The sequence below is a fragment of the Protomyctophum parallelum genome, assembly GCF_964188405.1.
Source record: "Protomyctophum parallelum genome assembly, chromosome: 14".
Classification (NCBI taxonomy): Eukaryota; Metazoa; Chordata; class Actinopteri; order Myctophiformes; family Myctophidae; genus Protomyctophum; species Protomyctophum parallelum.
Genome location: NC_139709.1, coordinates 17,528,413 through 17,672,591, shown reverse-complemented (window position 1 = coordinate 17,672,591; position 144,179 = coordinate 17,528,413). Strand labels below are relative to the sequence as shown.

General features: G+C 43.5%; 3 protein-coding genes across 3 annotated transcripts in view; 1 reads left to right on the top strand and 2 right to left on the bottom strand.

Annotated features, from left to right (window-relative positions):
* Positions 1–17,170, top strand: part of LOC310870396 (guanine nucleotide exchange factor VAV3-like) — a 63,256-nt gene extending 46,086 nt beyond the window's left edge. Inside the window, exons 21-27 of the mRNA XM_083781599.1 lie at positions 1,861–1,926; positions 2,223–2,257; positions 2,593–2,709; positions 5,590–5,677; positions 5,992–6,124; positions 15,609–15,757; positions 17,023–17,170. Of these exons, the coding sequence (XP_083637725.1) occupies positions 1,861–1,926; positions 2,223–2,257; positions 2,593–2,709; positions 5,590–5,677; positions 5,992–6,124; positions 15,609–15,757; positions 17,023–17,064 (630 nt within the window). The 3' untranslated portion in view covers positions 17,065–17,170. The remainder of the gene's footprint in view (positions 1–1,860; positions 1,927–2,222; positions 2,258–2,592; positions 2,710–5,589; positions 5,678–5,991; positions 6,125–15,608; positions 15,758–17,022) is intronic.
* A 19,293-nt stretch (positions 17,171–36,463) lies between these two features.
* On the bottom strand, positions 36,464–37,027 carry LOC310871154 (signal peptidase complex subunit 3-like; the record flags this gene model as incomplete). Its single annotated transcript, XM_083782643.1, has 1 exon — positions 36,464–37,027. One exon carries the CDS (start codon positions 37,025–37,027, stop codon positions 36,464–36,466), a length of 564 nt encoding a protein of 187 aa, XP_083638769.1.
* Positions 37,028–42,100: 5,073 nt separating this feature from the next.
* Positions 42,101–133,238, bottom strand: LOC310871153 (netrin-G1-like; the record flags this gene model as incomplete). The annotated part of the gene is made up of 8 exons (XM_083782642.1): positions 42,101–42,369; positions 50,636–50,680; positions 51,990–52,016; positions 63,623–63,795; positions 85,903–86,240; positions 87,340–87,498; positions 89,144–89,290; positions 132,987–133,238. 8 exons carry the CDS (start codon positions 133,236–133,238, stop codon positions 42,101–42,103), a joined length of 1,410 nt encoding a protein of 469 aa, XP_083638768.1.
* Positions 133,239–144,179: the final 10,941 nt, after the last annotated feature.

Genomic DNA, 144,179 nt, shown 5'->3' with positions numbered 1-144,179 from the left:
TGCTTACAGCAGAGGTTCTCAAACATGTTTTGCTCAGGGCACCGGAATATCGTTTTCAGCCATGGTTGTAGATCGGCAATCTTTGGTGAAGAGATGGTGTAGATTGAAAACGACCAAGTACAAACTAAATATAGAGGGTCTAAGACAAGTGGTTAAACTATCAAAGTATCCTGTGGCACCCGTGGACTTGCATCAAGGCACCCTAGTGTGCCACGGCACCCACTTTGAAAAACCCTGGTTTACAGTATGGCCATGAACGCCATGGAGACTCGCAATTACAGCCCAGCAGGGATGCCGACTGTCATGGCTCTGGGACCTAAGGGACTCACAGCCGCAAACACACACGACTCGCCGCCATGGTGACGGCGTAACACGTTTTGGGGGACGGAGATAATCCAAGACACTGAATGATGAAGCACACTGTGTGTGTTTATTTTATTCCTATGCATAAGGACATGCTAATAAGGCTACTTAATCTTGGGCGTCCCCATTGGCGCCAGGGGATGAAATTACAGAACATTGAGAATTCATATCCCCTGTTACCCAGAAGGCAATTATCCCCTATCCCACCGGCAGAACAATACAATCAATCACCATAATTTCATTTGATCCGCCGGCTGCCGCCTGTTTACGCCGACAGAGTAATAAGTTTAATCTTTATCATGCGCTTATCGAAGGCATAACAAATAGACGGGGAGGGGTGCTCCAAAAACCTTTGATGAAATGTTATTAAGGCTTGAATGAATCACAGAGATGGGGTAAAGGATTCGCTTTCCAATCGAGTTACTGCTAGAAGCCTGCACGGTCCCAAAATGCATTTCATGCGCTAATAAAGAGTGAGGAGGGGAGCCTCTGCAGTCAGGCAGGAAGCTGTGAGTGAAGAGCATAGCCTCGGCTACGATGTGTTCCCTGATTGACTCCAACACGACTTCAAATTGACCTCCAACACCAGACTGGAAGTGCCGTTTTGGACGTAACACGATATACATAGACTTGTTGCTCAGTGCAACCTATTACAATATACTGTATATATGTATACGTCCTTTATATATAAATGGTTATCATGAAAAGAAAAACACAGCCTTGTGGGAGAAATTAACTAATTTGTTACCCTAAATTGGTTTACATTGCTGAAAGAAAAAGGGGCTTTTCTACATTGTGTGTCAATGAGATTCATATGAAGCTCAAGTCTGGCTCGAGGTCCGTCGACGAGTGCCAGACAGCTCATGCTGTCTGGGTATTCAAGGACTACAGAATAAGATCCATTATTTAGTGCTTAAACGAGGCTCTTGTTTTGATGCAGCACAAATCTAACTGCCGGCAGAGTCTGACTCTGAACTGTAATTAACTCGGGGTGCAAATTAGACACGCTGCTTGTTGTGAGCTAATTGCTGAGGATTTATTGAAGAGAGTTTGGGAGGAGGGCGGGAAAAAGATGAGAGTGAGATGGGTGGGGGGGGCCTGCCTCCTTCCAGACATCAGTGGTGGAAAGTAGCTAAGAACATGTACTGAAGTACTGTACTTATTAAGTACAAATGTGAGTATTTTTACTGGATTATTTTTCAGTAGGTACTTTACTTCTACTTCAGTAAATCTCAGAGTCAAATATTGTACTGCTACTAGTTTTGTAATAATTTTGATTATTATTATAAAACATGCATAAAACTTTATCCCTGATACTCAAGTACATTTTTAATACTAGACTTTTACTTGTAACAGGAGACTATTTCTACATTGCAGTATTGATACTTTTACTTAAGTAAACCATTTGAGTACTTTATCCACCACTGGGGAGAGTGACATGGGAGGCTGCTTCCTTCCAGACATGCGATAAACAGTCCTATAATTGCCGTTTTACAGGGCAGAGTTCCAGCGACGAACAGGATCGGCTTCTTTCCGAATGACGCCGTCAAGCCCTGCCCATGTGTAAGTGTACACTTTCCCAATTAAAAAGCCACACACGCTCTTCATCAGCCATCTCCACAAGCTCCTTGATGCGAATTACAGCACCCTCTGTGGAAGATGGCCAGTTATCGACACCTTCACACGCGGGGAGTGATGCTTTTCAATCGTGTGGCGGTTCTTGACTGTTGTGTGAGAGGGTCCGATTTGAGCCATTAGATGTGGGAGAGAATATCAGATTACCACAAATAACCTCTGCCCTCTCTCTATTGTCTCCATTAAGAGAGAATAACCACCGTTTTCTTTCCGCTCCACCCCAGGTTCCCAAACCAGTCGATTACTCAAGCCAGCTCTGGTAAGCGATGGAAACAAATTACTATAGATTACAATATTCACAACTAAGCAATTCTTATTTCATGCTATTGAGCCACTTTGATTTTTTCCTGTCCACGTGCAAGGAATGATTGATTCCTGATCTTCTCCTCCACGTGGGGTCTAAGGACACCCAGGGGTCCATGGGGAGGGTCTCCAGCTAAATCATTTGTTAAATTAAAACTGTAGATTGTGGTCCCGGAGATCACATGGGGGTCCCTGGCCTAATGCATATCAAACTGGTGCCCACAAAGAAAAAAGGTTGAGCCTCACTGGATTTAACTTAAAGCCTAATTCACTCTCAACACAATGATTCAGGTTCGCAGGGCCTTTAGAGAGGTGCCAGGCAGAAGTGGAACTCCTGGACCGAGGGAACAGTGCCTATCTGGTCAGACACCGAAGTAAAGAGTGTCCCGGGTACGCCATCAGTATCAAGTAAGAGTCACTGCATGGGGGGAAAGGGTGGAGTAGTGTTTCCATACAGGTCAGAAATGTGACTTCTCAGGAAATAGTCAAATATTGCGTGCGTTTCCAATTGTACTTTTGCGCGACACTGCCATACGACGAAGTAGAGGCATTCGTTTATACCATTTAGACCCGTTACACTTATATGTTGTTATACCTTTCAACCGGGGACAGCATCTGTCACATTAGTTGTTACTATATTGAAATCCCTAACAGCTCCTCTGTGGGGAGCACTCAGCTGGGTGAATTTCCCCCGCGGGAAGTGGTATAAAATAAAAATATAAAATAATAATATATTATTATTATTATTATAAATAATACATTTAAAAACAATATGGTGATACAAGGTTTCCCCCCCCCCCCCCCCCGACAGTGACGATATTATTAACAAAATGAATCATTGTTCTTCTGTCTTTGGCTGTCAGAAGGTGCAGAATTGTATTTAAAATAAGGATCGCCGCGTTCTCCTCCAGCAGATGAATCAACCTGTCGTAATGTCTAAATGTTTTACCTGGGAAGGTCAGATGACTGTATATCCCTCTTTTGAAACACAGTGGTTTTTATTCAACTAGAGATCTCTCACGCCATGCACGCCAAAGCCCGTCAGCTTCTTTGAAAGAAACATTTTATAAAATCATCTTGTCCTAAGCCGGGGAGATTACAGAGAATCAGTCTGGACGTTGAAATTGTATTTTAAAAGTAGAATATTTAGCGGGTGACGCATCAGTCTATTACAGACCATTTGGGTGTGTGGACTCCCACAGCCCTCTGTCAATGCTTTCATGCGTCAGCCTGCTTGTGAATGCTCCGTTCCTAATTGCCTGTCCCACTGCTTAAGATCGTTATCAGCAAGTCCATCTGAGCAAATGGAGCTTAACACACACTGAGGGTTTCCTCTCTGACAGCCAAAGCAATACAGACTGCAATAGCAAGCAGTTAGCTTTACTTACCGTAAGTACGGTTTTAAGGTATACTTTGACTTTATGTTGATTTGGTCATACTTCATGCTTCTATCTAGACTCCTGTACATCTGAGAGTCAAATACCGTACGTTATTCCCCACTACAATTTTTGGACAGCTTTACTTTCTAGTTATTAAATTATTAATGCAATGTACATTAACTGAGAAATGATTATGTATACCAAAAATATGATTGCGAAATGGACCATTCTGCATAACGAGTACTAATGATGATGTTTAGGTGAAAAAAGAACAGGAAAAATATATTAATTAAGTAATTCATTAATATAAAAATGTTACCGAAAAGCATCGTTAGGGCTTACAGGGTTAAGTATATTTTGATGCCGGTATCCTTTTTTTATGCTTTTACTCAAGCATTGTTTTTCACTTGTAACATAGTAACCTCTATTCCTGTGGTATTGTTATTGATTGATTGATATTTTTATTAGACAAATAAAATGCAAACAGTACAGGGGTACAGTCAAGCACAAATGGTCCAAAAGGATAGCACCGAAGAAAGACCTTGCGGTCTTGTTTCCATTCGGGTCCCATACATTCATTCAAAACACAACAATGACATCAGCAATGATATATATATATATATATATATATATATATATATATATATATATATATATATATATATATATAATGATATATCTCAAATTGGGAAACAAAGGAGGGGGGGGATAAAGAGGTGGGGCAATCACATTCTCTCCCTTGACCTGATGACAGTGACAGATGCATTTTCAGACCTTGTTTAAAGGAAACCAGTGATTTGCTTGTTTTGAGGGAAGGGGGAGGGTATTCCACACATGAGCGGTTGTGCTGTGGAAGGTGGATTTACCGATATTTGTTCTAAAAATGGGTGGCACCAGATCATTATTCACACTCCCTCTAGTGTTATGTATGTGTGAATTGCTTACCTTTTTGAGGTAATCAGTCAAGTAACTAGGCACTAAGTTACTTTTACTTTATGCAGTACGCGTGAGCATTGCAGCTCCTCCAAATCCACCCTGATGATGAGGATAACAACCTCCGTCCGACTATCTATCTCAATGTGTAGAGCACACCTATACCTACGCACTCCACAGTCCACACACATCAATAATGTATTACTCAGCGTATATATCCATAATGTATAAGTGAATTTGCAATGTGAGTGTGTTTTCTCACGTACATTATATACAGCACATTGACAGATTCATAATAAGGGCCCTCATCTCCCATCGTGTGATTTTGTACATGATCTCTGGTGGTAGAGCCAGGAAGAACAGTGCCCCTGGTGGAATCTGATCACAGGTGCATGTTTTCCCCAAGGTCGGCCTCTCCTCACATTTCCCCAAAAATGATGTGATTTTCACAAGAAGTTTTACTTTTTAATTAGACTGAGTTGAGCATGAATTCAGGTTGTAGGTGTAAATCTTTTGTAATTCTGAGTGTTTTGATTTAACCACTTAAACAATTAAGACCTGAGGCTGATATTCTACAAATGCCTTCTAAAATCAGTAGGCTAGGTTTAAAACTTTTTTTTTCTAAAATGTTCATAAATAACAGATGTACAAGCTCAGAGCAAATTACTCTTTCTTTTTAATATGAATTTATTTCTTCTTCTTTTTTTCTTTTCAACCGAACCCCCACAGCCGCATCTGTTAGTGCGAGCAGGCTAAAACCAAAGTGAAACTTTTGTACGTATATTTATGTGGGACCTCAACTCCTTGGCAGCAGCACGCAGCAGCAGGATGACTGCAGGCTGGGTGCCGGTTGTCATGGCTGTGCTGTGCATGGACCGTGAACCCGGTGTCGTGACGGCTTTGCCATAGTGACAAGATTGATGGGATTGCATGTATAGTTAATTAGCAGGGTCATGTCTTATTCATACACCTGCAGGTTCAACGACGAAGTCAAGCACATTAAGATTCTGACCAAGGACGGCTGCTTCTACATCGCAGAGAGTCGCCTGTTCAAGTCTGTGCTGGTGAGGTTTTCACAGACTGCACTGCTCCAAAGAATTTGCATGTTAAGGCAATTTACAAATATTATTATACCTTTGGAACGTTCCACTACACTCATTTGGGACTTTATAGCATCATGTTCAGGGTTCAATTAGTAAAGAAATTAATAAAAACACACATTTTCTTAGCCACCTAAAATTTGATATTAATTAATTTTGTTTTATCTGCAATCCAGCATGCCTCTGTATGTTTCATTTGAAATGTCCATCTAGCCTAGGTTAAGGTTTTACCTACTACACTATAGACTAATGTGTGAAGGTATGTTTGTGCTGTGCAGGACTTGGTTGAGTACTACAAGCAGCACTCTCTGAAGGAGGGCTTCAGGAGTCTGGACACCACACTGCAGGTGCCCTACAGGCAGCAACCGGCCAATGGCTGCATGCCCAAGGCCATTACCAGGACCAGCAGCCGTGAGTAGTCTGTCTAAATAAACAATCAACACCCCCTCACTCACTCTGAGGTGTCCTCTGTCTGTCTGTCTGTCTGTCTGTCTGTCTGTCTGTCTGTCTGTCTGTCTGTCTGTCTGTCTGTCTGTCTGTCTGTCTGTCTGTCTGTCTGTCTGTCTAGCTCACTGTCCTACGTGTGCCTTTACTTCTCTTGGCACACAACGTTATACCACCACAGATTATATTAATAGACAGAGTTAGGTAAAATATATATATATATTGAATTGAGTTGATGTTCACTTGGAGTGCACAGTTAATCAAAGGAATTAATTTAACAGATTTTATTTATTCAATTTCAATCATTTTTTATTTAAAAAAATACATACAATAATACCAGATCTACAAGCTCACAACAGGCTGTGAGTTTTTAAATGAGCTATTTTTGATAACTCATGGAGACATATGAATTATGCAGCGAGCGGAGATGTGAAGCGTGATCTATCTTTGCCTTCATTTGCCATTAACAGTCTGTCTGTCACCACAACACGCATGCCAGAAAACGTGTTTGTTTCTGCCTTATAATAGTATGTTTTGTGTAAAAATAAATGGCACTGGCATTGACAACCCCAGCAAAACACTACTAGGCCAGGGCGGCATTCTTTGTGAAGAAAGAGTTTTAGTTTCCGATCGAATGAAGTTTCGCTCAGAAGGTCTCACATCATCCTGGAATGATTACCATGACAATGAATTATAGAAGCAAACTGAACTTGTACTTCACTTCAGGGTTTTACCAAAAAACATCTTTTCGGTTTGAAACTACAACTAAAAACATGGCAGAACACGGCAAACTTCAGAAAGTTGGAAGAAGTTCAGTACTTTGGGCTGATGCCTCTGGAGGAGAATATCTTAAACGAGGTTCAAGGCACGCTTTGAGCTTAAGCTCTGGGCCTGTAGTAGTACAGTAAATGTATGATCACACAGTCCACCAAAAATACTCCAGTAGTTTGCGTGTGCAGACAATACAATTGATTGTTTGTGGCTTGCACATGCGTGTTCTTTCACAGACCAGTTTTGCCCTTTCCACAAACGACTGCACCAAAATATCCCGGCACACATTAGATCATTGTGCTGACAAAGCATTATGTAGTTATTAGACACTCGAGTGGAAATGTCTTAATCCCCGAGGCGGGTCTTGTATTTGACGTACGAGACATGCTGGAAAATATTTAGCTCCGCATAATGAGCACTAACGCACTTCTCCTCCAAAGAGTGCAGCGTTCAGCTTTCCTGAGGAGATAGTCGATTGTTTCTCTTTTTTTTTCTAGAATTATGTTTTTTTTGTATCAGTCTGTTTTGTGGTATTTAGTTACATTCACTTTAAGCAACAAGAACATTAAACGTGATGGAATTGGTCTTTGTGGCATTACAGGAATGGCTTCAGCAATGCTGACTCGACAGTGTACTGTACATATCATCACTCTAAATTGCAGGCTACAATTTACAATTTACAATTTAGGCATTTAGCAGACGCTCTTAATCCAGAGCGACTTACATTTAAGCAAGAACAAAAGCATGGGAATACATCACATAAAAGCAATTATCATGAAACATGCGTAAGCTAAGAAGGTAACAGTGGAATATCTATATGATGAAACTATACATACACTATACATAATAAACTATACATATTCACTACTATGCTATACATATGTACTATGGCGTGCTATGACTATATACAATACAATTATAGTGCTGTCTACATAACATGCTATAAGTCTGTGTCAAATGCTATCTAAGCCAACAGAAATGCTATCTAAGGGGTTAGGGTAAGTGCTATGGGCCATGATGGAGTCTGAAAAGGTGGGTTTTCAGGCTACGGCGGAAGATTGGGAGTGATGCTGCAGTTCTGACTGCAATGGGAAGTGCATTCCACAGTTTTGGAGCCAGAAGGGAGAAGAGTTTGGGACGTGTGGAGCGTTGTCCCGGCGTTTTTAGTGAGGGTACTTCCAGAATACACATGTATATCCCGATCATTAGATTAACTGTACATTGCTGTGAGTTGCCAAGTCTATTATATCAATGGTAACCCCCTTTGAGCTCCAGGTAGGATTTAATAAATTAGGATTACTGATTACTGTTGGCATTAAATTAACACTGAGGATTTTAGAGTAATGATTTGGCTCCCAGAGATTAAAAAATTACACCCGTGTGAAGTAAGTGGTGCAACTCCGTGCGGGGGTCCCCGGGGAGGGGGGGGTTCCAGACCCACAGGAACGCACCCAGGGTGTCGACCCGATTCCGGCGAGCCGCCCCACGTCCAAAACGGTTGAGAAATGACAGAGTTACCGTGTGCGTCCCTCTACTGTACCCTCTACTGTACTGTACTGTACTGTACTGTGCTGTACTGTACTGTACTGTACTGTACTGTACTGTACTGTACTGTACTGTACTGTACTGTACTGTACTGGCACACCCAAAATCACTATATATACAGTTAATATGTGCGTGTGTTTGTGTGTTGCGCACAGGTGGTGAAAAACAACCATGCTGTTTTCGTGCTCAGACGCACCCACCCAGCCACCCACCCACCCAGAGACACACATAGTCACTTAAGGAAGTGGTTGCACCACTTAAAAAATAAATGTGTCAAATGGGGGTTTGTGGCCTAAATGCATATGAAAATGTGGTCCTTGAAAATGGGTCGAGAATAACGTTATTACTATTATATGCATGGTGTGTCGAGGACCACCAGTACTGACATTGCCTATTTCAGAACGACACCTTCCTATTAATGCATCCTCATTTATGTCCAAGAGACAACTGTGATATATCTTGACACATCAACTTAATTATCACATGCTCATTCTCTCAAGTTCGTTTCTTTATTTAAACCACATGTTAAAACATGGCCGTGTGTGCACACTGCACGCTCTGCATCAGAGCCCGAAATGGATACTGCTGCTGTACACATAGAAACACATTATTAACACTGCTATTATCAAATTATTTTGTCTACAAAAACTTGTGAAATGGAACATTGTACATAATAAGTACTCAAGTATATTTAGATGCCAATAGTTTTGTACTTTTACTTGAGTAAATTTGGAAAACCACCCTTTTTGTGCTATATTTCTATATTGTGGTTGGTATTGATGCGCAAGTAAAAGATAAATTCTTCCACCACTGCTGTCAACTAAACTAGCATTGACAGCTGTGCTTTGTCCCATCTTGCACTGGGTGCAAGGTAGAACTTCTAGGCTTAGATCTGCCATTGCAAAAAGAATAGTCAAGTGTGTAAGTCAATAAAGTTTGATTTGATTTGAAGTGGATCTCGAGACGTAAAACATGGGAACATCAGTTATCAGTTATCTATGACCTAGGCCTACAACTTGAAATTGAATTGGCAGCCTGATTTGTCCCCCATTGGCTTCCATAATCAAATTTAAGTTTAGTAATTCAGTTTTAAAACAAGGAAAGAAATCAGTAGAGGTGCTATGGCAGTGTGTGCGAGAACCAGTCAAGCAGTTTAAGCGATTAGCCATGCCCATGGACCAACAGACTGTCGGGGTGAGTGGTAAGCAAGACCCTAACGCATGGACAATGGAAGCAGAGCATTTCTCTTTTTTTATTTTATTTGGAAAAGCATTACAGTATAGACAGCATTTCTATATACATAGGACACAAGTGCAAGTTCCCTCCCTATCCCCTCATCAATCCCCTTCAACTCTTAACTCTTAAAAGTTACCACTAAGTAAGCACCAACACAGAAAATAGACTAAAAGTAAGACTAATGTAGGTTACTCATTATGGCCTCTAGGCTTTTACAGACTGGCGGACCCACTGAAACATAGAAATAGACAGGGAACTATATGCAGGTGAACTCAAAATGCATGTGTTACCCTGTAACACATGGCTGGGGGTAAACCGGACACAGGTGACTAGGGATTCTTAAGAATAATCACAGCACAATTAGACAAGACAGGTAAACAGCAAACAAGGGTAGACAGGAAGCTCATAGAACACTACAAAATAAGATACAAAACAGAGAGCTACAGAAGTAACTAAACTAAACACCTAAACCAACAGGAAACGAGAACAGATGAGAAATGTCCAAAATTGCCCTGGATATTATATAGAATATTATATTAGTAATTTAAAAATAAAGAAAAAAAACACTTGTTATTGTAAAAATCAGCAGAATAGGGACAGCACGCGCTGCTTGGATCTAAAAAACAAACTTGATACATTGTTTTTTGTATTGTCAAATAAACATTAAAATTCCCATATTCAAGGAATATTCGAAAATCTAATATTATTTTACCAGTCCGAGCAGACAGAGAAGAGTGGAAGAAAGAGGATGGAAGAGAAAAACAGCAGGGAAATAGGTGGAGAATACAGTTGGACGGAGAGTATAGGAACATTTGAGGATAGAACTGAAGATGAGTTCAGAGGGATCAGTTGAGCAGCATTGCAATGGAGAGAGAGAGCTTAAAAAAGAGAGGAAGAGATTGTGAGAAAGGGAGAACAAAGAGAACGGACGGACTGATAGAAGAAGAAAGAAACGGCTGCACTCTGTGAAACAGGGAGCAGAGGGGGGGGCAGAAGAAAGAGAAACGAGAGAGAGAGAGAGAGAGAGAGAGAGAGCAGAGGGAGGGATGTAGAGATCGGCAGCTCTGCATGGCTTTGCAGCACTGGCCCAGTTAGGGTCCCGTGCCCCAGGCAAACACTGGGAGGGCTGCCTCGCTGAGCAGCCATGCTGCTGCAGCCTCCAGGATGGCAGCACAATTTTATTGACAGGACATGACATTTCACTCGGGCTGCCAGCCGACAGAAAAGCGTGTGACAGCTGCATCGCTGCACCTGGGGGACGATCCCCGCGTCCCCCACACGACACGGCGAGGGACTGCCGCTGCCGCACCCGTTTTCTGCCAGAAATAAATTCAAGAAACATCTCTGGACCCCCCACACAATCATAGAAAGTTTCTAAATACCATCTGATGTTCAAAAAACAAAGACAAAAGATAACAACAGCACAGAGCAGCTGGAGGCAAAATGCCACAACTTTAAACACAAGTTGTCGTGTAAAAACTTCACAACGCATCACATTGCAAGCAGTTTGTAGATCTGCTATTTTCACTTTATTTTTTGCTCGTAATGACATACCCAAGACGTAATGTAAAGTCTGAACTTAGCCCCTTGTGTGCATTCCAGTGATGGAAGACATACTCACATGAGTTTTAGTTAAAAGTAGCAATACTGCAATGTAGATATTCTCTGTTACAAGTAGAAGTCGGACCGTATTGAAAATGTAGTAAAAGTACAAAAGTAGCTGCATCAAATACCAAAAGCAGAATGTCAGTAACATTCAAAATCTACAGCACAAAGCTAGAGTTTTAATATCATTGTAGTGGAGTAAATGTACAATATTTGGTTGCGAGGTGTAGTGGAGTATTGAAAAGTGGAAGTACTTCAGTAAAGTAAATATACCACAACATTGTACTTAAGTACTTACTGTAGTTACTTTACGACTCTGGTGCGTAAAAAAACCAAAACAAGAATCCTACCGCGTCCAGCTGTTCCCTTTTCCTGCCAAGAGTGCCGTGCTCCTGCTGGGCGTTCAGAGACAACCTCTGGAGACCTGCCTGGTGTGCATGGGAACCGCTGAATCAAGCCTCCTCCATACAGTACAATGACTGATGGAACGGCAAAGAGGAGTCAGAACACTGCAGACGTTCCCATGGCACACATACTATTTATTTATGTATTTATTTATGCATTTATTTGGTCGGGGCAGCGCATATTAATGACCACCACAAATACAGTGCTGTGTAATGTTTATGTTTATTTATTTGATATGGACATAACAATTACAGTTGTACAATTTGTAGATGCATCGTTTACAGTACGTGTGTCAGCAAGAATGCTAGTTTACATCCGTAGTCCCAAGACTGAAAACAAGCAACAATACAGAAATAGCCCATGTAAACATTACTAAAAGGGTACAAAGAGTAAAAACAATACGGTAGCAGACGGTTGCGAAAACCTGCTTCTCTCGTCAGTTGGTCGGGCTCCACTTGGTCACGCCTCGTGACATCATGCATCCATATATGGTCACACCTCGTCACATCACGCCTCCATATATGGTCACACCTCGTGACATCACGCCTGCATATATGGTCACGCCTCGTGACATCACGCATCCATATATGGTCACACCTCGTCACATCACGCCTGCATACAGTATATGGTCACGTCTTGTGACATCACGCCTCCATATATGGTCACGCCTCATGACATCACGCCTCGTGACACGTCACGCCACCATATATGGCCATCTCCATATATGAAGACCACGACACTGACCTCAACTGACCCTGGATACATCCATACATGGAGAAGACTGGATCATCACCTATATCTGCATATGGAGCCGGCCAGCAACTCTACATCTGACCTCAAACCCTTAGATCTCCATATATGGAGCTGACCTGTTCTGACAATCCATATTTTGATCCCTCCCCACCCGTCCTTCCTGTTCTGACATTCCATATGTTGATCTGACCTCATCAAACCCTGTACACTCAAGACACGTTCCATATATGGCCAGTACAGAATTCATTCCATATGTTGATCAGACAGACAGACAGACAGCGCATAGACAGCTAGACCCTTGCAGAGCCACATTGTAAAAAATAAAATAAATAAGTTCACTCGTACACACACACACACACACACACACACCCTCACACACACACACACACACACACACACACACACACACACACACACACACACACACACACACACACACACACACACACACACACACACACACACACACACACACATACATGCATACGAACGGCATGGGAATACACACCCCCAGTAAGGAAAAAAAGGATTAAAGAAGAGTTGAGACAAATTGGCCTCCATTTAGCTATCCCTGTGGGGCTCGGGGCGGGGGAAAGGCAGGCAGCCATATGAACCATATTGCGGTGTTGACAGGAGGTAGTTTACACCGTGCGAGAGCCTGCATGCTCAGATGGTTATCAGGTGGCAGCAGCAGAAGTCACAGGGCGTTTGGGGAATTACTTCAACAGAACGTCATGCTGTGCTCCTTTATGCTGTTGCTTTGAACTCGGCCAAAGGTGTCACCTCCATAGTTGCGGAACACAAGGGTATGATGTAGTAACGTGTGTGTGTGTGTATATATATATATATATATATATATATATATATATATATACATGTATATGATTATTTTCCTATAATGACATGCCCCAAATATGGACGTCAGGTTGAAAGTGGTTAACGTGAAATGTTTTATGTTTATGTATGATATATACAGTATGGTGCTGGGAACAGTACACTGACATGTACTGCATTGACAACGGGGGGAAAAAACTTTTACCAACATAGCAGCGATTCCTGTCTTGTGTAATAAGATGCATATATTCTGTCACAAATAAAAGTGCTGTATGGTGAAATTGTGCATGTATTGCAATGTTTTTGCCCTTCTCCTCATCCCCCCTTTTCTTTTCTCCATCTCTCCTTGTGTGTGTGATCGTGCACATCTGTGTGTACTGTATGTGTGTGCGTGTTTGTGCGTACGTGCATATATGCACTTGTATCATTACACTTGTGAGGCCCAAATGTCCCCATAATTATAGTAGCATTACAGTAACAGATACTTTGTGAGGACACATTTCCTGGTCCTCACAAGAGGTTCTTGGTTCTTTTATGGTTAAAACAATTTGTGGAGTCAGGTTTGCAATAATTGCAGAACCACACAGGAAGGCAGGCGGATGAAGTTTAAGTGAAGATTTATTTACCAACACAGGACATACATGGGCTGGACACGCCATAACATAAACTATACACTAGCAGGGAACACAAGGAACTGAGGGTTTAACTTAAACCCTCAGTTCCTTGTGTTCCCTTAACCGTTTAATTAGACACAGGGATAAGATAACAATACACAGGTTAACAGAACTAAAAATCAACACTGGGATAGGCTGGGAGACTAACAGAACACAGGTGGAGAAAACTAGTAATCACAGGGAGGTGAGACAACACAGGAAACAGTAACTAGGGAAAACAGGAAACACTACGTCATGACTACATAATAAAAGTATACAACAGACAGATATCGTGACAATAATACAATACATTTTGGGGTTAGGATTAGGTTTAAAGGTATCGGAGTTACGATTTTGCTTGATTTATACTTCTGTATATTGACCACGATACTGACCATTTGTACCACACCTACAATATTGATATCAAGTATAGTAATACAGTGCTTGTGCGTGTGCATGCGCGCGTGTGTATATCGCTCTCTGTGTGACTCTCTGTCAAACTTGTGTTTATGTGCTTACGTTGTTTCCTTCTACTCCGGCCTGAACCCCCTGCCCTGCTGCTCGCTGCACTGCGCTGGCTTCCTCTAGTTCCTTCTGGAGGCTGCGGCTTTGTTCCACCCACCTCCTCTCCTTTCTGGTCAGGTACAAGTACCACATTCTTAACTTTACCTACCTCTCTCTATCTCTCTCTCTCTGTCTCCCTCTCTCTGTCTCTCTCATTTGGCTTCAGCACTTTCTTCACCCAACGCCCACATTTCTGGGTCTCTCCACATGCAGTTATTCTCGCATTTCCTCTCTGTCCAATAAACAACATCTGCGTGTGCGCTTTAGAGCGGGTCAATTCATTTGTTTTACCCTCTCAGGGTTATATTAACACTCAGGGTTCGCGTGGGTGTGTGAGTGCGTGCGTGCATGTGCGTGCGTACGTGCCCGTGCATGCGTCTGTGCATGCGGGGGGCTGTCTGTCTGTCTGTGCGTCTGGCTTATATGTGTGTGACTACACATGCATAATGTGCATGGTGACTTTGTGTTCATGTTTGTATTTGCTTTTGTGGGTGATTTTGTGTGTGGCTGCATGCACATGTGCGCGCGCACGTGTGTGTGTGTATGTGTGTGTGTTTCATCCAGCCCACCTGCCCAGCTGAATCATCTGTGCTGTCACTGTGCAAACAAACCAATATGTACATGTGTGTGTGTTTGTGTGTGATATTAACCCAGGCCTGTGTGTGTTTGTGTGTGATATTAACCCAGGCCTGTGTGTGTTTGGAGTACTAACCTTGCTTCACCAGATTGGCACCGATAGTATACAAGTATATACATACAACCCCTCTGCCTGTACAGCTCTAAAGTAACTAATAAGTACATTTACTCTGACTGATACTATAGATGTAATTTCCTGGGGTCTAGTAGGACTATAGTAAATAACAATAAATAAATCGCCGTAATTCTTTGTAAAAAAATACATATTTAGGCACTTGTTCAACAAGCTAGACCCTGTCAAAATAGCTAAAAACACTAAAACGAAATAAAGCAGCAAATGAAAAGAAACGAACACTCACCTTTTACTTTCTCTAATAACAACCTAAAACATGATCCTTTCTGTACACTTCTCATTCATTTATACGTGTCTGTGTGTGTGCGTGTTTCAGTGTTCTCTCCCAGTGTGGTGGGGTTTGCCGTGGCATGCTATGACTTCAGTTCCAGAGACACGCGGGAGCTCTCTCTGATGGAGGGAGACATAGTGAGGATCTACACCAAGATGCCCAACGGATGGTGGAGGGGAGAGGTCAACGGCAGGGTAGGTTTGTCTATGGTGGAGGGGAGAGGTCAACAGCAGGGTAGGTTTGTCTGGTGGAGGGGAGAGGTCAACAGCAGGGTAGGTTTGTCTGGTGGAGAGGAGAGGTCAACGGCAGGGTAGGTTTGTCTGGTGGAGGGGAGAGGTCAACGGCAGGGTAGGTTTGTCTGGTGGAGAGGAGAGGTCAACGGCAGGGTAGGTTTGTCTATGGTGGAGAGGAGAGGTCAACAGCAGGGTAGGTTTGTCTATGGTGGAGGGGAGAGGTCAACGGCAGGGTAGGTTTGTCTATGGTGGAGAGGAGAGGTCAACGGCAGGGTAGGTTTGTCTATGGTGGAGGGGAGAGGTCAACGGCAGGGTAGGTTTGTCTATGGTGGAGAGGAGAGGTCAACGGCAGGGTAGGTTTGTCTATGGTGGAGAGGAGAGGTCAACAGCAGGGTAGGTTTGTCTATGGTGGAGAGGAGAGGTCAACGGCAGGGTAGGTTTGTCTATGGTGGAGAGGAGAGGTCAACGGCAGGGTAGTTGGTCTATGGTGGAGGGGAGAGGTCAACGGCAGGGTAGGTTTGTCTTTGAGTCAGAATCAACTTTATGCTCACATCACAGCTTTACGGGCTTAAAGAAGGGTGTGAAATTTTAAAATATAGGCTTACTTTCGCCATTTTCTAAATTCCCTGGCTGCTGATTGGGGATCTGGTTTGGCTTTTCAAAATAAGTCAGTATATCTTGTAAAGAAGATCAGTACGAAAATAGGGCCCTAATGGCTCTATTTTCGTCAGTATCCCTGAACGTCTTTTTTTGTTCTCTTAATAAAAAAACTATTTTGACAATTTTTTTGTGATATGTGATATATCATTTTTGGCTGTGTACGATACTATAACGATAGTATTCTTCCTAATACGATCATTTTAAGCCTCCGGCACGATAGTTTAAAATCTCCCATCTGGAAACACTGCATGGGGAGAGTGGTGTTTGGCTCTTTGTCAGACCGGTGCGGCTCGAAACGTCACGTCCAAAAACCTTTGGAGCATGATTTTTGGAGCATGATCCAGTTTAACTTTAAACTTTGGAGCGGACTTTCCTGTGTTTGGATTCTGACCTCTCCCCGGGACCTGCATGGTACTTTAGTGAGTGGAGGTGGTTTTTTTTGTTGTTTGTTTGTTTGTTTCTACTAATAAATAAGCGATCACAGCCAGTGTCTCTGAAAGAGCAATTTGTATGCATGGCATGGCAGCAGCTGACCACATTCTCCTGCTTGTTCAAATGCTTCTCAGGTGGGGTTCTTCCCCTCTACCTACGTGGATGAAGAGGACTGAGGCGCTGTCCCGCAGCCCTCCCTTCCACCCCGCTGCTCACAAACTCCCTTTGATGAGACCATCCAAAAACAAAACACAGACAACCATGGGACATTGTGGAGTGAGGGAGGGCAGGGACATTGGGGAGTGAGGGAGGGCAGGGACATTGGGGAGTGAGGGAGGGCAGGGACATTGGGGAGTGAGGGAGGGAAGGCGGGCAACCCCGCGGTCACTGTCCCCTCCCTGACGGACCTCCAGGCAGGACTTCCCGTGTCAGGATTCCAGCGGGCATCAATCGCTCTCTTCCATCTCGCCATGTCTACGCCCTCCGTCTATACACTCTGCTCACTGACCCCCCCCCCTGGGGAAAGGTTGTGAGCTGTACCCCCAGATCACACACACACACCCCTTACACCCCCCCCCCCCCCCCCCCCCCCCCAACCACGGTCTGGATCCATAACTAGGCCTTGACCAGTTGTGGATGCTCGGATAGTACTCAGATTTGTTACTTGATGCCTTCTAAGTCAGTATAGTTCTCAAAGATTTTCGTGCCAATTTTGTGGGTCTATTTGTTTTTGTGCAAGGGACCCCCAGAAGATTCCAAAATTCAAAATGTAAAGATTTTTCTAAAAAGTAAAAAAAAAAAATAGCCTACTAGAAACTCACAGCAAAACATATTTTGCGGTGGAACAGAAATATTAACTATAGGCCTATTGAAAATTGTAATAATAATAATCAAAAATAATAATAATAACTTTCAATTTGACTTAAGTACAATACTGGATACTTGAGTAAATGTACTTAGACCTCCACTACACCCACAGCTTTCTCAACTTCCTCCTCCTCCATCCTTCCTCCGCCATGCAGCCCCGACGGGGCGAGACCATGAATATTTCAAGACGGCTGATTCTGTCCGTCTCAGCTCTTCCTCCACGGAGAGAGAGGGGAGTACTGTGGGGTCAATAAGAAGGAGCTGAGCGGGCAGCCGGCCCCCGCTGACCTTAAAAGCCGCAAGCATATTATTACTTGATGACTCCATTGGCTATCCCCGAGCACATACAGTACTGTCACTTTATACTACGTGGCACCACCACCCTGCACTGCCCAGTCTGCTACGCTCTGGCACGGACTGACTCGAATGAAAAGAACATTGTGTACATTTCGTCGTGGTGAAGATGTGCAGGGTTTTTTCGGGAGGGAGACGGGGGTCTTTTTTACAGCGTGGTTGGTTCTTGTTATAGGAGGCGAGCCGATGGAGAACAGTGATGATCAGGAAAAATATATCAATAGAATTGTGTGTGTGTGTGTGTGTGTGTGTGTGTGTGTGTGTGTGTGTGTGTGTGTGTGTGTGTGTGTGTGTGTGTGTGTGTGTGTGTGTGTGTGTACGTTTTATCCCCACTGGTTGTCAAAGGTCAGCACAAGTGTAGGCAGCCATGCGTTTGTGTATGCTGTCTGTGTGTGTGTTTGTGTGTTTGTGCCTATTGCATGACTATGTGTATGTGTGTTGTGTGTGTCTTCTTTCTCCTTTTGACTGTGGCAAACTTAGAGTTCTTTATGCTCGCTGAAGGTTTTGTGATATTGCCTCAACCTTGCATGCTTTCTGTGGATGAATGATATAATGTGATAAGCGCACTTCACTATGCTGGAAACTCGCATGACTGAAGTAAAAGATGGTATAAGTAACCTATGCTTAAATTCATATTTAGAAAATGTTTCAGATGTAAAAAAAACTCTGCGATAATGGAATGATGATGGATGATGATGGTCATGGAAGGGGAACCTTCTGAAAGCTTCATGGGCAAAGATAATCAACTTACAAATCTCAAAAATAGGTCAAAATGACCTCAGTCATGCAAGTTTTTTCCCTGCCTATTGAAACAGTTCAGAGGGTTTCCACTGGAAATGAATTGGTTCAGAACCCTAAAAGTTGGTTTGAACAGGAACAAATGAATGGCCGTCGGTTCTGTGAAAGCACTAAGGTTCCAAGAATCTAGAATCAGTTCTACCAAAGTTATTTTGATGTGTGTTTGCTAAATACATTATAAGTGAATTGTGTGGCATTTCTGTTCAAGTATCTCTTAACTAGTTGTGCTCTCTGTGATTTGTGCCATTTGAGTAAGAGAACCCGACTGCTGCTAAAAGACATGAACCCTTTGGACCATTCTTACCCAGTAGAAGCATGTAATTGATAGGTATTTGGGAAGTGCTTTGCAGATGGTTACAGGGACTCACAAAGTTGGAGGAATGGTTTGAGTTTATCTCCTCTTCCTCTGTAAAGCATTCTTCCCCTTTCTCCTCCGACATAGTGGCACGTTACTCGTAACCAATGGTAACCACTTCAATGATTCCATGACGGCAGGCTCCTGTTATGTCTCCCATGGCATTTTGTCCTACAGGCATTTTCCTTTTTTCTCAATTTATCCTTCACGATGCACGCATGCATCAACTGCAACCTGAGATCTGTTATAATTTTGTACACATCAACTTGTTTGCATTGTTTTGCATTTACTGTATGTATTATGCACTCTCAGATTCCACTGAAAAGGGAATTTCCAAATACATGATTACATTTATTCACGGTAGCCTGGGGATATCATTATTTCAGTGGAAACACTTTCTCAGGCCTTAATCTGTAGGAGGCCCTTAACATGGTGCAGTGTTGTGCTGCACTGCACATTTCTGAGTGTTAATCTATGCATGATGAGAATGCCAGAGTTCTTCCAGACTATTTAGATTAGCAATCTAAAAGGATTTTTCTTTTGCAATGTGTGCGCTCGCAGGAGTTATGCTGTCACAAGAGGGAGCAGAAAGAATGCTTCGTTCCCCCTTTAATACGGTTCCACTGCTTAATCCGCCTGGTCCCCTCTTAGCCATGGAGATTAAGAGAGAGATGGCTGGGGAGTTGGACGGAAGCCAGAGGGTCCTCTCTGGAGGGGTTCAGATGGAGAGGGCAGGGGGGGGGCTACTGTAGATGGCGAAGGAGAGAGAGTTGCGGTGAAGGTAAAGAGAGCAGGATCATTTTCATCTGAAAGCAGGAGACAAGGAAAGCGAAGAAAGAGAGACATAGAGAGAGAGAGAGGGAAGAAAGGAAGGAGAGAAATACATGCATGCACATTCCTGTTTGTTTGAGTTATGTGAGAGAGAGTGAGGGGGAAAGGAAAATAAATCTGTGCATCTTCATCAGCAGCAGGTGTTCTCCACCCCTCTGGTCCTGGGTCAGTCAACCTTCTGGGATCTCAATGAGATGGGGGTTAAACAGGGATTTTACAGATAATGGCATGCCAATTCCTTTCAGTTCCCAGAAGTCTGTCGCAGAGATTTGCTGATTTATGACCAGTATCCACTGCAGACAGGTCACACAAAAGCTGCACTGTTCGACGAGACAAGATGACCGCCACGGCTGATCTGATGTGTGTGTGTGGACTCAACATGGTCACAATTTCCACTGAACACAATGTTCAGACATCTAAAAATAAAGATATAAATGTGACGATAATATTAGTCTTTGTCAGGGTGCGTTCAGAGGATCCAAAAGCAGTACGACAAACAGGATTCAAAGTTCAGGATGTTTATTTTTTAACTTAACTTAAACTTCCCATAAAATGGGGCAGGAAAAATAAGGACTGAATAATACAGAATGGCTTGTGGTCAAAACACAGTATATACCACACTGACATGAAACGGCGATCTGACAAGGGACTGAACAAACTGGGGCATATAAATAGACAAAGACTAACTAGACGCATGTGAACTGAAACAGACAATCAACCATTAAGGTCATGCCATATAGTCCATCAGTGGTTAAGAGCTGTAGTTAAAGTTCAAAATCACAGGCAGGAGCGGTGCGTGACAGTCTTATAGGAGCGGTGCGTGATAGTCTTATAGCCTCGCCTTGTTACAGAAGCCCCTTTGGGAGAAAACACTGTGCAACGACTTTGGTCATTATAAAGACATATGTGTAGATTATTATTATATTAGGCTATTTTTGTTTTGTGCATGGTCATACAGTCATACAGCTTCCCTTCTTTTGACACAGGAAAGGGGGTTTGGGATATATATACTTTGACAGCGGTTTGCGTACAATGATTACTAGGTTGGTCTGTTCTTTAAACACAGTAAATAAAGAAACCTCGAACTAAGCAGGTAAGGCACACAGCCTACAGACACTACCCTAGCTACAGACTAGATTCAGCAGCACAGGTGACGGATGGCAAGACTGACGAGTAGCTTCTCCCAGCCTTTTATGCTGGTGGCTGGCTGATGAGATGAGGCCCAGGTGTTCCTCCAAACAAGCCACTCCTCCAATCATCATGTAGCACTGAAAAACACTGACAGTGGATTACACACAAATCACAACAACACTAAGGCCACATAGGGCCGTAACAAACTGCGCTGTGCTCTGGATGTTACAGTATGTAATTCTTCACTCATTATTGGATATAATAACAGAAAAATGGATAATCTGTTCTTACCTTAATTCTCAAAGTCGTAGCCTATTATTTGTCACACGTTACCGCAGTGAAATTTGTTCTCCGCATTTGACCCATCTTCTGAAGCGGTGAGCCGCAGCCGTGCCGCACACGGGATTCATTTGATTAGTTGATTTGATCCCCCCAATCCAACCCATTGATGCTGAGTGCCAAGCAGGGAGGCATTGGGTCCCATTTTTACAGTCTTTGGTATGACCCGGCCAGGGATGGAACCCCGACCTCCCAGTTTCAGTTTCAGGGCGGACACTCTAACCACAAGGTCTGAGCTCATGATTCAATCTCATCAGTTAATTTGAACTGTGTTTTTTTCTTCTTCTGAAAGACCGTTTCGGACATCCACGGTTTCCCCCCATTGATATGTAGCCTGAATCAAATTAATATACACATCACAGCACAGACGACCGTGACAGACGGCACTGCTGAGAACAGCGGATGGCTGCCTTTTTATTACAGCCATCATCTTCTTCCTGACTTCTAAGCAGCAAAGTACATGGCTTGTTCAGGTCAATCACATTCACTTTCCACAGCAAGTCACTCTCAGTGAACATCAAGGTGAGATATAACCATTTAAAATAAAAGAATAACATGGCTGGGCTTCAAATAAAAAAAGTGATTGTGCAAGCCTTCCATATACAGTAGATAGGTTGTCAAAGTGGGGTCGGGGACCCCCAGGGGCCCTGGGGGGAGTGGGTCCACACTCCGTAGCCAAAGTAATTAATATAACATCACAATTGTTTTAATCTATTTATATGTTGGCTATTCATAAAGTATCAGCTCTACCCAAGGCCCAAACCGCACCAATGCAACTCCTTGCAACACCATGCACCATCATGGCACTTATACCAGCATGTTTTTTCTCCACAGAACTTTACCCAATGGCATCAATAACCAATTAATAATTATTAATAAATCGATTATTAATAAAATAATCAATTTGTATTTTATTTTTAGAATCAACATGATCTTTAAGGCTTCACTCATACGGTCACAACAGAATGTTGTATAGCTGATGCATGAGACTTGTTTACTGATGCAAGCTCGCAATGCATTTCCAATGGAAGCCACATGGTTTGACACAACATTTTTGTTGTATGAGGGGGAGGGGGGCAGTCGAAATACAGCCGAAAGCCGTACAACAAAAATGTTGTTGTGACTTCCATTGGAAATGCATTGGGGCAAGATGTAAACAAACCCTTTGTATACATATATCTAGCATACAACATTGATGCATGCTATATGTATGAGACTTGTTTACTGATGCAAGCTCGCAATGCATTTCCATTGGCAATGGAAGTCACGTGGTTTGACAACATTTTTCAGCTGTGTTCCAAGTCTTCTGACTGCCCCCCTCCCCCTCATACAACAAAAATGTTGTGTCAAACCATGTGACTCCCATTGGAAATGCATTGCGAGCTTGCATCAGTCAATAAGTCTCATGCATCAGATATACATCAATCTGTTGTGAAGATGTGAGTCAGGCCTAAGTGGATGTGGAAGAGAAAGCCTGAATAAATATTTCACTGGTGTTGTCAGTGATACACTATTTTGTGATTACTTCAATTTGCAATTGCAATTTTGCAGCCTCCTTGCAATCTTCTGGCCAGTTTGACGGCAGCATATAGTATAGCTGTATAGTATTGCTGTGTTCTCCTGATGGAGTTGTATTGATTTTGGTTTTGCATGCTGTCGTGACAAAGAACATAGATTCATGGGAAATGGATTGAAAGCTGATTGATTGGTTACGTTGGATACTGTGTGCTCGCATTCAAACACAACCGCAACAGGCAAACATTTTTTTATATAATATACTTGAATGGTTTTCAATACCAAAACAATACCTGTTTGACACATGATTCTAACTTATGCCATAATATTATTGGAATATACAAATGTGTGTATATTGTTTGGGAAACAATGCTCTACGTGCCTGGCTGACACAATTTAGATTTGGCAGCCATCCTGTAGTAACCCCTGTTGAAGACCCCTGGCTATAGAGGCCATCTGGTAATCAGATGGTCACCTGGTACAGTATGTGTCCCTGAGCAATTAAGGCCCTTAACCCCTAACTGCTCCCCCGGGTACTCATCATGACCAGCAGGCATCAGCTGGGTGAAGCTGAAACCAAAGATTTTTAATTTAGTAAGATAGTCCATTCTGGGTTGAGCCACTAGAGGCGACATGGTACACAAATCCTACTGGTCTCGTGGCGCTGTTGTCAGATGGCAAATCTTGCAAACGTACTATGGTTACTGGTGCTAGAGTGTTGCTGGGACAGAGGAAAGGACAATAATAAAGTCGATTTTCTCCTGATTTGTTGCTCTGAAACAAGCACCTTCCCCTGTGGGATTAATAAGGGTCTTCCTTACTCATTGTCTTTGCATCTGGACTTCCTGCTCATTGACTATTTCCGTACTAATGAGCATCGCACTTCAAGTCATCTTTATTTATATAGCACATTTAAAAACAACAGAAGTTGATCCAAAGTGCTTTCCATATAAATGTTACATCATAAGGACCTCATAAAATACTAAATACAAAAAAAAAATATATAATAATAAAAGCAATACTTCATACAAGAACAATACAATATAACAACATCACAAGGAACATGAGAGCGCATGCAATACTGTTTACACAGAGGTTAAAACATTCACTGACTAAGTAGCCTGAGCTAACGTGTTAGGTTTCTGGTCTAGAGGAGCGGATCACGGCTGAGACCTTCCTCCATACAACTACTGTATGCAAGAAGAATATGGTGGTATTGTGTGTGTATCAGTGTCCGCAAGAATTAAGTACCTCCACTGCCCAGGACGGAGATTTGTGATAAGACGGAGATTTAATTGCTTGATATCGGAGAGCGACACATTACAGTCTAGGAGCGTCTATTTCGAAACTGCACTTCCAGTTGATGTGTGATCAAAAGTGTTCCCGCTCCATTATAGCCGATGGGAGGAAAGATCTTCTAACGCTAATATTTCTGAATCTAAATCACTGATTTAGATTCTAATCAAAATCTGTGTTTTTGATGGCCCATCGTGGTCCTGTCGCTAGTCACAGTAGAAGAATGCATGCATCGGGTGGTCAGCGATCCTCCTGCAAATGTTTCGGTTAGATGCTGTGCTATCTGCACAAACAAGATGGAGTCCTAGCTGGGTCACCTTGAAAAGGGCTCTGAAGCTGCAAATAGCTGGGCACACCAATTTACTGGTTCCAACTGACGGTGGGCAGTTAATTATTCATATTCCTTACCCCCAAGTGCCACCTCTTTCACCTTATGTAATCTGTTAACACGTATGTGGTGGCATTTGATAGAACACCACAAAATCATTAGCAGCGATATAGCGAACAGCAGTACAATAGGTAGTCCTTGTGTCTATTCTGTCATCACCCCTCTGGGGATTGAAAAGGGCTCATCTGTTAGAAGGATGATAAAAGAATAATGAAGAGGAGGAAGATGGTAGGAAGGAAACAATCCCCCCCCCTCTCTCTCTGTGATGGACCTCTGGACCTGACATTCTTTTTAGACAGAAACAATGTCATTAAAGTCTCTCAAAAAGAATGCAATAGCACGCTGGTCTTTGCCTCCAGTCAGTAATGACTGCATGGAACCATTCCTGGAAATGCAAATTGGCAATAAGGACTCCAGAGAGGGGAGAAAAAGTAATAAGTGAGAAAAAAGAGGGGACTGAATGTTCCATCCTCCTGTGTGGTACTGTCTATGCCAGGGGTCAGCAACCCAAGATGTTGAAAGAGCCATTTTCGACCAAAAATAAATTCAAAATCTATCTGGAGCCGCAAAGAAAATTACGCATTATAATGCAGCTTGCCAAGCTTTATTATCTCCCGGGTTGCAACGAAACTAGCAGAATTTAGCATGCTTTCCCTGGAAATGTCTTTCAACGTTACTTTTTTTGTTGTTTCTTCTCACTGCAGATTAAACATACAGGCAGTCAATCTGCATTGGCTGTGAAGGCAAAAGCCTCTGTCCACGAACTGTTAAATCCTCTGTTTTTCGTCGGCTATCTTTATTTCTCTCCCTGTAGAAGCCATAGCGTAGCAGGCAGCAGCCCCACACACCGACTGGTTTGTTTATAATAGACACCTGGCTGGCACGGCACTGAGTGTGTCGCATGCTATATGACGCAAATTTTAGTTTAGTTAAGTTTTCCAATTTTGTAAAAATGTGTAGAATAAATATTAAGAATGCTTGTCACGTTTGGCCTCCTACAGAAACCATAAATGAAAAATAATTTATTGATACTTTTAATGCTACAGGGAGCCACTAGGGGTGTGCTCTAGAGCCGCATGCGGCTCTAGAGGCGCCTGTTGCAGACCCCTGGTGACCTGGTCTATGCTGAATGTTACATTTATGATTACATATAATAATAAAAGCATAGCTAAAATGAAGCCATTCCCATCATGCCCCCTTCTGTAGCGGTGCTTATATGCTTATAGAAATGCAAATGGGAGCTAATGTCTGGGGATTGATAATATAAAATCAGCGGGTGACCGTAGACTCATTCGCCCCGCATGTCTGTTGTTGTTACTTCACATCTTCATAAGCACCTCATTGGAGCTGGCCAGCAATTAAGATGGCACAGATCAAAGCATTCTAAATGAGTTAATCCAATGAGAAAGCATGACTTTCCCATCTGCGTTCGTCTGGCCCCAGCTTTCTCTTTTTCTCCTTCTATCCTGCTCTCTCTCTTTCTCCCAGTGCCATTTCCTCCTGTTGCGCGCCTCGCTTTGGTGACTGTGCTTTGAGGCTCCAACAGCGGTTGGTCCACTAGTCTATAGACGCAGAATGGCCACTATGTGTGTATTAACGGATGCCACTTTTATACCGTTAATGCCAATTTGCACGGACCAGGGGTGCTCAGTTTCAAAGGTCTCATAATGTAATTGGCCAACATGAATCTGAGCCCGGCTAGTCTGATGGCCACACACTGTGAAGGGACTCTCGTTTATAAAAGACCGTACTGGCACAAGGGCCAGCTTCTTTTCTTACAAAGGATCTTTTTACACATTGTGGCCCAAGTGAAAACTTAAAGCTCAACTAGCCCCCCCTGCTAAATTCAGTGGCTGAAGTGAACACAGTGGCGAAAGGCAGGGTGACACCTTTGAGGTCAATAGACGTTCAAAGGAGCGTGACGCTCGCTGCTTAGCAGGTTGGCCATTATCATAGGAAAGCAGAGCATCTGCCTGTGACACCCAGAAGACAGGTTTAATGAGGTACTGTTGCTTGTCACTGGGGGAGATGTTGGCATATACTGTCATCTTTCAGTGTTTCTCTCTCTCTCATGTCTATGGCTCTCTTTCTCTACCCCGGTCTCCAAACCTCTGTCTCTTTGTCTCTGTCTCTCTGTACATCTGTTCTCTTGCCTCTAAGCCTCTGTCTGTCTGTCTGTCTGTCTGTCTGTCTGTCTGTCTGTCTGTCTGTCTGTCTGTCTGTCTGTCTGTCTGTCTGTCTGTCTGTCTGTCTGTCTGTCTGTCTGTCTGTCTGCCTGCCTGCCTGCCTGCCTGCCTGCCTGCCTGCCTGCCTGCCTGTCTGTCTCTGATGCTTCATTAATATGCTCTGTCATACTTACAGATTAGACAATCTCTATACACCAAACAACATAATTGTGTCTGCATATCAGCTGTCTTCGTCAATCGGTGCAGGAGAAAGTCGAAGTAAATCAAGCTTCATTCTCTCTTTCCACAGTTTCAGGCGTCTCATCCTTTCTGTGACCCCTTTTCTCCTGTCTCCTTCCCTCTCCCTTCTCCATCTCTCTTGTCTAGGTCTGCCAAACAGGGGAATTGTCGGTTGCTAGCCTATACTGTGCCTCTGTTCATCAGGGAACCATTGTTTCATAGCTTGCTTTTGTGACGACGGCTTTTGTCTGCTTCTGTTTATTTCCTTCTCTTCTGTAACTCTTACGTCCCATTGTTTGAGCATGGCTGTATTTATTTATGCATTCTGTTACAGCCTGCAAGGCATCCCCTGCGTCTGTCTGTCCGTCCGTCTGTCCGTCCGTCCGTCCGTCCGTCCGTCCGTCCACACTGCATCCTACATCCAGTACCACATGACAAAGAAACACATCTTAAAATGTAATGGTTGCAGCCACTATAAAGAACTGTACATCGCTAGACATGACCGTGGTGGACCTGGTCTCAGACCAGATCAGAGGAGTACAGGATGTATATAATGTATAAACACAGCACTGTAAAACTAGACTGGTTTGATCACAATGACACACATGTCAATTCACTACAAGATATTCCAAATACCCCAGATATTGTGTTCATTAATTAAATTAGAAAACTGTCACTATCTTTGAAACACCACAGCCACATGAACCCTATAGTGGTCCTATTCTGGGCATATCATGAGTTCATAACAGAGAAGGAGTCACTTGCTCTACTTTCTTTATACTTTTGGTACTATTTGATACCAGTATCTTTGTACTTTTGCTCAAGTACATTTTGAATTGCGGACGTTTACTTGTAGAGACACTGCAGTATTGGGTACTTTTACTGGAGTAAAAACATTTGAGTACTTTTCCCACCATCTTTCCAAGTCGACAGTGAGTCATTTGCTCCTGCTGTTGACCTGCACCTGCTGCTCTATAATACACATACGACTGAAGAGAAATTGCTGTCCTCTGGCCTCACACTGGGCAGTGAATGACTTTCTAGACCATGAAGTCAGGACTCACATTGTTCTCATAATAATAACCTCCGTCTTACAGCTCCAAAAAACCCCATCAGCTGCTTGTGAACCACTTACAAGTATTGCATAAAGTAGTAATAATAAGTAAGTAATTAGACAATTCAACATTTTCCCGGGACCCAGACTAGTGAACAAAGCAGATCTACAAACTCACCACATGCCGCATTGCTCCGCGTTGGGGCGGGTGCTCAGATCGGTGAACCAATAGGTTCCACCGCCTGTTTTCCACCGCCACCCGCCCCTCTAGAGCAGAAAGCACACAGGTTGGGCCACCCGCCCCTCTAGAGCAGGAAGCACACAGGTTGGGCCACCCGCCCCTCTAGAGCAGAAAGCACACAGGTTGGGCCACCCGCCCCTCTAGAGCAGAAAGCACACAGGTTGGGCCACCCGCCCCTCTAGAGCAGAAAGCACACAGGTTGGGCCACCCGCCCCTCTAGAGCAGAAAGCACACAGGTTGGGCCACCCGCCCCTCTAGAGCAGAACGTACACAGGTTGGGCCACCCGCCCCTCTAGAGCAGAAAGCACACAGGTTGGGCCACCCGCCCCTCTAGAGCAGAACGTACACAGGTTGGGCCACCCGCCCTCTAGAGCAGAAAGCACACAGGTTGGGCCACCCGCCCCTCTAGAGCAGAACGTACACAGGTTGGGCCACCCGCCCTCTAGAGCAGAAAGCACACAGGTTGGGCCACCCGCCCCTCTAGAGCAGAAAGCACACAGGTTGGGCCACCCGCCCCTCTAGAGCAGAACGTACACAGGTTGGGCCACCCGCCCCTCTAGAGCAGAAAGCACACAGGTTGGGCCACCCGCCCCTCTAGAGCAGAACGTACACAGGTTGGGCCACCCGCCCCTCTAGAGCAGAAAGCACACAGGTTGGGCCACCCGCCCCTCTAGAGCAGAAAGCACACAGGTTGGGCCACCCGCCCCTCTAGAGCAGGAAGCACACAGGTTGGGCCACCCGCCCCTCTAGAGCAGGAAGCACACAGGTTGGGCCACCCGCCCCTCTAGAGCAGGAAGCACACAGGTTGGGCCACCCGCCCCTCTAGAGCAGAAAGCACACAGGTTGGGCCACCCGCCCCTCTAGAGCAGAAAGCACACAGGTTGGGCCACCCGCCCCTCTAGAGCAGAAAGCACACAGGTTGGGCCACCCGCCCCTCTAGAGCAGAAAGCACATGCACAGGTTGGGCCACCCGCCCCTCTAGAGCAGAAAGCACACAGGTTGGGCCACCCGTCCCTCTAGCCTAGAAAGCACAGGATGGCCAGGCTAGGGAAACAGTGGTGTAAACTGTAAAGCATATACTGTGTGTGTTCTGGAAGGTGTGGATTTTCATATTCATCTTTGTTGTTGTTGACATTAGGTTCACCTCTGGGGCCTGAGAACAGGCGCCTCCTTCTTCCCCTTCTCCCAGCCAAATGCTTAAAAGGAGGATAAACGCTTTTCTTCCAAAGCTCCAGGAGCACACTGGCACGGGCTGTGAGCCGCATGTTTTATTTATTTGTGGGACGGGCAGCAGCGTGATATACATAAATAATTTCCCACGGCGGGGGGCGTCAGGGGTTCATTTGGCGGTTGCCAAGACCCGGCCAGGGTCCCTGGATTTGCAATTAAGGTGTGGCACGCAAAACGCCAGGAAGGCGGTGGATTTGGCTCTGGGAGAAACAGAGACGGGCTGGGATTTGTGTGTTTAAAAAGGCCGATTTATGCTTTGCCACAGGACGGTGCCGTGCTGACAATACCAGATATGAGCTACTAATGTGTCTCATTCACAACGCGTTGTGAGCTTATAGATCTGGTATTTTCGTCAGAGTGTATATCAGGCTTTGCACAGAACGGGAGATGGGCTCACCATCTGTTGCCAGCCCCCCCCCCCTTATCCACATCTACAAACACACACACACACACACACACACACACTCACACACACACACACACGCACGCACGCACACACACACACACACACACACACACACACACACACACACACACACACACACACACACACACACACACACACACACACACACACACACACACACACACACACACACACACACACACACACACTGACACACACACACACACACACACACACACACACACACACCTCCCCCGGATTGTATTTAAATGAGGTGGAACATCAGACTGGTATTTGGAACGTGACTGGAAAGGCATATTTCTTCCTAGGACCGTTGTTGACGCATAGAATCCGTCCAACTTAAGCTGTCTCCATGCACCTTTCTCTGAGTCGCTGTCAAACATACTGAATGCATGCAGGAAGCATTCAGTATGTTTGTTTTGTATCTGCAACTGATTTTGGATGCTGTTTATTGTAGAGTAGGCTGTAAATATTATAGTTTTCTTTGTTTCTCTTTGTTTGTCCAGTCCCTCTAAAAATGCAGAGGATCCAACTTATAACAAAAGTTTTTGTCAGCAAATTACTTCGGTTACCTCCTGTTCTGTCCAAACCTTTTACTGTATGATTTTGAGTTCATTTTGTGGTAGGTGACACTTTTTTTCAGTGCTGAACATGTTTTGTTTACTAATGCAAAAGGAAAAACTACAAAATGAAAACAGAAGGATGGCAGTTTTGGCTCAGGAGGTAGAGCGGTCCCCTGCAGGATCCCTGGTTCCATCTCCGGCTCCGGCTTGAGCAAGAAACTGAACCCTATAGCTGCTCCCAATGAGCATGTTGGTGCCTTACATCAGGGGTGGGACACTTTGATGATGGAGAGGGCCACTATATTTCCACATTCACTCAAGAGGGCCACATTGCATATTATTATTTAAAGAAATTCTGGGGACCCCCAGAAATGCTTTGAACATGTCTTACTTTGGTGACCCCCTGAGGGGTTGCGACCCCCAGGTTGAGAATTCCTGCCTTACACATGCCTCTACTGTCAATGTGAGAGCATGTAAATGCACATACACCTGTATGAAGCACTTTGGATAAAAGGAGCTTTAGAAATGCAGACTATTTTCCATTACAGAAAAAACTAGAAAAAGTGCCCTTCCGGGCACAGGTCTCCACCAGGTTATCCACAGATCCGTGCAGTTAGAGGTAAAAACACTTTTCGGCCAGTTATAGCGCCACCTTGAGGCTGAGTTGAAATTGTTCATGTGGCATTTCGTCCTCGGCCTAGTGGGAATGTGGGTGCACAATTTCAGGGAAATCACGCGATGTGTTCATGATTTGCAGCATTTTGTTTGAAACTGAGCACTCCTGTGAACTTTGGAAGCCAATCTTAACCAATCAGGATGGAGTCTGATAAATCTGAAAGACCCGTTTGGTTGAATGGCTCTAGAGAGACTGTGTACCAATTTGCGTGATGTTTGGACAAAATCTGTAGGTGTACTGTGCAAAAACTTGTTTTGCACAAAGCGGCCTCCTGGTGGCGCTATAACAGGCCGTTCTGGAAAGTTTGGGGCAGAGGTTCATGGTTGGCATCCAGGGAGTGTGTGTGCAAAATATGGCATTGACCGGGTTAACGGTGGCCGAGATTAGCTGTTCACGGACACACGGACACACGGACGGACGGACGGACGGACACGCGGACGGACGGAGTGCAAAACATACTCTCCCCACATGCCTTCGGCCTGGTGGAGACAAAAAACTATTAGGCATTTAAGCACATGAATGGGCATGTCATAATGGGCGTACATTTTGGCAAACAATTGCAGATCCACATGCTCACAACGGGACGTGTTGTGAACTTAATTGTTAGGAAATGAAAGAAAGCGCTTTTACCACAAAAAGTCTCTTAGCTTATTCACAAGCTATGCTACAACCTGAGATACATCCAACGTTTGTAGCTGCTACAAAGCTTCAACAGCCACAGAGCTATACTAAAAAGATGAGCTGGTTTCAACTTCAGCTTCAAAGAAAGCTACTTATCTTTTGTGTCTTTGTATCTTGTGTATCTGCCAGTGTGAACACAGCATAAAAGGAAAAAAAGGAAGTACAGTAAGCTATTCATTTAAGTTTAAGTGGTTTTACAAACAGATGCTGCTGTGACAACAATGGCCAGTGACTGCTCGAGGTGATGCATGATAGAAACGCATTGGAAACATGATTCAACAATGCTTTAAGTTTTTCTCCTTGTGTCAGAGGTTCAACGGTTCCTGCTGATAAACAGGAGGAAGCAGCAGAGGTATTTTCCATGATGTTCCAGGAGCGAGCGACTAACTCGTCCTCTGTCCTCACTATTGATTCAAGCGTCCTCTGTGTCATACCTGTGTATACCAATCCTCCCACCCAGTGTCCTTGTGGTGTCACAGAATGGGCGCTGCGCTGGATGAAGCCCACAGATGGCACATCCCCCCCCCCCCAGCCTTTCGTAAGTGCCATTCCTGATGTGTCGCTGTGTTTAATGGACACGACTCAATACAATTTCTGCTGCCGGAGATAGCAGATCGATTAGAGCGGAGGGAACAGAAATTCTTACTATTATCGATGAGACAGAGAGAGAGAGAGATCAGAGAGAGAGATCGAGACAGAGAGTGACGAGTGTGTGCTGTAAATGTGCATACATATATACTGAATGTGTGTATACTGTACAGTATATGTGTGTGTATGTATGGCTGTGTGTGTATATAACCACATGTGCCTGTGTGATTGTAAATGTCAGGTGTGGGTGCAGCACTGTGTACTGTATAGTGTGCGCACTTTGTGTGCGATTTGCTCCTTTCATGTGTGATATATAGTATATATATATAGTATGTCTGAATGCAGGTGCATAAAGGTATGTTTTGTTTTCATGTGTATGTGTTTGTGTAGCTGTGGTCCAGAGCGTTAGCGCTCTGGGGTGCGCTGCTATCTCATAGACAGAACATTACACACTACCACACAAGGTCAACTATTCGTACAAATAAACAAAACCATATCGCATCCATATACTCACTTGCGCGATGTCGGCCCAGCCGAAAGACACAGAACTTTACCCCACCAGGCCGACCCGCCAAGCACAGCACATCTCGGTGGGACCTCCAAATTGTAATGGAATCTGCGGACATGTGCTCAAAAGACAAATCACAATAATGAATAATGAGGCAACACAAGAATTCTGAGTTATAGAATATAGAGATTTACTCGAGCAGGAGACAGACTACACAAACCTGTATCATGTATGGAAAACCCAGTCTGACTCCCAGAGTCTCAACAACCGACAGCCTTTATAGCCCTCATCTTCTCCCACAGACAACCCCCAACATATAGCCACAAGGCATGACCATGTGGGGACAGTGACGTCATAAACCAGCACAGGGCTGTAACTTGGAGTATTCTACATGTTTATATATAGATTTCCACGACACTACTCATCAAAACAAAGGCTGTTGTGTGTTGTTGAAGGACTGACTATTCTTTGTACTTTGTGTATGTGAATAGGAAAGTATTTGCTAAGATATTTTGTATATTGGTTGTGCAAAGATATTTGGTGAATTTAATGTATCTGTATACACACATTCCTATTTCAAACAAATTAACAAAATACTTGTAGATGAACATTCATTCTTCTCACAGGAAGGGCATTTCATTCATCATGTCTATCATTTCATTTCTACTTTTTTCATAGCACGCTGTGCTCAAAGCCTAGTTCTTTTTTTCTTCTTTTTTTTTACCTCCATACAAGGTTTCATTGTTACAGAGACAGTGGCCTGCCCAGAATGTATTGATTTGTCCCCGTGGATGCATCTTAATTGCACATCTACACCTTTGTAATATTAGCCGCACCTTGCCAGGGAAGATATACAAGATGTGCCACAGAATGCTTCTGCATGTGGTGTCTGAAATGCTGAGCTATACGGTGGAAATTTCACTGCTGATTGTGATTCATTTCTTGTTAACATATGTGTCTCTCTCTTACCAAACCCACTGACTGAATATTTTTTTAGCTACTTTAACCCCCAGCATCAATTTTCTGGTGAGAACTTAAGCAAAAAATAGCCCATAAGCTCAAATCGTCTGTAGCAAAGATAAATAGCAGATCTGCAAGCTCACAACGTGTCACTTTTGCGAAACGTTGTGAACTTGTGAGCTTGTCAGCTATTAAGTTTGGATGAGCGACACCATCGTACAATAACAACAAAGCATACATGTGGGTTAACGTTCTGTGATCTCGCACAAGGACACATCCAATGCACACCACTTCAGTGGCCGTGTGATCAAAGCTCTTCAAACACACGAGTTAACAGAAGAAAAAAGGAAGGAATGTGGCAAATGGAAGCCAGTTAAGGCTTCCATTTGAAGTCGTGCAACATTCCTTCAATGAACATCGAGCTGTTGAAAGAGAATGAAGAAAACAAGGCCTTGGGGGAATGTTACTCCCAGAACGAAAGCATTCCATTCCATGTAACCTATTTACTGTAGGCCTGCATGTATTCCTTTCATCCAGGTGGGAGGACAAATAATAGAGCTACAGCAAGTGAAGCTAGCGCATGCCATCAGCATCGCCGAGGACAACTCCTTAGACTATTGTTCCAAGCACTTAAACTAAAACTAAAAGTCAAATAGAAAGAACCCAAAGTTTGGTATGTGAGTGTGTGTGTGTATATTATAAAATGCATCCGATTCATTTGAAAGTCATTATTATAGGCTACAGTCTTATATAACTCCCAGTTTGAAGAAAAACAGCCTTGGGAAGAATTGTGTAACCAGGCTTTTCACCCGTTTTTAGCACATTAAAAGGCATTCATATTCATAGGCTAAGGATATATTTAGCGTGATTGTGTGTGTGTGTTTGTGTGTGTGTCTGTGTGTGCGTGTGTGTGTGTGTGTGTGTGTGTGTGTGTGTGTGTGTGTACACCGTAAGTACTGTACATACAGTATAAAGTACTGTAAAAAGACAGTTGGAAGGACCCATGCATCTTCATGTGTTGGAGAGAGAGAAAGAGCGAGAGATGCATTGGTCCTTCGTATCGTACTGTAGCCTAAATACAGTATAAAATACTGTAAAGTTGGAAGCATGCATCTTCATGTGTTGGAGAGAAAGAGAGAGAGTCATTGGTGAGTTGAACATGGATGGATATTGTATTGCTAGTCAGTTCCTGTTGCAGTCTCTCCGCTGAGCCTCTCTCTTTCCTCGACACAGAACACCCGTCGTCGTCTTAGGTTATGTAAGTCTGATGGTGCCACCGGCCGGTGCTGACGGTGGCAGAACACAAGGTCTAATACCCTCTCCTGAGCCTTGGTGGTGACAAGGCGGGCGAAGAACAAGGCATCGCCGCCGCCGTGACTCGAACAGTGCATGGCCAACATGATGAAATCCAGAGGCCGTTTTTTTTAATCTCGTCAGCAGAGGAGTGTGACAACCCAAAACTATACGCAGATGCCTCTTCCTCCGCCGACAGCAAATGGCCTGTGTGCAGCAAGAGTCCAAAAGGTCATTGTCATATATAGACACAGCTTGTACGCATCACCCAAGGCTAAATCATTTAAGGCAGGTTTAAAGCCGCAGTGCATAAGTTAGTGAATCTTTTTTTCAGAATAAAACATTATTTTAACCACCCAGGTATGGAATTCTCTGCCCTCAAAAAGTGCAGATCACTGTAAGTACTCCTCCCCTTCCTTTTCCCCCACTCTGTACATAATTCTTTTTTCCTGAATTGTTTTTGTTGTTGTTAAATGGTGCATTTATATAGCACATTACATTCACCCATTCACACACACATTCATACACTGATTGCGGCGGAAGCCATGCAAGGTACCAACCAGCACATCGGGAGCAATTTGGAGTTCAGTGTCTTGCCCAAGGACACTTCGACATGTAGACAGGAGGAGCCGGGATTCGAACCGCCGACCCATGGATCATTGGACGACCTGCTCTACCTCCTGAGCCACAGTCGCCCCACGTTGTTATTGATGATATTGAATTTTGTTGTGAATTCTTCATGTCATGTATGATGTATATGAATTGATTGCAATTGCAATTGCAAATCTGTTGCTGTTTTTACATTAATACCGGTGCCCGGCTGTAGAGCACCGGTCTAGGTGTTCAAGAAATTATTCAATCAATCAACAAAAACCAGGTGGAGAGAAACCACCCCTCCTCCCTCTCTCATGTAATGTTACTGAGCATCTGCAATAAACGAGCTGTGATTGGCTGCGATCTGTGGGCAGGACCACTTTGCCATTTTTGCACACCTCAGAGTTACAGACGAGTAAGGGTGTGTCCATCTGGACACGGGTCTGGAGACCATGGTTGAGACAACCAGTGACCAAATCACCTAATAAACCTTGGAGGTCTCGTACGTGTCGGGGAACGGCACAGCGACGTGGCCGCCTCCGGCCACCAGGGGGAGCGATCCGACGAGCGGGACCACGTTCCAGGAAAGGGTCAGCGTCACGTTGCCGTTGGCCCTCAGGCCCTTCCCGTCGTCCAGGAAGTAGTACTTGGAGACCACGTCCCTCAGGCGGAGCTGGGCGCCCTCCTCGTCTCCTCGGAGCACCACCTTATCCCACAGGACCACCTGGTTCACTGCGTTGCTCGCTGTGGCATACTCGGCGCACACGTAGACGTACACCTGCTTGACGTTCCAGTCGAAGATGGGCCGGAAGTCGGCCGAGAGGTTGAACATGACAAACGCCAGGTCGTCGGGGTATTCGTAGGTTGTTCCGGCGGAGGCCCCGAGGTCCCTCACCATGACGCGGGACAAGCGGACATCCACTGGACCCACCGGGGCGCGCCTGTCTTTGAACGCCGTCGTGAGGACGCAGGCCAACGTCACGAGGGCCAGCGTGTACAGGATGCACGCCCCCAGCTCGTTTAGCCTCGAGAGAAACGAGTTCATCCGGGAAATATCAAAGACAGCAACAGTCAACAGATGTACCGAGCGTCTCCTAAGATGGCTTTTTGTTTGTCTGCTTTGTGCGGAATAGCAACCACATCCTGTATTTATACACTGGGTGATGTCATCAGTGACTCCATATATGGGCATAAAAGGGACACAGACGTAATATCTGGGTGGGGCATCCATTTCCAACATCGTTCCAAATAGGCCAGTGCCCAACAGGCACCGCTGTAGAGGCTCCAACGGGCACCGCTGTAGAGGCTCCAACGGGCACCGCTCTAGTATCTATAAATGCACCACATCTGTAGTGTGGGGCATGGATCTCCAAGTTCCATCGTTACCGACTTTACAGCCAGGCACCAGTCTAGTACCACACAATTTTGTCGACCTATCAATTGTACGTATGGCTATAGTTGACCAAAATCGTATGATACAAAACAGTGCATACAGAGGTCACCACTTATACATTCAGGTCGCTCCAGCAAAAAAGGACGGAGAGGATTCTTATTCCCACACATACACTCATTCAGTAAGTATAGGCCATGTAGAGGAATTATGACAGCCATTTTAGCACCGTGGCTGCGCATGTGGATGTGGCCTGCTGTCTCGTACCTGCACTTAAGGTGAAGACGTACTGCCCCCATGCAGTTGTACATCAACCTGTTGTAGGGCATAATCTGTATCTAGGGCTACGAGATTTACTGTTAATGTTAACGTTGGGGAATACTGATTTTAATGGGCTATCACCGGAGTCGTCACGCACGCACGCACGCACGCACGCACGCACGGCCTCAGATCTTAATGGGTTAAAAGATTCTGTTTACCTCCCACCTTTTGAATTAAAATAAAAAACCCAGCCAAGACATGACTCACTGTCAGCCCTGTCTATTCTTTTTTGACGGTGACATTTAATGGGAGGCACTTACAGTAAGGGCTCTCTAACCCAATTAGGTGTTTCGCTTTCCACCATCGCTGGGAAAATTAATCTCCCCAATGAAATTGGTCTCAGCGCTCAATATGTCACCCAGTTGGAAGAGACTTCATTTCTATTCAGTGACCCTCTGTGAATTAAAGCTCATTTCCTCAACACGCAGCCTCATAGACACTCCCCCCAGCGGGACGCGGTGGGGCTTTATTAGGCAGTACCAGCTCAGCAAACCTTCCTCGCTTCCCCGTTTGATTCCACGGATTATAGAGCTAATGGCGGTTTTCAGCCGGACTAGCCCTCTGTGACAGCCATGCAATCGCCCCCCTTTCTCTTTCCCTCGGCGAATTTACATGAAGCTGATGGGATTCTGAAGTCCGTACAGTGTAATGATCTGACTGTAATGATCAGAGGGGGAAGGTTAGGCCACATTCAGAACATATCCTGGGTCATCTATCTGGGTGATTGTCTATTGAACATTGTGCTGTTAACTGTAATTGCAGGCTATGAGTACGCTAAAGCCCCGATTTATGCTTCTATCGTACAATGGCGTCGATAATGTCTGACCGTACAACGGAGTCGGGCTCATGAGAGCTCGCAGGTCGGATATTTTCCATACACGAGGTCGTCGCACGACGGCAAAGTATAAAGCAGGCTTAAGGATTGAAGAGTTTCAACTCGGCATTGGGGCTGAAGCCTCTTCAGGGTGTTGAATTACCTTTTCTGTACGCATGCAGACCTGCAGTGCCTGCATCCAGTGAATTCTGAATGTCACCGGATACTTTCAGCATTTGACCCTGCGTGCACGCAGAGCCATAGAGTAAGACAGAGTTACGACAAAGCTGTTACTTCACTTCATGGGGCCAGTCCAATGGCGGCTCTTCTACATACTGTACAGACTTCTATTGGAGTCTATATAGGCTTGCGTGAGTACATGAACCACATGACCGGGCTGTTTTCTGCCCCCTCAATGTCGCAACTCTGTCTATACTCTATGGCTCTGCGTGCACGCACAGGACCAGACTCTCACACACGCGTGTATTATCCAGGAAAATTTAATTAGAAGCTCTGTGAAAATAAGTATGGTAAATCACAGATTCTTTGAATAAATTATTTCTCTGTCATTCACCTAAATGTCAGAACTGAAAGCCCCATGTAGGCCTAAATATGAAAATAATGCATACTGTAGATATCTCAACTTATACGTTGTACTTCCAAGTACGTTCTCCCATGTCCACCTTTGAGGGTTTGTGTAAACACAAACAGTGTGTTAACAAAAACATTGAATGCCATTGACAATGAATGGCCAGCTTTAAGTGTTTGTGGAAACACAAACATTGAATGCCATTAACCACAATATCACATAATCATCATGTGCGAGTTTGTGAACAGAATATATGCCATTTTCTTCTTCCTCTGTGATCCAGGGAGTGGTGCATGCTGGGCAGCCTGCTGGCAGGATGACTTGAGACAAAGCAGAGAAACAATGGAAGGAATATATCTCACCTTCTGCGCTCTGCATTCGGATGCAATGTCCTCTGCACGGGGGAATCCCCATGAAAAGGACTGCATGTGTTTTCCCTTTCAAAGTGCAAACTCAAGTTTACAAGTGCAAGTGTTACCCTCTGTTCTAAAAATGTCTTCTAAACAGTTTTATGGAAAAAAAAACGCATGTTGCTATTGCTACTGTTGCTACTGTATATCAACCTTTCCATGTCGAGGAGCCCCACAATTATATGTATTTGGCCGTCGACCCCAATCTCAAACACATTTGGTCCCAGGGACCCCCAGAAGCAAAGTTAGAAATGTTCGCTAAAAAGATTTGCACAAATTCGGAAGGTTTTTCAAAAATAGCAGATCTATGAGCTTGTATATCTGCTATTTTTGAATAGCCAAAGTATAAAATAGTGGTTAGGTTAAAGTGGTTACAATCTAAAATGAAACAGATGCTTTTCCTGTCTTAATGGGTTAAAGTGAGATTATAGAGTGTAGTTAAAAAAAACACCTATACACACACGTACGGTACAAATAACAAATAAATAAAAATGAAAGATCTTGATGATCCCATTTGTGATGTTTGGCCCATTTTGCAAGGCAAAACCTCTTTTTATTCTTATTCTTCTTTTTTATGACATTTTGACATTACTACATTATGACATTTTTGTAAATGTCATAATGTTGTTGCTGATGTCTGAGTACCTTCATGATTCTCAGTGACATCATAGAAGGTAGATTTATTTCCCTGCCCACACCCCAGATTGTTTCTACAGGCAGGTGTTCAGGTGAATTTCACCCATCTTTAGTGATAGTGTGATAGAGAAAGATCCCATACACTCACTATGGACTTTTTTCCGTTTATTTTTCTTTTTTTTTCTTCACTGGACCATTCTCACATGTCCCAGGAATGGGTGGACCAAAGGAGAAATTCCCAGCTCCAATAGTTTTTTTGTTTTGTTTAGGAATATCTTTAAAATAATATGCACGTTTGCCCCCTATGATAAGGCTCCACCACAATTTTTCGTGTTTTTGTGAAAAGTCATGATGAAATATTAAAGCAGATTACCTCAAGTTGCCATTGCTGTAGGCCTACTTCAATATATTTTGATGAGAAATATTTGTATTGAATATTTAAATTGGGTAAAATATACCCGTGTTTAATGATGGTGTAACAATAAATATGTTTATTGTTCTATAGGGTTAAACAATATTAAAACCTCCAAACGTTACGATTGTTACCAGCCAAGCAACTTACTGTATATTTCAGTATAAATGGACGCATTATTTACAAGCCTCCATCAAATGTTATATCTTCCTGTCGTACAAACTCAATACATAAATGTAAGTGTATGGTCTAAAGTGCCACAGTTTAGATTAGATGGAGACACGAAGGAGACACAAGACATGTTGGATAGGTATTTTTCCCCTTTGGTGGAACTGTATTGTTTTTAAGTGTGTATGTAAACATATTCTTTGACGGCAGCTCTCAACGGAAGAGAACCACGTGTCACAAAAGCAGAAAACAAAATGTCATATCAAACAAAAGTCCTCAACTCATAAGCATAGTATTCCACATAATATATAGCCCAAGTTTGGCGGAAATAGAAAACAAGTAGACCTAATACATCTTTTTTGTTTGTTTGTTATTGTTTTCGCGTAGTCATGAAAATATCTGTTTTGTACAAAAATTAAATACAGGTACAGTATGTTACATCTTTTTTTCTTCTTGATCCGTACAGGTGAGCATGTCAAGCATGACTACGAAAGCCTCCAACTGAACAAAATGAAGAAAACATACGGTACTTAGGTACTCAAGTGCCTAGATAATAAGAACACGTGTGCAGCATTTGGCAAAACAATAAACACTCTTTAGCGAACTTAAATCACCAGAGTCACCGACGCACAGGTAAAAGTGTGAGAGAGGAAAGGATGGGTTAAGATAAGGAAAGAAGGAAAAGGAGAGGGAGGGAGGGAGAGAGAGAGAGAGAGAGAGAGAGAGAGAGAGAGAGAGAGAGAGAGAGAACAAGGTAACGAGTAAGGGCAGGTGCAGTGAGGGAGGACACTTGTTTCATCTTCTTTGTCGTCTTCTTAATGATGGTAGAAGATGTTAGAAATCATGTGTTTTAAAGTTTTGTACAATTTCATCGTGTCTACTCAGAAGAATATGGGGTAACTCGGCTCGAGTCGCCGCTTAAATGAACATTTAATTCAAGCACTTTGCCACAGTCATAAGGCGACGGCTCCGCCATATTCATCAGTGTTAAGATTTTTAAGCCAGCAGTGAATTCACAAAGGTTTGCGTTCGGCCTCACCCATCAATCCATCTCTCTTCAGTATACCACATCATTCAGTACACAACAATATTGCACTTAAAACTCCAATCCCCGCAGTTGTGGCCTTGGGTATGAAAAAAGAAAATATGTTTTTTCTTTCTTTCTGTTTGCCCGGCACAATGTCCTCTCATAACATCCCTTTGTCCCTCGTGTCTCGTGATTGAGAACTCATTCTCAACTTGTGCAGTCCCAAGGTTCTTTGTTTAGTTTATTTATTTTTTGTAGCTTTTATTTTTTGTGTGTTTTAGTTTTTTTGGTTGACCTGTCTGTGTGGAGGTGTTTCTTCTTTCTTTCTATTAAGGTCTCGCGCCGCTCCACCTAGAGGCAAACGACCGACAGGGGGAGCAGCGCGGGAAGGAGAGCGAGGAGCAGGAGGAGCAGAGCGCGGGAGGGAGGTAGTGCCATGAGTGGCGGATGATGGAGGGAGGGCCGTGCCCCGGACGGCTGGTCGTCGCACTCCCCGGGGCCCTGGCAGTGCGCCCGCTCGCACAGGACCCCCGTGAAGCCCGCGGAGCAGACGCACCTCTGGTGGTGGTGGCAGGAGCCGCCGTTCTGACAGCGCAGGAGCGCGTCGTCGCACACGCGGGCTGTCGAGGGGCAAAGGTGAGGGACGGGAGGAGGCGCGGGGGACGGGAGGAGAGGGCAGAGGGGGTGGAGGAGAGGGAGGGGAAGAGGGGGGATTAATAGATCATTCCGACGATAGGGAGACAGGAGAACCTCAAACAACACGCACACACACACACACACACACACACACACACACACACACACACACACATTCTTTCACAGGGGACGGTAACAAGCTGCTTATTCTTGTTTGTCCCTGTTCACTCCCAGTGGTGTAATGTAACAAATTACATTTACTTAAGTAGGCTACTGTACTTTAGTACAATTCTGAGGTATTTTTGTACTTGAGTATGTACACGTTGCCTGTTCTTGCTTGTCCCTGTTCACTCCTGCATTTGCACACTCAAAGAAAAAAAAAGAAAAACACTTCAGGTGACACCCTGGGAAGGGTGTGACCGACAACTTTTGCGGGGCGAGAATCTCACACGCTGCTGTGTGAGTATACTGGGAAAGGCAAGCCTGTGGCCTTTTTTCTTGACTAAAAAGCGCGCTGCGAGTGCTTCATGAGTGATTGTTTATGACAGTGACCACAGAAAGACCTTGCAGGGGTATTTTTAGGACCGCTTCAGGGACCTCAACGAAAGGAAGAAGAAGAGAGAAAGAAAAAGAAATCCCCCGGGAAAACAAAAGAACAAATACAGCACAGCACACACAGTCTAGCAAAGCAAAGGCACAAAAAAATTATAATAATAGTAATGAGCAAAGCGGGATGGGCACGTGTTGCATTGTGCTGTTTGATTGATGCTGTCTCTCTGTGGGGAACAGAATAGATTGTCAGCTCCCGGTGGCACGGCGGTGCTCAGAGAATGGGCACAGGAGAATGCAACGTGTGGACCAAGGGGCAAACCCCCTTCGCTGCAATTGAAGCTCACTTCCGGGTTCTCGTTCAGACTGCTGTTCCTATTAATGGCCAAGCAGAAGTCGCTATTTCACCTTCTACCGTTAGCAAAACATTATAATCTCTATACGAGTCAATGAGCCGGGTTTTGGGCAGACTTTATACTTGATTTAATTACCTTTTCATGAACACTTTTCAATCTCTAGTTTAAAGTATTTTTAAACCATGATGATATGCGTTTAGTAAACGCATATCGTTGTTTTAAATTCATTTAAAAACATTATAAAGTAGGGTATGTTTCTAGGGTTGGTACTGATTCTGTCGAGGGAAGACCCACTCTCGCTGTGGGTGCAGCCAATAGCATTCATTTCCGTTAGTATTTCAGACCAGATATAAAAAGATGGCGGATTTGAAATCGCTGCAAAATAATAGGTTTCATTTATGGTCTGTAGAAACCAATGGCGTCACTTAGTCCATATTTATTGTCTATATGGTGTGGACCAGTGTTAATTTCGTCAACTAATACTATGACAAATGTCAATGTTTGCTGACTCCCTTTGTTCACTGGTGAAAACTAAATAAAAACTAACCCAGAGGAGATCAAGGCAGGAAAAGAAAGAAAGTCTGAGCGCTTTTACCACAAAAAGTACAGGTAAAGGGTTTTCTTCTGTGTGAGTCTTAGATATTTATAAGCTTTTGCTACAAACGGTACAACCGAAGGGTCTCTTAGCTTAATTACAAGCTTTTGCTACAAACGGTACAACAACACTAAGGGTCTCTTAGCTTTTTCCACAACAAAACATATTTACACATGGTATCTGAGATAAGATATGCGTGAGCACCTTATATCCGATTTACAAGCCCACAATGTGTCCATCTGCTATTTTCGCACACACCAAGACTGCATTTCAGTAATTCATTCTTGCATTTTGGACAGGAGACAAACGTTTCGGCTATCCAGCCTTCATCAGTGGATAGCCGCAACGTTTGTTTCCTGTCCAAAATGCAAGAATAAATTACTGAAATGCAGTCTTGGTGTGTTACCCATTACAGTTATTTATATGATATGAGATCGCCCATTTTAGATCGTCGGCTCCATAATAATCCATTCTATCTGTTTCTTTCAATCGCCTGTATCTCCTATTCCTTGTCCCAGATGGCATTTTTGGTCAAAACAAGGTTTCTTTGATGGCACAGAGCCAACGATGTGGAGCCCTCCAGTGCCCCAGTATAGATCCATTTGGTAAACAAGGCCTGTCCAGGACTTAACTGGGAAACTCAACTGAGAAAAATGCTGGTGTGAATTAATTTGTCAATTAATGCTAGCGGGCTACTGTAAGTGTGTGTCAGAGCGCGGTGGTCACATGAAGAGTCATCTGCTATTTTCAATATATTTCATACAATTTGAAAACTTGAAATGGGACATTTCTGCAAAATGAGGACTTTTACTTTGGTACTTTAAGTAAATCTCAATGCCAATTTTTTTTTTATACATTGACTCAAGTGCATTTTCACCACAGGACTTTTCCTTTTAACACAGTAAACCTACATTGCAGTACTGATACTTTTACTTAAGTCAGAAATGTGAGTACTTTCACCACTGCCTCACTGCCCACCGGTCCTAAAAATGAATGACCAGCATATCAAAAGCAGAGGTATGGATTTCCCTCTGATCCCCCCCATGGAAATCCAACAAAGAAATGTATGTATAGGATATGTTTGTACTTCATGGTCTTATGGTGTACGTCTCTTACTGTACATGTATACATTATGTATTACAGAGATGTGTGCCGAGGACAAAGATAGATATTATTGTGCATATTGACAGTACTTTCTCCACAGGTTAATATAGTGGGCCTGCCCCGAAGCCATTGGAGAATGAACTACAGCTCCATGTGGCATTGCACTGCAGACCTGCTCCCTTGCTTTGTTTTGACATGGACTTATTAAGACCGCGTAAGCTCATATTCGCATTTCCAGACAAAAGGCTTGTGACTCAATTATTCTAGGAAGCCTCTCTGCTTGCGGAGGTGAAATCCAGGAAGAGGTAATATTTGCCAAGAGATTTCGGTATAATTGGATATCCGTTGCTGCATAAATAGTAATCACATTTTTGGGGGTTTTCAGTAATGTGGCTCATGCATCAGAATACACTCGACACATAATCATTGCTTATGCCCCGGACTGATTAAAAAGGCGTCATGTTTGCCTCATAAACTCCAGCCTCTGACCAAACTCCAACAGGTACACACCACATACTGTACACATGCATGTAGTCCAACAAAATATATATGTACATGCACAGTATAGTGTATATACATCTGTAATTATTTGTTTGTATTATACTCACAAGAACACAAGCATGCACACATACAGTATACACACACAAGCACGCATGCACACGCTCACGCACATGCACACTCACGGTGTCACGGATCGAATGCGACATCCCCTCTAAAATGCCCTTCAGTATTGTATGGCAAAACCATGCAAATTTTGCATGGGTTTAATACTAAGCATTGTGCTGCAGTGGACCGCGCGCATTGAGCTTTCTGTCGTCTAATCTGCAAGTTAACTTTGCTGCCAGTGTCCGGGAGATTATCCACGGGCGTCATTGTCCTCCAGAAGACCTCCAGGGCCATTGTCTTTCCCCGAAACATCTGTAGCCCAATTAAACATCGCTTAATATGGAGACAGGGGCCCTGGGAGTCAGCGGAGGCTCGTGACCCTGACTGTCCCTCAGCCTTTTAAGCATTCCAGGGTCACGTGAAGTCACTGCTTCTGAGTGTGACTGGTGTGGTGTCACATAGAGTAGAACCTGGGGGGGGGTCCAAAAATACTGTATACCAAATCGGCCAAATTGTCAAATATTATGTAATAAAGAGGCTTGTGAAAATAGCCGATCAGTGCCGATTGCAGACCGCAGTGCGAGACGCTCTGAGCTTGTTTTTCGGCTATTTTCACAATATGTACTGTATCTGTAGAACCGAGGCAAACTAAATGTAATGCCTCCAATTCCAAGGGCTTGTCAGGGTGTGTGTTTGTGTGTGTGTGTGTGTGTGTGTGTGTGTGTGTGTGTGTGTGTGGGGGGGGGGGCAGTTCAAATGTGATTGTTTCAGAGGGTCACGGGCGGCCTGAAACCTTTGGGAACCCTTGACATGGAGTGTCACGTGGCGTCTTGGTGTGTCTATGGCCAGAGGTTGGTGTCTTGGTGTGTCTATGGCCAGAGTTGGTGTCTTGGTGTGTCTATGGCCAGAGGTTGGTGTCTTGGTGTGTCTATGGCCAGAGGTTGGTGTCTTGGTGTGTCTATGGCCAGAGGTTGGTGTCTTGGTGTGTCTATGGCCAGAGGTTGGTGTCTTGGTGTGTCTATGGCCAGAGGTTGGTGTCTTGGTGTGTCTATGGCCAGAGGTTGGTGTCTTGGTGTGTCTATGGCCAGAGGTTGGTGTCTTGGTGTGTCTATGGCCAGAGGTTGGCGTCTTGGTGTGTCTATGGCCAGAGGTTGGTGTCTTGGTGTGTCTATGGCCAGAGGTTGGTGTCTTGGTGTGTCTATGGCCAGAGGTTGGTGTCTTGGTGTGTCTATGGCCAGAGGTTGGTGTCTTGGTGTGTCTATGGCCAGAGGTTGGTGTCTTGGTGTGTCTATGGCCAGAGGTTGGTGTCTTGGTGTGTCTATGGCCAGAGGTTGGTGTCTTGGTGTGTCTATGGCCAGAGGTTGGTGTCTTGGTGTGTCTATGGCCAGAGGTTGGTGTCTTGGTGTGTCTATGGCCAGAGGTTCTCAAACCTTTTCAAATGGAGCCATGAGCGGGTCCCTGGGGCCGGGCCCCACTTTGTGAACCACAAATAGACAGAGAAATAGACAGACAGCTACATAACTAGACAGACTTAAAAATGGATGTAAAAAAACGGTACAAACTTTCAAGCTTTACACAAAGCAAAAAACAATGACCGACAGACTAACGTTCACCGCAGAACGTGGGTGCTGGGGTTCAAGTGGTTAAACCACTGTAGATGACGTATAGTGTTTGGACCTGTGCTGGGCAAAGTTCACATCGGGGCCAGAGACCCACACGACGGACAGTGACATATGTGTACTATCACACCTCTGGAAGATGTGTGACATTTTAGCAGGACAGCTGTTGTGACACGTCCTCCTCTTTTGGGCGAGGAGTGTTGCACTAAGGCAACACTCGCGGAAAATGTCCCAATGGCACCGTCGTCGTGCAACACGGTGACACGACACTGAATCCATTTTAATTGCTACAGTATGTGTCATGTGTATGCCTCGAATGCAGATCAATCTGGTTTTGTCTCGTATTGTTTTGTCTTATTAGCGTCTCGTCTGTTTTTTGTATTTGTTCTTGGGAGGGGGGGGGGGCAGACTTTTTCTTGACAAACAAAAGACTCGGTGCAACAATGATATGCTTGGAGATGAGCAGAATTAATGAGGCTGAGTGACGTTTTGGTCACAACAAACTTCAAAAGAATAATAATGTCTAACCTAGCCATAACTTTTCTCAGGTCGCATCATGTCATTTCACCTCCTCTCATGTCATCACATTTCAATGGACGACCAAATTTACTTACTACACCAATCAACAACTTATAACCATGTGGACCCTAGCGGACCATAATAGGCGAACATGTGTCAGTGTGTGTGCGTGTGTGCGTGTGTGTGTGTGTGTGTGTGTGTGTGTGTGTGTGTGTGTGTGTGTGTGTGTGTGTGTGTGTGTGTGTGTGTGTATGTGTTGGTTTTGTGACGGCAGTCAGCTGGTGTTGTGCTGAACCAGTCCAGACAAATCTCTGATTCAGAACGTTCTCAGACTGCTGGTATTTCTGTGAGATACAGTATATGGCGTCTCACGGCTTGATATCAGTTTAGGTGCAAATCAATATTCCGGACCATAGCGCTGCTGTCACTCCTTGCCGGGCGGGAGCTCCATCTCACACTGCTAGAGAACTAAATAACAAGATTAAAGCTCGCAATTCGTATTATCTGATGTCATGACAATCAGCAAGCTCTGCGAGAGTCACCAGGAAAAATGTAAATTAGAAAATGTGTCATGTCAACTATGTCATGAAACAAAACAAATCAGCCCTAATTTATGCAGGTTTGTTGCGACTGGATCTTACAAAAGAGACCTGGCCAACAAAGATAGAAGCAGTACTAACAAGAAAAAAAGAAAAAAAAAAAAAAAAAAGGAAAAATTGAAAAAAGATTGAATAACCAGCTAAGATGAATTGATATTCATTAAATGATTAACAAAAATGCCTTACAGGCATGGATTCACGGCTGCAATTAACTACTATGCATCAGCAGAGACAGTTTTCAGATACAGGATTTGCTAATTATATGCAGTGAAACAAAATAGTGTTACTTCAATTACATCTGATCAATATCTTGTGCCGTGATGTCAGGGTCAGCTGAAACCCAAGTTCACCCATTCGTCCCGTTATCATATTAGCATGACGGCTGACCCCATTACTCAAACTGGAGGTTTACAAGTTCACTGCATGCCTGTCAGCTGCATCGAGGCAACATGACAATGGGTGGTAATAATATAGCATGGCAGTATGTTGTTAAAGCTTACTTACATACCCAAGTCAAAGAAGTAGCTGTCTGGGCCTACAGTATAGTACTACATATTTAAGCAATATTACACGAGAGGGTGTGCTTTACCGTGATTATTGGCAGATTTGGCACGACAGTCAGGTACGTGGAGCAGAGTTCCGCAAGCATCACTGACTTTTGTAATAAGTAGTATAAAGTACTGAAAAATGTAAATACTCCAGCAACGTATAAAATACCTCAAAATTGGACTAAAGTACTACTTGAGTACATGTGGGGGAACAAACCGAGAGTGCCTTTAAATGTCTACTTCATGGTGAACTAAGACGGAGAGGCTGTTTGAGTTAAGGATACTGTATATTGCGTTTTGGGCATCATGCAATACAATGTTGTCATCCAATAATGGTCCTATACCTGACCACATGACATATAATACATTCCTCAATCGAACAGCATGCAGGTAGACCAACATGTCTTAGTTAATGTATATTGTTCTACTATTAACCATAACATAAAGACTGGTTAAAATTGTACTGACAAAAACAAGTCATGGATTGCAGCTTTAAGGGAATAGTATGTCACTTTGCCCTGTGTTCACATAACAAAACAATAAATAACATTTTCTACCCATCATTTCTCCAACACCAGCAGTTATCAGCCAGCTGAGTGGTGTAGTGGTGGTGTTTACCTGCAGAAACACATTGCCCTCTCTCTGCATTTTAGACATTTTCACTGTTTGTTTGGGTAGACCAAATACATCCCTGTCTCTACCAAAACAAATATAGAGAGGGTAAACACCACCACACTACTCCAGTGGCTGATGACTGCTGCTATAGAGGGAAATTGTGGTTAAAAAATGCATACATGTATTGTTAGTGTGGCTGTAGACTATAGTAATTGCCCGACTTTATTTATTCATGCCTTTATTCCGTATTCACTTTTTATGTTAGGGTCCCTGTGACGTCATGTGGGTCAATACATCATCATCATCATCATCATCATTATCATCATACTATACATAACCGCAACCACACTTGCAATTTCCCAGAATTGCACCTTTTCTAGTTTTGTATACACACAGGGTACAGTGACATACTTTAAAAAAGCTCTGATCCCTGAGACTTCATCCAGGTGAGTCATGCTCCCACCTCTTTGAGAGAAATGGGAAATGGGCCGGGGGAAAGGGAACCATTGAAGATTCCCTGGCGCCCCGGCTCTTTGTCCCGGAGATCTGGAAAATCCTCTTTTAATTTCAGTCTTCTGGCTGTGAGAGCAGCAGCGGGCACAGCCATGCAGGGCCTGTGCACTCGCTGCACATGCAGGCTAGCTGGGCATGAGGATTAGCTGCAGATAAACTGCAAATCAATCTACATAAAGCCCCCTGGAGCCACCTCTCTCCTTCCCTCTCTCCTTCGCCTCTTTAAATTTTTCACCCCCCCCCCCTTTCCTGTGAGGGTGTGCAGACAGGATGAACCCCTCGAGAACATTCTTGGGTAATTAAAAAAGCAGGCATGATCAAAAGAGGCTAGCGGGGTGCGATGGTGATGATCACAAGACGAGCGGCCCGTCTCCCCACATCGTTCGATTGACAAAAGGCCTCGTCGGTGCCAGGGCCGGTATTGTGTTTGTGCGCACAAGATGAATATTGCATTCATCTGCAATAGTGCTGCAGATTTGGGGAAACAAAGCCCTGCAGTTCACCTGATGTTTGTATCTTTTGGTTCAACAAAGAGCCAATAAAAATAAATAATGTATGTGTTTTTCTTTGAATTGCGGTCTCATGCTGCAGGATGAAGGGGGAAACATTGGAGCCTATGGCGCCTACCTTGGTTACGGTTTGCAACGCCAAGAGATGAGGCATTTGCTCGATCTGCGTGGGAGATGGGAGAGGACATTAATTACATTGAGATGTCAAACAGCTCACGCTGGGATGGATTTAATGCACATTGGTCAGCATGCATATAGATCTTTTTGTTCCTGTGTGCATGCCATCTTGTTTGCTGTAGACTTGTAGCAAAGTGGAAACACGCCAACTAGCATGTGTTTGATGATGAAATGAATGTAATAAAGTATGAAGTACACTCATTTGCGTGCAGCATTTATAAGCATACAGTAGTGGCAAATTGTGTAGTCCCAAAACCCAGAAACGAGTTAGCAATATCCAAATTTGTTCTTTCTCTCAAAGTCTATTTTTCTTTGGTTTTTTGACTGTGTGTACAGTGTACTGTATGTTTAATGGGTTTTTGGTTAAATGCCTGAAATAAGGTCTGTGGTTAACACAGGCTTAATGGATTTTCACATGACATAAAATGCATATATTATATACCCCACCAGTGAGATTTGAAAGCTATTATACATCTTAAAAAAGGCATTTTCTAAATGAAACTACAGACGTTGTCAAGGACATTACACATCCTCACGCATCATTAGGCCTAAACATTCGTGCTGGCGACATTGAAGACATGCAACCATGTTTAGTAGTACTTTGTTCATAGCGTAACGTTAGCTTTTTTGATTTTTTTCACTTATGATGATTGCACTTAAGCTTCAAGAATCTAAAAACGAGTTCATTTGTGAAGATGATTATTTACAGTAGTATCATGAACCCTTATTTGAAAAAATAAAAAGAAGAAATCCAATGCAAAAAATATCATTGACTTTTGTCAAGAGAACCAGGAAGGTGCTAACGTCCTGCTTCCAACTAAAGAAACACACCGCCACCCCTGCTGTGTTCACAGGATGAAAATAAGGCGGAATGCACATCATGCCGTCCGTGCACTTGAGGAATCCCCTCGGGGGATCAACATGCAAAGGGTGGCTGAAGACAGCTCATCCATCTATCCTGAGACACATGGCTGGCAACATGCCTTTGCAAACATGATTTCCTTTATGTCCGAGGGCAAACATCTGACTGTGTCAACTATTCCACAGGAAAAGGGAAATGGAAGAGATTGCTCAAAAAAAATAAATAAATAAAAAGTGCTTGTGCCAACATACACTGGTTCTAAAAATCCCTTGTCTCATGATGGAAGGCATAGTAGCGACGCAACAGTGGCAATTTCACACCAAAATCAATGCCATCAATCATATCAGCGTATGCCATAACCAAAACAAAAAATAAAGCATTATCAAGCATGCCAAGTAAGAAAAAAATAAAAATAAGCTTGATCTATACTTACGCACTGGTCCATGATTGCTGGGAATACCTACAGAAACAAACAAGCACAAGAGACAGGCAAGCACATTGTTAAAGCCAACACTTACTTCTTATAACCCTGCCTATGTTGCTGTTAGAGTAGAACCTTGAATAATTCATTTCACATAAACTTTCACCCAACAGGCTTCCACCCCGACTCCTGATTGGAAGCAGCGATGCTCAGTTTGGAAGCTGAACGTATACCGGATAGTCTGACATCACTCACCATCTCTGATGATAATCACATATTGTCACAAAATGTCAGCTGAATCACAGCTTCAAACTACTGCAATTGTGTCTGCGTCTCTATGTTTTTGTCAGCAGAGTTTTCTTTCAATGGCACTGGTTTTGTGATTTTTGGGTTAGAGGGGGTGCGGGGGTATGTTTGAGAAGAATCTGCATTCCCTTTTAATTTATCTCAACAAGTCTGAGTGTGTACTAAATGCCCACTTAACTGCCCCTAGAATACTAGCTGTGGATATCTAAGTATAGTATATACTTTGATATGTTAAGAATGGTAGACATTTTTCATCATTTTAAAATCCATTCCCATTACCAAGGAAGGTCATTTTTAATGGGGGACGTCAACGATTCACCAGGCATGCTTTTAATTGCATTCTTTAAACGGATCTACAGTGTTTTGTTTAGTTGTGTACACAGCACTCAAATAAACATAGAAGTGCTTAAATTTGCATTCTTAGCCTAGTTTATTTATTTTCAAATCCTTCATCTTTGACCTCCCAGCTGTTGCAGTCCAGACAAAAATGTATTTGCTTGTATATTTAAAGGGAGTTTTTTGCATTTAATATATAAACAAGCTTTTTACACAAAAGACCTTCAGAACTTCTGTGCTGTCGGGTAGAAACCTCGTATCTCAATGTTTTTTCCATAAATTAATGCCCTGCGCCCTCACACAAACGTTTTGAAAATAGCAAATCTACAAGCTCACAACATGTCGCAATGCAACACGTGAGCTTAAAGATTTCACCAAAAAATAAAATTTTAGCTTGTTTACAATAAAAAAAGGTAACGATTTTGGACATAGAAGGTTTCCACCCGACAGCAATGACTTATAATATATTTGGAAAGGTTGATGAGTCTGACTGGAATGCAGTCTGAGAGATTTGCACTTGTTTCTCGGGAGAGAAAAACACAACACATATTCTTGCCTTTCTGTCTGAACGATGGCCTCCAAATGCAGCAGCTATTTTAGTTCTGAAATATTCAGGATGAATTATGAATTGAAAAGTTCCGTTTGACTTGAGTTGAATATCTAATATACAATTGTAAAGTTGTCACGTGGCGCAAAAGATGTGGCACTAGCCAATGAAAAGATGTTCCCATAAAAGATGTGCCCATACAGATGTGGCCACTAGCCAATGAAAACTCAACCAACTCAACCAAGCCACACCCGTCACTAGCTCTCAGCCCCCCCCCCCCTCCCTCTTTGGCTGCTGTAATGTGATCTCCCCTATGGATCTCCCTCTCCGCACTCCGCAGAGAAACCTTACCTCACGGATAGTCGCCTCACCATTTCGCTTACTCCTTCTAAATCTCTGAATTTAAAATATAGCTCGCTCAGCGAATGTCTTAGTTACATTAACATTGTTCTTAGAAAGTACTTGGTTATGACTTTGGGCGTTGCAGAAAGTAGCACAGGTTTGGGCATGTCCACTTGTAAAACTGCAGTTTAAACCCTATAGCCTCCATTTTTCTCTAGTCTACATTATATCTCTTCGGCAAACAATTCAAGCTCACAACACTTCACAATGCAATGTGGTGTGAGCTTGTGGATCTGCTATTCCTCCCAAATGTTTACCCCCAGAATAAGCAGGAGCTATTCAACTTCAAAGGGAAAAGTGCACTGAATTGATTGAATGGGCCATAAAAGGGTCAAAGATGTTCTATGCTTGTAAGTGTTCTCTCTAATCAAACACACAGATCTAGGAGTCTAACGGTATGCCTTTAAACTTACTTCATAGATATCTTGACAGACTTGTGAAACAGTGCGTGCTATCATCAGTGTTTCACTGTCCATAGTGCTGATCCACGCCTGCATGTCCTTTTCCCCCTCTACTAGCCTGGCTCCAGCCCTGAATCGCTAGCCATGCCCATTAAGAAAATATGTTCTGGCGATTCGGGTCTGGTGACTCTCCCCACGACCGCGTCAGTCTCGGGCGAAAATCTGTTCACAGCAGATGATTGGATGATAGTTTTGCTCGTACTGTGTAGTAGCCATGCTAGTGAATGTTCTCAATAATTTAAGGTCGCTTTCAGAGGTCACGTACCAGCAGTACAATTTAATCTCCGAGCTGTAGTTTTCTTTTTCTTTTTTTTAGATTTATTTATTGATAATGCAGATATTTACCACAATGAGTTACAGAATCATGATTTTTTTTTATTTTTTTTAAACAAGACAAGACAAACTCAAAAAAGAAAAGACAAAAAACTGTAAAAGCAAACCCCCCCCACTCACCCCAACCCCAGAAAGGAAAACTACACAGCTCTCATTACTCTGTATTGTACACAACACCTCTTGACAGCAACAACTCGGATAAATACATGAAAATAACAATATAAATAAAAACTCAAACTAAATCAACCCAGAGGAGATATTGAAGGTAGAACCTCAAAGAACCTGCCCCATATTTTTTCAAAAGTAGCAGGCCGAGCTGTAGTTTTCTTATTGTAATTTCTGTGTGCGCAAAATCTCGCGTATAGGCCTATAGAGTGGAAGGGGCTTGGCAGAGAAGGTCAGAGGCAAGGGCAGGGTTTTTGAAAAATATATCGGTGGTGAAAAACCATTATAGAATTGCTGTTATTTTCTGAGTTGAGTTTAGAAAAATAATGTTTTCAGTGCATACAGCACAACTATAAGTTCTTGTAAATACTGTGGTGAGCCTACAGTCCAGTTTTTCTCCATCTGGCCTCTTCAACTCATCGACCTTATATATATTTGATCTCAGGTACTATGTGTAAATATGCTAAGAGACCCTTTGGTTGCAGTTGCAGTTTGTGGCAAAAGCTTAGTATCTAAGACCCACACAGAAGAAATGCCTTTGCCTGTACTTGTGGCTAAAGCACTCCCTGTCTTTGTTTTGTTTTTTTTTAAGTTACGATGGGAACTATGCACAAAAAATAATTTCCATGGTGATGTTTTTTCACATGACTTTAACCTTGAGTCGTGGAACCTTAATAAGGGCCTTTCTCGGCCCCATCCCGCTCCCATTGTTTACATTGTGTTCAGGAAACAAGATGGCCGCAGCACCAGGAGAGGGTGAGGCAGCGGGGAACGGGGCGGGGTCGATATATTCCCTTACTGGGCTAGCCTGATGGGCGGGGTCTTTGGGCTGGATCCAGGCTATTACTGGGCTGCATTCACACATTCAAGACACCGGTCTTGTGTTTTGTGTTTAATGGCCGCTCCAATGCATTTCCAGTGGAAGCTCAATGGTTTGACCAAACATTTGTTTGATGGGGGGAGGAGGGCAGAACACATCCATCAAAGCTGTGTTCAGAGCACGTGTCAGACACAAGACAGCAACTTTCACTTGTAGTTGTACTTGAGCTGAGTACTTTGTCCACCACACTGGTAACCATTTTGTCCAGGGAGCAGCGTCACACCACACGGTCGATCAAAACAACTAACGTGCTCAGTGAACTCACTTTGCAACGCAGCATCTAAGAACCGTGCAACTCTTTAATGTGTGTGGCTACAGAGTAAGACAAAACACGACTGGGAAAACACACAGCAGTCATCAGAGGCAGGGACATAATGAGACACTGGAACATTACAGATAGATTCATGAATTCCATAGGCTCAGAGTCAGCACTGTTGTTAATGTGAACGTTGAAATCACTCCATTCGGAATTATTCTCTCATATTTTGGTGATAATGGGTGCAGTCAGCCCAGGGTTCAGGGAGAAATAGTGATCTGTGCCTCGGTGGCCTGTGTATCGTAATAAAGCACAGCTGGTTCAGCTTTAAGCACCAGGGCACGATATTAAAAGGATGGGAACTCGCCCAGGTCGACCTTTTTACAGCTAAACCTTTCTGAGTAGTTTATTTTTTCCTGTCTTACTGCATGATAGAAGCTGCAGTCGGGTGGATATATGCCTCAATAAGTGTCACAATATGCTATTTATGTCCAATCAAGCTTACAATTATCTATGAAATCATTAACAAAATGATTAATTCGCTAGAGATCTAACAGTGAACAGAGCTAGGCCTACTATCTGTAAAGCAGATGGCGGATGACAGGGAATATATATCAACTTAGAAAGAATTGCAGTTTGAGTTGAAGCCCTTTCACCAAGTTCACAACATATCCATCTCATTTTGCAGGGTTGGTTTTTGCTCCGAGGACGGGGGGAAAACCATGCCTCTGTTTTGATATCCTCCCTCTGGTCATACATTTGTATGTCCGTTTTATGGATGTTTTATCTTTTATTTAGAATGATTCAGAATTATATTTCAGTATAAGTTGTGCACTTATTTTCTGTATTAGGCATGCTGAAATATAATGTCCCTGTCTCTGCTTTTCTTCTTTTATACAAACTGAACCCTGGGAATATCAAGTTAGCAAGAATTGCAGTGTGAGTTGAAGGCACCGCTGTGTAGTCTTTAGCTAATCGCAACTTATCCATCTAATGTTCTTGCACTCACGTCCCCCCCCCCCCCCCCCCCCCCCCCTCATCGGAGCAAATGACCTTGAATAATCTAAATCAAATGCTGTGTTCTGAACAAGTGCAGGTAGCTGAATAATGCTCCCTTTGTCTGAAACATAAATATTAATGACATGGTGTCTGGCTGTGCTCGTCTCAAACCAATCCTACCACCTCATTGGTGTTATTTTCATCAGCAGCTGGAACTGGCTGTCCAATTATTGTCCATTTCTGAGCCTTTTCACTGAGACCATTGTTGTGACTTTAGTGAAATGAGGGACCGTCCAAGTTTAATTCTCTGTTCCCCACGCATCCATTAAGTGATAGTCAAACAAACCCACCTACAACCTGCAGCTAGAGGAAAAAGCACAGAGATGTTGTGAGATTACCGTCTCTTTCACTCCTGCTTGGGAAAATGGGAGCTCTGTAAACAATATGAGGAATCGTTCGTCCATGACCATGTTTAATTAGGATGCTCTCGGTTCCCCTATACCCATTCATCAATCATCCCTATTCTGAAAACTGCAGGTCTGCCGTTACTCTTATTTATTTTAAAACACAACTAAAGACTTTTCTGTTTGCCGTTGCCTTTTATTTAGTTATTTTTCTTTTGTCTATTTTCTTTCCTCTTCTCTTCTGCACTGTAACTGCATCTATAATGTTTACTTCTTTTGTTAATCCATCCTATCATTTATAATGTAATAATTGTGTTTCCTTTGCTTTATGTTCTGTGTAAAGCACATTGGTAAATGGTAAATGGTGCATTTATATAGCGTATTTATCCAAGGCGCTTTACAGAGATTGTGCATTACATTCACCCATTCACACACACACATTCATACACCGATGGCAGCGGAAACCATGCAGGCGCCAACTAGCACATCGGGAGCAATTAGGGGTTCAGTGTCTTGCTCAAGGACACTTCGACAGTAACTCTGGGGGAGCCCGGGTTTGAACTGGCAACCTTGAGGTTACCATCCAGGCACTATACCCCTGAACCACCGCCGCCCACATTTTCCCACCCACACCAATCAGCTAAAGGAGAAAACACAGAGACGCTCCTCAGGAGCATTACCTTTACTTTCCCTGCCTGGGAAATGGGAGAGCACAGTAAACAATAGTATTGCCATCCCAGAAAAACAAAAGCATTTTGCAGCCTGAACAGATTCTCGGGCCAGCCCTTCCAACCAGCTGTGAACGTCCTCTGCAATACGGCATGAATTGTCGCCGCCTGCAAAGTGGAGTGTCAACATAATTCCAGAAGTGATTCCTCTTCTACTCTCCGGCTAACTTGCAATTTTTTTTCCCTCCCTTCACCCTTCTTTCTCCCTGGAGGGAACACCTTAGCTTTGGATCAGAATGTCTCTCACGCGCAGCTGTCTCTCATGGAGACAGCTAGTCCTAGCAACACAGGAGCTTCATTTTGAGCCCTGTGACTTATTGGACGACAGGGTCACACACACGCATCCATATATCTGCATGCGTAGTGTCCTGAATATGTAATGGCTCCTTGCCAACTTCCTGTACCTGTCTGCGAGATAAATGACTTCGGTGATTAAAGAGGAAGACTTGATGACAGATGAAAGCTATCAAGGCGTAATTACATTCTGCACGTTCAGCAAATTTGTCTTTATACGACGTGCCTGTATCTTTAATATCCTTGTAGGAAATATGGGCTTCACATTTTTACAGGAATAGCCATGCTATGGGTGTGGGTGGAGCCAGTGCTGCACTCATGTGGGGAAATTGGGAATAATTTGTGACACAAGTGTGTTCATTGCACCCCCCTATGCACCCTGTCCCCCCTCCACCCCCCAGGGAACAATATTGTTACGTCAGCACCATATGCAACATTATTGCATTTTATGCCAGCACTAAACAAGTGCTAATATTGCCTTTGATATGGCGCTAGGCCCCGGTTTCATCAGTTCAGCACAGATGCGGCCATGAGTGTTGGATTTTTTAATAACGGCCTGTCAATCTGACAATGGGTGCCACCAGTGCAGGGAGACTCATAACACAGGAAAGGTGTGAGGGGAAATCAAGCCAATATCTCCTTAGAGTACGCACTCACGCACGCACGCACGCACGCACGCACGCACGCACGCACGCACGCACGCACGCACGCACGCACGCACGCACGCACGCACGCACGCACGCACGCACACACACACACACACACACACACACACACACACACACACACATTCCCCCACATCTCTAAGCGACCCACTCTCAGTCGTGCCCATGACGCACAACAATCACCTGCTCACACACACGCCTGGCCTACAATCTCCCATTCATCAGTAAATTGAATCTGCGGTGACAACGAAGAACAACAAAACATCAGTGAATCAAAAGCGCAATTGCATCTCTCCTCCAGTAATGGATCCAGAACCCCCGTGTCCCATGCAGGATTCACGCCGCACATCAATCTGAGGCCTGCAGGAGCGTCACGTCCATCCCGACAGACCGCTAACAGTACAGCCTCCGACTTCTAGGGCCAAGCGTGTCCGAGCCCGTGGGCCCGAGGGCACGCCTCGCCTTGCCTTACACCATCTGGCATCGCCTGGCTGTCCAGAAGACCAGAACCCAACCCCCCTCATCCCTGCGTGGGGGTATTAGATTTATTAAGGCAATGAGCCCCCTGCCTCAGGCATTGGGATTTGATAAATGTGATTCAACTCCCGTCCAAGATTAAAATGGGGATAAATGCAAAAGTGCACCTTCTGCTTTGGCGAGGCCATTATGAAGAGGCTGACAGAATGCTATGCATGCTTGTCTTTGAGTCGGGCGATTTTCTTTTATCATTATTTCACCCTTGTTTTGTGTAAAGTGAGGACATGCTGTATGACAAAGGCCACTGGGTTTTCAAAGTGGGGGATGCTGTGGTACCTGGGGCCCCCCAGGGGGCCACTTTCAACATGGCATGAATGCCATGCACACTGTCCTTGTTTAAATGGGAACGCTCTGCACATCCAGTCACTGGTGTAAGACAGGACACACAACAGTATAAAAACGTAAACAGATTTAAAATATTTTTACTGGCAAAAGAAGTGTCAGTGCATCATAGATACCTGCGATGTATACTGACACTTCTGTGCAGTATATACAAATATTTGTCGAAACAAAGCCGTTACCCAAAACTTTCCTTTATAACTATACTCGAACCCCATACCATATCTATACAAGCTGAAAACACGTTGGCATTGGCTATGTTGGCCAAGCGAATACAGTTGTAACTTAACTCCTTTTCACCAAGATGGTTTAACTAAGTGGTTCTCAAGCAGTGGTCCCCGGACCACCAGTGGTCCTTGAGAGCAGTATGTATATACACACAGTATATAGGTTAAGAGACCCTTAGACATGTCACACCAATGCAACTCCTTGCAACTGCCATTAGGGATACTGATACTCAAATGATGAACAAATAATGGGCCTTGATACAGTATGAAAAATATTGAAAACAAATGGTTTAACTGGTCAAACAGATTTATTTGGGTGTCCTTCGTATGGAAAAATCCAGACGACATAATGCAAAGTCCTCACCAATACAAGCAAAAGGTGCTGGTAAGGAAAAGACATGCAGGGCTGCTTTGCTAATGACGATCATTAGTGGGGCTGTCAAGTCTCAAGCTTTTGGCACAAGACTTGTGTTTTCAGGTACCGTCTCTCTCTCCGGACCTAACAAACCCACTCACAGATGAACCAGTGTTAATTCCGTCAACTAAAACTATGATTGTTCGTCGACCACCATTTTGCATTCACAAAAACAAAATAAAAACGAATGATGCCTTAAAATATCTTAAGACAAATTAGATTGACAATTTCGTCAACAAATATAAACTAGACTAAAACATTAGGGAAGGACGAGTGGAGAGGAGATCCCGTTGAACTAAAAGACAAGTGTTATGTTTGTTTGCACTCGGGTGTTGTGCTCTAAAAATAGCAGATCTACAAGTTCACAATGTGTCGCGTTAAAGCGCATGCAATGCATGCATGCAACCAAGTGTAAAATCTGTCACTCAAGGCCTAGCTGCCAAAAGACAAAATCTTATGATATTTAGTCAACAAAAACTAGACTAAAAATGAAACTTTTCAGATGACTAAAATATGACTAAATCTAAATGACATTTTATTCAAAAGACTATGACAAAATCTGCTGTCAAAACTAACACTGAGATGAACACAGCTACACTTTATGATCTCTCTCAGCAAGCAGCAACTATACATTCGGTAACTATACATTTTTCAGGCAACAAATTGTGATGGGTTCATAGATTACAGAGATATACTGAGGATTGGCAAACTATCTTTGACAGCGCCATCTCTTTCCATCAGACTTCTGCTTATGATCTATACAAATAATGTTGAAATCAATAGGATCTAATATAGGTGTCTGATGTGGTAGCTCTGCTGTAGTGTGACTCTGCTTAGGGATTCTTGATAAGGGAAAAAAATTTATTTTGGAACCCTGAGGCATAGTGATTATTATATTGATTATGCTGTATATACAGTATATATTTTTACAGAGCATACGTGTCTCTGCAAGAGAGAGACTAGCCATCTATCTCTCTCATAGATGCAATCTGTCTGTAGCTAATATACCATACAACTGGACCAATATGCAAACACATTTGTATTCACTAGTTACTCTGCCAATAGCAGTTACCCTGTTTTTGATCAAATAATAATATGATTTGATTAAAATAACTCATAGTCCTACATATTATGTTTTATACTTTTTGATAGATTTAACGTTATAATGGAAGTCAATGAAGCTGTCGTAGTGCTGAAACATTGGCCAAATCTGGAATCATACAAGCTCGTTGTAAGCTGATATTTTCGGTGCAGAAAAAGAACACATCAAGTACAGTGCAATGGTCCGTTTCACTCAGAGGGTCTATAGTGATTACATTGAAGCTATAAATAAATATAAATTAATGCTGAGGCATCCCTGGACTTGTGTCACAGAACCCTATGGTACCACAGAACCTATACTTCGAGAAACCCTGTGATACACTGGCGTCATATCTGATTGATGTAAGCTGGTCACAGGAAGACCGACATCCACATTTGACCCACGGCGCTTCTATGCGGTGCTCGAGAGCCACATCATTTCCTTTCCTATATTGACTTTTCTTTTCTTTTGGTTCAGAATAGAGCCACATTAATCACCTCAGCAAATCAACTTTAAATATGAAATCAAATAAGTCAAGGCCAATTCCATTTGATATGATATATTACTTAAGTTTATCATTCCGTTCAGAATCCTGTCATTATGCATGCTGCACATTACAGCTTAATGATTATACATGCACAATTAATAAATGACTAATATATTTTTTTAGACTGAACCACATTATTTTATGTTTTTCATAAACCATAAGCCCTGCTGGACAGCATATTTACTTATCCCATCTCTCAGCTGATTATGCAATTAAAGTACAAAATGAAGAACTGTAATATATTCAGAGTAAACTCAGTAATCAAGCACTTTCATTAATGGAAAGAAGAATAACATCTGTGCAAGTGGAGGCCTGTAGTTGTGGACTGTTATGTGTGAGAAAGTGGCTTTTGGGCAAATGGTATAGGCTACCACACAAGAAACATTTCATCAAAATTGGAATCAGATTGGTTTCCTCAAGTCTGAACACACTGAAACACATGGAAATAGATCTTTTTCTAAATGTGTGGCGAAATGCGATTCAAATCAAATCAGATTTCTAAAAATGTGTCTGGACACTTTGGACACTGAGGCCTGATTTAAACTCTGCCATTCAACAGTATTGCTTGCTGAAAATAGCAGATCTGCAATGTGCTTGTAGATCGTCTGTTTCCGTTGAGAGATATACCATCAGACAACAGAGTGTGCGTTAAGCATTATACTCATGCCTATTACAGCATTACCACCACAGAAACAAATGCAGATACGTCGACGATGTCTGATTACACAAATCCACAATCTGACTGCTTGCAAATAACAGTGTGGACAGTCAGTCCTACAGATTGTATTTGAGAAACAGACTGTATTGACCTGCAGTCTGAACAAATTTAGGAAAAAAAGCCTTATAAACAAACTTGAAACGACAATATCTTCTTCCATGCAATATATATTTGTGTACTGCAGTATATACGGACATCAGCCAGCTGCTGTTCCTAAGAACAAGTAGACCCATGCTGACCATGTCTCCCTGAAACTCTGGGCACAAAAACACCTGCGTGATGCTAAGTCCCCGTACTTAGCTCACAGCGGAGACCCTAAACCTGCTGTATCTCCACAGTGGGCTCAATGAGAGAGCTTTTTCCGTGCAAGATACGGGAAACTGTGCTTTTTCTTTGGGCAAAAGAATGCTGGGATTACATCAACTCCCCCTGTCTTCAATCTCACCTCACTGAGCTTGTTGGAAAACCATCAGAGTGGAATGACTGGGAAACAATATTTCCTGCATGGGCCATAATATACCTGAATTAAATCAGCTCGCTGTCCATAAGCCTGACTGCAAGTCTACCATCGTATATTACTGTAGGACTCACTGCCAGAGTTGAAAAACTAAAAACTGAATAGGAAAAAAAGGAATGTTGGTTCTGATTTTATTTTATTTATTCAATTTATTATTTTCAATTAAGTTTATAATGTTTATCAGATAATGTTTATTTCATGCGTGCTTGTCTGTCTGTTTGTTTGTTTGTTTGTTTGTTTAGGTTCATCAAGAGCGACTGAACAACCTGTTATTCTTAAACCATATGGCATTGGCTACACTGAGCATTCAACACCATTTCTTTGTCATTTTATTTGAATGCACGCATTCCTTCTTAAGGCAAATCCTGCATCTCTGCCACTTCTCAGGTCTTATTTACACAGTTAAACCCTCATTATTCATTTACCCATTTGTCTTGCTGAGAGTATACACATGTGCACTCTCTCTGAGTTAAATTGAGGACACTCACATATATTTGCCGTTCCTTTGGGTATGGGCAGGTAGGACCCCACGCTCCAGGCTCTGCCGTGGTAGTGCCTCTTGCAGCGGCCGCAGTCCGGCCCTGTGGTATTGTGTTCGCACTCGCAGCCCAGCCTCCCCTTGTCAAACACACAGCTGTTGGCGTGCAGGCTGCACTTGCACCTGAGAGAGGGGAGATAGCGATGAAAGCGGGGCGGGGCATGAATAGGCATCCGTATGAATTAAAAAAAATCAATAATCTCCAACGGGGGGGGGGGGGGGGGGGGGGGATTACAAGACACAAATGGCCTGTCGTTGTTTCCATGTCACCATCATGGGTTTGTAACTTTCACGCATTTGTGTTGTGTGACTTGGATGGTGCCTCAAAGCTTCATTATAGGCTCTCCCTTTTTAAAGAAAAACAAGGGGCTCATTTGTCGCTCACCCCCGTGGAGAGGACAGCGAAGCGAATGAGGTCACACTCGCCACTCTATGATCCAAATGAAAGGAGCTCTGTACATTCACTAATTGAGCACCAAAACAGAGAGCTGATAGAGAGTTAATAGTTTGAGAATGAGTCTCTTTCTGACTTGCACGCACGCACAGTCGCACACATGCAAGCGCAGACACATAACAACTTACTATCTTTCTGGGGCAATCACAAAATGGCAATCTTAACCCGTAACCCTAAACCTTGCCCCTAAATGACAAATCTTAACCCAAATCTAAACACAAATATTGTCCAAATTGTAATCCAAACTCTAGCAATCTCAGTTCTTTCTGGTTTTACACAACTTGTGGGGTCTTTTGGTCACCACAAAAAAGCATGCATGTACGCACACAAACACACACACACACACACACACACACACACACACACACACACACACACACACACACACACACACACACACACACACACACACACACACACACACACACACACACACACACACAGAAACACACACACACACACACACACCCTCACACACACACACACACACACACACACACACACACACACACACACACACACACACACACACACACACACACACACACTCACGTCTGCTCTCTTACTCCACTCAAAGTCGCTCTGACATGTAGCAAGGCCCTATTTGAGGCCCTATTTGGTTACTGGCTGTTGCACTTGCTTTATGTGGTTTATTAGACGAACGACTCGGGCAGACCTGACAGAAGCGTCTGACAGGAGAGAAGAACGGCGCTTCTCGACACTCAGACCAAAACCGCCTGTTTTCTGACAGAGGGAAACAAGCCCCGCTCTGCACTTGTCCGTATTTCGCTCGGAAAAGTGATTGAGGCTCACTTACGCGGACGGACAGGGGCCTACAACCCCGGATGGATGGACAGCTTGTGAATTGCATGTAGTGGGTGGGGGTATAACCTAAATACCCAACTGTTTAGGAGCTACTATGTGTCAGTCTATTGTCTCCTATACCGCCAAGGGAGGGGAGAAGAACCGCAAGGAGGAATATGCCTCTGTTTATTGTCATCTGAGAAGTGGCGGTTTCATATTCCATATACGTTCCAAATATACTTCTCTGTTATTTGATTTTTGCTCCCGTGGAGCCATAAGGTTACAACCAGTGACCTCGGTTTCTTCGGTGGCTGAGATTGGTGGCGAGGGGGGTGGGGGTGAGGGATGATGAAACAGTTGGGTGGTGGCAGGCCGGGGGCAGGGCGGGGTGAGGAGGTTTTCTACAGGGGACTATCGAGTGATGTGGACACACTAGACGTCCCCCGAGGTGTCCGGCGGGCTCAGTGTTTCACGTCGCTTTGCTTCCATGTTTGTTTTTTACCACGCACGCCGCTTCCGAGAGCAGGGTTTCTGCCGCTCCGCGACCTAATCGGCGGGGATCGGTTTGCTGTGTGCCGAAACCTCCCCACCCCCCCCAGTGGCCTCACGTGACATGGAGGAATTGCGTGAGCAGTCAGAAATGCATCCATCCTAATTGACTTCCTGGCCTCGGTGATAGCTCTCGTTTAATGATAGATTGGTGGTAGGAACAAGGTCAACTACAGGCTGCTCTATCGATGCATCACTGCGCGAGCAAATCCTGCATGTTAACCACTGTCTTGAACGCTCTGGTCTTGAGTTACAACTCTACTTTGAGCGCTTGTTTCTCTTTGCCAAAAATTGCTGATATATATTGTTGCTGTTGGGAGGAAACCGCCTTTCTCTAGATTTTTTGTAAATTATATTAAGTGTATCTTATAAGTGTATCTCCCCATGAGGGGATTTTCAACAACAGCACTTGAGCAAATGTAATTTGTGGCTGTAGTGTTCATTTATAACCACCTAAATTGGTTTTCCAAAGAACATTCATACAAATTGCACAGTACGATGAGGCCTATAGTTTTGAACTATTCAATGGCTCTTAAACAGGTTCCAGGAATGACAAAACACATACAGTAAATACATGAAATTAGAAGGCAATTAAAAACAACAGTGCATGTGCTTTCTTTTCTGTTTTAACAAAATTAGTATTTAATTAAATACCATTTAAATAAGAAAATCCTCCCTGAAGTGTTCTCCACTGTAGAGAATGAACCTGTACAAGTCGAAAACTAAACGCAAGAGTGCCCCTCAGTTAGCGTTCCCCACAGCCCTTAACTTTTTAATCAATTAAAAGCCCTGCGCTCCATAAAATTAATGGCAGGGGCGCGTAGCTTCCTCTGCCGCAGCAGACATGCAGCCGTTCCCCGAAGTCAAGAGCGGTGCGATTTGACCTTCCACTTAATTAAAAACCAGGAAAAATCTGGATCATCTGGTGCTGATGGAGTGGAGGATACAGCAGTGGACGCGGGGGAACTCTGGGGAAAGCGATGCTTTTGCCGTTGGCATTGTCATATTGAAATCAGAGAGGTTCCCCCAGTCCCTCCTCTCACAGGAGGGGGGGGGGGGGGGGTTGTCGAGGGTCCCCATGCGTCCAGCCCCTTTCGAATGGGAACTGTCTGTAAGGCCAGGTTTATGTACCCGAGTTAGTCGATATACAAGCTCACCTCGCTGTGCCGCGAAGCGAGGTGTTGTGAGCTGGTAGACTATTTGCGGTGTGCACCACTGGCGTGCAACTAAGTATAAATCAGGCTTAATTACAAAAGAGCTTCATAAAAGTTTTAATGACCTTTTATCCCTGATTCTCGGCCCACTAGCAGTGGGTATTATCCATTATCCAAACAGGTGACCCTCCCTCATGAGCAGAAGAGATGATCCAGACCTATCCTCCTTATCTTCACACAGGGCTCTAAATGTTACTCTCTTAATGAGATGACCGAACCATTGGAGAAATGGTGCGTGAGTGTGTGTGTGCGTGTGCATGCATACAGTCCGTGCAAGAGAGAGAGAGAGAGAGAGAGAGAGAGAGAGAGAGAGAGAGAGAGAGAGAGAGAGAGAGAGATTTGAGGTCATTGTTAGACTACACATAACATCACACAGGCCTGAACCAATTTTTGGTGTAATTGCTGCAGTTGGCGGTGACCTTCATCATTTTAAATGTTCTCCTTTAAAAATATAACAGTATACACACACATTAAAAAAACTCAACGCGGCCATGTGCAGTACCAATGCAGTATGGTTTTTGTATGGCCTGCGCTGAACGGACGTATGCACGCACGCGCGCATTAAAAAATCCAACGGGTCCACGCGACGCTAGCAGCGTTTGTAGTGGCACTAATGGAGCGCCATACACACACACACACACACACACACAGTGTGTAAAGACTTTTCTTCTGTGTGGGTTTTGATATTTTCAAGCTTTTGCTACAAACGGTACAACGAAAGGGTCTCTCAGTTTATTTACAAGCTTGTGCTACAAAGTTTAGGTGTAATATATAGTGAGGATAGCATCCACTGCATGTGTACTGTGCATTATATATACCGTATGCTGAATCCAGAGTTGGTGAATTTACTGTAATATAGTTGGCGTGATATTTGTGATAATTACACAATGTGTCATGAAACTCAGTCAACTCTTCAGTAACTAGGTACACATGGATGTTCATTGAAGTCAGTCTGATGCTTTTGCAGCACCACATCAGCGATATAGAGTATGATTGTACAATACAGCATTGTATAGTATATATTGTACAATTTCTTCAATCTTTACAAGGACCCTGTCATCCCTACACCAGAATGAGCTACAGAACTATACAGTACAGTACACACTATATGCTGCTGTGCTACTACTTGACATTGTGCCTTCTGCTTGTTTGACTCTCCTTGTTACTTCTTTCACTGTTGTTTACCCGTGTAACTTTTGTCTTGACAAATTGCAAAATGCTGTGAGCTGTACAAAACACAACAACCACAAAAAAGTCGAGTTGAAGTTTAATTTGAAGTCGAAGTCATCTCTACGCCAGTGCGACTCTAAGACATCTCCCTCTGCGCATTTATTATTAATTAAGGAGAACATTTAAAAAATATACACGATTCCAATTCTCCCAGAATGCAAGCAACCTTCATTCTGGTCCACGAGTCTGCAGACAGCAAGCCGCGAAACAAACCGCATGAACCAAATCAAGTGTGCGTCTGTGAAAGTAAGTTGAGCTGAAGGGGCTGGCTGACAGTTTGAAGAAGACAGCTCTGGCGCGGTACGCCTCGTCTCTGTGGCGTGTACTTCCTGCCTAACCTTGGTTCCTCTGGGGGCTGTTTCACGCAGCGCTGACAGGCCCTCCATGTCCAACATGACATTTCTCCTTTGTGACAGCCGGCGCAAATCCCTGTATTCAAGACACGCTCGGCTCAAAGGAGAAGATGGAGCACAGACCTTGTTAAGAAGAAAGCTCTCTCTAAGTAACATGCTGGGAGGAATTACGCAGCAGTTTTTAACTATCGTAGTTAGAACTGTGTGTGTCTTAATGTAATCTCTGTTCCTCTTCTCACGGCCTCTTCAACCTTTAAAAGTGTCAAGATGACACAAAGGCAATATTGTGTGTTTTGTTTAAGCGTGGATGAGAAACATTTCCCATAGTCCCAACATAATATAATAGGCTACTGACGGACTAAATAACCTTTACCATTTCATATTAAGTTGAATATTTAAAAAAAATACTCATTTGTATAATAACATGAGGATTGCAAATTAAATAATTGTAGCACTACTTCAATAATCACTATAGTCGTTCATTAAAATCTAACACATGCAATCTACTTATGCTGCCTGATTGCATATTGATGTTGCTTTGCCCTGACCACATTAAGTGTAATAAAATCCATTACAGTCTATTAAAATAAATAAGGGCCTATGTGTAATAATCTCTGTCACATGTTCAGCAATGTATCCCAGAGGTAATTTATGAAATCCTGATCAGAGAGTGACACGCACCAACTGTAATTTATTGTAAAATACAGTACCTCAACGGTACAGAGCACATCACAGTGAACTCACGCTGTCAAGGAAAATACATATTTGGTGATGGAGAAATTGTGCTGTGAAAAGCCTAAATGAGTCTAGTAGGCTACAGGGCAGACGGAGAATGAATTGAAACGGACTTCAACTGGGACATCATGTTTCTACTGGGAATTGAGTCACATTATTGCACATGCAGTTGTGTGTGCGTGTGCATGCGTGCGTGCGTGTGTGTGTGTGTGTGTGTGTGTGTGTGTGTGTGTGTGTGTGTGTGTGTGTATAGAGTAGGTATAGGCAATAGGCATATACTTTAGTCATTCCGTTTTGAAATGGGGCAGAAATAAATGTTATTATTGACTCACAGTATCACAAGTAATACTGTACCACTACCTTGACAAAAATGATTACTGACTAACCTATTTAGGAAAGCTCATTAATGAATGCTAATACTTAGTCCGTCATACGATGGTATCACTCTGCGGAAATAGCTGATCTACAAGCTCACAACGCATGCTATTCTGTTTTGGAAATGTCTACTGCTCAAAATATGGATGCCAGGGTTGAAAACGGTTCAGAGTAAAGCTATACAGTACGTTTGTATGTTGGACTGTGCTGAATTCCATTTTATTTGTATTTCCCCACCAAAAAATGAATTTATGGAGACCCTTCAGCCTCCATCATTGCTGTAAGCGATATCTGCAGCACCATTCATCTCCATATACTACACTGGCCATTAACCTCCCCCTGGGAACACATGTCCAAGGTTAAGTCCTCTAATGGCCGACCATGCTGTATAAATGCATACTGAGCTGGTTCCCTGTAGAACTTCTCGCCTATATGAGCTACAGGCAGCAACAGTTTCTTGACAGCTGAGCGGAGATGAAGGCTGCAGAGAGCAAACTTTGGTCCGGCTGGAAGTTTTACTGATCAATGCCCAGAACACCATGGAACCTGTTGGCTGACATATTATGATCCATCCATCCCCCCAACGTCAGGGTGGGGGAACGCTTATTGATGTCTTTGTGTGTGTGCGTGTGTGTGTGCGTGTGTGCGTGCGTGCGTGCGTGAGTGAGCTTCAGTGATGAATTGGAACCTACATGGGCTTTGACACACAGGGGACCGTTTGGTTTAACCCATAAAGACCTGAGGCCGATTCTACGCATACATTTCTAAAAGGGTTTTAATACATGGGTTAAAACATCCAGGAAGTCGGCTTAGCTTTTGGCCGTAACACAAGTTTTCCATTCAGAGCTTTGTTGTTGTTTTTTCTTCCCCCAAAAACCCCCATCCAAAACGATCGCTTGTCAACTGCTGTTCCAAAATATTGTCTACCATGATGAAAACAACGATGACAACTACGGTGATGCCTGAAATATTTGACAGCATGAAATGAAAATTAATTATGAAGGTTTTATTTTGCCTTGAGCGCTGCGTCGATACAATTATTATTAGTAGCCTATATATATATTATATATTAATAGCATAATCAATATATTAATAAGTATTTTGTGATTAAGCTTTCAAATTATTCATGTGTGTAATTGCTGATAAGCAGCCAGCGCTGCATCTGGACATAATTGGGTGAACGTAGATTTAACATAAAAATCATTTATCGTTGATAAAATAATGGGTTAACCAATTAAACTGTACTTCGATTCCTCCTTTTTTCCCTCCCTCTACATCAGATCTCCCGGTCGAAAATGTTGCTGAATGTTCCCCTATTATTGTATTCATGTGCTAGGGTTCGTGTAGGGTACCAGGGTTCATGTGCCACGGTTCATATAGGGTGCCAGGGTGCTAGGGTGCATGTGCCAGAGTTCGTATAGGGTGCTAGGGTGCATGTGGTTAAATCCACCATAGGGGTACTTGTCATTCCAAACATGTTTGTGCTGCTTTCAACATCCAGTCGTCTAGTGTGACATGGTAATTTAACAAGGTGATATGATGAAACCGAGCTGCAAGCACTTTATATAACTCAGCATCCTTCCCGCGCAACTGTGGAGCGACACAATTCCTGGGCGGAGCACAATTTACACAATTCTACACAGATTCCCCTGGTTCACGGAAGTACTATGGAGAATAATAATAATAATAATAATAATAATAATAATAAACTTTATTTGTATAGCACCTTTCATACATAAATGCAGCTCAAAGTGCTTCACAGGGCAGGACACAAAAATAAAATACAATAAAACACAAGTAGTTAAAATGATAGAACAAAATAGGCAGAGAACAAAATTGAATATAAGAACATAAAATAAATAAAAACAAATAAAAACACCACATGCAGCAAATCAGTCAGGGCAGGGTAGGAACGTGCATAGTGAAACTCAACTAAAAGCAAGGGTGAAGAGGTGAGTCTTGAGTTGAGATTTAAAAATGTCTACAGAGGGTGCATGTCTGAGCTCGAATGGAAGTTTATTCCAGGCTGTTGGGCCGTAGAAGCAAAAAGCTGCCTCACCATATTTTTTTGTGCATATTCTTTTAGGCACTTCAAGTAGGCCAGCATTGGAGGACCTGAGTGGGCGGTTAGGGACATATCTAGGTAGGCAATCACGGAGGTACGGAGGTGCGAGACCATTGAGAGCTTTATAGACAAGTAACAGAATTTTAAAATCAATCCTAAAAACAACCGGAAGCCAAAAGAAGAAGTGATGCCAAAACTGGAGTAATATGTTCTCTCATCTTAGTTCTAGTTAAAACTCTAGCTGCTGCATTTTGGACAAGTTGTAATCTGTCAGTCGTTTTCTTAGGCAGTCCTGAAAAGAGTGCATTGCAGTAGTCAAGCCGAGAAAAAACAAAGGCGTGGATTAGCGTTTTTGCATCGTCCAAGAACAAATAGGCTCTGATTCGTGCAATATTTCTAAGGTGAAAAAAGGCAATCTTGGTAACATGATTAATGTGTGAATTAAAATTCAATTCAGAATCAATAATAACCCCCAGGTTCTTTACTGTACTGTTACTTTCTACAGTCAGGTTGCCAAGTCTGCTAATTATTGATTATTTTTCTTCTGTCTTATCCTCATTTAGCTTGAGAAAGTTCTCACTCATCCAACATTTGATGCTAGACAGACAGGTCAACAGCGGGTCTAAAGCACAGGGATCATCTGGGGCCACAGAAAGATATAGTTGGGTATCATCAGCATAGAAATGAAAATTGACTCCGTGATTGGTAATGAGTTCACCCAATGGCAGAATGTACAAGGAGAACAGCAGAGGACCAAGAATCGAGCCCTGTGGAACACTAGAACTGATGTCGTGTTTGTCTGAGTCAAACTCGGCTAAGTAACTTCTGTTTGAAAGGTTATGGGGTGCATCTTAATATCGTCTACTGTAAGCATTGTGGTCCAAAAATAAACAAGCTGTCTCAGTGTTATTGTCAGGGAGGTGTCTCTGTATCGTTTGCGACAGTCAGTCACTCATTATATGATACAGTCTGTTTCTAGTGAAAATGTAACTAATTCAGCAGCTGTAACATTAGCGTTTTCTCTCAGTCAGTTGATTCTTCATATCCATATGGCTGAAGCAGCCTGGATGATTTGTTTATTTTTCAAACACAGTTCTTATATGAGGCAAACTATAAAATCCCCCTGGGGATTACAATGCGAAAAAAAAGTATATGAACCTATGGATTTGCGCCCTCTACCGATATTGACGTCAGACTTCGGTGCTCTATTCGTTTTGGTGCGTAGTTCCCATCATGTATTATTTTCCAAGAAACACAAAGAAAGGGAAGAAGAAAGAGAGAGGAGGGGGATTTAAGAAAGAGAGAGGAGGGGGATTTAAGGAGATCAAGGCATGTAAAAAAGAAAGTTTGAGCGCTTTTACCACAAAAAGTACAGGTAAAGGGTTTTCTTCTGTGTGGGTCTTAGATATTTACAAGCTCTTGCCACAAATGGTACAATTAAAAGCTCTCTTATAGCTTATTTGCAAGCTATATCACTGTTGCTAAAACTTTTTCATGTCAAGGACTCCTGCTGACCGTTCCACGGAGCTCCAGAACTAATATTTGAGTTAAAGATGTTATATTCAACATCTAATATGTTCTAATATAGCAGATCTACTGTACAAGCTCATAGCGTGGCACAAGGCACTATGAGCGTTTACATCTGCTAATTCTTAATAGCCGAAGTGCTATGTAGTAGCTAAAATAAAAAATGACACAGATGATTTCCAGGTTTTAAGGGGTTAACTTTCTATGCCAGGGTTTTTAGAGATGTACGTACACTTCAGTGAAATTAACCGCTGGGAAAATCCTTAATTGAAGCCATGCACCACCGCTCAGTGCATGAACTCTAGGCTGCATGGCTCACAGGGCTTGGGTATTCAGCCCTGCCCTCTGTGCCCTCAGTCCCCATTTACTTAACTGATTACCTCACAAAGGTGAGCAACTCTCACAGCCACAACACTAGAGGAAGTATAAATAATGATCTGGTGCCACCCACATATAGAACAAATATGGGTAAATTAACTTTCCACAGCACTACAACTCAGGTGTGGAATGCCCCGCCCCCTTCCCTCAAAACAAACAAATCACTGGCTTCCTTTAAAACCGGTCTGAAAAATCACCTATCAATGTCAGCGGGTCAAAAGGAGAGAAGATGACTGCCCAACCTCCCTATACCCCCCTCCGAGAAATTATTTTATTTGTATTTAGATTTTTTGTACTTCCACCTGTACATAGTTATCATGTTTTTGAGATATCTCGATTATTGTCATCATTGTGTTGTGAATGAATGCATGGGACCCGAATGGAAACAAGACTGCAAGGTCTTTTTTCGGTGCTATCCTTTTGGATCAATGTGATTTGACTGTACCATGTACTGTTTTGCATTTGTTATTGTCTAATAAAATAATCAATCAATCAATCAATTAGAACCCGACCATCTCTCTCCATATGGTTTGATAAAGGCATATAAAAAAATCACACCTGTGTGAACCGAGTGGTGCAACTCCCCTCTCCCCCCTCCTCTCTCTCTCTCTCTCTCTCTCTCTCATTAGCAGGCAGCAGGCACAGCATACCCCTCTCTCTGTTTCTGGTGCCCCCTACTGGTATAAATAAGTCACATACTCGTGCTCACACAGGTACACAAACAAACAGGTACACGGACATTGCTGGTTGTAGGAGTGGTTGCACCACTCAAAAACATGACTTATACACCCAATGAAAATATACACTTCACGGAGTATACCACTTGGAATTATAACAATTGGTTAAGGATTGCCTGATGACGCAAGTTAAATTACAACCTTTTGAGGGGATGCAGGAATTTACATACTTTACATATACTTACATGCCACTCACACTTCGCTGCGACTTATTGGAGCTTGTAGATCTTCTATTTTCTGTGCACCATTTCATTCAACAAAATATAAATGAAGCTGACCCCCCCCCCCCCCCCCCCCCCCCCCCCCTCCTTCTCTCTCATTAGCAGGCACTGTCTCGCTCTCTCTGTTTCTGGCACAACAGCGCCCCTACTGGTACTCATTATACTGGTGCTCATTAATGAACACATAGGTGAACACGGACATTGCTGTTCCTTGGAGTGGTTGCACCACTCAATAAAAAAAATCTCATAACTTTTGATTGGGTGGGCAGGATCACATTTGGTTGGGCTCTGCCCACCCTTGCCTCCCCCTAGAACGGGCCTTAACTGTTGCTTATAAGATGCATACTCCCAGTTGTCCAGTGGACTCTCAAAGCACTGCTACCGCAAGCTCACATCCAAGGTCGAATCACCCGGAGGGTACTAGTACTACCAAATCGAAATCCTCAAGTCAAACACCAATGCTCCTTGACATGAGCTTTCTCTACTCTGCTAGCTATAACAGCCTTCCTCCTGCGGTTGTTGGAGACATTAAATCAAGTATTCATCCTTCAAGAAGAGGCTGAACAAACACATCCTCAGCATGTGACTGTAATCCCATAAAGCTCAAGGATATTTAATCATCCAACATTCAGTTTATTTATACCCCTGACTGAGTAGCTGCAGATCATCTTTAAATGTTATTCCAATAAAATAAAAAATAAAACATGTATTAAGATACTCTACCATACTTGTTAAACAAGTTATGGATTGAAGATTTTATGATTGCACAACATTCATGCGAGGATGGTCCTCTAAATGAAGGGCATTCCATTTCTCTTTTCCTTTTTGGACGTGAAAAGGGGGGTCTTGAACCATTCTAACAATGGGGGCTTTTAACATTATTTTTCTTGAATAAATTGTGTGGCTTTGAGAAGGAGAAGAATGTGTTCTGTTTGAGAAGGAGAAGAATGTGTTCTGCAAGAAAGCATTAAAAGATGTGACATTTTGAGACGATAACGTGCCGGATGCCACCGGCAAACCATGTGACTAGTTTTAAATGAGTTCTACGCTCCCAGATTGGAACCATTCGCACGCACGCACGCACGCACGCACGCACGCACGCACGCACGCACGCACGCACGCACGCACGCACGCACGCACGCCACCCCCATCCCACGTATGTTTTGTATTCAACACTACAGCCATTTTTCCTAAGATCCATTAGGGTCTCACACTCTTACTTATGCACCGAAAATATCCGATCTACAAGCTCAGAACGCATCGCAGCGGTGATGCATTCTAAGCTTGTAGATCGGATATTTTCAGCACATGACATTGACACGTAACCAATCTTAGTATAAATCCGGCGTGACATGAAACCTGGAATTGCAATAAGGATCCTTCCCCAGAAATGAATTCCTGCAGTGTCAACAACAACAAAGCCATTTGAGAGAGAACAAGGGGAATTCAGCCAACGTAACGACTTTGACAGCGCTACCCCCCCCACCCCCCCTCATATCCATTCTTTTTGTATATTGGATGGCATTGAACTTTTTTTCTGCCCACGAGGATCACTTGTCAACAAGCGTCACCTCATTACAGTGGGCCGTGTCACCGTGAAATTGAAGAGTCCGATTAGAGGGCCTTGTTTTCGGCACCGCCGCGGCCAATTCCCGCCATTCGTCCCGGGTGCGTAATGTAATACATCTCAAGCAAATTGTTTGCGCCTCCTCCTCCTCCTCGAAATATGAAGTAGCCCCGCCTGCCTGCCGCCAGGCTTTCCAAATTGCCAGAGAAATATTAAGGGATGGATCACAAGTTAATTCTCACACGGCTGCAATTCTTCTCTGCTGAAAATGAGATTTGAATTTGCACGTTCGCGGCCCCGGCAGCTAGCTGTACCGACCACTGCAAGCCTGTGCTTTGACAGGGCCTATTATTGGGGTTACATGCATTGATGTGGTTTGTGGGCATATAGTATTGTCATGTCTAGTACTCCCCCCCCCCCCCCCCCTCCCTTTTCATTGAGTGCTTCTCTCATACACCGTAAGCCACAAAGACAACGGATACACGATGGGAGAACATATTAATATGGAAATTAGTGGGTGGGTAGATACCTGCGTGTGTGTGTGTGTGTGTGTGTGTGTGTGTGTGTGTGTGTGTGTGTGCATGTGTGTGTGCGTGCGTGCGTGCGTGCGTGCGTGCGTGCGTGCGTGCGTGCGTGCGTGCGTGCGTGCGTGTGCAAACGCCTCATGCCGAGATGTAGAGTAAAATTCAAAATAACTTTTCGGTTTAACATTGAATTCACGTCACGTTTGCATGACTTAAAACTGCACCTTTCCACAGCCTGATGAAAGGATACACAGTACATGCACACATGCAGACATGTATGATGATGAAAGGATACACAGTACATGCACACATGCAGACATGTATGCATTGATTACGGAGCATACATGCATGAACACACACACACTGAAGCTGATGATGTAAGAATGCATACATAGACACAGCCATGCAGATAAATATATGTACTATAAAATGGGTGCTAAATGTATGTCAAAATGTAAAAGCATGTAGGATAACTGTAAACATAATAGAATACACTCATGCACTGCTATTACATATACATAAATCACATACATAACACTATACAGATATTCATTCAACCTACATCACAATCAAGATCTACATCAGAGTCACACAATGAACAGACATTTATTCATACATAAAATATATTGTCTCTAACCCAGACGTAGTGGTATAAGAATAAGAATAACACGACAGCAACAATATTCTACATAATATTCTGTACAATACGTGTGTACACACAACTAAACGTCATCATTCCCATACGTAAAATATATCCCATCCATATGCTGTAATAATGTATGTAATGTAATAGTGTACATCCATCCATACGCTGTAATGTTATGCTGTACACATCGTCATACTGTAGAAGAATAAACCCATGGAGACCCCATATCTGACACGCGTCAGGTAACGCTTGATCATACAATTAACGGAGCAAAAGGACATCTTGATATTCCAATTCCATTGCTTGCTGCAGGGTCCTCGGTGGTACAATTTATGTTGATGTGCTCCTCTCTGACTCCCCATTTATTATTTACAAAGAATGCCCCCGCCCTTAATTAGCTCTAATTAAGCATCGGAGACCTGGGAACATGATTGGTAGGGAACGTCGCCACGTGTGTGAGACATCTGGGGGTTGGGAAAGATAAGGCTCGACGGGGGCACTGGGTATAGGTAGCGATGGGTGGAGGAGGGGGGGCTTAGCAGGGGTGTATAGCAGAGAAAACACCAGGGGTCGTTTGAACCTGCACTTGAACCTGACTTTTCAACTCTGTCAATCAACGCGGCTACAGCTGTCACGGTTCACAGGGCAGATGCTTAGAGGGCTGCAGCTGTGAAAAGGCTGCGTGCACGTGGTTGGGTGTGTGTGTGTGATGCGGATGTAAGGGAACTGTGGGGTTGTGAGCACATATACACAACAAAAACTGTCTGTATGATGTGGTTTGCCGGGTGCAGGGCTCATGAAGTTTCACAATATGAAAGTAATAGCCAGCACTCCAGTCCTTCATGGTTCCCACGCTACCCTAATAGCCTGTATACTGCTCTTTTGACGCACACTCAAAATAATGCTTGAAGACATCAGTGTAATCCATCCAAGACACATTCATTTATATGATGCGTGTGCATGCGTGCGTGCTACTTTTGTGTGATGCTGTAGTAGTATGATCAAACTTGTTACTGTTCATTTGTGGGAAAAACCCCACAAAAAGTTAGAAAATGATCACAGCCCCTTGGCCTGGCCTGGAGGGCCTACAGTATGCTGTCTATATAGTGTATACTGCCCCGTCTGTGTGTTTCTCCCACAGATCAGATTTGAGACTCCTCATTAGGTGCATTAGGAGCACCTGGCCAGTGCTCCTGGAACCTCTCTAAAAGAGGGCTTGCCAGGCCCAGGCCGTGGCGTAATGGTCTGGGCACCGGACTGGTAATCCAGTCGCAGTGTGCCGCGGGTTCGACTCCCGAGCCCGACACGGCCTTTACTGCATGTCATCCCCCCATCTCTCTCCCGTTTCCTGTCAGCCTACTGTCTGTCCCTTCAAAAATCAATAAAAAGGCGTAAGCCGCAAAAAAAAAAAAAAAAAAAAAAAAAAGAGGGCTTGCCTTCTCTGTGTCCCTCTCCAGATGACAGCACCCTTCTGTTTGTTCCCCTTTACTGTTTGATTTGCACACTACAACACACCGTCACCATATTAACCACACATCCACAATGACACCACTGATCTTACTGACTTCCACATCTCACACATTCTGTAAGCATTCTTTATATATTGAGTTAATATTAGTTACCTTTTGTAAATAAACTATTGTTATTTTGAACACTGATACTGCGTCCTCCTCAATTTGTCTTGGTTATGACAATATGGAGTTAAGACGTTTCTGCCGCCAGCAACAATATATATGCATGTATATACAGTATAATCACTGCATGTATATTCCTGTGTGTACTGTAAACCAGGTTAGAAACACACACACATAACAGACGTCCTTGAGATGCTGATCTACAGCACGGATGGGCAACTTTGATGATAGAGACGGCCACTATATATTACACACTCACCCCAGAGGGCCACATTGCATATTACTGTTGTAGCAAAAATAGCCGATCTACAAGCTCAAAACGAGTCGCACTGTGACACGTTTTGAGCTTGTAGATCAGCTATTTTTTTCTATTATTTTAATTGAAATCCAGATTTTTTAAATTGGAATCCTGAAAAGTGAAATTTGTAATTAATTTCAAATGCCTTTAATTATGTTGTTAACTTTATGAACTAAATTAAAATACATTCATAAAAAAGACAATAGCAATTTACTCATTAACCTTAGACCAAAGTAATTAAAGCAGGTCATGTTTGCATGTTTGGAATTGTAACAGCTGAAATAAATACAGTGTATAATTGTATATCAATATTCGGATATTAACCAAGTGAAGGTGGGGGGCACATGTGGCCCCCGGGCCACCAGTTGCCCATATCTGATCTACAGTACAAACAGTATGCTGTATGTGGAATGAATGCACTGCAGTGCAGACCTCAAAACTCTTTCAAGAAGTCTTTGAAGTGTGAGACTCAGTTTGAATCTAATGTGTGATATACAGGCAAATCCCTCCAGGAATTGGAGAAGTGCAGGGCTTTGCCAGGGCTGGAAAGAATGTATAAAAAGATGTCCATCTGCAAAAAATGTATCGTTGTTGTCAGTGAAAGTAACTACAGTAAGTACATTCACTCAAGTAACTGGAGTATTTCTGATTTTCAATACTTGTACTCCACTACATCTCAGAGCCAAACATTCAAATAACATTATTTGGAAACTTTAGTTACTTTGTAGATTTTGATTATTAATTAATACAAAAGATACATTAATCTTTTCAGCTCTATATTGACAATTTGAAAATAGTATGTCTACAAGCTCACAACGTGTCACTTTGTGTTAATAATCAGTTCTTCTTGGGACCTTGATTAGCTCTTTCTTGTGTTGTGTTTGCTATGACTGTGTTCATAGGTTTTTTATTTCTATTTTTTATTTAAGTTTGTTCGAGATATGCTACCAATCAGACACGACAACAAATCAGCGGATTCATTATTAGTGTGAGGTGCCAGTGCATGTGCAGACCAAAATGTACTTTACCATACCGTATACATTCTTATTTTTGGCTTCCTATTCTGCAGAATCAGGTGCACATGCTATACAGTCTCCTCTTAAAACCGTCCTTTAACTGCTCAGGTATGCATCATAATCTGCAGGGAGGGGATATAATGAAGTACGGTATGCTAATAAAAGAGCACCTCACTTAGACTATAGAGATTTCCAAAGATTTCCAAAAGGTCATTATCATCGGCTCTCATCGGTAGGCTACAATGCTAGAATTCCTTCAAAGATTACATTTAATTGAACAATGGGGAGGGGGTAGTATTACTCTTAAACTGCACAGGTCGCCATATGAGATGTTATAATGCTGTTGTTTAAGGCTTAATTTGACCTCAAGGACATATTGAGAAAAGAGACATGGGACAAAGCAGCAGACAGCAGGAGAGAGAGAGAGAGAGAGAGAGAGAGAGAGAGAGAGAGAGGGGAGGGGGGATGTGGGGTGGCAGACATGTAGAAGGGGAAGGGTAGAAAAGAGACACAGAAAAAGCAGGGTAGGGGAAATAGAGTATACGGAGAGGGAAGAGAGATGAGAGAAATAGCACATTAGCACTTATGGATTAGCTGCCTTTTCTGTTCCCAGGCCCTGGTTACAACCCCTGCAGATGTGTGCTCCGAGCTGGCAGCACTGCCGAAAACGACCGACCGGCAGTGGTCATGTCTTAATTAACGAGGAGACATCTGATCAATAAAGTAAAGAACGATGGAGGGGCAGACGTGAAAGGTGGGACAGCCCCATGCGGCTCAAGGTTTTTTTGTTTTCCGTTGATGTGGAATAACATTATAAATCAATAACCACTGCATGCACTGTGATGGCTTTATACTAGGGGAGCAGCGAGCAGCGAGGGAATGGAAGAATATGCTTTTACTTTATCTAGACACAAGACACAAGACAGTCTGCGAAGGACCAGAGTCTATGAAAGTGAGAAATGCTCTATCCTATAAGAACGGTGTCCAAAACAAAATATTTGTATTAAAATGTTTTTAACGTGCAGAAGATTCACTTGGTAAAGAATGTCTCCATTTTGACAAAGTTAATTGACCTACTACTAGCAATTCAAATGATAATACTTTGTCTCCGTCTATTTGGCCGGAGGAAATACTACGTAGTTTAAAAAAAGGTATAGCTACCTCAAATGGGAATAAAGGTCTTTAATGGTGACATATTGAACTGGCAACAAAAACCTCCCATTGGTCAACACCTGACACAGCAAATATTTAGCCGCCTTCTGACCAAAAAGAAAAAGAAAGAAAAAAACCTGTCCCGGACAGGATGGTCATTCTGTGATAAGGCTTTCACATTTGGAGGTGGCCAGAAGGCTGCTGAGCCTGCTGGAAAGGAAACACTAATCAGCCTCTCCCCGGGCTCCCTCCATCCCACTCCGCTTGCAAGTGAGTTACTGATCCACGTCTGGACAGAAATCGTATGTTTATTTTCTTTTCTTTCTCGCCAACAAACTTTTGGTGGAAAATTGAATTTGATGCCCGAGGGCAGGATGGAGAATTGGCAAAATAGCTTATTTTCCCTGCAAACCACCTTTTGCTGCTCTTTCTAATGAATGGCCAAATAAGATATCTGCAGGAGATGGTGAATGCTGTGCCGGGAAACCAGGCCTTGCAATTTAAAGCCCATCAATTCATGTTTACAGCGCTAGTGTAGTGTGTATATTGGGAGAGTGCGTCTGACCGAGGCATAGGAATTTTCCTCTGATGGGGCTCGAGAGGGAATACCACCTGCCGGCATCGCTAATTAGTAAATCACCTATAGTCTACTACGACATCTTGAGGTAATAGTAATAGTGCTATTGGAAAATGGCTTTAAAATGTAATGAAAATAGCGGAAATAGACAATATAAAAGACAATCTACAAGAATCGACAGGAAATCTACACAACTTGTGCTTCCGTTTCAAATGTATCTATTCTACCAATGAAACAGAAGGAAAATCTTTCCAGCTAAAAAAATTGCAACTAAAGTAATAAAAAAAAGTCAACCAAATAACAGTAGGAACAGTAGGAATACACTGAAGAGTCTATACCAGGAGTTCTCATCCAATGTCACTATGTCACTATGACTACAGTAGGAATACACTGAAGAGTCTATACCAGGAGTTCTCATCCAATGTCACTATGTCACTATGACTACAGTAGGAATACACTGAAGAGTCTATACCAGGAGTTCTCATCCAATGTCACTATGTCACTATGACTACAGTAGGAATACACTGAAGAGTCTATACCAGGAGTTCTCATCCAATGTCACTATGACACCTCATAGTACCATAGCATCACAAAGGCCTTAAAACAAGACTCCAGACATCCCAAAACAAACACTACTGCTTGGACACATACTGAAACAATTCTGTCAGTCAATGAGTTAATAAAGTATTCAAACAATCAATCAATCAATCAATCAATCAATCAATCAAAATATTTTATAATAGAGCACCGAAGTCTGATGTCAATATCGGTAGAGGGTGCAAATCCACGGGTTCATGTACTTTCTATTTGCATTGTAATCCCCATAAGGGTATTTTAGATCGCCTCTTATAATAACTGTGTTTGAAAAATAAACAAATCATCCAGGCCGCTTCACTCATAATATGAGTGAAGCGGCCTGGATGATTTGTTTATTCCATATTATGAAGAATCAACTGACTGAGAGAAAATGCTATTGTTACTGCTACTGAATTAGTTACATTTTCGCTAGAAACAGACTGTATCATATGAGTGACTGACTGTCGCAAATGATACAGAGACACCTCCCTGACAATAACGCAGAGACAGCTTGTTTATTTTTGGACCATAATGGTTATATGAAACGATTTTTTGACCCCATGTTATTCTCCATAGAGAAATTACTTCCGTGAACCAGGCAGAACCAATTGGGATAAGCGAGTGACGTCAGGACTTCGGCGCTCTTGTTTCAACGGAAATTATTTTGTATGATTTTCTTATTCCTCTACTTTTGAACGGACCCCCCCGGCACTGTCAGGAGTCCTCGTCTCTTTGAAAACATGTGGACTAGAGTCTATGCATGGCCACGAGTTCAAAATCTGTCCAGTGTTGCATGCTACCCCTGTCATTCCTCCGCTTCTTGTCATTTTTCATTGTGCTGTCCAATAAAACAGAAAATACCCCGAAACGTAACCTTTCTAAAGGGAAAGAAAATGCCTTACAGCCAATTCCATCAATCCTCTGACAAGATCATTGACATAAAATGTCATTGAAAGCTGAAATCTCTACACTGCTCAAACATAAAAAACAAAACAAAAAATGTTGTTGTAATGTTGTTAATTATGCCACGTAGCCTATAATTCCTTTTATATTCCATCAGTCCAGTCATCACTGTGAAACCTGGGATATGTTGGATTTGGAAGTGGCGTCTGGCTGGGGTTTGGAATGTTTACAAGTATCTCTCTGCTCCGCCAAAGTGTCCCCGTTGGTTACCATTTAATCAGCTGCAAATGCTCTTAATTACAAGATTAGTCTCCCACCAATTAGCGCAGGGCTCTAATGGTTCTAATCCGCTATACTGAAGTCAACTGAATTCTAATTAGGGACTAACTGTTTTCAATTCACCTAGGGCCCATCTGATGGGTCATTACCAACCGTAGTTATTCTCACATAAACCAACCAGAGCACAGCTACATTGGTCCCATTTGGAAAACCAGCTGTAGCAGTTTTATGATTTTTTGCATGCGCTGTGAAATTACAATGTTTTCATTTCTTTAAAAGACCTCTGATCTGCAGAGGCTTGACAATGGAAATGGCGCACAGGACAAACCTGGAAAGTTGTCGTTTACTGCGACGTGGACCCAACTTTTACGTGAGTTATAATTAGTTATAACTTGAGTCGAGTGGTGGTTAAGCATACAGTATATGAATCAGTGCTTCATTCAAGGAGCCTGCTGGGAAATAATGACTTCACATACATACATTTTAATGTTTGCCCGCTACCTCAGAAGAACCTTTTACATAATGCAACACAAATTGCAAATAATAAAATTTTATAGACATAATTCCGATGCAGAGGAGGTTGTCATAGCCGCGGGTCTCTCATATTTCATGCTGAAAGCACGCTGCCAATAAGTCAGAAGAAAGGCATTCCATCTGAAAGTAAAGTAAAGCAGCCTTGGGTCTTTTATTTGTGTGAATTCCAGCGGAAACCTGACTTCTAGACTACTTCGTTTGGTCTAATTGAATGCCCTGTGGGTCTGTTAAACACTATAGATGGTTTTGCAACCTTATCATTCATAATACATCTATAATTGATAATGTTTTTTAAACCCCAAAAAATAAACCACTGGTATGCTGTTTTTGGGACACTGCTTTAATCTAGGTAATCTAATGCTGTGTCACACTCATACGTGTTGCTCTTCTGCCGTCACACTAATGACTGATTTATTCTTGATTGCACACTGTATCTTGCACATCTAGCTACAGAAATCTACAAGCTCATACTATGTCATGGTGTTGTGAGCTTGTACATCGGCTATTTCCTGTGAGCAACAATAGGCCTATTACTACCCATAATGTATTTTCTTTGCAGATATGATTGTGGACACGTTTTCCGTATGAACAGGATTCCACTAGTTAAGAAGCGACCTGCTCACTACTCATGCATTGAAAGAAGCGTGAGCTCAGTTCAGGGCGGGGGGAGAGTAGTGTCCAGGATTGCAGCTTAGGCAATTGGCACCAGGTGAAAGATGGGTTACAAAATAGTGGGATAAAAAATATGGAATCCACTAATTAGTATAGCCTACTGAACATTCATTTACAACATGACACTTTTCATAGAAATAATAAGAAACTTTTTTGTTTTGTTTTATTTTTTTTAAAGGAAGGAAGGAGTGAACTTTTAAAGCATCAAGTTAGCATCAACTTGGGATTGAACTCCCCTAGGCTGGTGGTTTGTGGCACGATGATGGAAGCAGTATGCGGTGCAGGGTTATGAGATGAAAGCTTAATAATGATGAGGTCTCTAATGAAACAGGCGAGAGAGAATATTAAAATCTTCTCCCCTGCGCCGACGAGACGACCCGGGACTGGTGCTATTTTCCATTAGTCGTCCTTTTCACGTTAGGGCCATATGCAAAGTAATAGCAATGCAGGAGGTTAGAGTTTAATCGTAGCGCACACTGTGATTTCATTTGTTTGAATTGTTTTCCGTTAAAGGGTTTTGTGACAGAATGAACCGGATAGTACTGCGTGAATAGAGTCTAATGAGGATACTGTAGATCACATGTTGTTATCTGGGTCATCGTTCATGACAATATCACAATCCAACAGGCGGGCAGGGTCTTTAAAATTCACTTAGGACTTTCACTCGAAGCCTGATTCCACACCCGGTGCACACACGCACACACTTATATGCACTTAGGCCTGTCACAATAATGACATAATCGTCTAATCGCAATTATTTGAGATAATCACAATTATTTTGTCATAAATTGTCATAAATGTTCATACATAAAAAGTGGAAATAGCTGAACTAAAAGCTTACAACGTCAGTTTGCCTTTTTTTAGATGATGAATATGTCAGAAATTGCTTTGACTATTTCAGTTATCTGTCATATTATCTGCCCCATGCATTGTTTGATTACGACTCATGAGGCAAACAGAAATGTATTGGTTCCAATGTTCAACGCCAAATACACAATTAAATCGTTAATCACAATTATTTGTGTGACAATTTGTAATCGTGACAGCCCTACACTCACTGACACACACACACACACACACACACACACACACACACACACACACACACACACGCGCGCTGACACACGCTGACCCATGCTGACACACGCTGACACACGCTGACACACGCTGACACAGACAGAAAGCCAGACGAGGGGGGGTGGGGTCCTACCTGCCCTGGACCTTGATGTCGGAGATGGCATAGAAGTAGCGGGACAGGTTGTTCTCGTCCACCATGGTGGCGCCCGTGGCCGGCTTCAGCAGCTTAATCCTCAGGTCGGTGATGGTGAAGAAGTCCCGCAGGTTCCTGGTGGTGTCCAGCTGTCCATACAGCGACGCCATGTTGTGCAGCCGCGGCCCGGCGAACAGCGCAAAGCGGTCCTTGATCTCGAAGCGCACCGTCTTGTCGTTCTTCCACACGTAGCCACGCGAGTAGTCCTCGGTGCAGATGATGTCCAGCAGGGTGCGCTGTGTCAGCTCGTTCACCGTCTTGGGCTCCATGGTGAAGGCCTCCATGGTGAAGGGGACGGGACAATGAGCATTATTAACGTTTATCGTGATATAAAACAAAAACACTCACCATAATCGTATCGCGGATCGTATGGTGATATTGTTCTCCGTCATACATTAGAAATTAGCCTTTGTTTGGAATTCGGTACCAGATTTACACCCTCTATGTATAACCTAAGTGTAAGTATGTACATTTGGTATACCCTCTGATTTCTAATACCCCTTCTTTTTTCTTATACTCTGTACATACAGTAAATGGCCCAATTTTTGTCACTGCTTTACCCCTTATCCCTAAACCTTTTTCTTCTTATTATTGTTCAACTAGCCGATCTACATCAACAGGTTGTGAGCTTGTAAAATAGGGCCCATAGTGTACATTTTTTTGTGATTATATAGATTTTAGTTGTTATTTTTCAGGTCTATCAGTTGAAAGCATAGAACCTTTGTTTTGTGCAGTCCTTTTAGACCAAGGGGCTCCATTTTCGTTACCGCTAAACCCCTTATCCCTAAACTTCTTTGCCTTTTTTTACTATTTTGAAAAGAAGTTTAGGGATAAGGGGTTTAGCGGTGATGAAAATGGAGCCCCAAGGGTTATATCTTGCCCTTATCATCCCTAAACTTATTTGCCTTTTTTTTTTTTACTATTTTGAAAAACCTTAGTTCAAATGGCCGATCTACAAGCTCACAACGTGTCGATGTAGATCGGCTAGTTGAACTATTTTAAAAGGTTTTTCAAAAGTACCGTAGTAAAAAATGGCAAATAAGTTTAGGGATAAGGGGTATAACGGGTGGTGCAAGATAGGGCCCAAAGTGTCTGACTGTACTCTGTACTGTTTACATCAAGTATTCAATCAATTTCACTATACACATTCGCCAAAAAATGGCAGATCTACAAGCTGACAATGCGTTGCAACCCAACACGTTGTCAGCTTGTAGATTGGCTATTGTTGGCGAACGTTCCCCCCAGAATAGGGGGTGTTCAAGTGGTAAACATAAGTCCCATTTTGATCATCGCAATAATATCGTTAATCACGATTATTCTTTACCACAATAATGGTAATAATGATGTTATTTTTCATATGGTCCCATCCATGCCTACCTCCAGACAGTCAGTGGCGTAGAACTGGTAGGGGGTCCATGTTCGGCCGTAGTCCAGAGACTTTTCCAGGACCATCTGTTCGGGGCGTCCCGACTCGAACGTCAGCACAATGTCGTCGGTGAGCTCCACGGTCTTGTTCCAGGACAGCGTGATGTTGACCTGCATCGACGAGGGGGAAAGTACTCAAATGTTTTACTTAAATTCACTGCCATTGACGGAACATTCCGTCATTACAAATCCAACTCAAATTATTTCTTGTTGTATGTTGTGGTTCAGAAAAAGAACGCTGCTTACCATTTTCTGCACATTGTATCCAAAAAGTGAAGGTCCGCTAATGGTCTAAACTATTTTGAATTTAGGAACGGCAAAGAAAATAGTTTAGACCATTAGCGGACCTTCACTTTTTGGATGCAGAAGGGGGTAAGCAGCGTTCTTTTTTTTCTGAACCGCAGTGGGAGGGGACGTGACTGGAGCCTGTGGTTGAAGACAGTTATGTGGCTGCCGTCCAACACAAGCAACTAGAAAGTTACAAAGCACACCATTTGCTCCAAGGTAAGTTGTTTGTTGTTTATTAGACGATTGATTTAACCATTGTTTAGTAAAAGTTGACGTTAATACTAGTATGATAGTAGCAGGGAGGGTGGACGAGTGACGCCACCACCGCTTCCTCCTCTAGAATGTAAACATTGTGCGCACCCACGGGAAAGGAATAAAAAGAAAATGCCCCAAACGTTCTGGGTGCCTATGAAGCACTGTTGCAGGACGCCCAACAGCAACGTTTCACCATGGCGTTATTATAGTATGAATGTTGTTGATGTGAATGCTTCTATTGCTCTTTGGAAAAACGCCGACATAACACGGATCCTCAATGGAGGATCGCTGATGTTTGTCCTGCTTAACAACGGTATCGAGGCAGCTGAGCGAGCGGGCGGGGCTTACCGCACGGTCTATTGTGAGTACCTGTACGACTGTCCATATTTCAGACCAAAAATGCTTCCCAATGTCTCTGTAAGCTTGCTGGCAGGCAGCTAAGACAGAGTGTAGCTCGTTAGCTGTCTCTCGTTCATTAATTTGTTCCACCTGTGTAGGCTACTCTCAGAAGTGCATTGATTGTGTGTGTGTGTGTGTGTGTGTGTGTGTGTGTGTGTGTGTGTGTGTGTGTGTGTGTGTGTGTGTGTGTGTGTGTGTGTGTGTGTGTGTGTGTATGTGTGTGTCACTGTGTGACACTGTGTTTGTCTCTTCTGCTGTCATGCAGGACTTTCAAATTATTGTAAACACAACATGAACATAGTACTCTTATTATGCATATCACATATTTTCGAGTAAAATAATAATAATAATAATAATAATAAACTATATAATATATAAAAATTAAAATAAACGAATGGTTCTAGCCCATTAATTAAGATTGGAGTGCCAACCTTAACGAGCAAACGTTCGAACCCCGAATGTTCTGGGACAGCCTTAGCACACACGCACATAGACACAAACACCAGTTTCATGGTGTGGAGAGAGACTTTGCTTTCTTTTAAATAGCTTTTAAATTTTAGATTTATTTTACTAGTACTTTGCTGGGTGTTTTATTGTATTTATTTATTGTATATTTATTAGGGTTGTCGGATCGGGTGATCGGAAATCGGGGCCGATCACATCCTTTTCAATTGATCGGAATCGGATCGGGAGCCAAAAAAGGAGATCGTGCCAAAAAATGAGATTGTGTGAGATCGTAATAGTATTGATTATTGGAAATACTCAGGTAAAGTACAAATACCTCAACATTGCACTTTTACTTTCCACCACTGACCTGCAGTGGTTTGGGGTACTTCCTCCAGGACGTGGACTGCCAGAAGGTGGTGGGGTTGCGACCCTCAAAGTCAAACATGAGTTCTGGAGGGTGAGCCAGTTCCTCAGTGCTGGCGTCGCACTCGTTGTTGCACATGTACGGATTCTCCTGTGGAAACAAGATGCGGGCAGACGGTGTAAAGTGCACGTTAAAATGGCAATATCTACATTAGAATGCAATACATTACGCTAAAAATATCTACGAGCCGTTTCCTCTGGAGGAAACGATGCGATGCTTACAGCAGGCTACTCTGTGTAATTTTAAGAAGGACATTTGAACCTCTCACATGGGAAAAAAATAGTTTATGACATGGCTTTAATGCTAAATCAATAAAGTGCTATACTGTAACTTCAGCACTGAATCAATAAAGTGGAGAAGCAGATCTGTAACCCCATGGTCGAAGTTTGGCCGTGCACATCATACATAGTAAAATCCTGGGTGTCAATTTAACCCTGAGAGCTCTAAAAATGGACCAGAATGTTCGATTAACACTCAGGACTTTGCTGTGTATTCCTTCCAACACTATTTACAACGGAAAGAAGCCTCCCATTTAGAGTGATACATTGCTATGCCACAAAGGGATCTATCTTTTGAATAAGTGTTTTTGAAATGAGCCCCATCTAAGGATCTATCATTATTGTGTTCTCCCAGACTCACATAAACGCTGCTTTAAATAATGAGCTTGTAGACGTTTCAAATGTCTCCACAGGGGTCTCCGGTCTGTCGTGATTCTGTGCCTCACGTTAGGTAAGGAATAGATTTATGTTCACGATGCGGCTACGGCTGTCACGATTCCAAATTTGAGTTGACGATTCATTGTCATGCAAATAATTGCGTTTTCTTTGCATTGAACATTGGAACGTTATACAATTTGTTTGCCTTTTAGGCTTCGTAATTAGAAATTGCACATAGATATGACAAAATAGGCCAATTACAAATAAATCACTGACACATTTAATAATTTGTAAAAAATATTTACAAAATAGCAGAAATGTGCTATTTCTGCTATTTTTGAGTGGTGCACACCTCCAATAACTGGCCGTGTGTCACTATGTATGTCCCTATATGTCCGTTTAGAGTAAAACGCAGCTGCAATATCACTGGATGACCAAAAGTATCACGGTTGAGCAGCCTGCACCTCTCAGTTCACACGTGTGTGATTTTTTTTTACAAATGTTTGAAAACATTTCAACATGGAAACGATTGACGATTATGCAAATATAATTGCGATTACCGGTATCTCAAATTTTGGCGATTTAGTGATTATGTAATAATTGGACAGGCCTAGATGTCGCCTAAGAGGCATAGTGTAGGCCCGATGTATACGTCGTCGCGACGGAGCATAAATCCAGCATTACAATCTGCAGGTTCAGAGCGTAGCAGGACTGCACAGCCGCTGAAGACATTGACCTCCTCATCAGCGATATAACTGCGAGTCCCGTATTCTCTTTCAGCACCACTCCTGCCTACATTGCCACCCAAATTGCCAAGTGTAATTGATATTCCTGTGTGGCGCTGCCGCTCGAGATGGCACTAGAATTCCGATGAGTGGGTTCTTATGAAACACGCAAAGGGACATGCATTTTTCATGGGCTTGCGTCTGCCCTGCGCCATCAACATCCACCCTGTGTGTATGTGTGTGTGTGTGTGTGTGTGTGTGTGTGTGTGTGTGTGTGTGTGTGTGTGTGTGTGTGTGTGTGTGTGTGTGTGTGTGTGCATGTGCGTGTGCGTGTGTGTGTTAGTTTGTGTGGTTTAGTTTGTGTGGCTTAGTTTGTGTACATGTTTGTGTGTAGCTTCTCCATGTGTATGTTTGTTTGTGTATGCATGAGGAAGAGAAATAGAGAGAGAGCGAGAGCGAGAGCGAGAGAGAGAGAGAGAGAGAGAGAGAGAGAGAGAGAGAGAGGGAGAGAGAGAGTAAATAGAATGAAGGACTGTGTGTCAGAGAGATGGAGGGAGAGAAGAAAGAGAGAGAGGGAGTGTTTGTCCATGTGTGTCAGCATATGAGTGAGAAAGATTGAGAGAGAGAGAGAGAGAGAGAGAGAGAGGCAGTGCAAGTCACACTGCAATTGACATTCAGCTCACCTCTGCACCGTGAACAATGAGACTAAGCGCTGATGAGATTCAGATCAACTGTAAGGCAGCTCGATAATCAGCAATCACACCACACTCTGCACGTGAAATTACCTAAAGGTGAAGATGATAGCGTTTGCAATGTCGCTCCACCGTTATCTCTCTGTTGTTGTGAGCTTCTCACAATTCATCCACACCAAACCATGCACTCACACACTTTACTGATAACACTGCAGATAACACAGTAACACTGTAGCACTGCCTGCTTCCTTCATCACATGCTGTATGAGACACAAAGGGAGGAAGGATGAAAGAAAGAAAGAAAGAAAGGAAAAAAGAAAGAAAGAAAGAAAGAAAGAAAGACAGACATATAGGGCTGTCACGATTACACATTTAAGTTGACATGCAATTCATTGTCATACAAATAATTGCGCATAATTGTTGTTTTTTTGCATTGAACATTACAACGTTAGAATTTGTAATTCTTTTTGCCTCTTATCCTTCGGAATCACAAATTGCACAGGGCAGATATGACAAAAACTTGAAATCACTGACTTTGTGTTGTGTTGTAAGCTTAAGATAAACTATTTCCGCTATTTTTGAAAAATGTTTGAAAATGTAATTTTTCAACAGGAAACGATTGACGATTATGCAAAGAATTATTGCGATTATGCCAAATAATTGCGATTTGGCGATTATGTAATAATTGTGACAGGCCTATAGGAAGAGAAAGAGAAAGAAAGATGGACTCATAAATACAAGGAGAAAAAAAAAAGATGACTTTGCTCTGCCGAAGGAATTCATTTGAAGGTCCATCACATGCAGTTGCACAAATAAAAGCCTGACCGATAACCCAGGAATGAGAGGAATGCGAGTCAGAGATACTGTACTTTTGATACAGATCAGGCTTTGTACGGCATACAGTCGACAGTGTGTGGCTATTATCCCTGAGGGAGACCACGCCGTGCTATCTGGGCGACTTCCACCAGCGACTTGTTCCTGGGCCAGAGGAGATAAGACAGAACATCACTGAGGGCTGAACTATGCCCCACCATCCAATTAGGAGAGAACAGCCAGATTTAAACGTTGTCGTATATACATCGGGTGTCACTCCCTTAAGTAACTGATCTACAATTAAGCTAACTGCTATTTCTTCTGCCTAACTAGTGTGCAACTAAGTGTAAAAGTGACATTCACATTTTATACTGCATTTTATACTGCTGCTGAGGCAAGGAGGGAAGAAAGAGGAGTGTGTGTGAGAGAGAGAGAGAGAGAGAGAGAGAGAGAGAGAGAGAGAGAGAGAGAGAGAGAGAGAGGGAGAGAGAGAGAGAGAGAGAGAGAGAGAGATCACACTTAAAAATCCAAAGTGACGAAACCCATCCTCAAAGGCACATCAAGAGAGAGACAGACAGAGAGAGAGAGAGAGAGAGAGAGAGAGAGAGAGAGCATAACGGGCCATTCACACAGGACGCTGATATGGCATCCAGTGCCATTGACATCAGTGAAGAGTGGTGCAGTGTTGTTGCACTCTGATGTCGCGAGCACAGCGGGTTAGATTCCCACTGTCAAAGTTCACCTGCAGCTGACCTTTCAACGTGCAACCAATAGTGTGAGAGAGAGAGAGAGAGAGACACATTTGTGCGTGTGTTACTATGTGACAAACCCCCCCGAGTACAATCAAACGCTTACGTTATTTAAATTACAAGAAACATTCATGAAAACATCACAGTATATGTATAGCCGGGGAGCCACAGGCCCAAGAGCTCATTAACCTGATACCAATATAGGTAAAACATTCCAAATTTCATCATGCTTTAAGTAATTAAGTAGCAGGTGACAAGTCAAACTGGGGGTTTTCATGATTCTGAATCCATTCCAAGCATTAGTTTGGCACAAAAAACACTCCTTGGCCTAAATTCGGCCATAGGATTTGTGATGACGGCTATGGCCGTTTATGTGAGCCACATAAACTGTGAGCTGTCCTGAGTTGTGCAGCGGTGGATGCCGAGCTCTGTCCATGGTTCTAAACCATAAAGCGCCCTTATCCATGGAACAAATCATTGTTTGTGTCTACTGTCTACAGTGCAAACAGTCAACCCTAGCTGTATTACTGTCTACACTATAATGTTGAAATGAGGATTGGAAAACAGACTGTCAAGTACCCGGAGGAGAGAGAGGTAGAGAGAAAGAACATGGCAAACATTTAGTGATTATTAGAAGTAGACACGCGTGATGTAAAGGTGTAAAAGTAAGTGGTTCAAATGGCAGAGCCATGGCTGAGTTTCGTGTCAAGTTTGAAGGCAATGTGCATGTGTGGCAATATGACAACTGTTCTGCGATGAGCTGGTACTGGACACATACAGGCTGGCTCAGGGACCCTCCTCAGGTTATTATGATAGAGAATACAAGGCCTTATTTAATGTAGATTTGCATGATGAAACCGCCGTTTTCAATTGGGTCTATCAGGATTGTAAAAACTGTCCACCTTATCGGACAGGCAGCACTAGCTCGCTACGTTAACCAGGATGACACTATAAACAAAGATGGATGCCAATATTTATTTTGCCGCTTTGCTCTCTACTAATCGTAGTGGTAAATTTCCACCGATTCCACGTCCTGTGTGACTGGATAGAGAGAGGGGGGGGGGGGGTAACTGGAAGGATGTCGGCTGCCTCGTCTGGGCCAGAGGGACAGTAAATTGCAATGGGTGTCAACCGTTTACCCTCAGTGTGTCGAGCCTCATTATATTCTCCACTCGTACCTCGCCAACCTTGGAGGTATGACATTACGTAGAGAGAGAGAGAGAGAGAGAGAGAGAGAGAGAGAGAGAGAGAGAGAGAGAGAGAGAGAGAGAGAGAGACCTGTAGTCATTAAGAGTGCATTTTGTTTCATTTGATGCCGTGGATTGGTGGAGGTGGGAGGTGAGACCTCTCTCACGGATCATAATAAAGAACTCAGATTCCCATGTGTGAGGTTATACGACCGACAGAATAATACGATTAATAACAGAACTCCCACGGTGAACCCCAGAATAAATACACGACGTGGGGAAAAAATAAATAAAAAGGGAAACTAATAAAATATTTGGCTCGTCGCACTAAAAGGAAAAAATAAGCACCGGAGGCTGGTTGAAATGCACCGCTACATAAATTGAATCCATAATCTTTCTATTTACTGCAGGCTGCACAGTAAATAGAAGGCCTCCCTGACGCCAGCGGGGCTCCAGGTATGTGATCAGTGAGAAATGGTGGAGCCATGATGAATATAGTGGCCAGCAGGGGACACAAAGACCCCTTTCCACCATCACTAACACCGAAATGTCACGCATGCACACACACACACACACACACACACACACACACACACACACACACACACACACACACACACACACACACACACACACACACACGCGCTAGGTGACATGTTGGGTTTTTTTGCATTGATTCTCCTCCAGCGAGAGACCATGCAGACATGCTGGGGCTGCTTTAATGCAGTCCAGATAAACACTGACTTATAGCAAAGGTCAGGACCTTGCATTGGATTCCTGCGGTGGTTATTTAACAACAAAGCACTGCCTTATGAAGATCAATAAATCCCCCTTGCTTATTTAAGACCAGGAGAGTCCTGAGCTATATGTGCCGCGGGGCGGCTATTGAAAAACAATAAGCTGTCTGAGTTTGATCCTCTACCGACAGTGTATGATGATCATGGCAATGGAAGAAGGAAATGGAGAAGGAATGGAAGGACGTGGAGAACGAGGAGTTGCAAATGGAACATATCCTTACGTTTTGATGTGATATCCTGAGTTTAACTTATATTGTGTTTTTACTTGTATATCTTGTATAACATCTAATCAAATCAATCAAATCAAATCAATGACTCACAATAGTAGAAGGAAATGGGGGGGGGGGGGGAATAATGAAGATAGACTATGTGAGAGTGAGGAATCTTAATGTAAAGGATAAAATCATGGTTCTAAACCTGTCGCCCCATGGGGCCCACATGGTGTGCCATGAGGATAGTGCAAGTGGGCCCCCAAATAATTGCTAAAGTACTTAAAACAGAAAAACAAAAAACAAAAGAATTGTATGTAATTTATGTATGTAAGAATTGAGATAGTACTTAAAAGTAAAATAATAACATGCTATGAAAATGCATGCAGCCCACAAAATCCACAAAGGATTGATAACCACTGTTGATTTTGACATTAGTTCTGAATCTCTTCTACTAGTCCTCCCTAACATTTTAGTTTATAGTTTTTATTTAGTTTAGTTTTAGTCATCATAGCTTAGTTTCTATTTAGTTTTCGCCAGTGAAAAAGGTTAGTCAACTAAATGAACACTGTTGAGAACCAGTGGATAAGATGAGACACTGTGTTTACTAAATGAGACCCTGCAACAGAAAATATAGGCAATTATAAGTTAGACCATGTGTTGATTGGCTGAGAGGCATACCAATGAGACTGAGTGCCAATATCTTCTCCGATTAGAGTACTTAGACCGTATCTCTAGAAAAAGTATGACTACCTTTAATATCAATAGCTTACACCTACAGTAGCAACGGCCAACAGATGTCAGGAACAATGTAACCTTAACCAGCATCAGCTTGTTACTGGGCGAGAAGGAATTCTACTGAAATGGATTTCAACAAATTAGCTTCAATTAAATGTTCGATGGCCATGAAACTAAGAATGATGACCTACCTGCATGTGGGGATTAAAAAAAAACTACTCCAAGTGGGCTGAATCTGTTTTAATCGCACTTACGACTGAGGTCCGGGACGCATTAGAAAGGGAAAGCAATGGGAGGAGAGTTTTGTTTCAATGAATAATCTCAGGCTTGTGAAGTCGTTGTCTTTCTGTCTAGTCATATAAATTAATAGGATGAAACAATGGTGCAGTACGGTAGCAATAGGGACACAACAGTAGATCAGGAGTGGCCATCTAGGAGCCAGAATGTTGCCGGTTCCAGGGCACGGTGGTGCAGTCGGTACTGCTGTCGCCTCACAGCTAGAAGGTCCTGGGTTTGATTCCCACTGGGGACGCTGTGGGCCCTGGCCACGTGTTATCTCCTCCGTGTCGTCAGTGCTCATACCATCATAAGTGTGGTTTGCAAAAGGGCCTTTCTGTGTGGAGTTTGCATATGCTCTCCCTGTGTGGTAGGTATACCCTCACAAAAAAACATACAGTAAGCCTGGTCTCTGTACTGTCCCTTGTGCCCCTGGCCAGCCGGGGCACCTGATGGAGGAGAAAGGAACTGGTTAATGTGTTCCTTCCATGCACTATGTCCAACCGGGGTTTCACCCATGTCAGGTGAAAAGAGGGAGTGTAGCGGCCATTTGACAATTGACACTGGGTGAAAAGAACACCATCTTGCTCCTAATGAGAAGGATGGTGCCTTGAATGCATGTGTCGGGGTGTGTATGAATGGAGGAACGTGAAGCACATTGCTATAGAAATGCAGACCTAAATGGTCTCCATTTGCAATGCACTCGACGACGCGCTGATCTATATGTGACCACATTAACGCCAATGCCAATAGCTCACGGAACAACGTGACCTTGAGTGCTGTGCGGTATTATATGAATATGATAATATTTTACCTGGAGCGCACTGTGACTGACATTAGTGCCAAAGTACCCATAATCACATTAAACCCTCAACTTTATAGGCTATTATGGCTAAACCTCCCATACACAACACTTCAAGAGTTTTGACAAGATTCTGGAGGTTTTTCAAAAGACTAAATTAGACTAGAATGTAGTTTTTTAAAAGTCTCTCCAAAATCGTGTCAAAACTCTGTAGTGTATGGGAGGCTTTAATTTATTTGTTCTTTATTTTTTGGAAAATTACTTTTATTTTTGAAGATAAAGAAAGGAATAACACCTGCACTGCTCCATGCCAAAAGAAAATCGCAATTCTCTGTGTTAAAGACTTAATGCGTAATGTTTTGTGTAAAAGCACTTCAAATTACCTAATATGCAATACAAATACGTAAACTTGCCTTGATCACATGCAGTTATTATAACAATTGTGTCATGATCTGTCTGTCATATACTGTTATTTTGTAGTGATGTCCTTGCTTTTCCCGTTTTGCCTACGATACTGTTGTCTAACCTTCTTTTTTTTTTAATTACATTTTTATCCCACGATTTTTCACCCAGTGCCAATTATCTAATGTAATCCTGGGCGCTACACTTCCTCTGCCAACCTGGGGGGGCAGCAGACTGACCTCATGCCTCCTTCTATGCATGAGGAGTCCAAGCTGCTTCTTTTCACCTGAGAGAGGGGAATTTCCCCGGCCGGACGTAGCGCGTGGAAGGGACACGTTATTCCGACCAGTTCCTTTCCCCTCCATCAGGCGCCCCGGCTGGCCAGGAGGAGGCAGTTTTAGAGACCAGGATTACGGCATGTTTTTGTGAGGGTATCTACCCTGTTGTCTAACCTTCTGATTAGTCTAAATGTTGTTAGTCTCCCATGCAGCCAATCCCTGTTTTGATTGGTCAGTTCTGTTCACCTGTGTATGGTTCCCCTGTGTCTATTGAACCTTAGATTATATTAATAGAGATGGCACCCGGGGGAAACCCTGAGGCGAAATGGACATAGTGGCCGAATTTGGTATTGCAGCACTGGTCCGTTGACTATCATTGCGCACGTTCATGTTATTGGGGCAATGACACGTGAACGCTGTTTCATACATGAACGCGTGCAATGATAGTCAACGACCATCGTGTTCACGATTTGGCCCAATCCATCCCAGAATGCACTCTGTTCATACACGGAAGGAGGAGTGAAATCGCCTCATGCGCTTCTGAGCAACTTAATGCAAGTGGATGGGAGGAGAAATCCGGTGCCGTCTCTATTAATAAATATACTCTAAGATTTGAACCCTCAGTTCCGTTTCTTCCCTGTGCTAGTTTATAGATGTTGTTTATGCCTTATGGTGTTATGTTCTAGTTCTGTAACCTGTTCTTTCTTGTGTGTTTCAGGAGAATAAATCAGTGTTAATTTGATCTGCTCCTGCCTGTCTGTTTTGCATTTGGGTCCCAGGCACTCATCTTGAGTTGCACCGTAACACATTGTCTCACGTACGCACGCACGCATGCACGCACGCACGCACGAGCACACACACACACACACACACACACACACACACACACACACACACCCTCACACACACACACACACACACACACACACACACACACACACATTTAAATAAATAAAATAGAGAAGGAGAAAAAAAGAAAAATAAGGGGGAAAAAGTTAAATTAGATTAGATATCAATGCCATGCAATAAAAGCACCATAACCATAACCATCACCGCTGCTACTGGGGTAACCTCCCCCAAAAGTGCATTCAATAATTCCCACACACAGAGCGGAGGGGCCAAGGGGCAGGGGCGAGAGAGAGAGAGAGAGAGAGAGAGAGAGAGAGAGAGAGAGAGAGAGAGGTCTAGTTCTAATGGCTCGCCTCTTATTAGAAACGCTGACATCTCTACTGCTGCCACACCATATAGCTTTTAGCTGTAATTGAGCCCAGATGTTTTCTATCAGCGCTATCTGATTCCATCCAGGGCCATGTTGCTCAGAGCAGGCCGCGGGACCTGAGCGGCAAGGTTGTGCCTCTTGGCAGCTAATGATGTCCTGATCCCTGCGGCCCCGCCGGGTCAATCCAATACCAGGGTGTCACAGTCAGTGTGAGGAGAGCCAAGGATGTAGACAGAGGCTCCTGAAGCCTCCATTCATATGCTTCTTCGCGCGACGGTGTCGTGTGACGGGAATCAGCTCATGTGAGCTTGTAGGTCTGCTATTCTCTCTCGGCAGTTCTAAGTGCATGACAACATGACACGCAACAGACAGACAGACAGACAGACAGACAGACAGACAGACAGACAGACAGACAGACAGACAGACAGACAGACAGACAGACAGACAGACAGACAGACAGACAGACAGACACTGCGTAAAAGACACTCAGACACTGTGAATATCATTCACAAAATCAAAAACACCTCAACACCAATTTCTATGAGAGCTTGAAGGCTATTTAGATGCAATTTCATGGCAGAGTTTGAGGATTTTCAAAGGGATCTCATCTTGAGAGAAATCAATGAACCGTGATTGACTAAACAACACAATGCAGAACACATCTATTCACCACTGATTTGTGCAATGAGCTGTATGGAAAATCAACACAACGACACAGGCACACACGCACGCACACAGGCACACACAGGCACAAAGTGCACACACACGCACACACACGCGCACACACACACACACACACACACACATGTAAGCACCATGTGCAATGTGAAGAGTTTTGGATTGAGTGTCGATCAAATGTCAAATCACTCACATGCACACACAAACACACACACACACACACACACACACACACACACATACACAACGCACGCATGTACACACACCCACACGTGCACACATGCACACACACACACATGCACACATGGTTTTGATACAACAGATGTTAGAGTGAGTGACACATGGCCTTTGAGAGCGACAGGCATAGCCTCCAAACGATGGGCCCTTTGACACAGGATGTGGCCGGGGAGATAAATCCAGTGGGCCAATGACAGGCTGCGTTGATATACAGGCGGTAAGCAATCCAACCAATCAGTATGTGGCAGACAGATCTCTGGACTTCCACCACGTCTGCCCTTTTGGCCTTGCTCCGCTCAAACCTTTAGCCTCTATATTGTAGCTATCAGATCTACGTCTTAAACGCTTCCTCCTTTATTATTATCAGTGGTGGATGTAACTAACACAACATTCACCCAAGTACTGAACCAAAGTACAATTTGGTACCGGTATTTTTTTACTTTACTGGTGTACTTCCAATTTTCTACTCCACTACATGTCAGAGGCAAATATTGTAATTTTACTCAACTACAATTATTCGAAAACTTTAAACTTTAATTGTTGCTTTAGATTATTATTACGAAACCACTTCAGACCTTAGACCTATATAAAATAATTTGGCAATAGATTTGTGTCTGCCCGACAGCAACAATACAGATTGTGGAAAACAGCTCATCTGCAGGCTTGCAACACACTGCACACTACAGTATGAGCTTGTAGATCGGCTAGCTACAACAAAACATTTCGTTTCACCTTTTTAATTAGTTTTAGTTTGCATTAAAATGTTTCAATATTTCTATTATCATTTCTTATTAAAGAACATTTGACTATAATGACATTCTGGATGCAGGGATGCCAGATTGAAACATTTTAATGAGAAAGTCATCAAAAATGTATGTGATACACTATTTAATCTGGTTTTTGCTTTTGTGTCTGGCTCTGCAAACAAACTTGTTGTGACATTGGTGGCACTTTTGTGACAAACACATTTATTTAAAAATGTCTTATGAATAAATTTGCTTTGATTCAGCTCGCACATGCTCCATCACAAGCTACAAAACAGATATGATCAGAATTTCTGTCTGTCTGTCTGTCTGTCTGTCTGTCTGTCTGTCTGTCTGTCTGTCTGTCTGTCTGTCTGTCTGTCTGTCTGTCTGTCTTTCGTCACCATGCAATGGAATGAACTTGGGTATCGGGTGCACCCCTTAAACCATTAAGACCTGAGGCCGATTCTACAAATGTTCTTTTCTGAAAGAAAATCGTATGTTTCTATATCAGTGATATGTATTTGGCCGTGGACCCCCATCTCCAAACATTTTGTTTTCCGGTGACCTGTGTGGTCTGTGTTGAAAGCTGATTCCAGCAGGTGGATTGGACGGTTGTCCCAGATTGGAATTCATGGCAGCGCTCTCCTGATCTAGAGGTGGCATGTATAGGCATCTGAAGCCAGTGTCATCTTTGATTAATCTGTTACATAAATCATCAACAGAGAGAGAGGGGGGCCTCTCTCGTTCTCACCACCTCTATCTGCTCCTCTCTCTCTCTCTCTCTCTCTCTCTCTCTCTCTCTCTCGCAATCTCTCTCTCCCCATATGTGTAACCCTCAATTTCAACAGCTGAGGAGGCGTGCACAATTATAACGACGCAATAACAGTCTCTACTGAAACTCTCATTTTCGATTCAACAGAATCAAAGCTCTCTCCCTTTGGGGAAATTTGAGGAAATTGTGAGCTCCCTGGGTGCCCCAGGGTTTGAGATAATAGCCTGATCTCAGTCACTTAGAGATGTCACCTCAGGTTTCTTCAAACAGAGCAGAGGGGAGTGGAGGTGAAGGTAAGGGTGGCTTTGTATACGAGCCATGTGAGGTGATTTTGGTGAGTCATTATTGTGCATTTATTGAGAATTATTTTACCACAAACCTCATTTAAAAAGAGGAATATTATAAAAGGGCTGCAGATAGAGTCAGACTCTCGTGTCAAGAAAAGCGCCCACTGTTTTCAGAACACAGACCACCAAAACAAGTACCAGTATTTTGCAGTATGTGTGCTTGTGTTTTTCTAAATTCTTCATTTGAGGAACGCAGGTTTGTGTTCTAATTAAATAGACTAAGTTTGTCCGTGAAAGTTACAGTGCTCTGTGCACCTTTTAGCTGATGATCATGTCAGCAGTTTAAAAATAATTGGGGGTCGCTGCCTGAAAAGGTTGAGAGCCACTGATCTATATGATGTGAAACTATTCAAAATAAAGCCACACAGTCTTCTAGTTCTAATTATTCCTCCTTCAATGTAAGTTGCACACACATGGCGAGCATACAGTAATTGACGCTTTCAATGACATTTTCCATCTACCACACCTTTTAGACTAATGCGGAAATTCATCTTTTAGTACACAATTTGCTTTATACCTCTTTTTTATTATTTATATATGAAGATTATTTTCCTTCGCTGGAAAAATGCCAAACACGGACATTGTTCTATCTGCAGTCCTGGCTGGGTAATTTCTCAGGCTGCTCAGACTCAGAGCCCCCGTTGGGGTGTGAGGGGAAAGGCTCAGTCTCTCTGGGCCAGAGGTGTTGCTGGTTTAATCAGACCATGGTCTGGTCTGGGTCGGGTCCTACACCTTCTGACCCCCCACGCAACACCTATACATACCCACTGCCTCTGCAAGTCGGAACCCTGCATCACACCTCCATATGTTCACTCATGATTTCGCAGTTCATCATCTCTCTAAAAAAAATACAAAATAAAATCTGTCTTAACCCTTCAAGCCCTAACGCCTTCAAAATCAGTTAGTTCTCAAACGTTTTCATATTAAGGAACCCCAAATTGATATATTTGACCGTGGACCCTCCCCCCATTTGAAAATGTGCAGGGACCCCCAGAAGAGAAGATCTTTCAAATGCTTTCAAGATATTTCGAACATTTTTTCAAAAATAGCAGATGTATACATGTGTAAGCTCGCCGTGCGCTTGTAGATCTTCTATTCTTTAGAACAACTGTTCTAAACCACTGTTACTAAATCCTAAGAGTTTTCTGAAAAAACCTACTGCTAAAATCTAAAATGACACACAGATGCTTTCCCGGTTTGAATGGATTAAAGGCACATTTCTCTCTCCTCTCCCTCACAGTCTACATACAGTGTTATATCCATTCATGTCCCCTTCCTCCGACACAGAGAAATGTCACTAAAGGGGATTCATTTATTTGCCATAGCAATTTCGCACACCCCTAAAACTATCCAACTGCATTATAATAACTCATTTGCCTTTAAGGCAGTTAATAAAACTTTATATTTCACAGTGATAATCCGGGGAATGCTTCATTCTCTCTACTGTAAAACACAACTCAGTGAGATTGTGAAACAATAAAATAAAAAATAAAAAATGCATAGCATTGTCATAAAGCCATGAAGCCATAAAGCTGAAGGGTACTGCTGTGGGGAGTTAGTATATGTACTCATTCAAGTTGCCAAGTTGCTTTATAGTCATGTGTGATGACTTTGTGTGATTTTGGAAAACACTAGGCTGTACATTTTAAAAAGATTTAATATTTTATTGACAAAACAACCACGATTGTTTGGAATTAATACTTACACGGTGACGGGGCTAAAAATGTGGTAGAGTCTTGCAAAATCATCACATACAATAACTTACCGGTAAGTCACACAAAACAAGGGAGGGCATGAATGGAAATGGAGCCAGGCTGAGAGACCACTTGCCAAAATGACAAGACGCTCCTCCCAAAATGGCTCAACCTTGAGGACAATTCTCTGTCCAACATTATTCAAGTGGTACATTGATATAAATGAGGATCATCCCCTTTATGCTCATAGTGTCGCTGTCGCTGTTCTGTGGTTAAATAAATTGTCATAAAACTCCAGTTGTATGTATGTTTTTTTCAAGGTTTTTGCATAACAATCTTGTAGGGAAGAATTAGGGCATGAATTTATGGAAAAAATTTAAAAAGTTGAAATAGGTGTCTGTCCAACAGCAACGATATGCTGCAGTCTCTACTTTTGTGATGGATGTAGCTTTTTTCCTCCTTATTGTTAAAGGAATTGGTGCCGGAGAGCGAGAGAGACTGGGCCACGTTGATCCTTTCAGGGGACGACTATAAGCCCCGACGGAAGGGGCTGCTGAGACGAGCTATACTGTGGTGAGATATTGGGAGAGTCAGAGCTCTGGCAGAAGCTCAATACAGCTTTAATGACCTGTGGTCAGGGCCAGAGGTGGCTCCCAGCAGAGAGCCAGGGGTTTTCACATTCTACTGACCTTCACGGGGGAAGAAGGACACCGGTGGGTGCGACATCCAAACCCAGCGACAGCCCCGTCGTCTCATATCATGGCTGAGAGATTTGTGGAAGTCAGCAATCTGACAGCAGCCATGGTACGGTAAGCTCAATAATCATACGGGTGCAGTGGGGAGGTACAGTAGTGCATCCGGAAGAGAGGACGCTTATTTAATCAGACAGGACATGTAACGTTGATCAAATTGATGAATGATGAGTTGTTAAGACGGTAGGATCTGAGCAAATGGCATGAGGCCATGAGAAGGTATCCATTACAAACAAACGGTACATCATCAGAGGGAACTACAGTACAGACCGCATGGGGAGCCGACGTGCAGACTCATATATAGGCCCGCCATAACAAATACTGAGATGTGTCAACCACCACCTGACATGTGCCAATAGCGCTAGCTCAATACCACGTATATGGGACTTATTTGTTTGCGAGAAAGTGTTGGACGTTTTAAAACAATTGAGACAAAAAGACCTGAACGAGACTGATGTCGCTTGCCTGTTAAGTTACTTTGCACGCTGACAGATGATAATCATGAACAATTTGAAGCAGGCTGCACAAAGGGACACTCACTCAGTCGCCTACTGCTGGCATCCAGCCATATATATACACCTGGGAGTGCAACACCCTGTAAACCCTTCAGTGGAATATAATTCCATGTAGTTTATCATGCTGTATAGATCTGTTTAGGACAGTGGTTCTCAAATTTGTTCATGTCAAGGACCACCAAATAAATATATATTTGGCTGCAGACCCCCATATGAAAATAGTTTGTGCCCCCTATGCAAAAATGTTCATGATTCTTTGAAAATAGCAGATCCATAAGCTTGTAGATCTGCTATTTCCAAATAGGATATATATATAGGGTTAAAGTGGTCAAAATGGAGAGGTCCCCAGACCCCACTTTGAGAAACACTGATTTTAGGAAATAGGCTTGCAACATTAAATGCAATATTTTATGCAGCTCATGTTCTAATTGGATTCTGTACTCCTGCCTGGCCTTTATGGCAATCCTGAATGTACTGATGAGCAATAACGGTGCACCCCAATTCACCGCTCCTGGCAAATGACAATTTACAGTATAGCTAGGCGGGAAATAACTGTTTTCAATGCATGATAGTTCAGTTCAAAAATGGCTGCAACTGGACATACGTTTTGGACTATATCACTTCGCTGAGGCTGTAAATATTTTTATTTCCACTCATTTTAATGTAAGAGAATATGTTCTGGAGGTATTTCTACCAAGTACGATATAAAAAGTAACATTAGGTTCCAATATGGCGGCATGTTTTCCAATATGGCTGCCAATAAACTGTATAAATGTACATCTGCTCATGGTTAATGCACAGTTGGTGATGCAAACATGACATTTGGCACAGATCACCTTTATGACACCCTAATTCATTATCAACCTTGGGCCACGCAGAATGCCTACATTTTCAAGATGGCCGCCGCCAGTTTTCAAAATCGCTGCAACTGGACCTACGTTTTGGACAATATCACTTTGCTGGGGCTGAATCTTTGATTTCCCCCTAATTTTGATATAAGATAATATGTTCTGGAGGTATTTGTACCAGGTAAGATACAAAAATTAATTAAGTTCCAATATGATGGCATGTTTTCCAATATGGCTGCCGATAAATTGCATAACTGTACTACTCATGGTTCGGCTCATGGTTAATCCACGGTTGGTGATACAAGCATGACATTTGGCACAGATCACCTTTATACCACCCTAATTAGTAATCAACCTCGGGCCATGCATAATTCCTCATTGTTTCTAGATGGCCGCCAGGTTTCGCCAGTTATGGCTTCAACTGGGCCTACGTTTTGGACTATATCCTTTTGCTGAGACTGTAATTTTCTATTATTTCCCCCTCATTTTGATATAAGACAATATGTTCTGGAGGTATTTCTACGAAGTACGATCAGAAATAACATTAGGTTCCAATATGGTGGCATGTTTTCCAATATGGCTGCCGATAAATTGCATGAATGTACATCTGCTCATGGATAATACACAGTTGGTGATACAAGCATGAAATATGGCACAGATCACCTTTATACCACACTGATTGGTAATCAACCTCGTGCCATGCAGAATCCCTCAATTTGTGAAGATGGCTGACAGGTTTACAAAATCCCAAAAGCCCAATTGACAAGTTGTTATTGTGTTATTGCAGTACCAGGGCACACTGGTTGACACTATAGCTGTGATACTCAGCATGGGGTTCAATGCTAATACATTTTCTATAAGGTTTCCTAAATGCTGTATAGCTTGCCCCAAATTAAAGTTAAACTGCTGCACCTGAATTGACAGGATGTGCCAGCGCGGGAGAGCCGAGCCAAGGAAGACAGGGCTTTAGTCTTTCGGAAGGTGTACAGCCAGGTGATCTTACTTGTTACTTGTGCAAGCAGAGCGTGCAAGTAATGTTATCAGTCAGGTGCTACGAAGCATATGTCCCATGACGTGATGAAGATATGTACCAATGTCCCTTAGCAGACATATGCTGGCACGGGACATACGAAAGCAGACCGTGCAGGTATGTTTTTCGTCATACTACGAAGCCTATGTCCCAGATATGTACCAATGCCAGGGTATAATTGGTTTACGATGGTGATGTAATGATGATATGTTTCAGTGTCGGGTGGATTCAAGGGACATACGCATCAAACCAACCGAGTAACCACATTATACCACTAAACAACTCAGAAATTACATATACATACATATAGACATATACATATATATAGACATACAGTATGAGCATATGACGTGGTGAATATATGTACCAATGCCAGGGTATAATTGGTTATCGATGGTGACGTGACGATGACATGTTTCAGTGTCGGGTGGACTAAAGGTAATGCCCCTATGTATACATGTATGTAATCTGACACCACTGCCATAACAGGCATAAGTAATCATCACCATAATTCAAAATACTACTTTTTTTCATCCAAAAGCAAGGTACGTAGCAAATAGCTAAACCTAATAATTCAATATAGCAAATGTTCTTTCACAGAGAGGCTGATATTTGAAAGTTTGTAGCTGTCTACAGTACTTGCACGCTCTGCTTGCGCACTAGTAGGTGCAACAAGCAAGTAGGCACTCGACAGAGTGCAGTTCTAGTTAGAAATACCTCCAGATGTTCTCTCATATCAAAATGAGGGGGAAATAAAAAATAATAAAAAATACAGCCCCAGCAAAAGGATATAGTCCAAAACATAGGCACAGTTGAAGCCATTACAACTGGTGAAAACTGGCGGCCATCTTGAAAAATGTAGGAATTATGCGTGGCCTGAGGTTGATTACCAATTAGGGTGGTATAAAGGTGATCTGTGCCAAATGCCATGCTTGTATCACCAACTGTGGATTAACCATGAGCAGATGTACATTTATGAAATTTCTCAGCAGCCATATTGAAAAATATGCCGCCATATTGGAACCTAATGTTATTGTTTTATCTCACTTGGTAGAAATACCTCCAGGACATATCTTATACCAAAATTAGGGGAAATTCTAAGATTTATAGGCCCCGCAAATTGGTGTAGGTCAAAACGTATGTCCAATTGCAAACTGGCGGCCATCTTGGAAAATGGAGGAATTTTGCGTGGCCCGAGGTTGATTATCGATTATGGTCATATAAAGGTCATCTGTGCCAAATTTCATGCTTGTATCACCAACTGTGGATTAACCATGAGCAGATGTACATTTATGCAATTTCTCAGCAGCCATATTGAAAAATATGCCGCCATATTGGAACCTAATGTTATTGTTTTATCTCACTTGGTAGAAATACCTCCAGGACATATCTTATACCAAAATTAGGGGAAATTCTAAGTTTTATAGGCCCCGCAAATTGGTGTAGGCCTAGTCCAAAACTTATAGGTCCAATTGCAAACTGGCGGCCATCTTGGAAAATGGAGGAATTTTGCGTGGCCCGAGGTTGATTATCGATTATGGTCATATAAAGGTCATCTGTACCAAATTTCATGCTTGTATCACCAACTGAACTATCACCTCTATTTCCCGCCTAGCTAGTAGGCTACACCTACACCAGACAAGACAAGGAGCTGGCGATGGACTTCAGACGAATAAGAGAACCCCTGGCCTTCTGCCATCACCATCCATGGGAAGTAGCAGGTAGGCTTACACACGAACAACGAGCTTAACAAATAACTAGGCCGACGACTCTGAGACCTTCCAATGGAAAGTAACAGAGCAAGCTGTTCTTCCCGGGAAGGCTCACACACAAAGTGTGCAACAGGATGCTGCAGATGTTCTGTCACACAGCGGTAGCCTGTGTGCTCTTCTTTGCCAAGTAAATGGCACACTCTGCTGTTGGGGAGCTAGGAGAGGATGAGGAGGAAGCAGCCTCTGTGATGGCAGAGTGGAGCAGGCCGTCAGCCCAATTGTGCTCACCTGAGGTGGGTGTGGCTTAGGGGACTATATAGGGAGCTCTCCTGGCTGCAGCTCAGTGTCTCTCTGTCCTCCTTGCAAGCAGGACCTGCTAAGGGTTGCCACCCAGCTCAAGGGCCTAACCACCATTTTGTTTAAAGTTCTGTTTTGCACCAGTTAATACAACATGCGCACACCACTCTCCACACATCCATACACTGCAAACATTACTGATAGCTGATATCCTCACATCCCACACTTCATTATTTTGCTATGCTTTATTTACTTTAATATAATAAATATCATTACAAAACGTTATACTCTGGTGTGGACTCCCTGTTTTTGCCATGCATCCCCTAGTGCATGACCAAGGCATCATGACGAACCCCTGTTACCGCACTCATAGCGGCACGGGAGCACCAGAAGCTGTGAGGGGAGGAGGGGGAGGAGGAGGAGGAGGAGGAGGGGGGTGGGGGAGCTCACTGTTCACATGGGGGACTGTATTCGTGGGTCCCTCCTGCCGGTGGCCGTTGGGCTGTATAACGAGGCCCACGGGCGCTCTGGCCTGTCATTGGATTACAGTAATGCTTAGTGACTGCTCGCCCGATCTTTTTTGGACTATACTGGATGTACACAGTACCATAATAGGAGGCTTAGGCTTATACTGTAAATTAGTTGTGCATTCCTTCTTATTATGCTCATAGTGATAGATAAATGTACCTATGCCTATAGTCGAATCCGTGGAGAGCTGCCCTGGGCTCAATCATAACACCGGTGTCAATTGACTCTCATTATTGTCGACATTATGGTTGCCGTTCGGCGGATTCGTCTATATTTACGCTTACAGTATAAAATGAGTCATGACCATTCACAAACAGCCACACAACGTGTGGCACTGTGGTCGTAACAAAGGAAACTACCCATCAGGAGTCCAAGGGATGGAAGCAAATTGGACATCAGAGGCCTCTTTTTGTGCTGCTGACTATAATTTCGGAATTGCCCATGGATGTTGAAACCAAAACAAAAAAGGGCAAACATTCCCCTCGGCTGGCATTTTATTGTGTGTGTGTGTGTGTGTGTGTGTGTGTGTGTGTGTGTGTGTGTGTGTGTGTGTGTGTGTGTGTGTGTGTGTGTGTGTGTGTGTGTGTGTTCTTTTGCCACATACCAAGCCATAACCGCCCACTGGTACAATGCACCAAAGCAGCTTTGGTACCGTAGCGCACAGTCCCTTTGAGGTCTGGCAAGCTCGGCCCAGCCTAGCCTTTTGAAGTCTCACCGTGTTCCAAAATGAACTGCCGGTTGTGTTCAGTGTTGCCGGATGTATTTGCGAGAGAAATAAGCATCCAGGTCTATGAAAACAAACCCAAAGGATCGACTACTAGCTAGGCAACATCAAACCTATATGCATCGGACATGCATATACCTGTAGATTCAGCTTAAAAAAAAAAAAAAAACACACAAAATTGACACAAAAAAGCAAATCTTGTAAAAATCTTGTCCCTGGCGCAAAATATTTTTAGATGGGGGGGGTCCCTGGACACATACAATATTAATTTGGGGATCCTCGATTTGAAAATGTTTAAGAACCACTGGTTTAAACAACATTAGGACATTAGGCAACTATACACTTTAGAAACAATTAAGCCCCTAAATAATCCTGCAACCCACTAGCCCCGTTTGGAACCTCCGCTATTAGCTCCAAGAAGGTTCCGTGTCAGGATAACCCTGCATACGTCAAAATGGGTCGAGCCCTCCAAGAGCAGTGGAGAAAATTACACAGTGCCGTATCCAAAAGGTAAAGTTGTTTCCTGAGAGCTAAAACAAATTGGAGCCGGGTGAAACAACCGCTTACAAAGCATATGAAGTCTGACTGCCATATAACGGAGAGTGAGGTTCCAAATGGCTCTACCATTTTTACGAGCAACGTTACAAAAAAAGAAGCCCAACGTCGATTATGTTATCATAAACAGACATGGCAACCTTGCTTGTGGTCCTGTGGCCCTGAGACTCGATTGGGATTCACGGGGAGTCGGCGGGCGCAGGGAGGGAGGATCGCACTCCACATTAATTAACACCTGGCCTCATTATCTGTCCCATGTGGCTGAATCTCCACTGGGGTGAGTTTAACACTGCTTTTATTATTACGGGTGAGGGTAGGGTGACTGGGTGTTGTTCCATTATGTCTCAGTGGTATGTGTGCAGTGCACATGTATGTTCTTTTGATCGTATTTGAGTGTGATTGTATTGTGTGTCTGTGAATGTTTAACATGGCTTAATTATATCATGGGTGAGGTGGGTGTTCTCTGTTTTAATAGGTGTGCATGTACAGTATACTGTATGTTCTGATTGAATTTGAGTGGGATCGCATGGATATGCGTTGTGTGTCTGAGCTGTGTGTGTAGTAAGGATTAGACATCCTGTGATGTCTGGATCAATTGACAACGTTACCATTGCTCTAATGAGAGGATGTGTATAGGCAGCTCATAGTCTCTCACAGCATCTCTCTCTCTCTCTCTCTCTCTCTCTCTCTCTCTCTTTGTATGTCTACTCTAGATTTCAAAGCAATCTCTACTCTGGATAAAGGCTTTCTCAGTGAGCGGTAAAATTGTATAATGGTGCTTTATATTCAGCGCCGTCAGGGCACAAAGTTTGTTTTAGGTTTGCAGAAGGATAAAACAAATAAGCAAAGTGATACAATCATGAAAACAATTTCCTCTCTTAAGGGGTGGGGGCACTTAGCTCTTCTGAAACACATTTTCAAACACAATTATTTTATGACTAATTTCCACTGAAATGAAAATGCTTTCCCACTTCAGATATATGCATCAGATATATGCATCAGATATATGTGTACATACAATACAATTTGTTGGTAAACACTACATACGGTATACTGTAAGCCTATCTGTTGCTCGATTGGGATGAAAATATGAAAGAATACTCAACTCGATTATTGCATATAACATGTTAAGGCTGGGATGACTCTAGAACCTGACTCTAGAAGGAAAATATCTGTCTCTCCAAGTACCACCATAATAACTGATGTTAAACTACAGGAGCGTAGACCTGCCATATCCTATTCAGCTATTAACACAGGAGGAAATTTAAATTTATTCTTTGAATTGTTTTTTGTTCCATTCCTAAGCCAATTTTGCTGCTGCTCTGACGAAACTATGTTTAATCAGCACAACTGATAATATGTCTATTGTGATTAATCCATCCTCAAATCTTTTATTAACTGCTATAGTGCCGTCATGCTCATTCCAGACCCATAGGAATGCACCCAGGGTGCCAGCCTGATTCCGGCACCCTGCCAACCCCGCCTCGGGTATGGCAGGGCACTGATGACGCGGAGGAGAGAACACGCCCACAGCACCCACAGCGACCCCAGTGGGAATCGAACCCAGGGCCTTCTAGCTGTGAGGCGACAGCACTATACCGACTGTGCCACCGTGCCCCCTGGGCGACTCTTCTGCGTACCACCAGAGGGGGGCTCAAGTACCACTAGTATAGTACCAGTGGTTGGGAACCTCTGCTCTAGAAGAAGACAAATATACCTTTATTGTCATTAAAACATGGTCATTGACATGCAAATTAAGGTTTTTTGGGTTCAGTAAGTGCCTTGGTCAAATGGTCAAAAGCCACACTAGGTTATTTTGGGGGGTCCCAAGTTCAAATATTATGATTATTTTGGGGGATACTGAGCTACTGAGCTAGTCGTGCATGGACAAATTATCACACTTTATTTATTTGCACATTCAGATTGGTCTGGTCAGGCTACTACTGAGCTAGCTGAATTGTACAGCATTTGTTGGTGGGAATATCCATTGCCAGTCCCGAGGAGCCAAGAATGCTACTGGTTTTCATTCTAGCTGTTTGTTTGATCAGTAACGTCTTTAGAAGAGAAACATCAGAGGAATAAAGTAAGAGCTCTAGCAGGCAGGGTAGAGTTAGTATAGTATAGAATTAGCATGCAGTTAAAAAGTCATAAAAAGGGTGTTGATTTGTGGAGTTCATGAATACCATAAGCGTTTGTTTGCTACAGAGCAATTAATAATGCAAAACTTCCATTAGCAAATCCAGTTAGAACTTCTGTGTTGGTCAACTTTGTAGCACTCTGTGGAAGACTAGCAGGGTTCTGGAAATGGAGAAACACTGATCTAGGCCATCATTAGCAGACCCCTTAAAGGTCAGCTAGAGTATGTAGGACTGCAATATGGGAACAGCCTAACTACATTATAGTGAATGCTCTGAGAAAAGTGCACAACACAACAGCTTGAATATGGACTCATGTAGCCATTGTTCCACGTGCATCCATTAATAGAACTGCTGCATTGTGGTTGTATGCAACGCCTCGTGATACGCTCCATATATGGCAGTCTCCATATATGTGACCAAATTTGACTGAGGGACTGCCATTGGATTATTTTGAATTTTCGTTTTTTTCATATGAAAGCAGGGAACCATAGCTTCAAATTGACATATTGGTTGTTCAGTTTGACCCAACAGTTTTGCTTATAGAGTAATGTCTTGCAGAAAACAGCGAGTTGAGAAAACAGGCTTGAAAGGTTCTCTTCTGTGGTCATTACTTGTACAAGCAGTAACAAGCAGTAATAAGTAATAGTTTTTGTCCAGTGCTTCAATGTGTATGTCGCCATTTGATGTGTATGCGCCGTGCCAGCGTATCATATGACGTAATGACTACTTGTGCTTGATATGGCAGTGGTGTCAGATTACATACATAGGGGCATTACCTTTAATCCTCCCGACACTAAAACATATCGTCAATGTGTTCTGACATTCCAGATAATGGTAATTCCCGCAATACCATCGGTAAGGGCCGGAGAGGACGATTACCGCGGTAACAGAAATCCCATACCCAGCCCTATGGCCAGTATAATTCATTCCATATGTTGATCCGACCCCCCATGCCAAAGTGCAAGCGCCCGTCACCCAAGCGGATGCGTGCACGTGACCTCACTTGTCGCCCTTAGGTGTCATACTAGGAAATAGTAAATTAAGATTTGTAGTAATTTAATGTTTGAATGCAATATCTTAGCAAAGCCTTGAGGGAATTTCATGACATTTGGCATAAATGTCCACTTGGGCTCAACCGAATATAATGGATTACTGAATAGAAGTACTATAGGTGGTACAAGGTCAAAGGTCATGTTTCTTGACGTTTGGCTCAAAAATCAACTTGACTCAAGGATGAACTGACTAGGAGTAGGTGGTCAATATTCAAAGGTCAAGGTCACTGACCTCACAAAACGTCAGGAGAAGCTGGTTCAGTGGAGGCGGTATACAGTAAAACCGTGATGCAATGTTTCTTCATTTTCAATGTGTGTTGCATGAAGTGGATTTGGACTAAGCAGCTTTGAGGGTTTGTCTGTCTGTCTGTCTGTGGCTATTGTTTGTGGGACTTCTGGGAGCTGTCTGTCTGTCTGTCTGTCTGTCTGTCTTGTCGACTGGAGGAAGACAAAAAAGGGACAGAGAACACGTGTTTGCCTGACGCTTTAGTTGCTCTCAATGAGATGCAGGCGTCACTGCCGAGAAACAAACAGAACATTGAAAAAATTAAAAGAAAGGGCAAGAGAGAGGAGGAAAGGCAGGAGGGAGGAAAGAAACTAGTGAAGAAAGACATTGAAAGAGCTCCATTGATCACAGGCGCGTTAACTCTGAGAGTCAGCTCTGACTGTGTTCACTCCTGCTCTTCAGGTGGTCTTGTTGTTAGTCTGAGCCTTTTATTAATTTCAAAGGCCAACAAGGAGAGGAATAATATGAATCCACATCACTCTATGCCTTCACGTCCTCTTTCTTTGTCCAATACACAGCAAAACCCCTGCAGGGTTCGTTGGACTCTGAGGGACCCTGGGAATCCAGTGAACACCGGGGGATCTCACTGCTGTGTGTGTTGACATCCCCTGCCCCCTCCACTCTCTCTCTCTCTCTCTCTCTCTCTCTCTCTCTCTCTCTCTCTCTCTCTCTCTCCGCTCTCTCTCTCCAGCCCCCCACCCTTTCCTTCCAGAGATCGATACAGACTGACAGCATGATGGCTGGCTTTCCTGAGGGGAGGTTGGCTGCAACCGTTGACTGTCATTTTAGTTTTTTGTGCTACTTCTGACACTCACTCACCTCACGTCACGATAAAAGAATAAATGACAGCCATTTCACATGTGATGCAACATAGGTTCATTGCATAGTTTAGTGCACTGGTTCCCATCATGGGGTCCCAGGACCCCCAGGACTCCTTGAGCGCTTCCAGGGGATCCCCAGGTAATGGATTGAGTTAGGAACCAATTGTGTTTATACTCTCTCTCTCTCTCTCTCTCTCTCTCTCTCTCTCAAAGCTAATTGGACAATTAAACAAGGGCTGTTACACATGACCTAATGGGCCAAAGCGCGTAAGTCAATTATCTTACTTATCTTTCATGTTTTGTGTGTGTTTTCCGTGTCAAATATGAATGGGTCAAAAGTGGCTCTGAGTCACGCGCATCAACGGCTGGGAAACACAAGATATGCGCCGGGAGATACTGAATTAAAAATGAATAAAAAATGTCATGTTTTCAAAGGAGAACTGGCCATCCACTCCAATTAGTATCTATTTTTCTTTCACGCTCACACGGGGAAGGCTGGGTGGGATGAGAAGAAGGCTCTGGGTTTGATCTCATGCCAGAAGGGGCACATTTGGTTCCCAAAGACGGGGGTCTTAACGGCTACATCGACACTGGGCACGCATACACGCAATCCACAGCAGCTGGGATGAACACACTGAATCATCACAGCTCTGTAAGTACCACGGCCCCATCGGGATTGGCAGCCAACACACTGGCAGATCGACGTGACTAACCGTTACCCACATATATCGAGGCACCAGATAAACAACACGGCACGCGCCACTGATGAGCCATCCGCGCTTGTATTTGTGATTCATGCGGATGCTGTGAGGGAGCAGTTTTTTATTTTATTTTTTAAATGGTTTATCTACATTTTAGCCTACAGTGAAAGCCTTTGACACAGCACAGTATGGCAGTCCTGAATGGAGGCTGAGTGAGTCATACAGTGAGGTGAGAGTCCCAGCTAAAGCTATCTCATCTGGCGGACCTTATGAAGTCTCCCAGAACAGCCATTATATACACCATTGTCATCCAGCCACCTTCAAGAGAATCCAGAGCCTCTGATGGCTTCTTTAAAAGGTTATACTGATCAGTGATCATGGGTTCAAATTCTATCACGTACAGGCAGGGATGTTTGAATTGATTTAGAAGTGAGGCTAGGTGCTCAATTTGCTTCCAGTTTGGCTCAATTTTATACTTATTGCGAAGCTGCTGCTCACACGATAACTCATGCACGTGTTATTTTCAATCATTTCATTGTGGAACGACCTTTCCCTCGCAAATTATTTCCAGATGTTCAGCTCATGAAGAAAACCCCATTTCCCGAACTGGCTGAGTTCAATCCAAGTGGAGCTTCAATAGGTGCCGTGGAGGACGCCAGGCACCCATGACCCAAAGATATAGACAATCCCCCATAATATCTTTTGTAAAATAATGATGTTGAATGATAGCAGAGGAGATTCTGGGCTCTCCACCATTGCAGTGAGTATGAGCTCATGACCCTTGCCTCTCCCTGCACTGTAACGTATGGAAAAACAGCCTGTATGTCTCTATGGAAGTGCAGCCGTCTGTGGAGATAATGTCACACAGCCAGATGGAGGTCTGCCTTCGTGAGATTACCATGTGGAGATAACAATCTACCTGTCAACACCACAGACACTGCATGCACCGCAAAGAACATTCACTTACTTACAACGTGCGCTCGCCTCAGCACAAAGTTGTACAGTAGCAAAGATGAAATGCAGTAAATGTAATTAAATTCAGCTAAAAAACTAGGCCTACAGTTGTTGCATAATAGTTAAGATTAATTACTGTACTATGTACTATCACTATGCGTTATGGTTGGGTAAGCTGTATGACTTCACTAACTTGCACCCATTTGCTAGAAAGACGAGCTCTATCCCTGATTCAAAACGCTTTTGGGAAGACAGAGAATTGTTACACAACTTCACGGCATGGTAAACGAATATAATTGATCTGCCATTCAGTCATTAAAAGTCAGTCATTCACAGGGCTTTGATTTATATCACAATGTGATACCAGGGGCACATTCTAACATAAATCCACTCAAAGTGGCTGATTCTATTTTCAGTCAATTCAAGTATTAGAATGAAGAAATTGGATTTCATCTTGAAAGCAGTTCTCATCCCTTCGCCGAATTGCTGTTGACGTTCTAAGCACAGGCTCTTTTGCACATGTAAATGCATGAGAAGTGCACCTTCCAAGAACCATTACATCACATAATAGGAAAATCACAATTATCAACCAGATGAAAATACGTAGCTATAATATAAAAAATATTCTACTTCATTTATCTGCAGGCTTCAGCTGTAGCCACTTCAGGCATTGTGTCTGCTCTCAAAAGAAATATAGCGGATCAGGTATCTATGCACATCACTGCATTATAGATGACAAACATGCATTCAAATGCAAAGCTGTCCAGGAGGACTCAGTCTGCTCAAACGAGTCAACCGTCTTTCTTTCACTCGCTCTGTCTCCCACCCCCCCCCCCCCCCCAACCCCCCCTTCTAAATTCTGCATGCATTATTCATCTGTTTTTGTATTTACAACCCTCTAAGAATTAACCTGTCAAGAATTTTCCTGCAGAGTAATGCGGGCATATCTTCATCTGTCAAACGTCCAGATCATACTGCGGTGTTGTCGGGACATTTTTGCACATGTTCCAAACAAGGCGTGCACGTTATGCATCATCAGTTGACAGAAAACAAGGGACGAGGAAATTAAAAGGGGAGGAGACATGTGGGAGAAAAGGATGACTGTACCTCTCTGCTCTCCCCAGCCCTGTCAGGGCTGTGAAATTAACCGGAAATATATCGAACCAATTACCGACATATAGCCGAATAATCGAGAAGAAAGGGTTTTTTGATCATTCCTTTTATTTATCAATGAATCAACCTGAAAAAAATCTAATATATTATTTATACCCGACTAAATCGATTAGTCTGATTAAGCACTGTAAAAAATATCTCTGAGAGTGTAAAAATGAGCCCATTCGTTATATACACACTCACTCACTCAAGCACGCACGCACGCACGCACGCACGCACGCACGCACGCACGCACGCACGCACGCACGCACGCACGCACGCACACACACACACACACACACACACACACACACACACACACACACACACACACACATACACACACACACACACTGTATTGTACTGTAGTAGTACTACACACTCACTCACGCACTATGATATAAATTGGTTGACATCGGACTGCTTTCTATAACATACAGTAACAGTAACGCATCTTTAGGAATGTTTCTTTTATGCAATGGGAAATTTATGGAAGTATTTATGGAAGATGTTATGGAAGTATTATGGCTAATAATTAATATCCACTCCCTATTTAAGGGAGGCTGCCGGGACAGACAGGCAGTTAGTTGGGCAGGAACACAGCTAACATCCCTGAGGGAGAGCTACAGGGCCTTGTGTGATCAAGGTTTCATCTGAAGAGACTTCTTATCCAGTTGGGTTTTGTTCATAAGTGTTTATTTCATATCATGATTTCTCTCATTTTGTCCAGTATTATTTTGCTGTTGGAAGATATCTTTATTTGCACTGTATAAGTTTGTGGAGGAGTTTTGCGAGAAATAAAAACCCTTCAATTTTATCTCTGGACTGTTCTTGCAGACTTTATACTTACCGTAGCTCCGACTCTCCCTCAAGACTGAACGACTGGGTCAGTCCTATTGAGCCATTAAACTACAGAACCAGAACCAAGCCCCCATGCATTCTGTTCGGTCCTGTCCTTGAATTACAGTAATGACTCCTGCTCACTGACTCTGGCTTTTTGCTCACGGACAACTGGGATGTACACCACTACTACACCAGTATCATAATCAGTGGCCTATAGCAGCTTAAGCTTAAAAGCTGTACATGTTTCACCATAAATGCCCTAGTGTAGATTGACTGTACCGCATTCATATTCTCACTGTGTAGCTGGCTGACACTGTCATGTATCTGTGTCACAGCTGTCACAGCGGTGTACTGTATCATTATCCACTGTCTATAGTTTTTTTGTACATACAGCTATTCAGCTAAGTATACTGTATATAGTGTGTATCCATTCAAGTATGCCCAATATTACTTGTGAAAGATTGCACATGATACTTATGCCTATATTTATAGTATCTTTTAATATTTCACACCTGGTCAGTGCAAACGCAGTTGGCCAGGCCCGAAAATTAAGGTTTTACCCCCCATGCCAAAGTACCAGCGCTCGCCCCGGCTTTCTGCTGTCACCCAGGCGGATATGTTGATCTGACCCCCCATTCCAAAACACCAGCGCTCGCCCAGCAGTCTGCATGTCACCAAGGCGGGTGTGTGCACGCTTCTCGCCGTCAGGCGTCTTACTGGTATCTACAGTATGTACTGAATATCTAGTGTATTCCAGATTCCAGATTCCACACACACACACACACACAGTCAGCCACATGCCCCGTCTTGAGGAGTCTGGGGACTTGTTGTGTCATCTCGGCGTCGTGGTGCGCAGCGGTGCAGTGATGATGGGCTGGTCAGGGGCCAGTTCAGAACAAAGTCAAGGGCATCGGAGGTGACAGGGGGAGCTAAACACTCACACTGTCTCCCTGTCTCCCAAACTAATGTATGGATGAGTGAATTCCAGCCCCCTGCCCCCAGGGGAGGGAAGGGAAATGGGGTCTGCGAATCAAAGAGAACAGCATTAACCATCTCTCTCTCTGTACCAACTGTCTTTTAATGTATTTGTAAGGATTTCCAAAGCCAATTTGTTGCAAACGATTTACACAAGACAGATGGGTATTAGCTGTTTGCTTGCAGTTCCATTTTTAGGCGAGAGCTTATCTGCAGATTCATAGATAGTGGTTGTAAACGACCCCACATCGACAATAATATATTACTTTAAAAAAGAGCAACGTTGAACAACAGTAGGGAATGAGAGAGAGAGAGAGAGAGGGGGGGGGGCTATAACAAAAACTTTGCAGAGACATCCTCTCATTTGAGCAATGGCAAACTTTCTATATCAGACTTTATGTCCATGCTGTTACTTTATATATAGTGTATCAGATGTTTTATCTGGTGCCACTGTGTTCCACATCAGATGTTTACACTGTTACTTTCTATAATATCATATGATTTTGTCTACACTGTTACTTTCTATAATATCATATAATTTAAATTTAGTCTTTACATTGTTACTGTCTATAATATCATATGATTTTGCCTACACTGTTACTTTCTATATTGTCTACAATAGATGTCCAAAATGGTTACCTACAGCAGTGGTTCTTAATGAATATGTATTATGCCGTGGACAGCTTCCTCTGAAATAATGTTGTGCCAATCATTTTTTGAAAATAGCACATCTACAAGCTAAGCACAAATTGATCTTCATTATACTAATTTAGCTGGGAACCCCTCAAGGACTTAGGGAACCACCGCTCTACATCTGATGTGTACACTGTTCTGTACACTGTTACTTTCATGTCAGTCCTTTTGTACAAACTTATCTCTCTACTACCACCACACTCCTCTAACCACTTAACCATTAATTAAAACATGGAGGTTGCGTGCTCAGAAATAAAAGTAAATCCGGTTATCCAGCCTTCATCAATGTTTGGTCCTATATGTTTATTTTCTATAATATAGAAAATAAACATGCCTGACATGCCTGACAGAAAACATCTTGAAATATTATTTCAAGATGTCTGTTTTTTGTTTTGTTTTTTGTTTTTCATTTGGGGGGGTTAGCAGTAGACGGACAGTATGTGGCATTGATTCATATTCATAATGACTCTCTCCCATCAGGGCCAACAAAGATAAGTCCTCTGCTGCGGCTGTCAATAGCGAGGCGGTCTCCAAGCGGCTTAGCAGGGAGCTCCTGCCTCCTTTTTCCCATTCCTAAGCATCTAAAGGGCCCAAGCGGAGAACTGGCATGCAACGTGCTCCTTTCATCCACGCTCAGAGAGCAGAACAAAGTTCAGAGGAATTACAATAATCTACCCCAGTTAAAGTCAGGACAGCGAGAACGAGTGCTATTACCGCATCACTCTCACAGAGCCTTTTTGGGGGGGAATTGCACGGTGCCCTGAATGTCTTTTCCATGGCAACTGCTAGAGGATATGCTTGCGTCATGTGCTGTAATCACTGTGATACCGGTAGTCACATTTTTATCAGTATCAATAACACAATGTAAAACAAAAATCACACTCACAATCACACCCCAGGCGAGGGGCTCTAAACAAACAAAGCCTTAGACTTCGCTATACATGACGTAATCCAAAAAGACAGACCGTTAGCTGTTGGCTAGCTAGCTAGCACCCCCTAAAAAAAACACTGGGCGGTGCCTACCCAGGTGTTGAAGTAAGTGGTGCAGGGGCCAAACGCAATCCAAGCTGAGTGTAAAAGTGTTCTGTTATAGCTGATACGGTACTCTGATGTGAATATCTATAAATGCACCAAGTCTCTGTCTGTGTGTAATCCACATAACTCGAGAACCATTCGCCCCACCGACTTCAAATTCGACACACGCGTTACACACCACCGCAGGGGGTGCAGTGCCCGGTGTCGGTCGGACACACTGTTGTCCAGAACCGCAACAAAAAAGCCTCTGCCCGGGCTCTGGACAGGGCCCCTGCCCAGGGTCCATATATCGAGCTGGCCTGTTCAGACATCATTCTGACGTCTGCATATACTCCATATTTGGGCATAAAAGGGACACAGACATAATATCTGGGTGGGGCATGCATTTCCAACTTGCATCATTCCAAGTAGGCCAGTGCCCAACGGGCATCGCTGTAGAGGCTCCAACGCATAATATCTGGGTGGGGCATTAATTACCAACTTGCATCATTCTAAGTAGGCCAGTGCCAAACGGGTACCGCTGTATAGGCCCCACGGGCACCGCTATAGTTTTCATAATTTAGGAACTAGTAAAGTAACTAGTTACCTTTTTAGAGCAGTAACTATAACTTTAACTAGTTACTTTTTAAAAGTAACTTGCCCAACACTGCTAGTGACTAAAGCCTCTGAGATGTAGTGGAGTAAACATATTGAAAATTGGAAATATTGGAAATAATCCAGTAGGCTAAAGTATCAATATATGCACCTCCCATGATGCACTTAGTTAGGCTACTTTCCACCACTGCAGGCTGTAATCACCTCGCTATAAAGTGCAATGCTCTCTTTAGCAATCATCCTTTCAACGAGTACTACAATCACAGCACAGTGCCCAGTGCAATCACAGTCAATTCCGCTGGAGTGTTTGGTGGTCAACTGCCTTGCTCAAGGTCATCGTGATGGACGAGAGTGTGCTTTGTTCATTTCACCATGATTTCCATCGCCGGAATTGTCATCAGCTCCAACGGCGTTACGCTGATGAACGGTATAAAGTCTGGAATATATTTCACCCGATTTTAAAGCTACAATCCGTAAGGTTTTATGTTCTTTCCCGACAGAGAGAGGTGATTGCAACTGTAACAGCCGGGCAATAGAGTGCCAACGTCCTGACGTCACTCCGCGGACGTTTTTCTCTATGGAGAATAACGTGTTGTAATCTTAAAATTGGCTTATATAAGCATTGTCATTGTGGTCCAAACTGTCTTTGCGATATTATAGGGGAGGTGTCTCTGTATCCTTTACGACAATTTTGATACAGTCTGTTTCTAGCTAAATGTACTGTAACTAATTCAGCAGCAGTAACTAATTCAGCAGCAGTAACATTAGCTTTTTCTCGTTTCTCGTTCCATATGAGTGAAACAGCCGGGAGGATTTGTTTATTTTTTAAACAGTTCTTATATGAGGCAATCTAAAATCCCCCAATGGGGATTACAATGCAAATAAAAAAGTACACGATCCCATGGACTTAGTGCCCTCTACCGATATTGCCGTCAGACTTTGGTGCTCTGTTCGTCGACTACCTTTTTTCACTGACGAGAGCTAAATAAAAAACTAAGCTATGATGACTAAAACTAAGACTAAAATGTCATGGAGGAACTAATGCATAAGAGATGCAGTAGAACTAAAAGACAAGTCATTCTATGTTTGGTTGCGTTCGGGTGTCTACAAGCTTGTAGATCGGCTATTTTCAGCATGCAACCAAGTGTAAAATTTGCCATTACGACGCCATCAAGGCCTGCCAAAATATTTTTTATAGTCAAAATCAACTGTATATTTAGTCAACAAAAACTAGACTAAAACTAAAACTTTTCAGATGACTAAACTATTCTAAACTATATCAAAATTTGCTAACAAAATAAACAATGGTTACCAGAAGGGAAACGTTAAGTTATCGTACTGGAGGCTTAATGTTATCGTATTTGATCAATAAAAGCATGGAACTGGACATGAAAGAGTTTCTTTTTTATGCCTCCAGGTACAGATATAAGTGAAAAGCTAAACCGGATGCCAAATCAACAGCTTCAGGGAATTTGGTAAATTCATGCACCTTTTTGTGATATGGCGAAACTATCGTACATTATTGCCATTATTGATTGTGGCAGCACTGCAGCCGGGATTCGAACCTGGGTCTCTCGTATGGGGAACAAACCAAACGTCTACCACTCCTCGCTTGGCCAAGGGGAGACATGGGGCTTATTAGCTTCAGGAAGAGCTACTTGTCAATCAGCAGGTGTCCTTCCAGACACCACAGTCTACATGTCTCAATGCAAGCATATAAGCTTCAAGATCTCTCAAAGTGTATCCTATCTGGACGTTTCATACACATTTGTGTCATTGTTTGTCCTTGTCCCCTCCTAGCTGCACCACTACAAACAGTAAAATCCTGCTAATTTAACACTGATCATGTAAGAATGTAACCAAATGCACTCATAAAGGGTGTTCTCTATCGTGTTCAAGACTGGCTCTCCACTACATATTATTCAATATGTACGGGAACTGACCCCACAGGGCAGTGTTCATGGATATCTCTTTAAGACACATCTACTATATGGTGGCCCTGCCCAGATGCCAATCAGCGGGCTATTTAAGCCCCATCTGTGCAGAGCCACTTCGATTTTTTGATTTCCACGAGAGCAGACGTTTCGTGTATCTCAGCAGTTTTGACACTTATTAAGCAATATATATATATATACATATATATTTAGAACATACAGCTGCGTGGCACACAGTCCGCTTACCAGAGGTAAGAAGAGAGCCGGTCGTCTTGACGACTCCTCTCTGGGCGCCGCGTAGCTCCACAACAACAACAACAACAGCAACAATTAAGCTGAGTGCCGAATCTGTCTTGCGGAGGAAGCCTCAGCTTGTCCGGGCGACCGCTCCTTGGTGAAACCTGCTAGTTGGGGGAAACCTTGAGACGGCGTTCGGTCCGTGCGTCCGCTCCCTGGTGAAACCTGCTAGTTGGGGGAAACCTTGAGACGGCGTTCGGTCCGTGCGTCCAACCCTTGGTGAAACCTGCTCGTTGGGGGAAACCTTGGGTCGGCGTTCGGTGTGGCCAAAGGGTCCCAAGTGCGAAGCCGACCTCGTTGGTGGAGCCTTGGTTCCCTGGCTGCAGAAGCGCTGTGAGACCCGAGCGAAACCAAGCTCGTCGGTGAACCTCCTGGTTGATCATCGCGGCTGTACACCGTTGCGGCGGGTAGCGGGGTAGAACCCAGAGGAGCTGACCTAGTCGGCGTACTCTGAGGCCATCTACGTCGCTGATCGTTGCCGCCGCGGTCCGGCCAGACCACACGGCAGAGAGTGTAAACAAACAATTCCAGCGTGTTCCAACTTCCTCATTGACAGGTTGACATGAGCGTCATAGTGTAGGAGGGATGCCCGTCAGGGACGGCTGCCCAGACTGCACTGTGCCTCATGGTTCACAAGAGGGCGGTGTGGCTCAAAGATCAGGAGACAAAAACTCCCGATGACCCACTGTGTCAGGCGCTGCAATTAAATCGCTTACTCTGTCACAATTGGTTCTGGTTAATATACTACTTATAATTATATGCTTATAAGTATGATAATGGCTACAACAACACACTATGCATGTGGACTTGTAGGCCTACTGGAATGATATACAAGAGTTTGGAAGACTCCAGTGTGCTTAAGGTCAGATTGTTTTGTGCTAGAGCGCCTCAGAGCGGCTGAGCAGTTTATGTACAACCTCTTCCAGAGGTCCATAACTCTGCTGGTGACACAAGAGAGAGAGCACACTGAGAATCCGTGTCATGGGGATGTCTTAGGGTACCATGTTGCCTTGATTCGGTTATGCAGCCTTGTGAGATTCTGCAAAGGGTGGATTATGACCCCTCACGTTCAAGCAATTACTATGTGCCCACTCCCTGTTGAGCACAGTCCGAACAGTTAAAATATGGTGTACAATACAAGATGTATACATATATGTATATATAAGTACACATATAATAAATAATATAGGTATACATATGAATGTATCTATATAGAGACAAGAGGAGATGGAAACAGCAGGGGTTTCTCAGGCTGCATGTGGAGCTCACATGCCCACAGAGGATGGCCATGACCAGTGTGTGTCCTGCAGGGGCCCTGGTATGAGGACCTCCTGTATGAATGGTCTCATCCTTCCAGCTGAAGCTGGAGGGGCCATGGGGGCCTGTTTTTAGAGGCAAAAGACAAGTCGTTTCCACTGACAGACTAAAATGTCCCATAAAAATGTCATTTTTATGTGAACGTGTATGCTAATTGTATACAGCTGTGACTCTGTCTCCAAGACAATTTTTTCTCAAGGGAGACAAATAAAGACTACCTTGAACCGTGTCCCAGGTTGGCAGAGCTGGGTGAGCTAAGCTCAGGCTATAGCTCCACCTCTTTCCTGCCCTGCCTGGTATGGACAGGTCTGTAAAGAAGGATTTAGTGAAAGTTTTCGCATCTGGCCAGTTTGTCGGTACTTTGCGCTCCTGTGTCGTCCTTGAGTACATCCACGTATGTTAGCGTGGGACGTCCTCGTGACCGGTGCCCGTGTGCTGGATCCCACAGCACTAGTTTGCTGGCTGGCGTCTCTTGGCAGTTGAGCCAGCTGGTGCCTCCGCCCCTTAGGGCTGAGGGCGGCCACGGTGCACTGCGTCCCCCCGGCTCCCCTGAACATGCGGCCAGTGCATTATCTGTCCTTTACGGTCAGGCACTATGCGGGCGTATTGCTGACAATCTCAGTTTACATGTATGTAAACGTGTATAGTTACGTCGGTTCACACAGCAGAGTGTGACGAGACTGTCAGGGGGGAGCAGAATCACCAGAAGGGTGCATTACGGCATGGCCGTTAAGCGCCTGGGTGTAATTATGTGTGGGGGAAACCGGTTATCGGAGCGAGCTCCCTCCTCATCCAGGGGTAATGGGCTATGCCGGTGACCTTGTGACACGGCGGACCACTGTCCCACACAAGGGCAACACAAAGATCGCCCAGTTACTGAAGGGTGCTCGCACATTAGGTCGGCAGTCCCCCCACGGGAGGTGGTACTGTCTGCCTTGTGGCATGAGCCAATTAAGCGTGGACACTTGGGTGGCTTCTCGCAGGACAGCATTCTTGTTGTTAGCAGTGTCAGCCACAAGAATGTCCCATGAAGGAGGCTGCCACTTCCTACATGGCAAGGTTTAGGTGGTGCTGGCACCAATCCCTGCATTCTATAGAAGGAAAAAAAAAGCCCTGTCAGGGCCTCTAATGGGCCAAACTGTCTTAAGCAGATGGTCTCCAAGACTGGGCTCCCTCTTTGGGTTGTGAAACAATCTAGCAGGCATATAGGTTGGCAGGGATGTGAGCACAATCCGTGCAGGGCCTTGTGGCCCATGCACTGATGACGAGATGTCCCTCTATCTGAGATCTGTGTGACGGACTCTGTGTCGATGCCGTCCGCATTTAGCAGGTTATACCAGTGTGGTATCCATGTGGGCTGGGCTCCGCATCAGGACATGGCTTCAACAGTCTGTTGGCCTACTGTCCGACGGGCTGACTTGAGCGGGAGTGCATGACTGCAGACTGCAGTAACCTGGTTACATTTCCCGAATGGCACCCTGGGGCTCAGAGGAGCTCAGGTTAGGGCCCCACCAGTCCTGTTTAGGGGGCCAGGCCGTTAGCCCGGGAGGCTCTATGATGAGCCCTCTTTAAAATAATTTAGTCAGTGAGCCTGACATGCGGTCACTCAAGACAGCAGTATTATATAGTCACGTCTGCAAGGAGAAATGTGGGAGTTGCGAGCGCTGTCAACCCATAACAAGCTCGGCCGGGTGATGGAGTAGTTTACACCTCGACCCAACCATCTCCCCAAGGTTCTCTCAGGGGTACATCTCAATCGGGTGATTGAGCTCTGTCCTCTCTTTTCATGCAGACGGATGAAGTGTGCAGACAGAGCGGGTCACCCACTCTGCCCCGCTAGAGCGCTGGAGTTGTATGTCAGGGCCACACGTAGGCCCACAAAGTGACGGACCAGCGCTTCGTGTGTTTTAGCAGGGGTGCTCGGGTAGACCATGGTCGAAGGCTGGACTGTCCCATCGGATCACAGGGGTGATCCAACAGGGACAAGCAGGCAGGAGTGCCAGTGTCGTCTGGGAGACGGGCACACTCTGCCCATGGGACGACAGCCCCCTGGTTGCTGTAGAATGGTGTATCTCTGACAGAGATCTACACAGCAGTGACATGGTCGACTCTGTCTACATTCACCCTGTCCTACCGACGATGGAACGTGGTGGCATCCGCTCCCCCTGTGGGAGTCGCTCCTGCGTGCTACTCAGCGGTAGGGTAACCGGCACCTTGACCAGTCAGGTCGGCCGGGCATCTGACGGGCTGGCTTCAGCAGCCCTTCATCCCGGTGGTCACTGGCCTAGCATCGTGCTGGGCCAGCTGAGCCTAGGTAGCGTCTTGCGCCTAGGCCACGAGTATTACTTGCTTGGTATGAATACTGAAGTTTTGGAGCATGTTGGCAAGCGCCTGTGGCAAGGATAGCCACGGTCAGACTCATGGCGCTCACAACTTACATATAGGCTCTGATGGAATTCAGGTAAACTGCCTCGGGCTGCCGCGGGGGCAGCTGGTCTGCTTATTTCCTTGCGGTGTGTCTTAGAGAGTTCCCGTACATATTGAATAATATGTAGTGGAGAGCCAGTCTCGAACACGATAGAGAACGGAGGGTTACACTCTCTGTAACCCAGGTTCTCTGAGTGGAGAGACTGGCTCTCCACGAAAGAGCCGCTCCGGAATTCGTGTCAATCAAGAGTTAATCGAAGTGGCTCTGCACAGATGGGGCTTAAATAGCCCGCTGATTGGCATCTGGGCAGGGCCACCATATAGTAGATGTGTCTTAAAGAGATATCCATGAACACTGCCCTGTGGGGTCAGTTCCCGTACATATTGAATAATATGTAGTGGAGAGCCAGTCTCTCCACTCAGAGAACCTGGGTTACAGAGAGTGTAACCCTCCGTTACAAACACTGATAATTCTAACTGTGTAGTTAAGAGAAATAAACCTCATGAAAATGCCAACCTATACGCTTTTTCAACAGCAAGAATGCAGTAGCCACTGCCAGTCTTAGTCGCAAATTATCATTAAATCCACCGTGACCAACCCTTAGTTGCGCAGTAATTAAAACACACTCCTGTTTGCCTTGCCTGCATGGAAATATTACTGTGGGACGTTTTGGAAACGCCAGTGTCTTTTAGAGGCATATTCCTCTGCATTAGCAGTCATTGTTCATTAGGCCCATGTGGCACAGCGCTGCAATAATTGCCTCTCTCATGCCTCATTCATATGTTTCTAATTGGATAATTTGTATTAATTTCAATGAAAAATGCTGAATATTAAAAATCCATTAATTAAAGCAAGAAAAAAAACTCTTGCATAGAAGGAACGTTAAAAAAGTAAATCAGATATAAGTGGCTTTCAGCTCGTTTGCAGTAGTCTGGCATGTGTTCAGTCCAAGACCTCTTAAAGCCATGTGGAGACAAAAAAAAACTAAAAACACACATGACAGCATCACACTGCAGCACGGCAGTGAAGGCTTAATATGTCTCGAAGAACCCCTGAAGCTCTGTGGCTAAAAATAAAAACAAGGCTAACTCTCCGCCTGATGCAGAACACCTGTCCTGTCCCCGACACTCTTTATCCAGAACTAATCTGTTGCTGCATGCTCGCTCTAGTCCAGCCCTACAACAAGGAAGACGATTAGGAAACTCTCCACAGAAACATGAGACGCAGAAGGCCAACAGTACCGCATCCGCCCTCAAATAGGCTCCGAAATATTCCACTCCGCGGAACTAATGATGATGAGTACATTTTTACACTCTCAGAGTACAATGGAATTTACTTTGGCTGTGTTTTTGTCGCAATCCCTTACAACAAATGAAAAAACTAGACGATGAACGTACTGATGAATTAAAGAAAATAGTGCTCCAGGATTAACAACAGCAAAATAATTTAACAGATCCATTTATAAACTCCCACATCCAAAAGTATCCAGTCCAAGTCGTCAATACTTCCAAAACAAGCTTGCGTTTCAGCACGAGTTGAGTTTCCACTCATGTGTGCTGCTGAGGAGGGGCTGTTTTTATGAATGCAGGACAAATCCGGACTAAAATAACATTATTCATAGCCTTATTTTCCCTTATATTGATCCCAAATGACTGGTATGCAGAATTGCCCCTGAGTGGAGAGTTGGAGATCATCATATTAGCTACTTACGCTATTTGTTGGAGTCAAAAGTGTTTTCTTATTAGTTATCTGTTACTCGTCAACACATGACACATCCATGACTTGGTTGTGCCACATGTACGAGCCACCACAGTCTGAAGCATAGACAGCTTTAAACACAGCCAGAGATACAGATGAAAATGGTAACTATACAGGCAGCAGGAAGGGGTAGAGGTCTCAATGACCCGTCCAATACCGACTTGAGGGGAGACGGATTAAGGTGGGACGGGGGGGGGGGATGCTCATTTGCATGCGCCTCTCATCGTTCAAGTAACTTTCCAGCAGCAGCACCAGAGGATAAGGTCATCGGTGTTGTTGAGGATGTAAACAGATGATACAGACAGCGTGCGATCCTTCGGGCCCAGGGGGCGTTCGGGAGGTTCCATGATGATCGCCGTGCTGATGACCTCGAATAACTGAGACATTGAAGATCAATCTTTTTGAACACTTCACTCATCTTGATCTTCATAGAATTGGTCCATACTAATGCTCATTATAAGATGGCACCAAAGCCCACCAATGAGACACAGAGGGAGTAGACAAAAATAATACCATATGATTGCTGTCGGGTGCAAACCGCCTATCTCAGTAATTCAACTTTTTTATTTTCTTTAAAGATGGAGTGCCATGATTCTTTTCCACCCTAAAACATGATCATTAGGTATTATTGTTATATAAGGAGGAAGAAGTTTTTCAAAAAAGTGTCCAGTATTTGTTAAAATGTTGTTTTTATGTGGGCACCAGCCCACCAGTTCATTAAGTATGCCTGGTTTGCCTGGTGGGTGGTGATGGGTGGTGATCCACCTGAACTGAAGCTGCACCCACAGCTGTAGTTGTATGATAAAGGGGGAGGGGTTAGGGGAGGGGCTGATAATGTATATTACTGTTTTTTTCATTAGCACGTTTGACTGTCAAGGGTTCAGCCTCCAGGAAGAAACCCTAAATAAAAAGGGAATAACATCATTGCACATACAAACGACTCCAGGGTGTCTAATGAAGTACTGTCACTTTGACGCATGAAAAAATTGTGGCACTCCATCTTTAATAAATCCATGCTATTGATTCAACACCCTTTACGTCTGTCTGTGGGTTTAACAAATATTGAACTAATGAAAAGTATTACAAGTGCTTCTGACAAAACCCTACTGTATGTACATTTGTAATAGAAAGAAAGAAAGAAAGAAAGAAAGAAAGAAAGAAAGAAAGAAAGAAAGAAAGAAAGAAAGAAAGAAAGAACGTTTGGGAGGATCTTTGAACATTTTAAAGTTTTGGCCTTAATGACATTCCCAAAATAGGGATGCCAGGGTGAAATTAATGTGCTAATACCAAGAGCTGAGCTCCTGCTTTTTGCACCTGCCTCAACGTGTGGTGACCATGTGCCAGCGTCACAAAGACTAATGACTGCACATTTCCTGTGTCTCCTGATTGATTGTGATTGTTACCAGGCTGTACGACATGCATATGAGCGTTATACATCAAATGATTTACAACTCCTCATTGTTATGTCAATGAGCAGAGGGCACGCCGCTGTGCAGTAAATGCTCTGTTAATGTAACCGCACCCAGCTGAGGAGGGAGGGAGCATCTGGAACTTCAGCATACATGGAGCTTTCAAGGTACAATTACGCAAGGCAATTTTAATCATCAACCAAGACAGGGTTGAAAAGCATGGAGGGATTTGATAGTGAAGTTGATTTGAGATTATGAATTCACAAAATGTAAAACATTATTATTGTATTGTATGTATTGTATACCCACACACACACACACACACACACACATGCACACATGCACACACGCACACATGCACACCCGCACACCCGCATGCACGGGTATAGCTCAGGAGTTACTAGAGCACTTCTCTTGGAATGTGATGGTTCCAGTTCGATCCCTGGCTCCTCGTGCCTTCACGTCGAAGTGCCTTTGAGAAAGACCCCTAACTGCTCCTGATGAGCCTTGCATGGCTTCCTCCTACTGTCAGTGTGTGAATATATTGCACATTGTAAAGTGCTTTTGATAAAGACACTATATAAACCATATCCCAATTTACAGGCTTCCCAGCCTTGCTCATATCACCATAAAGCACACCTCAGCCACGCTGAAATGAAATACTGCAGGCTATGCCTCATCACCGTAAACATCACTCTGCCACTTATGCAAACACAAACATCAACACATTTCCAATTTTCCATGATATCGGAGAAGATAATCTTTATACTGTAGTTGCTTTGCCACAGTAGGCGCTATTGCAATCTTCAGTAAGGCAGTAGAACTCTCCGACTGGTGTGAGTTTGTTTACATGTTCCAGGAGGCCCCAAGCTAAATGGAATCGTTTAATTTCCCTATTATTTGACTATCAACCCAATGAGAGAATGTAAGAATGACTATTCAGATTATAGGCTTACTTTAAACTGAACAACAGTTGCACAACTCTCAATTGACAGTCCCTGGCACAGAACATTTTGAAATGGGGCTCTGCGGTCTAATACATATCAATTTGGGTGCCCTTGACATGGAAATGAAAATGAGAGGCCCCTGCTAGACTGCTATACTGTGAACCAAATAAACAGTTCCCCTCTTTTCTCCTTCACCAGTGTGTTGTGTTCTCAGTATCTATTCAGTTTTTTATCTACGGGGCCACTGAACCCTTTGCAGTTTGTTATGATAGAATGCGCAGCCGTATGAACGCCAGACATGGCTGAAAACACAAGGCTCCTCTTTCATCCTGCTGCGGCGTTAAATGTCTCTGTGCCATCTGGAACTGCACAAGTAAAAAAAACATTTTTTTAAGGAGGCACTTTCTAATTGGTAAATATTTACTCACACATACAGGAGCTCTCGGCGGCGGTGACGGCCCGGGTATACGCGAGCACACACACACACACACGCACACCCACACGCACACGCACACACACACACACACACACACACACACACACACACACACACACACACACACACACACACACACACACACACAGTAATTTATAATAAAACGGTACATGGAGGAGGAGCTTTGGGCTTCTCCACTGCTTCCTCTCGGTGCGGTTCCACACAAAACACAACCTGGGGTTGAACATTAGATAATACTGTGGTTGATGAGAGCCTAATGAAAACACTGGAATGAACGAGGTTCTATTGACACACAACATAAATACTGTGTGGAGCTCTTGTCTTGTCAGCGTAAAAGGTTTTTATTTCTGTGTGTGAGCGTGCATGCGTGCGCTTGTGAGTGAGTGAGTGAGTGCGTGCATGCGCGTGTTTCCGTGTACGTGCATACATGGTAATGTATGCATACAGTATAAGCATGCTTTGGTGTGTGTGTGTGTGTGTGTGTGTGCATTGAATAGGGCTATGTGCCCAGTGCATCATAAATATATGCGCATGTTTGTGTACACTAGCATATATGCTTGAGTATATGCCCATCCTTCCAAGTCCATGTGTCAACCAATTTACATCATAGTGAGTGAGTGAGTGTGTAGTACTACTACAGTACAATACAGTGTGTGTGTGTGTGTGTGTGTGTGTGTGTGTGTGTGTGTGTGTGTGTGTGTGTGTGCATTCACTTAATGTGAATGCAGCCATCGTAACAACCACCAGCCCCGGCGTGCATGGTGTGCACTCATCTCAGCAGTAGCGATAGCCTTTAAATTTTCTTGCACACACACACACACACACACACACACACACACACACACACACACACACACACACACACACACACACACACACACACACACACACACACACACACACGCACACACAACCACTCCATCCCTGACCCCATGCAGTATGTGGGGCGATCCCGCCCGCAGCCTCATTCGTCTCCATCAGTGGGGCAGCGGCAGCGGAACGAGAGCCGCGACTTACCAAAGCACAGTACGTCTCCGGCGGGTCCCCGCATGTGATGTTGGGCGGTTCGAGGCCAACGCGCAGGTACTTTGTCATATCGGTGGCTTCTGGCTGGCAGGCCATGTAGTCCCAGGCCAGGCCCTCCTCCGTGTAGATCTGGGACTTGCACACGTCGTAGTGTCCCCAGGCTGCAGGGTAGTGCTGCATGCCGCGGGCCACGGTGGCACAACACGCGGCCTGTAGGGTGACCAACACGGCCGGCCAATGCATCTCTGCTGATGCTCTGCTCGCCCACCCGCTTTTGTCTCTGGTTGTCGGTTGTGGTCTTTCTTTTCTGTTTTTGTTAGTTTCACGATCGGCCTTGAGAGGACGATATGAACTCTGAGCGTTTCTAAAATAGCTCCGGCTGTGACAAAATGTGCAGTGGACCGTTGGCGGACAACAGCGGCATTTTTGCTAGATTTTTGGCGTCGACGGCTTCAGGCTACCGTCGTATATTTATTTTTTATTCAAGCGTCAGCTTCCCACCGCTGAGATCACCGACGCCTTGGCTGAGGTCAGGGAATGGTCGGACGCGACGTGATGGAGCGCAGATCGGCGCTTTGTTACTCCTCACTCGTCAAGAGGTCAACCGGGTGTCACGTAGTCTCAGCTCGGCCTGCTGTCAATCATCGTTCTCACTGTGCGGTAGGCGGAGCTCTGGGGGAGAGAAGGACACAGTGTTGTCATCGATGCTGCAATCAGGTCACAGCTCATGGACATGTGAACCAAATTACAAACAATGCTAAAGATGCATACATGCATGCAGACGCACGCGCACGCGCACGCACGCTTACATTACTGCCCCATAAACCCTGCAAAATAATGGCATCACCAAAAAAGATGGTGTGCAATTAAAATACAAATGTGTGGTCCGTAGAGCCTCATCACATTAATGTCCATGAGTCATGTCATACTCTAGCATTTAAGACCTTTCTGTTTTTCAGCCGGTCCCTTCCATGAATCTATAAGTTCCTTGTATGCTGGCACTGAACATCTGTCTCCCTCGGAGCCGTGAGGGAACGATCAAGGTAAAATTGGAAGATGGAAATGGTGTATTTGAGGGATTGTTAGACAGTCAGAGCTTTCACATGCCGCATCAGTCAGATGGTCTATAGCCTACTGTAACTGGTCAGGTAATAATGCCTAAAAGCAGCCAGTTTCTGTGACTGAAGTGAAAAGCTACCTGTAAAAATGGAAGGGTAAACATAGCATGTTGGGCCTGGGCCGGCCGAGTGGTCCAGGCACCTGTCGGCATGTGTCGCGGGTTCGAGTCCCAATCCCGACGACCTTTGCTGTGTGTCTTCCACCCATCTCTCTTCCCCTTTCCTGTCAATCTACTGTAATCTACTGTATCAATAACGGCAAAAAGGCCCAAAAAATATCTTAAAAATAAAAAATAATAATAATAACATGTTGTTCTTAAAATTGCTCATTTTGGCCTGCGGTTCCACCTTGGCTGTACAGTTCCATTTACACTCTCTTTGAACTTTAAGTAACGCTAAGGATTTACTGTTAATGTAAGAACTGCCAACAGCAAATGTGTGTTTGTTTTGTTTGTGGTTTTTGGTTTCCGTGCATGCTCTTTTGCAGTACTTAGCCTGGCCTACAGGCCTGATTAAAATTCATAGAGTTACAATATTCCCATTAGTGCTGTCACATTATCAACGTTTCTCCATGGCATATGTCAAAAAGAAAAACACATGATACATTTTATATCATGATATACTGAACATAATGACAAATATTGCTACTGAGCTGTTAATAATAGTATTATGGCCTCAACACCATAATGACACGGATGGATCAAACACAGTCAGTGGCCATCAGTCTTTAGATCTGATTCTCAACCTTTTTGGGCCAGCGCCTCTTAAAGGAAAACTTCACCACTTTTTCAACCTATCTTAATTAATGTTCATGATAAAATAGCACAATTATTTTCGACTCGGTATGTCTCAGAGGAGTGCATCAGAGCAGTTTCTGAACTGTGGACAGTTCAGAAACCCGTCTACCAGTGGGAATCCAAGCTTATAGAAACTGCAGGCCTTATATTCCTGAAAAGGTACCATGCTATAATGGACACCATCGTTCTTGTGCTAATTAATATCGACTCCTGTGAATTTAAATGTAATTGCTGTAAATTGTTTCGTTAAAAAAGGCATGTCGATGAACTTGGAATAAAAAAAAAAGTATATGGAGAATAACAATACATGTGCCATTGCATGGCAGGCACACTTAATTATGGAACCATGCCCAGGGTCTGTCTCTGTCCATGGTCCAGCCAGTCTATTCAGGGCATTCAGTACTGTTCTCAATCATCCCCAAGGACACACACACACACACTAGCGCGTGTGTGCACACACACACACACACACACACACACACACACACACACACACACACACACACACACACACACACGGACTGGATTTGTCATCAAAATATTGAAAATGTACAACCAAACTTATTATTGAAATGACTCTAGCAACATAACTCCACAGTCAAAACCCTTCAGCTCACATTTACCACATATATTATATTAATATTAGGCTACTGTAATCACACTAGACTACAAAGGCTTAAAATGATATTGCTGCTATGGCAGCAACCAATCAGCGCAAGCTACATTTCCACCTGAGAACTGAACTGTCACCATGAGTGAACTCGCTGTGGAAGGAACTCAACATGTCACGCATGGATGAAATGTGGCCACAGAAACACGGTCGCAGCGGAGGGTGTGGTAGAATGAGAGTTCTCTGGAAATATACCTAAGGAATCAAGTCTCAGGGCATAAAACAGCTATAGCGACCATCGACCGTTCACAAAATGGCTGCATGGCCTGTGCCACTGCAATGATTCCCAACACCGTCGGGAAATCCTACAAGATAATCTCCAGTACTGATGAATGCTTTTATGATAAGTATAAGTCTGTCTGATGGTCACACATTTTCATACACAATCCAAGAGCTGGTCACAGCATATCATGACACCACTAATATCACATAGACGTGGCTCAGTGGTCAACTGTTGTCACAAAACAACTCAATAATAGGTTTGTTGTTAAGTGCATTTCACCAGGGCACCTTGACAGTAGTCACAATGTACTCATTCCCCTTCCCCTGCCTGCATGTTCCCAGCAGCTCCTATTGGGATTCATATAGGCAACTTTAGGAGTCAATAACATACCTTTCTACCGTTGACTGACAGCTACTGCACCCCACTGGTGCATGACAGTTACTGTTGTCAGTCAATGTGTCAAGATGGCCTGGGTTTTTGCCTGTGTGAGGGGCTGCCCGTTCCGGTTTAAAGTGGTCAGAATGGCCAGCTATCGCTTGAAAATGTGAATTGAATTAATGACAAGCACAAAATTATTGATTAGTGACAAAAGGTATTTTGGATGAGAGAATGAATGCATCATATACATTTCAAAAGGTCCAGTGTGTGTGTGTGTGTGTGTGTGTGTGTGAGGGTGTGTGTGTGTGTGTGTGTGTGTGTGTGTGTGTGTGTGTGTGTGTGTGTGTGCAAGCATGCTCGTGTGTCTCTTCATGGGTGTGCATGGGTCTGTGCACTCATTGATATTCGAGATCTGAATCAAGATGAGGCTAGACTCTAACATCGCAAAGCCTCGAAAATAAAGATGAATTTTTAACCACGTCTCAGGCGGCTGCTGCTTTCTTCCCACCGCCTTAATACGGCGTTCATAAAATGACCAGGGGGCAAACCCAGGGTTGAATATATCCCCACAGTAATGAAGGAAGATGTTCGTTTACACCAGAGAAATTATCTGCTCTGTGATTCCTACCCTGCAGACCCTTCAGAATGAGCCGTGTTCGCAGGTTGATTTGACAGACATCCTTGTGGGAAAGAAGGATGGGAAGAGAGAGGAGAGAAAACGAGGGGAGAAAGGGAAGAGAATTTGACTCTGTAAATGTGCTCACGTCAATCAAGGCGAGTCATGAGGAGAGGCCAATTATGAGTTTGATACCAGAGCTGGAACTCAGGAGTGATGAATATGCCATTTCTTTCATGAGGTGGGGGGACGGTGTATATATTAAATTTAATGACATGAAAAAGGACACATGTCAGTCCATGGATGGATACGCGTCCTGGGATTGGCTTAGCGATAGAGATGTCACCACATGCATGTTGTGTCCTCACACTTACGCACGCACGCACACACGCACGCACACATGCACGTGCAAACACACACATGCAGTTGCACAGCACACGTACGTGCAAACACAATTTAGATAAAGTTCCCATTTTCATTATACGATGTTTAATAACATCAATTTCAACTTGGAAGCAGGATGGTTAAGCTCTCTTATTTTATCATTTTATCATTACAACAGGGAGCCTTCACAGCTGATAATGACTAACAATTATGGGCGTGACGGCAGGAACACTGGCTTTTAATTTCTAGAAGAAAGAGAGCGATGCACGCCGGAAAGATGAAAGCTTGTCATGCTCCAAGAGTCAAGAAAATCAGCCCTGGCAGTCCTCAAATTAACACTCTGGATTTGACTGTGTAGGAGTCTGTGACTACAGTGAAATCTCGTACAACATTGACATCTCGTTCAACATTGACTGTTTGGTCAATATTGTTATGCCCTTACAGTAGGCTATACGCACAGTACAGTACATCGTCAGTGTTCATTTAACTCTGAAGAGTGTACAAATTGAACCAAGTGGACCCGGTCCCATCTCTAATGAACACCGATCATTTTATTGTGTAGGTCTCAGTGCGAGTCATCCCTTATGAATAAAATAATCCTGATTCTGGACGGCCAATGTGCAATATAAAAAATGATTAGATAATATTGATCTAACCGCGCTGTCCTTGATGAAAACTGCTGGGTTGTACAGTATATGTCAATCCTGTTAGATCTCCCAACGGCAAAGAAATTCAACAGGAAAAATTCCAGGTCCAGCAGGTTATATATTAGAGATCATTAATATTTGAACGGAGATAGCCGGCGGATATTCTGCTGGCTATATGAACTGTACCCCTAGCACCCCTCTGCCCGTCTTTCTTGACACTGTCCCCCAACCCCAGCCCTAAAGCTACCCCTTGCACACACGTGTGCACATGTGCACACACACAACACATGCTCAAAGGCACGCACACACACGTGTTTTAAGCCACCTCAGTAACACCCCGTTGTGTCTGTTTGAATGCTATCCCCCGGGCCACATGCTGGAGTATTAAAAGTCGGCAGACGTGGGCCTGTGAACCCTGTGGTTAATTTGGGTAACAAACACCTATAGTTAAAAATAGATGTTTATATCATTCATCTCAGATACATCCTGAAATCTCTCTCTCTCTCTTTCTCTCTCTCTCTCTCTCTCTCTCTCTCTCTCTCTCTCTCTCTATCTCTCTCTCTATCTCTCTCAAACACCCTGAGGGACTCCGCTCAACCATAGGGTTTAATTGGTTACGGTAGCTGTCCAGGGTCCTGAATTCTGTTTTAATTTAACTGTAAAGGAAATGGATTCACTAACACTGATTACTTTACTGTGCATACCATATACTGATTTAGAAATTGGGAAAATACTGTCTACTTTCTCATAGGCCAAGGGACTGTTACTCCCTTAAAGATGTCGTTTCTGCAGCAGCAGCAGCTACAGTATGTTTAAACAATCTTGTTGTTTGCCTTTTTGTGTTATCAAGTTGTCATCAATAAAAGGATTTGAATGTAAAATGTGCACGCCCCCTATATCTCCTACACCCTGCTGTGTTTACTCATTGTGCCATCATGTTCCAATAAGTAACACATGCATTCCATGAGCCAGCAGCAGCAGCAATTTGAATGAGCCTGTGCTTTGTGACTGTATACAGTATACTAAGAATCATCTGTTAATTTGGATAATTAAAATAAGACTAATATGGATTCTTAATGTAAGCTTGGTGACAACCGACTTAGGCTAAATATTGTCTCTGTTCTGCTGGCCCGGAACCAAGCGTTCCATATATCACATTGTGTTCGACTGGCAAAGCTTCTCTGCTCCTTGATTCATCTGCTCATCTATCCCCTCTGTGTGAGGCTGTTCCCCGTCTCTCTGTCACCCCATTGGCCCCTCATATCTCTGTCTCTGTGGATAGCCCGATGTCTCTCAGACTGAGAGTCTTCCCTTCTCCTCCGTTTCTTTCACCAGCGTATATCTTCTCTCTCCCACCGTCTTCATTGTCATTGATATATCATTTTGTCATAACGTGTTTGAATTGTTATAATAACCTGGTTACAAGTTTTCCTGCAAAGTCGATTCAGAAAATTAGCGTCACTGACCTTAATTGCGCAACATGTCAAAACGGTTATTTCATGGAAAGTAAACCCATAGCCCATAGGGGTGAAAACTGTGTGAATTACGCGTCACATATGCCTGAGAGTAACATTGATTAACAATGGATAGATTTCTTTGATTCTATATACGCCCTGTTCTGTTCATGGATTATTTCTGACCAGATGACCACATATAGACCAATAAGCATCTGAAATTAAATGACATGATGAATAATTGTTTACTTGTCTGTAGCTATAGGAATTGCTACACATAGACGGCGACATTTTAAATGATCAAAAATCTGTACTTATACTCACATTTTTAAATGCATTCCCGGAAGGCATGCATTGACCATTCAACAAGTTTCGTGCACCCAAGAATAGGTCTGGTTTAGTAGCCTATCTATAAACTAATGTCGATTTATCTTCCGTGGTCTTGAGTTTTATAGCTTTGTTACCACTGCGCCATTCCTGAAATGTCACATTCGATGTTACATATAGGACGTGTTCGCCTGGATGTATTTATTTACGCGAAAAGCAAACAGCAACTTTCTCAACTTTTCAGTCCTGTGGCTGAATAGTCCCCGTTCCTTTCACGCAGCTTTTTTGTCCCTTCTTTTTGGAGTCCTTCACCCGCAGACCTTTTGACCACGCGCTACTGAGGTTCGATCGATGTGCAAACAGTCCGTTTCATCTCATCTTACGCAGCGCTGCTGCTGTCTTTGTCGGAACGCGCTGGAGACTCAACAAGACAAGAAGTCCACTTGACCACAACGTGAGCGCATCCCAAATTAACGCCAGTCGTCGAGTTTCATTCAACTCTTCCCAAATCACCGATTGCTACTCTCGTCGCGCATTGACAATAGCTTAATCTATTTGTACATCTGTAAAGCACGAGGATCGTCTTCCTCTGTCCAGTCTGACACACATGAGCGCTCCGCGTGCTCCTAGAGATATAACACGAAACTCCCCGAGTCACTTGTAAATGTGTCTGAATACCGCAGATGAAATTGAACTGTTCTTGTTCAATTCGTGTAACTAAACTACCCTGCAGCAACGATATAGGCTACTATTGCTGTATACCCCAAACGAAACTGCAAGTTGGAAGAAATCATTTGACCACATTTTTAATTAAAACAAATGTTTTTTTTAAAGATATATTTCGCACATTACAAAGGAAAAAAAGCCAGCAGATCTCCAAAAATAATTAGGATATTGCTTTTCTCTGTAACTATACCAAGAGAAGAACGAACACAAGATTATTATTATTATTATTATTCGTGTACTTTCTATATTACCAAATAGACTGAAAACATCTTACCTTCCATTTGGAACATCGTAGTTGAAAATGCGTAAAGAGACCCTTTCTCTATCCTATAATATCCGTGGACTTTCGACCGCGGACTGAAAGACCACGCAGCTACAGTTGGCGCGTGCACTCGCAGTCCTGGATGTCACACACACACACACACACACACACACACACACACACACACACACACACACACACACACACACACACACACACACACACACACACACACCGCCACGGGGTGCCGAGCAGCTGTCGTGACAGGTCGCGTCGGACACGCGGCTTAATTTAGCTGTAATGCCAACTATACTGGAGATTGCATGATAATGGCAACCGCGCCCCAAAACTAGAGGTCATTATACAGCAACTGCTTTGTGATATCCGATGTCCTTGTTCATGAATATTTGAACCCCAACTTATGGCAGAGAAAAGCAAGTCTGTCTTGTTTCAGATTCTTACTTTTGAAAGCGATCTGTGATCATGCGCCTATAGACAGAGTGGGTATAGAGCTGTCTTAGTTTGTATAGACGGTAGAGCTATAGAGAGGGACGGGGATTGAGGCATGGATAGCTCTCTTTAAAGCCCATCCAGGTGTTCTCTCTGCAATCGGCAACTGGATAACTATTTACACAGCTCTGCTTCGGCAGCGACATGCATTTTCAGAACCTGGACAGCTCCGCAGGCTATGTCGCGTCCCCGTTCTTCTCCACGGCTTTATCAGTATGACTCACTAGGATGTTACAGGACATTCATTTGCATAAAAAAATTGCAAAACTCATTTTGTTTTGGACGATATAGGCTACTGCTTATTTCTTCGTTCAGTAGATTTTTATACAGCTGCTTTCTCTAAAGTGCTTGCTACAGAAACAAAAACAACACACGCACGCACACACACACACACACACACACACACACACACACACACACACACACACACACACACACACACACACACACACACACACACACACACACACACACACACACACACAACTAGCTGACAATTTTCAGCACGTGGACAGCTCCACATAGGCTGATTTTCTCTCACCCCTCGTTCTCCAAATGGATCAAATGCCCCCCCTCCCTCTCAAAATGACTCATTATGATTTAATAACAGAAAATTGCATAAAATATTGCAAAAGTCATATTTTTTGGGGTGAATACTGCTTACTAATGTTTTCTCCCTTTCAGTCCCATCCATTCCCTTCATAAATGGTGCATTTATATGTAGCTATACTTTCTCTAAAGCACTTTATGCTGTGCATTCATCTGAATCCACTCAATCCATTCCCTTCATACACCCATCAATCCCTTATTCCTTCCTTCCTTCCTTCCTTCCTTCCTTCCTTCCTTCCTTCCTTCCTTCCTTCCTTCCTTCCTTCCTTCCTTCCTTCCTTCCTTCCTTCCTTCCTTCCTTCCTGTCTTCCTTCCTTCCTTACCTCCTTCCTTCCTTCCTTACCTCCTTCCTTCCTTCCTTCCTTCCTTCCTTCCTTCCTTCCTTCCTTCCTTCCTTCCTTACCTTTCTTCCTTACCTTCTTCCTTACCTCCTTCCTACCTTCCTTCCTTCCTTCTATCAGCTTATATGGCGCCGTGCCATTTTGCTCACGGTCCTCTTAAAAACAAGCAAACACGCACGCATGCACGCATGCATGCACGCATGCATGCACGCACGCACGCACGCACGCACGCACGCACGCACGCACGCACACATTTTACTTGTGTACCACACACACCGGTCCTCCCAAAAGATGTTTAATTGTATTGATTTCCAGCTTCATTTATGCAACTAAGACCCCGTAAGCCTATATTAGAAAGTTGCTTTCCCATTTCCTTTCTAATAAAGAGAATTTGGGTCTATATTCTAACGTGGAGCTGAATAACAACAAGCCTCCTGTCCCACTGAGGTAAGAGCCTCACAGAGTGTCAGAGGGTTTTGCCTTTGCTTGGAGCAACTACTGCTCTTGACATTTCCATTAAATCATTCCTCCTGGAGTGACGAGCTACCCCACAGTCCTGGTGTCCAGGAACACACGAATATGGCCGAATGCCGATGCACGCTGTCATCAAAACATTGGGATTGGGTGGACAGATGGAGAGATAGATAAAAGTTGTAGAAAAGGTACTCCAAGTTTTTGTGTATACAGTATATAAGCCTGCAAGTGCTTAATTTATGTTTTGTATAATAATCAAAATATACAAACTAGTAACTTTTTATTTATTTCAAATAATTGTAATAAAATTTGGGGCAGCAGTGGCTCAGGGGTATATACTGTATATAGTGACCGGATGGGAACCACAAGGTTCCCAGTTCGAACCCGGGCTCCCCCAGAGTTAGTGTCGGTGTCTCCTTGAGCAAGACTCTGAAGTGAACCCCTAATTGCTCCCTATGTGCAGGTTGTTGCCTTGCATGGTTTCCTCTGGCATCGGTGCGTGAATGTGTGATAATGCACAATCTCGTAAAGGGCCTTCGATAAAGGCGTTATATAAATGCACCATTTACCATTTATATTTGCCTCTGAGATGACAGACTTCATATTGCAAGTTGCTCTCGATAAGGGCATGAGTATAAAAAGAGAAATGCCAATTTAAAACAACACACAAACACTGAGTATATTATGTTGTTATTGACACAGATGTGTTGCATCACAGCCTCATGGTGCAAGAGATGTGCCAAGAGCACATCTGAACAAGAAGTTGTAATACAATGTTTTCACACAATAGTATAGCTGTACAGTATTTACTGTGTGCAGGGCGCGGATTTGTATATGTCAGCTAACCATTGTTCCTTTATCTTCAGGACCAACTTGCCATATAGTGCAGTAAACCAATTTGGTGGCAGGTATACAGCATACCATTCCATTCAACACAACATGGAGGCCTGTTTGTATAAAGCGCTGGAGGGTGGGAGTATAAGGGAGTACTGTAAGGTCTAGGACCTCATCCTCTTGCTCCCACCCTGCAGGGTCGAGGGTCCCCCCAGGTCAGCTGAATGAATAAACAAAGGCCTGCTTGAAATTGCATTAGAGCGGCTGCAGGTTCCTCTCCTCCGCAGTGGCTTACCTTTGTCAGTATATGACTTCCCTATATAGGTGGATGAAGAAACGGTATGGAGGTGTAAACCTGCCCCCCTGACCCCTCGCACATCCGCCGGCTCGGCGCCACCGAGACCACGGCTGACAGAGATGGAGGACTCGCCGTTTGATTCGCGCTCTCCGGGGGTCTATTGATGGTTTCAAAGTGGAGTCCACCTGCCACCGCTTTAATCATCTGTGACCCTGCCACGCGAAGGAGAACTGCAGAGAGGGAGGAGAGGAGGGGGGGGGGGCAGGATTAGGGACCCCTTTTATAAGTGTGGAGCAGGCGGGGTGCAACAGAGGGAGAAAAATGGGGAGGAACAGAGAGAGAGAGAAAGAGAGAGAGAGAGAGAGTGCTGACAGAGCCAGAGAGGAAGTGAGACAGAGAGATACAGAGGTAGAGATAGACCAAGAGAGAGATAGAGAGAGAGAGAGAAAGGTGGAGCATTAGTTCATCTACCCGAGTGGTTTTCAAAGTGGGGTCCGTGGACCCCCAGGGTTCCTT